The sequence below is a fragment of the Fringilla coelebs genome (genome assembly GCF_963513975.1).
Source record: "Fringilla coelebs genome assembly, chromosome: 5".
Taxonomy (NCBI): Eukaryota; Metazoa; Chordata; class Aves; order Passeriformes; family Fringillidae; genus Fringilla; species Fringilla coelebs.
In genome coordinates, this window is record NC_140033.1 from 147,150 (window position 1) to 253,948 (window position 106,799).

Consider the following 106,799-nt stretch of genomic DNA (forward strand, 5'->3'; position numbering starts at 1 on the left):
AGAATGCCCCCCAGCCCCTAGGACCACGATGTCCTGCCCCGGACTCCCAGGGCCGCCCCCAGACCCTGCTGTGCTGTTCTGCACACCCTGGAATTGTGGTGTCTTGCTCGGGACACCCCCGGACCAGCCGTCCTTGCCCAGAATGGCCCCGGCCCCGGCCCCGGCCCGCTCCCAGCGCCAGCACGCGCCGTGTCCCCAGTCACCACTCGGACCCCGTTCCTCTCCCAGTGCTTTATTGCCAGGCCCGCGGCCCCGTGTGCCGGGGCTCTCAGGCCGCAGTGACGCGGAAGGGGCTCCCCGGGACGTCGCGGTCGCCCCAGCGCAGCAGCAGCACGTACTCGCCGCGCTCCCGCACGCTGTAGGTCACCGTGTACACGCGGTTCCCCTCGTGCTTCACGTGCACCTCCTCGCACGGGGCCTTGGGGCCGTGCACCCCCACCAGCAGCATGTTTGTGCCTGGGGGGACACGGGCAGGGTGAACCCTGAGCTCGAGACCCCAGGGTCGCCCTGAGCTTCCCCCCCTGCATCCCAGACCCTCCATCAGACTCCCCCACTCCCCCACCCCATCCCCTCCCAGGGCCCCCAGACCCACCTTTAACCCACCCCGTCCTTTCTGAAGGCTCCCCAGAATTCCCTGAACACCCCGCAGACCCACCACCTCTCCTCCAAGCCCTCACAGGACTCCATAGGAGCCCCTGGCGTGCCTGCTGAGCCGCCCTCTGCCCTTCCAGCCCCACGCGCCCTCCAACCCGCCCCAAGACCTGCAGTGCCCCTCACCGGCCTTGCTGCAGTCCACAGTGAAGTGGTTCTTGTGGCCTAGGCGGGCGGCTGCTAGCCCTGGCCCCCGGGCCACCACCTGCCCAGCGTCTGAGGGGGCCTTGGTGACACCCCCAAAGGCGGGGGGGCCCCGCGAGCCCGCTCTCACCACCGGCTCCACCAGCACTGTCGAGGTCTCATGCAGACTGTGCCCGCCCGACAGCCGTGGGCCTGGGGAGTACCAGGGGGACACGGTCAGCCCCCACCATGGGACACCCCCATCACACCGTGCTGGGGGGACATCTTTCGGGGAAACCCCCTCCCTCTGGCACCCCCATCATGTCATCCTGGGGCTCCTACACCACATCGCCCCCAGGACCCCCCCACTCATGTCACCCTGGGGGTCCTGCAGGGTGGCCCTCCTGCACGTCTCCATCATGCCCATCAGTGACCCTTGTCACCCCACACAGGGAACTCCCATGTTCTCCTCCCCCAGTCTCCCTTTTCCATGCCCCCCATCCTCGTGTCTGCCCCCACCCTGTACCAGTGACCTTGGCCTTGAAGGGCTGCCCATGATGTGGCCCCAGTGTCCCCCTGTCCCCCTTAGTTCCCATGTCCCCACCAGTTCCATGTTCCTCTCTGTCCCCACGTCCCTCCCAATACCCATGTCCCCTCCCACCCCCATGTCCCCCCTGTTCATACCAGTGACCTTGGCCTTGAAAGGGCTCCCCACGATGTGGTGGGGGCCCCCATACTTGATGGAGATGAGGTAGTTGCCAGGGGCCATTGGGGTGTAGGTGACGCGGTGGCCCTCGGGGACCTCAGTACAGTCCAGCTCCACTTTGGAGGGGCCATCAATGGTGACAGCCAGTGCTCCTGCCCCTGCATTGGCTGTCTTCACCAGGAACTCTGAGGGCACCCCTGGGAGATGGACACGGGGATGGCATCATGAGGGGGACACCAGGACACCATTGTGGTCACCATCCACGGCCACGTTCCCATCACGGCAACGCCACGGCCACATCTCCATCGTGGCTCTGTCTCCATCACCATTTCATGGCCATGTCTCTCCCCACCCCCTCCCACAGCCCTGTCCCTGTCTCCACAGCAGTGTCACCTGTGCGGCCACCCTCGAGGCCTGGCCCAAAGGCAGTGACGAGCCCAGGGTCCCCAGCCTGGCTCTGCTCGCCCACGCGGATGTTGAAGGGGCTCCCGGGCACGTGGCGCCCATTGAAGCGCAGGTCGATGGAGTGGACTCCGTTCTCACGTGGCAGGAACCCCAGGGCGTACCGGTCTGGGGGACACAGACATGTCACCATGTCCCTGTGTCCCATGTCCCACATCCCTGTGTCTCCGCACCCCACACAAAAACCCCAGTGTGTACTAGTCTGGAAGATGTCATCATGTCACCATGTCCTGTGTCCCTGTGCCCCTGTGTCACTCTGTCCCCATACCCCATGTTCCCAGGCTCTCAAGCCCCATGTCCCCACATCACATGTCCCCATGTCCTGCACCCTGTGCCCACAACCCCACATCTGCAGACCCGGTGTCCCCGCGGTGTCCCCACAGTGTCCCCACAGTGTCCCCACGGTGTCCCCATGTTCCCTCACCGCTGTCCAGCTCAGACACGTAGCACTCCTCCACCACCCCTGCAGGCGTGTGCACCTTGGCGTCGATGACGCCGCGCGCCCCGTTCAGCTGCACCGCGAAGGACGCTGGCTGGTTCACTGCCACTGTCTCCTGTGGGGACAACACAGTGGCATCGGGGACGGGGGGGACAGGGGGACATCGTGAATGACACTGTCTAGTTCACCCCAGGGAATGGAGGGACACAGCAGGGGGGCAGTGGGGCAGGGGGAACACCACAGGGCCCAAGGGTGACACAGGGGTGCAATGTGCCACAAGGGATGTGGGACTGGCACCAGAAGGGGTCCCAAGGCTGGCACAGAGGGACATAAATGTGGTCTAAGGGTGACATGAGGGAGAGAGAGGTGGCCCCAAGAATTATATGAGGGAGGGAGAGGTGGCCCCAGAGGATCCAAGAGTGCCACAGGAGACCCAATGGTGGCACACAGTGGGCATCTCAAGAGTAAAATAGGGGCTCAGAGCAGCCCAAGAGTGACCTGGGGACCCAGAGGGCATCCTGTGGCACGTGAGCCCAGGGGTGCCCCAGGGTTTCACAGGGGCTGTCCCCAGTACCTGCAGGCTGGTGACAGTGAGGCGTCGGGCATCATCGGAGTGGGAGGCCACAGGGACAATGAAGGGGCTGTCAGGGATGTGCTCCTCGTTGAACTTGATGGACACCTCGTAGTCACCTGGGGGACAGGGGACGTCAGGCAGGGAGCCCCCACACAGGGACACCTTCCCTTGGGAACACTGCTATGTGGGGACACCCATGCACAGAGACACCACTCATGGAGACACCCTCCCATGGGGACACCTGTGCAGAGAGACACCTTTTTTTGGGGACATCATCCTGGGGGGGACACCCTTAATTGGGGATACATTTCCATGTGGGTTCCTCCTTATATGAGGGTCCCGTGGCCCCAGCCCCAGGCTGAGCACCCTGGGGGATGTTAGGAGTAGTTGGGGGTGTTGGGGTAGTCCCCCCTCACCTGGCTCCTGCACCAGGTAGGAGACGCCACAGGAGCCGTCCTTGCGGTCCTCAAAGGAAATCTCGGCCTTGCTGGGCCCCTCGACAGCGATGGAGAGTCCCCCCGCGCCCGCCTCACGCGTCCAGATGCTGAACTCAGCTGGGGGGGGTCACCAGGGTCACCCTGGCCCTCAATGGCACCCCAGGATGGTGACACCCAGCACAGACCTGCACCCACGTCCCCATGGCACCCAGACCCCCCCAAAGAACCCCCACCCACCCATGGAACACAGAGCACCTATGACACCCCCCCATTGCCCTCACACCAGCTGTACCCAAATCCCCATCCCAGCACCCAGAGTCCCCCAAATTTCACCAACACCCCACACACACATAGCACCTACCCCTCCCCATTACTGCCCACGCCCCCAACAGCACCCGGACCCCACACACATCCCCCCAAGAGCACCCATCTCTCATTGCCCCCACATCCCCCTCACCCCCAGAGCCCCCAGGCCCCCATCATCTCCCACACCCAGCAGACCCCCCGTACCTGGCGTGCCGGCCACAGCGCGCTGCAGCCCGGTGCCCCCCGCGCGCACTTTGTGGGCGCCGCCCTCGCCCAGGGGCCCCACAGTGAACTGGAAGGGGCTCCCGGGCACGTGCTGCCCCCGGAACTTGACGCTGACGGTGTGGGCGCCCGTCTCCTGGGGCACGAAGCGCACGCTGTACACCCCTGCGCCTCCTGGCACCACCTCGGCCTCGCGCCGCTGCCCCGACGGGCTCAGCACCTGCGCCGACAGCTCCTGTGCCGATGCCTCGCCTGCAGGCACGCACCCCGTCACCATGGGCACCCCAACACCATTGGCACCCCAGCGCCACCCCAACACCCTACCGCTATGGCATCCCAGCTCCTGCACCATCGCCTCGCCTGCAGGCACACACCTGGGCACCCCAACACCACCCCATTGTTGTCACACCACCACTGAGCCACTATGGCACCCCAGCGCCCCATCACTATATGGCACACTGTCATCCTGTCGCCAGAGCGCCTTGTCACCACATCACTCCATCATCCTGTAACCCAGGTACCCCTGCACCCCAGCCCCTCTGCACCCCATTCCCATATCACCATGTCATTATGGCACCCCAGCACCTGTCACCATGGCACCCTGTCACTCCAGCAAGCCATCACCCTGGCACTACAGCACCCCTGCATCCTGTCACCGGGGCCCTGTGTCATCTTGGCACCCCAACATCCTGTCACCCTGATACCAGGGCACTGGGGCGCCCCATTGCCCCATCACCATCTCACCATCATCCCAAGGGCTCCCTGGCACACTAACACCCTACTACCCCACCACCAGCGCACCCTTGTCACTGCCATCCAACCACCCTGCCACCAGTGTGCCCTGACATCACAACACCCACCAGAGCCCAGGTACTACCCCGCACTGGGTGCACGCCACCCTGCAAGTGCACTCCCTCACGCACAGGACACGTGCACCTGCCAGGGTGCACACACACACACACATATTCACACACATGTGTGCACACTCATGCACACGCCCTCGAGGGACTGCACACCCATGCCGAGGGGACCCACAGCCCTCGGGGCTGAGCACACACATCCCATAAGCAGGTGTGCACCTGCGTGTGCAAAGAGCCAGAGTTGCCCCCACCTCTGCACACATCCCATGCGAAGGGCATCCCCCATCAGCACAGCAGCCCCGACGCATGTGCCAGGGACTCTGTCCCAGATGTGTCCTGGGCACACAAAGGTGGGCCCTTGTGCGAGCACGAACAGCCGTGTGCAAGGGCACTCCCATGGAAAGTGTGCCCAGCTCTCATGCAAGCCCACTTTCTTGCACACCCAGGCCTTGTGCAAGCACAGCTCTGTGCAAACACACACCGCTGCTCCGGTGCACCCAGTCCTTGTGCAAACACACCTCCCTGCACTCACACTCCCCTCATGCCCCCCGCCCCTCGTGCAAGCACGGTGCCCGCACGCCCAGCCGTGGTGCGCACTTGCCCCTCATGCACACGCAGCTCTTGTGCAATCCCACTTTGCTGCACACCCCCGCGCGCACCCCCCGAAGGAGCCCGCTGCAGGACGCACCCTCGTGTGCGCGCGCAGGGGCTGCAAAGGCGCCGATGCCCTCGCGGGTCCCGAAGGCCCCGAAGGCCCCGAAGGGCTCCGGGGGCGCGCGGGGAAAGGCGCCACCCACGCGGGTCGATTCCTCCACGTGCACCTCGCGCGTGGTCTCGCCGCCGCGCGTCTTGCTGATCTCAGTGCGCTCCGTGCGTGTGTACGTGTGGCTGCTGCGCGTGAACGTGCGCGTCAGCCGCTCCTGCGCCGACACCATCTGGAACCAGTTCCCTGGGGAACACCCCGCGGGGACACAGAGGGACAGTGCGGGCACGTGGGGACACATGGGGACCACAGGACGTGAGCACGGAGGGGGAACGGAAGGGTGCACAGAGGGGTGATGGGGACACACGAGGATATGGATAGACAAGGGGATGAATGGACAGAGGGATGGATGTAGTGATGGGAGGAGACGTGGATGAGTGGAGACATGGAGGGATGGAGACAAGGATGGACACAGGGATGATGGAATCATGATGGGTGGAGACATGGGTGGTCACAGGGTTGGAAGTAGAGAATGGTGCAGGGAGGGGTGGAGCCAAGGGTGGATGAAGCCAGAGATGGACATGTGGTTAGGTGTGAATGGACGCACAGACGTGGATGGAGGTATCAGTGCAGGGTGGCATGCACAGTGGGATGCAAGGACGCAGGCACAGGCACACAGAGGGACACAGACATGGACACAGATGCACGGAGGGGAGAGAAAGAGGAAGCAAGGAGAAATCAGAGCTGGAGTGGCTGAGATGTGTCTCTACCTCCCCATCGCCCACAGAGCAGGAGGAAAAAGATTAGGATAGAGAAGGGAGAAAAAGAGGAGGAAGAGAGGAGGATGATGGAGCATGAAGAGGAGGAAAATGGAGGATGAAAGATGAGAAGGAAGAGGAGGAAAAGAGGAGGAGAAGCAGGAGGAGAAGGAGGGAGGGTGAGAGGAGGAGGGCGTAGGAGGAGGAGAAGAGGGAGGAGGAGAAGGAGGAGGAAGGCCAACCCTACCTGGGATCTTAAGGTTGAGGTCACAGGTGCTGCCAACAGTGGCGATGGAAGGCGCCTGCCGCCGGCGCGTGATGCTCTCCTTCATCCGCCCCTCACCTGTCACCTTCACCGTGAAGGGGCTCCCTGTGGGAGACAGTTACCTCAGGGACTCGTCCCCCCCGGGGATTCTAGCACCCCTCCCCACCACAACCCTCTGTCCCCCACGTTTCCCCCAGCCGCACCTGGGACATGTTTGTCAGCAAACTTGATGTTGATGATGTAGTTGCCAGGTTCAGTGGGGCAGTAGGTGACTTTGCAGGTGCCATCCTCCATGTCCTCACAGTTAATATCCACCTTGCTGGGGCCCTCAATGGACAGGCCCAGCCCGCCGTAACCTGGGTGGACATGGGGACATGATCAGAGGTGTCCTGTGGAGGCTGTCCCTGTCCTGGTCATGGTCATACCAAGGCCACAAGCCCAAACTGTCCATGGTCACCACCCAATCCCAGTCATCACCCTTGTCCTGGCCATGGCCTTGCCATGGTTACCACAGCATCACCCTCTTGGCTGCACCATGGACATGGCCACCACTCCATCCTGGCCATGGTCATACCATGCCCATAATCATGGCCACCAGCCCATCTTGTGTTGGCCACAGCCATGCCCTAGCCTTAGCCACCTTTCACCTGGGCATTGGCCATGCCACCACCATGGTCACCATCCCATTTAGATGAAGCTCATAGCATAGCCACCAACTGATCCTGTGGTGGCAACAGCTGTAGCATGGCCATGGTCCTCAAATCATCCTGGCTATGGCGACATCACTACCACAGCCTCCATCCAACTCCAACCACAGGAACCATCCAGCCTTGGCCATGACCATCACTACCATCCCTTCCTTGCCACATGTAGCTTTGGCCACCATCACATGTGGCCTTAGTACACCACTGCAATAACCATGGCCACCGCCTCATCCTTGGGTGGCCACAGCCTACTCATGGTCATGGCCATCACCCCACCCTGCCCTTAGCCATGGCCACCCGCCATGGCCGTCCCCCACCGTGTCCTCACCAGCACTGCGTGTGTCCACGATGAACTCAGCCACCTCAAAGGTGTGGCCCTCCAGAAGCCCCTGGCCCCACACCTTGACCCGGCCAGCATCACCAATCTCTGACTGTCCCACCAGGATCTTGAAGGGGCTGTTGGTGACGTGCTGCCCACTCTTCCGCACACTCACCACGTGCTCGCCCACCTCCTTGGGTGTGAATGAGATGCCTGGGGAGGACACAGCAGTCACACACCACCACCAGACTTGGCCACCATGCATGTACCATCCCCATCCCCTAGCCACCACCACCAGCCCCTGGCCACCTCCATCAGCCCCTGGTCACCATCCAAGTCCCTTGACTATGGCCACCAACCCCCTGTTGACCCAATGCCACAAGGCCACCCATCCCTGTGACCCCATAGCCCCACTGTTTCCTGTCCCGACAAGTTCCCAGGTCCCACATCCTCCTCTCATGTGCCCATGTGCCAGTTCTCCTGTGCCCACATCTGTGTCCCCATGGTGTCCCCATGGTGTCCCCATGGTATCCCCATGTCTCTGCACACCGATGTGGCGGTTGGGCAGCCGCTTGAGCAGGCATGGCTCCTCGTTGCCCGAGGGTGCGCGGATGGTAGCCGCCAACAGGCTCAGGTCTGTCTCTGCAATCTTCAGTGACACATCGGTTGAGGTGCCCACATTGAGCTGGGATGTGCGCATGGAGTCATCCCCTGCAGACATGCCAACAGCAGGGACATCAACCCAAGGTGGACGACAAGATGAAGATGATCCCGGGGTGATGGAATGACATTCCCAAAGCCCCGCAACATCCCAATGGACATATGGAGAGGGTCCTCAGAATCAGGGGTTGCTCAAAGATGTGTGAATAGCAGCCTCAAGGCCATGGATAGAGTCCCCACAAGGTCTACATGGCTTTGTGATGGGGTCCTCAAAGCTCTATGACACCCCTATGGCCATGGGACTCCAAGGTTTCACAGTGTCCCCAAGGCCATGGGAGGGGGGATCCTGGTGGCCAGGGATGGACAAGAGACACCACAGCTTTCCCAGTGGCCATGGGGCAAGTGTGCCCATTACCCCACAGGTGTCCCCATGACCATGTCATGGTCTTCATGATCCACAGGTACCCCCATGGTCATACAAGTGTCCCCACAGCCTCGCAGGTGCCCTCATGGCCATGACTCCATAGATGTCTCCATGACCAACCAGGTGCCCCCGTGGAGCCCCCAAGAACCCCCAGAACTCCCCCAGACCCCACTGTGCACTGTGCCCCCCAGGCTGTCTCACCAGTGATCTTGGCAGTGAAGGGGCTGCCTGGGATGTGTTTGTCATCAAAGCGCACGATGATGCTGTAGTCACCAGGGGCTGTGGGCAGGTAGGACACGGTGCATGTCCCGTCCTTGTTGTCCTGGCAGGTAATCTCTGCCTTGGAGGGACCTTCGACTGCTAGCGACAGCCCACCTGGAGGCACAGGCATTGTTAGAAGGCACTGGACAAGGGGCGTCAGGAGGCAACAGTCCCTCCTGATGGCACTGGGGGTCCCCATGACCTCCCAGCCCCCCTTGGCCATCACTTACCCTCGCCAGCGTCCTTGGTGACAATGGTAAATGTGCATGGCTTGTTGACCATCCCATGGCTCAGCCCAGGCCCATAGGCACTGACGTGGCGTGGGTTGATGGCATCCACATAGAACTGAAGGGGACTCCCTGGGACACAAGGGACAATGGTCAGAGACCCATGGGGACACCCCAACACAAGGGTGACCAACCATGGACCCCACAGAGACATTCCACAGGGACATTCCACACCATGGTGCGTGCTTGACCCACAGGAGCCCAGACAGGGCATAGTTGTATCAACCTTCCTCAGCCACCTCCCAGTGGCTCCCAGTGCCCCCCAGTGGCTCACCAGGGATGTGGTTGCCATCATAGCGAATGTCCATCTCATGCAGCCCCTTCTCGGAGGGGGCATAGTGCACTGTCACTGTCCCGTCCTTGTTGTCGGTGATGTTGGGCCGTGCTGTCTTCCCCGAGGGCATCCGCACCTCACCTAGGGGTATTTTGTCAGTAGGGGCACCAAGAGGGGGCTGAAGGGGTGGTCCCTATCCCCACAACCCTGTGCTGTACCTGTGATCTCACCCTTCTGCACTGTGAAGGGGATGACGAGGTTAAAGGGCCGGAGGTTCTCGGTGTTGGCTGGGGGCTCCTCCGTGGCCTGATCGTGGGGCAGAGAGGGAGGGTGAGAACTCATGGTGGGCTCCCAGCCCCAGGGTGGCCATAGAGGGGACATGAGAGGTGGGCTCCCAGCCCTGTGATGATCCTCATGACCTCCGAACCCCACGGTGTCCACCATGATCCTAACGCCCAACACCACAACCCTGGCCCCACAGTGCCCACCATGGTCTCCCAACTCTCAGCTCCAGGATGGTCACCATTGTCCCAACACTGCCCCTCCATGGTCCCCCAATTCAATAACTTCCATCATGGTCACCCAACCCTGCAGTGTCCATTGTGCTCTTGCAACTCCAGGCGGACTGACTCAACTCTCTGTCCCTTGGTGTCGACCATGGCCCCAGTCCTCTGTCTGTTGATGCCTACCATGATGCTCCAACCCCACCATGGTTTCACCCTGATGTTCAAAATCTGTCCCATGCTGTCCGTTGTGCCCTCAACTCTTTGCCCCTTGGATCCACCACTGTTTCCCAACCCCACAGCCCCACCTGTCTGCCCCACAGCATCCACCATGATCACCCGACCCCACAGTACCCATCATAGTCCCTGCTCTCTGCCCCATGGCACCCACCGTGGTCTCCCAATTCCATGCTGCCCACACCATGGTCTCCCAAAGTCTGACCCATGGTGCTCATCACAACCCCCCCAGACTCACAGTGCCCCTCACAGTGCCCCACTCACCATGACATGGAAGGGGCTGTTAGGGACATGCTCCCCACCAAAGCGGATGGTGATGACATATTTGCCAGGCTCAGGTGCAGTGTAGAAGATGTCAAAAGTGCCATCGTGGTTTTCCACCACATCCACGTCCAGCTCAGCACCATCAGGCGTTGACACCTTGCAGGTGACCTTGCCCTGTCCCGCTGCCTTTGCATCCACCGTGATCACCGTCTCCTCCCCGATCTGGATTGTGGGGCCCAGGCAGGCACCTGCAGGGGAGGGTGGGGTCAGGGCCATGGGGGGACTCCAAATCTATCCCCCAACTGCCTCCTCCCAGCCCCCCAACTGCCCCCTGGCACCACTTACCCAGTCCATGGCCCCCAATGGATACTGCAAGAAAGACCAGGGAGAGCGGTGAGAAGGGGTTGGGGGGCTGGTTGGGGGGCCGGGGATGCCGAGAGGGCCGGGGGGCTCCGGGGGGGCCGGCACATCCTGTCCTGGGGGCACCCGCTCATCCCCACTGTGCCGCGGGGCAGGTCTGGGGGTGGTGGGAGGGGTGCTGAGGGGCAGCAGTGGGGCAGTGGGTGTGCTGGGGGGCAGCCATGGGGTGGTAGGGGGTAAGGCAGGGGTGTCTGGGGTGGGTGCTGTGGGACAGCAGGGGGACACTGTGGGTCAGCATATGGATGTTGTGGGGCAGGAGGGGATGCTGTGGGGCAGGAGGGACGCTGTGGGGCAGGGAGGGGTGTGGTGGGGCAGCGAGGGGAAATCGTGGGGCAGTGAGAGGATGCTGTGGGTCAGCAAGGGGATGCCAGAGGCCAGCAAGGGAATGACATAGGTCAGCATAAGGACACTGGGGGGCAGCCCCACCTGTGACGAGGCACTTGCTGGCATCGCCAGAAGGCACGGCGAGGACCCGGAAGGGCGATGCGGGGATCTCGTCACCCCCGTACTTGACAGTGCTGGTGTAGCGCCCCGGCACATCGGGCACGTAGGACACTGTGTAGGTGCCATCCCCGTTGTCCCGGATCGATGCCTTCTTGGGCTGTCCCTCGGGGTCCTGCAGGCAACCCCCATCAGTGCCCTGTGCTGGGGGCACCCTGTGGGGCTCAGCACCCCTGCACTGACCAGGATCTGGACTGTGAGCAGCCCATCCTCAGTGTGCCCCCCACAACCCTCACGCTGCCCCATGTTTCCCCCTCACACACTGACCAGAATCTGCACCGTGAGCAGTCCCTCGCCGGCGTCACGGGCGTCAATGGTGAATTCCACAGGGAGGCTGGCAGGGATCCCTCCCGCACTCAGCCCGGGGCCACTCGCCCGCACCTTGCTGGCATCATGGGCGGGCAGCGCCGTCACCTTGAAGGGACTGGGGGAAGCAGGGAGTCAGCAGGGTGCCGGGATCTCCAGGCTGTGTGGGGATCCTGTCCCCCTGTGCCCACCCGAGGTGGGGTCTCACCTGCGTGGCACCTCCTGCCCCCCGTACTTGACAGACACGGTGTAGGGCCCGTCAGTGGCTGGAGTGTAGGTCACCTTGTGGGTGCCATCACCATTGTCTCGGATCTCCACTGGCTCCGGCAGCCCTGTGGGGCAGTGGGACACGTGGGGTGGGGACATGTGAGGCAGGGAGACGTGTGGGACATTGGGAGTATAGAGCAGCATGTAGGGCACAACCTCCCTGGGTGGATCTGAGTATCCATGAGGAGGGCACCCTATGGAGTTGGACACCCTATGAAGAAAGGCATCCACGGGGCTGGAAGTCCTATGGGGTAGGACACTCTGTGGAGCAGGACGTCCACAGGTAGGACACCCTGTATAACAGGGGACACCATGAGGCTGGACACCCTTTGGAACAGGGCATCCATGGTGCTAGACAACCCAGGAGTCTGCACACCCCCGGGGGCAGGACTCTCCATGGACCATGGGATCCAAGGGCCACGATGTCCTACGGAGTAGGACATTTAAGAGGCAGGACACCCCAGAGGTCAGGACACCCCACGAGACATGGGCCCCCCCGCCCCCCATGTCCCCACGTACCAGTGGGCCCCAGCAGCGTCACCTCAAGGGCTGCACGTCCCGCGGCACTGACGTCCACGGTGAAGCTCTGGGGCAGCCGTGCACGGACACTGGGACCCAGCCCTGGCCCCGAGCATGTCACTTTTGAGGCGTCCACAGCATCCCGCACTCGCACCCGGAACGGGCTCCCTGTGTGGAGACAGGGGGTCAGCATGGGGCAGGTGGGGATGGGGGCAATGTGGCTGCTGCCAAGGTGAGTGTGGGGTCAGTGTGGGAATGGGGTCAGTGTGGGGATGGGATCAGCATGAGGACAAGGTCAACATGGCTATGAGGTCAACAGGGGCACAGGGACAGCCTGGCCATACAGTTGGCGTGTCCATCATGTGCATGGACACTGTGGGGCCAGTGTGTAATAAGGTCACTGTGGCCATGGGGTGAATGTGAGCCATGAGGACAACACCACGACCATCGGTCAGTGTGGCCACGGGGGTACCAAAGCCATGGCCATGGGGACAGCATGGGCAGGGGACAACTTGGCCGTGGGGCCACTATGGGTAGCATCACCACAGTGAAGCCCTGTGACCAACAGATGACAGTCAGGAGATCTCCCCCCACCCCCATCCCTGTGTCTGCCCGCACCGGGGATGGGGTGGCCGCCGAAGGTGATGTTGACATCGTAGTCACCAGGCGTGAAGGGGACATACTCCACTGCGCAGCTCCCGTCCTTGTTGTCTTTGCAGGACATCTTCGCCTCTGAGGGACCCTCGATGGCCAGGCCCAGCCCCCCAGTGCCCGCGCCCCTGGGGACATGCCACCACTCAGAGAGATGACACAGGCATGGTGGGGCCAGGGGGAACAACTGCCATGGCGGGGAGATGGAGGTGCCACCTCCCTGGCAGAGGTGGCACCTCCACGGCAAGGGGACAGAGATGATATCCTGGTGACATGGGATGGAGATGGCACTTTCATAGCAGGGGGTGGAGATCCCTGTTTGATGGCATGGGATGGAGGTGGCACATACATGGAAAAGGACACAGGTGGTAGAGGATGCAAGAGGTTGGGTGTGGGACCTCTGTGGTGGAACATGAGGATGCCAGGGTGGTGGCATAGGATGGAGGTGGCAGGCTGGTGACATGGGACAGAGGTGGGACATGCACATGAAGGGCACAGGTGCAAGTGGATAGTGGTGGCACTTCCACGACAGGCGATGGAGATGGTGGCTTGGGATGGAGGTGACATCTCTGGGGGAGGAGTCCATGGGTGTGGGAATGGAGGGACTCAGGGTGGTGCCCACCTGGTCTCCACACAAAGCAGGGAGCCAGGCCCACCACGAACCCCCCACCATGGACAGCATGAGGGGTCGGTGGGTGTGGAATACGGCTCGGGCAGGGATTGGAAGGCAGGGGTTGGGGCCTTTGGGGAGCAGGGCTGGATTGAGGCTGGGGGCCAGTGCCCACCTGGTCTCCACAGTGAAGTGGTTGGCTGTGCCCACCAGGCCGCCCTCCAGGCCAGGGCCGTGCGCCCGAACACGTGTGGGGTCGCAGCCCTCGGTCACCCCCACACGGAACGGGCTCTTGGGGACCGCCACGTCATCATATGTCACCTCCACCAGGTGCAGCCCTGCGACAGGGACACTATCACACACTGCCCATGGAGGGGGCACAAGGGGTCTCTGGGGTGGGGATTCTCAGGGGATTTTGGGGGTCCCTTGGTGGGGTTTGAAAGGTCTTGGGGGTTTTGGGGATCCCTGTATGAGGTTTTTGGGGGAAGCTGGGAGTCCCTGGTTGGGTGTCTCAGGGGTCTTGGGGGTTCCTGGTTCTGGGTATCCAGCAGGAATTGAAGGGGTTCCCCACTTGGACATGGTATGGGAAGGTCCCTCTCTGAAGGTCCCTTATGAGGAATGGAGGATGCCTGGCCAGGACTTGGGGTCCAGGGGGGAAGTTGGAGTCTGGTGTGGAAGCAGAGTCCCTGGGGGAGCTCATGGTCCCTGGAGGTTCCCAGGGGGTTGGGGGTCCCCTGGGGACTGCAAGAGGGTCTTGGGGTCTCTGGGGGCTTTGGGGCTCCCAGGGGGGTTGGGGGGCTCCCTCACCCTCCTCGAAGGGTGTGTACTCCACGCGGTAGGTGCCGTCGCCGAGGTCAGTGACGAAGGTGTCGATGGGGGTCCCTGAGGGGTTCAGCACCCGTGCCCGGACGTGGGGTCCCCCGGTGGGGGCCAGTGCCCGTGCATCCACCGTGAACTCAGTGCCCACCTCCCGCAGCACCCCTGTACAGGGGTACAGGGCGGTCAAGGGGGCCCAGAGCTCACATGAGGGTCCCTTACAGCAGCCTCTGAGAGCCCATGGCCCCCTTGGCACACACAGGGGCCTTCAGGGGGGAACTGGCACACCCTTGGGGTCCCACCCCACACCCCCTGCACCCCCAGAACTTCCCCCCAGGAATGAGGGGAAAACCACAGGGACCCCTGAGTAGTGGTGGTGGCAGGGGGACAGGGGGAGGAGAGATGCCCGTGGGGTGCCCAGGAGAGCCCCCATTTGAGGGGATGCCCATGGGGAGATGTCAGTGACCACAGGAGTGTCCATAGTCATGGGGTTGTCCATGCAAGGAGGAGGTGCCCATGGAGGGATGTCTATAGGGTGCTCAGAAATCCCCCACGTGAGAAGAGCTGTCCATGGGGTGCCCATGGGGACGGGATGCCCATGGGGCTGGAATGCCTGTGAGCAGGGATGTTCACAGAGAGGAGATACCCACAGGGATGGGGTGCCCACGGGGATGCTCATGGAGGGGAGATGCCTGTGGTGGTGTCCACAGGGGTACCCAGAAGGAAGAGATGCCCACAGGGACGGGATGCCCCTGGGGAGAAGGAGATCCCCACCCACGGGAAGGAGCCTGGTGAGCCCTGCACAGCCCCTCCCTCACCTCGGGGCTCCACGCCTTTGCCATAGACCTTGACGCTGCTGGTGTCCACGGCGGGGTCGACGATGACGCGCACGGGGCAGTTGGGCACCGGGAGGCCGCCGTAGTTGATGGTGATGGTGTAGGCGCCGGCGCAGGCCGGAGTGTAGGTGATGGCGTAGGTGCCGTCGCGGTTGTTCTGCACCAGCACCTCGGCCTTGACGCCAGCCTCGGAGCGGATCTCGATGGTGAGCTCGGCCTCGCCAGCCTGGGAGCAGTCCACGGAGAAGACGGCCGCCTCGCCCGCACGGCCGCGCTCCAGCCCCGGCCCCGAGGCCGTCACTTTGGCCGGGTCGAAGGGCGCCGTGACCGCGGCCGTGAAGGGGCTGCCCGGGATGTGGCGCCCAGCAAAGAGGATGTTGATGTGGTACTCTCCGGGCGCCGTGGGCAGGTAGGACACGGCGCAGGAGCCATCCCCGTTGTCCTGGCACTCGATCTTGGCCTCGCAGGGCCCCTCCACTGTCAGCCCCAGCCCCCCACTGCCCGCGCCCTGCGTGGCAATGGAGAAGGGTGCTGGGACCCCAACACGGCCACCCTTCAGCCCTGGCCCCGAGGCCACCACCTGCAGACACAGGGACACACGGGGGTCAGGGGGAACACAGGGGCAGGTGGAGATCAAGAGGGACACAGGGACAGGTAGGAGTCAAGGGGACAGAGGGACACGTAGGGGGCAAGGGGGACACAGGGACAGGTGGGGGTCAGTGGCCCCCGTGTGACTGCCCTGCAGCCCCAGCCCCAAGGCCACCACCTGCTCGCACAGGAACACGTGGGGGTCGGGGGGAACATGGGGGTATAGGCACATTTGGGGCTTGTGAGCGGCACGCGGGGGTCAGGAGGGCAGAGGGTCACACAGGGGCTGGGACACACACATCCCTGTGGCACACACATGTGCCATGCTCACCTTGGAGGGGTCAGGGGGCAGCAGAGCCTCCACAGGGAAGGGGCTGCCTGGCACCGGGTGCCCATCGTAGGTGACCTCGACACGGTGGGGCCCCTCCTCGGAGGGTGTGAAGGTGACGGGGTGGGGGCCCCCAGGGGGTGCCGGCCCCACTGTGCAGGGCACGGGGCGCCGCGAGGGGCCCGTCACCTTCACCTCCAGTTGCCCCTGGCCTCCTGCACCCTGGGCCTCCACCTGGAACTCCTGCACCTGCCCCACCTCTGCCTCTGCAGGGGAGTGGGTGGTCAGAGGGGCACCCCACACCCTGGGGTGCCCCCAGACCTGTGGAGAACCCCATACCCAGATGTGTCCCCCAGATCTGGGGCAGGGCATGTGTGTCTGTCCCAGGGTGTGTCACCTCCACCCAAGGATGTCCCCCATATCCAGGGTATTGTTTCCCCACAGGGTGTGTGCGTCCCCCCATGCCCCCACCCCTATCTGTCCCCCATGTCCTGGTTGCTCCCATGCACAGGCGGTCTCAAACCTCTCCTACTAGGGTGACCCCCAACCCACCCTTGGGGCCCCCAAGCTGCACCCCATAACCAGGGTGTGTATCCCCCACAGAGGTACCCCTACAAACAGTGTCCATGCCATCATGCACCCTCACCCCATGCTGAACCCCACACTCCAGAGTGCCCCTCCCCAGAGTGCCCTCACATTCAGAGTGCCCACCCAGGCTGATCCTGTCACCCAGGTGTCCCCCCCAAGGTCTCTTCCCCCAGGGTGCCCCCAGTGTTCAGGTGTCCCTTCCAGGACCCGCCCCCCACTCCACACCCCATGCAGGGTGCTCCCCTCCCTCGGGGTCCCCCCACCATTCCCCCAGTGCTGCCACTCACTGCTGTTGAGCCCCTGCACCTTGACCTTGCTCAGCTGCAGGGGGGGAGCCACAGTGACGGGGAAGGGGCTCTTGGGGATGGGATCCCCCCCATAGGTGACCACCACAGACAGGGGGCCCTGCAGGAACAACTCCACTTCAGGGTGCTGCCTGGGGACCCCCACACAGCACCCACTCAGAGGGTGGGAGGGGGGCAGAGGGAGGACACCCAGGGGACGGTGCTGGAGGATTCCAAGGGGGTGCCAAGGGACACACAGCCATAGGGCTGAGGGGGGCTGGGGGCCACCCATGGCTGCTGGGGAGGGTAAATTTCCCAGGGATGGGGGAATCTGTGGACCTGAGGGTGCTCTAGGTTGCCAGGTACACATGTGGGGCTGCAGCTGCCCCAAGGGGGTGCCCACAGAGGTGGGGTGTCCACGGTGATGAGGGGTGTTCATAGGGGTGGGTTGCCCAGGAGCTGGGGGTGCCTATGGGGAGGGAGTGCTCATGGGGTGCCCCTATACACTGGGCTCCATGGGTGGGTGCCCTTGGGGAAGCCCAGGGAGTGGGATGTTGGTGAGGGGGCCCCTCTTGGGTACGCCATGGGCCAGGGAGCCCCTGTATGTTGGACATTCCCCCAGGGGGCAACCCTGTGGGTTGAGGTGCCTCAGTGGGATGTTCCCTGGGTCCAGGTGCCCCCAGCACGCACCTGCTGCAGCGGTGTGTACTTGACAGTGTAGGAATAGTCGTGATTGTCGATGACCTCGAAGTCAGCAACGGCTGGGCCAGGCCCCGACCCCACGAACCGCACGTCCAGGGGGGCCTTCCCTGCCCCCCGCGTCTGCACGCGGAAGTGGGTGGGGGTCCCCACCTCCACCCCTGCACCACATCATCAAGTCACTGCAGGACCCACAGCAACCACAGGACCCACAGCCCCTGCCCCACAGCACCCAGAAGTGGGTGGGGGTCCCCACTTCCACCCCTGCCCCCCCGTGGGACCCATGGCACTCACAGTACCTGCCCCACAGCACCCATCACCCCACCCCATGTCCCCCACCCCACTGGCCGCTCACCTGTCCGGCTGAGCCCAGGTCCCTCAGCTTTGACCTTGCTGGCGTCGTGGGACGGGTCCACCTTGATGCGGAAGGGGCTGGAAGGGATCTCCTGGGGACCGAGACCAGGGCACAGTGACATGGGGGCACCAGGGCGTCAGAGCCCCGGCCCCACCTGGCCCCTGGGGGCTGGGGCACCCCACAGAGTGCGGGACGGACCCCAGGGGATGTGGGGCAGTCCCAGAACCCTGACCTGGTTGGCAAAGAGCACCATGATGGTGTAGAGCCCCGCGCCCGGCGCGGTGTACTTGACCGTGAAGGTGTCGTTGTCGTTCTTGATGATGTCAAAGTCGATGTCAGCCTCCAGCGGCCCCACCACGCCTGGGGCACACTTGATGCCAATGCTGACGTCACCTGTGGGGGCGGCCGGGTCAGTGGGTACACCAAGGAATGGAACTGGGCAGGTGGGGCAGGGGGCTGGATGGGGACTGGAGGTGATGGACAGGACCAGGACTGATGGACCAGGGATGCAGGTGCAGGAACAGGGCTGGAGGCCCAGGAATCCACGAGCAGGGACAGTGGACCAGGATCAGGGATGTAGGACCAGGGATGCAGGACCAGGACCAGAACTGATGGGCCCAGAATGAATGATCCAGGAATGATGGCCCCTTGATCCAGGAATGTTGGAGCAGGACTGGCGGTAATGGTGCAGGACCAGGGGTGCAGGACTAGGGGTGCTGGCCCAGGGACACAAGCCTCATGCCCACCGAGGAGTTCCCAGGGTGCCCCCAGCCATTGCACCCACCCTGTCCAGCCTCACTGCAGTCCACGGTGAAGTAGGTGGGTTCGTTGGCCTTCAGCCCCGTCTTCTCCACACCCGGCCCATGCACCTTCACCCTGCTGGGGTGGCTGCCCTCACCCACGCTCACCTGTGGGCCCACAGTGTCTCATGGGGCAGGAGCACAGACCCCTTTTTCCCTGGCACCCCATGCAACTGGGACCTCCAACCCCACCACGGGCACCCTGCCTCCATCCAACCACTCCAGGCTCCCATCCCCAGCATTTCATGGGACCCCCAGCCCTACCCTACCCCAGCACCCTATAAGTTTGGGACCTCCATCCTCACATCCAGCACCCCATGGGACCCCCATTTCCATCCCCATCACCGCATGGGCCCCCAGCTCCACCCTGACCCCCATCCCCACGGGACTCCCATGCCCCACATCTGACACCTCAACAGCCTCCATGACTAACACCCCCTCCCTACACCTCAAGGGACCCCCACGGCCACCCCAGCACCCATGGGCCCTCACGACACCCACACGGAAGGGGCTGTTGGGGGTGTTAACGCCCCCCCAGGCGACGATGACTGTGTGCTTCATGGCCTTGGTGGGGACGTAGACGCAGTGGAAGGTGCCATCACCATTGTCCTTCACCTTGATGTCAATGGGGAAGCCCTCGGCATCCTGTGAGCAGCAGGGGGGAGGTGAGGGAGCCCAACAACACTCACCGTTGGCCAGTGGCACCCAAGGGAGCCCAACGGCACCAAGCACTGGCCAATACCACCCAGTGGTGCCCAATGGCACTAAGCACTGGCCAATGGCACCCAAGGGTGTCCAATGGCACTAAGCACTGGCCAATGGCACCCAGTGGTGCCCAACAGCACCCAATAATGCTCTAGGTGCCCAACAACACTAAATGGAACCCAGCATTGTTCAACAGTACTCAGAGGTGTTCAACACCACCCAGTGTCACCCAACAGCCCCCAGCAGCACCCAACAGCCCCTAGAGCTCCCACCTGGGCATAGAGCTTGAGGGGCCCCTTGCCAGCACCACGGGCATCGATGGTGAACTCAGCCGGGCGATCCACGATGCAGCCAGTGGGTTCCAGCCCTGGCCCGAAGGCCTTCACCTGTGGGGAGGGGAGTTAGAAGGATGCAATGGGGTGCTGGCACCCCCAGCACCCACAGGTGAAGCGCAATGGGGCGCAGTGGGGCACAGCAGGGCACTATGGAGCACAAGGGCACAATGGGATCCGTGGGTTGCCATGGGTCGCAGCACCTTGTCGGGCCAGGAGTCAGGGGGAGCGGGGCGGATATCGGCCATGAAAGGGCTGTCCCGGATGTCCTCGTCGTCACAGACCACGTGCACAGCGTAGAGCCCTGGCTCCGTGGGCCAGTAGCGCACATCGCAGGAGCCATCGCCCTTGTCGTCACACTCGATGCGCGCCTGGGACGGGCCCTCGATGGAGAACCCTGAGGGCACCGCAGCCACCGTCACCCTGGGCCCGTGCCACCCCCAGGGCTCATCCTCAGCCCCCTCTGTGCCTGTGCCACCCCCCCCGGGGCTCGTCCTTGTCCCCCCAGCAGGGTGACACCTAACATGTCCTTATGTTCCCCCCATGGGGGACCCCCAGACCATGGTCCCCTCTCTGTGACCATGTGCCCCCAGTGTGGCACCCGTGTCCCCCTGACCCCTCCAGGGCCACCCCCACCCTGCCCCATGTCACCACCTCTGCATGTCACCACAGAAGTGGGGGACCCCACTATGGTGCCCATCCTCCAGCCTGTCCCCATGTCCCCAGTGGGTTTTCACGCACTCCGTGCCCTAGTCCTCACCCCACTGACACCCCCCACAGTGCCACGTTGCCCCATGGTGCCCCCCATTCTGTCCACATGTCCCCAACAGGGTGTCACCCACTCACGCCCTTGTCCCCACCACATAGCTCTCCATCCTGTTCCCACCACGGGACCCCAGCCCTGTCCCCATGTCCCCCCCTTCAGGGCTCACCCAGGGTCCCCACCACAGTGCCCCCCACCTCCACATTCCCCCCTGCTCACCAAGGGTCCCCACTTCAGTGCCGACGGCCTCGACCACGAAGTCTGCAGGGCGCCCCACGACCCCGCCCTCGAGCCCCGGCCCCCAGGCCCGGACCTTCTGTGCCCCCGGCTGGGGGGACACCTGCACCTCAAACGGGCTGGGGGGGACAGGCAGGTGTGAGGGGGGCTGTAACACACCTGTACACCCCCTCACACACCTGCACCTCAAACGGGCTGGGGGGAATGGGAGGGAGGGGATTACGCTACACCTGCACACACCTGCATCCCCCAGTCCCCCCAGATATGTCCCACCCCTGGGGGGACACCTGCACCTCAAATTGGCTCGGGAGGATGAGGAGGGCTTGTACCCCACACACACCCCCACATTCCCCAAAACCCCCACCCCAGGGGGACATCTGCATCTCAGACGGGCTGGGAGGGTGGAGGGGCAGTGAGGGCCGGGCTTGTACATCCCCCCGCCCCCCCTTCCGCACAAGCCCACCCCCCTCCCTTGCCCCTGCCGGGCCCCCACCCGTGCTGGGCACTGACCTGCGGGGGATGGCGTAGCCACCCCAGGTGATGGACACCTGGTAGGTGCCGGGCACCCGGGGCACGTACTCGCACTCGTAGACGCCGTCACCGACGTCCCGTACTGTCACCGGCTCCTCCGTGCCCCCTGTGGGAGGGGGTCAGATGGGGCACCCACCCCAGGGGCACCCCCAGCCATGCACCTCCCATGGTGCCCCCAAACCATGGTCGACCCCAGGATGGCCCCCAACCACCCAACCTCCATGGACAACCTCACGGGACCCCCGCCCATGCACCCACTTCCCCGTGGCCACCCCCATGGTGTCCCCAACCCTAGACCCCCATGGGTCCCCCATCTGTATCCAGCCCTCCACGGGGGACCCCCAGCCTTACACTCACCCCATGGGCCCCCCCAGTGGGACCCTACCCATATCCTGCCAGCGGCCCAGCCCACAGTGTCCCCAGCCTGCCAGCCCAGCCATGCTCCCACAGTGGCACGTACCTGGTCCCCGCAGTGTCACCCGCAGGTCCCCACTGCCGGCACCCCGCGTCAGAACCTTGAAGTCGGCCACATCCTGCACTCGGACCCCCCGTGGCTGCAGCCCCCTGCCCGTGGCCCGGACCGCTGAGGGGGTGCAGGCTGCAAACTCCCATTAGCACCCGCCAGGCACCAGCAGGACCCTGGGGAATCCCCAGGGACAGGAAAGGGGTGTCCCAGGGCTGGGAGGGGCCCATGGGGATGCCTTGGGATAGGGGAGTGCCATGGTGTCCTCAAGGGCACAAGGAACCAACCCCTGGAGACACCCTGCGGACAGGGGTGCCAGAGGGACAGCCTGGGAAGTGTGAGGGGACCACGGGTTCACCTGTGGTCACTTACTGGTGTCACTGACCACCATGGTCACCACTGGGTGCCTTGGGGCCACCATGGTCACAGCTGGATGACATGGGGCTGCTGATAGGCGTCATTGTCATGGCCACAGTGACCACAAATGTTCTGGAGCCACGTGGGGACCCAGGAGGGAGCCTCACCTTCAGCCACATTGACGGTGAAGGGGCTCCTGGGGACCTGGGCGCCAGCGTAGGTGACACAGATGGTGTGCGGCCCTTCGAGGACGGGCCGGTAGGTGCAGCGGAACACGTTGTCCCCCTTGTCCTCCAGCATCACCTCCACTGTGTCCCGTCGGCCCTGGGGGTCCGTGATCACCACCCCCACATCGCCCGAGCCAGCCCCTGTCATCACAGGACATGCGCTCAGTCCCATGGCCAGGCCACCGTCAGGACATGTCCCCAGAGTCCCCAGCCACGCCACGGCCCTGCCACCCTGACATGGCCCCACGGCCACCAGACCACCCATGGCCGTGGCACAAGAAGGACACAGTCGTGGTGCCACTTGCCATGCCATGGCCCTGCCACCATGAAGGCATGTCCCCAGTCCCCTGGACATGCCGTGGCAACACCACCCCAAGGTGACGTGTCCCCAGAGACCCCCAGCCCCCCGGTGCCCCACCTGCAGTGTAGATGTCGAAGTAGGTGGCCTTGTTGGCCACATTGCCCACAGGCTCCAGGCCAGGGCCGCGTGCCGTGACCTTGCTGGCGTCACCCAGGGCCATGCCCACGTTCACCCCAAAGGGGCTCCCGTCGATGTTCTGCCCCGCGAACAGCACTGTCACCTGCAGGGCACGGGGACATCAAGGGTGTCAGGGGACCACGGCTCCCACAGCCACACCACACCCCAGGGACACCCCCTAGCATGACAACCTGAAGAGGATCCCCCCCAGCAGTGACCGCCCCCAGGGACTCCCTGTTGTCCCCTCCAGGGACCCTAATGCATAGGACACCCAGGAATCCCAACAGGACACTCCAGGGTCCCCCATTACAGCACCTACCCCCAGAGACTTCAGTGTGGCACCCTGGGGACCCTACAGGGCACTCCAGGGCCATCCAGTGCCATCCCCAGGGACCCCAAGGGGAGCCCCCAGAGATCCTTAGGGACCCCCTAGGGACCCCCAAACCCCACCGTGCCAGGTGTCCCCCATTCCCCTTGGGGAGGAGGCGTGGGAGGGGCAGCCACCACTCTGAGATGTGGGGGTGTCACAGGGTGGGGGGTGTCACGGGGGGGCTGTCACGGGGTGGGGGTGTCACAGGGACATCACAGGGGGCATGTTATGGGGGTATTGCAGGGAGGGTAGCACAGAAGGGTTGCCTTGGGGGGTCACCAAGGGGCTCACCTTGTGCAGCCCCCCAACCTTGGGGACGTAGGTGACGCTGTATGTTCTCTTCTTGTCATTGTTGGGAACGACCTTGGCCTACAGTGGGAAGAGACCCCAAAATCGGGGGAAGTGGGGGGGTGACACAGAGCTAGGGCACTGGAGGGAGGGGGTCTCCCAGTGAGGGAGACTGGGGGAGCCCCCAGAGTGGGGCCAGGGCCCCTTGTACCTCCTCAGTGTGTCCCTCAGGGTCCTCAACGTAGACCAGGACCTCGCCCACGCCTGCCTCGAGGGTCTCCACTGTGAACTGGGCAGGGCGCAGCACCACATTCCCCTGGGGCTCGATGCCTGCACGGTGGGGGAAGTCAGGGGGGACCCCAGCCCCCCAAAACCCCCCAGGACTTTGGGCCCCCAGGTTGTCCTTGGTGGTAGCAGGGTCCAGAGTGTCAATGGTGGTTTCCCGAGTATGGGCAGGTGAGCCTGACAGGACTTTGAGGGATCTCTGCTCATAGGGGGACTCTTGGGAGCCCTGGGTGGGGAGTGGAGACCCTGGGGTTTCCCTCAGGTGTCCCTAGGCACAGTGACACTCCAGGACTGGAGAGGAGTCCCTGGGCTGGGGGAAGGGGGTCCATGGTTTACTCTCCTGCCCTGACAGCCATAGCCCCCACGTACTCTCTGTGCTGGGCTGCAAAGCCCCCCATGTCCCCCACCTGGTACCCCCCCCGTGTGCCCCCTGTGCCAGCCCCCATGTGCCCCTGGGCTCCCCGTGCGTGGGCTCCGTGCCCCTGCTGTGTCCCATGTCCCGTGCCCAGCCCCCCGGTGCCCCCACAAACCCCCACCCCTGCCCTGTCCCGGAGCCCAGGTGCCCCCCAGGCCCCCCGAGCCCCTCAGCCCCCGTACCGGGCCCGTAGGCGCGCGCGCGGCCGGGCTCGGGGAGTCGGGGGCGCACGGGGGCCCCCGGCCGGAGCTTGGCCTTGGGGAACTGCGACAGGTACGTCATCACCGAGTGCTCGTCAACGTTGGGGTCCACGATCTCCTCGGGGGCGATCACCTGGCGGGAAGCCCAACACCTGTCAGACCCTCCTGGCCCCCCCACCCAGGGGCACCCTGCTGGGGAACCCCCCCACCATGCACCCCACTACCAGGAGAGGCCCCTGACATCTGCCTGACCCTCCTGAGACCCCAACACCCATCAGACCCTCCTTGCCGTGCTAGGGAACCCCCCCGTACCCACACCTGTACCACACCCACAGGTGCCATAGAGTACCTCAATTGCCCCGGGACCCCTGTGGATCCCCAAGGACACCCCCAGACACGCCCTTGCACCCCCACCATCCTCTCCCAGTGCCCCCCACCCCGTTCCTGCCCTGCACCGTACCTGGGCGAGTGCCAGTGCCCCCCCCATGTACCTGGGAGACCCGCAATGCCTCCCAGGCCGCCCCCCATGCCCATACCTGGGGGACTCCCAGCCAGTCGTCTGCCTGCTGCATGGCCTCCCGAGCGTTCTGCACCGGCTTGTTGGGGTCCCACTTCTCCCAGTCGGGGCACAGACCTGCGGGGGCAGAAGGGTCAGGGGCGCACCCCCGTCCTGACCCCCCTTCTCCATCGGTGCCCCCCGAGCCAGCCTGCGCCCTGTACCCCCGCACCCCTGCCAGCTGCCCCCTGTGCCACCCCCTGCCCCCCGCCCCCTACTCCGCAGTTTTCCCCCCGTCTGTGCCTCCCACGCCCCCCGGCCCCCGCCCCGCCGCGCTCCTCACCCGGGGCGCAGTTGTCCACCAGCGCTCCCAGCGCTTTCCCGTCGCGCCAGTCGCGGTTGAAGTTGGTGATGGGCAGCTGCGGCACCTTGTGCTGGATCCAGCCCAGCAGTCGCTGCTTGGGGGTCTGGTGGCGGCCTTCGTCGTCCTCCTCCTCCTCCCACATAGGCATCGAGATGGAATAGTGCAGGATGAGGGTCCAGATCAGCCCCAGGATCAGCTTCAGGTTCCCGTCCACGATTGCTTTGCTGTCTGTGGGGGAGAAACGGGGGGACTGAACCCCGAGATCCCTGGGGCACCCCGACGTCCTGTGGGACCCGCTGGAGGGACCCCCGCACCCTGAAAGCCGCGGGATCAGCCTCAGGTCCTGTGCTGGCTGTCTGCGGGAAGATGCGACAATGGGAGGGCTCGCCTGGGGCACCCCGAAACCCCACAGCACCACCACAGGCACCCCTGACACCCCGACACCCCGCGGCACAACGGGGCGGACCCCAGCACCCGTCCCGGGGCACCCCGACACCCCAGGCAGTGCCACGGAACCCTGCACCCCAACACCTGCCTGGGGACATCCCGGGGCGCAGAAGTGAGGAGGACCCCACGACAGTGCCCCCCGCCCCCCCGAGCACCCACACCCTGCAGGGACCCGCCGGGAAGAGCCTGGGGGGGGGCACAACCCCGGCCGCACCCGGGGGGCCCCCAATGCGCACCCTGGAATGCCACACCCCTGACCTCCCAAGGGATTCCTGGAGTGCCACCCTGGGGAAACTGAGGCACGGGGGGGCTGGGGGGAGGGGGGCCCGAGGCATCCCGGTCCCTCCCCCACCGCCCTGCGGACAGGACCCTCCCCCGCTCCCTTCCCCCGCCACTTCCCCCCACGAGCGATCGCGTTTCAGGGAGGAAACGGGGGAGATGTGGGAGCGGGCGGGACAAACCCCTCCCCGCCGGGAGCTCCGGGGGGCAACACCTGGGAGGCCCCCAAAACTTGGGGTCACAGCTGGGGGGGGCAAAGACACGCGTGGGAAGGGGAGGTGACACCGCGGGAGGGGGTCTCGCCCCCCCTTGTCCGGGCGCGCGGGGGGGCCGCCAGCCCAGCCCGTGCCGGGGGGGTCACCCTGCAGCTGTCGGGTGGGGGTGGGCGCTGGGGCCCGGCGAGGGGTGGGTGCGTGTGCGGGCCGGGCCCCCCCGCGCGTGAGCTCAGCGCCCCGGCCCCGGGCCAAGCGTGAGCTCAGCCCCCCCGCACGGCCCGGCACGGGCCGGACCCCCCCGCTCCGCACGGCCCTGCGCGGGGTCGGGCCCGCACACCGCACCGCCCTCGCACACTCAGCCCTTGCACACCCGCCCGCCGCCCCGCCGATGCCTCCAGCCTTGCACGCCCACCCCCATTCCCATTCCTCCACCGCTCTTGCACACTCGTCCGGCTCCTGCTCCTCTCACCCCTCCCCTTGTACATTCATCCCCATTCTCATCTGTCCATCGGCCCCACTCTTGCACATATCCTCCATTCCCATTCATCCGTCACCCTCCTCTTGCACACTCACCCACAGGCCCATCCTCATTTGTCCATCATGCCCCTTGCACACTCATCCTTCGCTTCCACTCCTCCATTTCCCAGCCTTGCACTCTCACCCTATTTACGCCCATCCATCCCTTTACACACTCATCCATGTCCTCACTTGTCCACCCCTGCCCTCCTACACCCACCCTCAATTTCCCATCCCCCCATCACTCCCACCCTTGCACACTCATTCCTCACCCTCATTTGTCCATCGCCCTTGCACGCTCACGGCCAGCCCCATCCTCGCACTGTACCCACAGCCATCCTCTTCCCAGGGCTCCACCCCTGCCCCTGCCCTTGCACACTCACCGTTCCCATTCCCCTTTCCCCCCTCACACCCCCCTTGCCCACCCACCCACGGACACTGCTCCCCTTGCACACCCACCAATGGACACGAGCTTGATGTGCTCCCGCTCCAGGAACTCCAGGGCCACCGAGACGTTCTCCAGCTTCATCTGGCGGAAGTTGGGGCGCGGGTGGTGCTTGCGCCCCATCTTCTTCTGGCTGAGCACCTCGAGCAGGGCGATGAGGCGCAGCCCGTCGCTCAGGTCGCGCTGCAGGTCCACGATGCGCTTCTGCACACACTTGAGGTGCTCGTTGCACCAGCGCGTGAACGTGTTCTGCTGGATCTTCTTCCAGGGCGCGTCCTCCGCAAGGTCCTTCTCGGTGGCCGGGAGCTCCTCGGGGTCCTCACCCGGCGCTGCCTCGTAAGTAGAGTTCATCCTGCAGGGGTCGGGGGGTCCTCGATGGGCAGGGGGGTTCCTGGGTGCTGTGGAGGGTCCCGAGTGGGTGTGGGGGGGGGAGTCCTGGGTCACTTCTGGCGCTGGGTGGGGGTCGCGGGTCAGTCCCAGTGTCTCGAAGGGATCCTGGTACCGCGGGTGTGGGTCCCAAATCGGTGCCGGTATCCTGTGGGAGTCCTGTGGGTGCCCGGGCTGGGGCTTCTGGGTCCCGGTGGCAAAGCTGGCGCTGGGGGCCGGTGTCCTGGGTCGGGGACGGTGTCCTGGGTCACAGCTGGTGTCCCGGATGGGGCCCTGGGTGGGTGCTGGTGCCCGCTATGGGTCCCGGGGCTGGGGAATGGCGTCCTGGGTCAGTCCCGGTTGCTGGGTAGGGGTCCGGGTGGGTGTCCGTGTCCTGGATGGGGTCCCAGTTCCCGGCGATGGGGGACGGTGTCCTCGGTCAGTCCCGGTGCCCAGGGAGGGTCCCGGTCCCCGGAGTCAGTGCGGGTGCCTGAAGACGGGGTCCCGTTTCAGTCCCGCTGTCCCGAGAGGGGTTCGCTGCTCGGTACCGATGTCCTGGGTAGGGTCCCTATTGCCGGGGTCGGGGGCTGATGTCCTGGGTCTGTCCCGGTGCAGGTTCCCGGTGGTGGGGTTGGTTCCCGGTGGGTTCCCGGAGCGGAGCGGCGGGTCCCGGAGGGCTGGGGGTCCGGTAGGTTCCCGGCTCGGTTCCCGATTAGTTCCCGGAGCAGCGGTTCGCGGCGGGGTCCTGTATGTTCGCGATGCGTCCCAGGAGCGTTCCTGGGCCAGGGGCGACGGCGGCAAGTGGCGGGGCCGGGGGGCGGCGGCGGCTTTAAGCGCTGCCCCGGCCCGGCCCGCCCCGTCCCGGGGAGGGACCGAGCAGGAGGGACGGGAAGACCGCCCGACCGGCCGGGGGTGGGGGGCCAGGCCGTCGCTATTTACAGCCCCGGCCTCACACCCGGACCCCCAGACACCGGCACTCCAAAACCGCCGGACTTCGGCACTCCCCAGACCTCGGATCCCCGGACTCCAGCACCCCCAGAACCCCGAAATCCGGCACCTCCCGAAACAAAAGATCCCAGCACCCCGGAGCCCCCGACTTCGGCACTCCTGGACCAAAGCTCCCCCGAACCCCGGCACCCCCGAAACCCCCAAACCCCAGCAGTTCCAAAACCGCACAGACATGAGCACCCCTAAACCTCTGACATCCCTAAAACCTTTGTAACCTCAAACATCGGCACACCCAAACACCGACACTCACGAACACAAACACCCCAAAACGCCGGCACCCACAGGTTCCTAAACACTGGCACCCCAACACCCCATAACTCCCCAAATTCCCTGAAGTCCAATGTGACAAACTCCTAAACTCTGGCATCTCAGAACACCCTGCCCCAGACATAGGTACCCCCAACCTTCACACACTGAACCACTGGCACGCCTAAACTTCAGCACCCTCAAACCTAAGCACCCCCAAACCTCGGCCCCCAGGTACCCAGGCTCTCTACATGAAACACTGGTACCCCAAATCCTGGCACCCAGACACCCCCGAAACTTTGGCACCCCAAAATGTTGGTACCGCCAAACTCCAGAATCCACCTCCAATAATCCCAAATACAACCTGACACCCCAAAACCTCAGCGCCCGGTAGCCCAGGCACCCCAACACCCTGTTATCCTGATACAGCTGTACTCGATGCACCAACACCGCAGACACCCCAGTACCACAGCCCCCCACTGTACAACGCACCCCAAACCCCCCCAAAGACACCCCCCAAACTTACTCAGAACCCCTTCACTCATCCCTTCCCCCTTGGAAACCCCTGAAAAACTCTCATAAAAACTCTCCCCCAGCCCCGAGGAGCCCAACCCCACTGGGACCCCTCCCCAGAACCATCCCTGCCACGGAACCCCCTCCCACGCCCCTCGGCGGCGCCCCACTTCCCCCCGGTGACTCCAGCCGTGGGTCCCTCTGGCCGTGCCTCAGTTTCCCCAGGGAAGTGGCCCATGCCTGGGGAGGGGGTTTGCTCATATTTGGGGTGCGCCCTGAACCCCGCTGCCCCCCGAATCTCTCTTGTGTCTCTCCTTATTCCAGACACCCTCGGCCTCCTCAGCACCCTCGGGAGGGGCGGGGGGGACACTTGGGTGACCCACATCTGGGTCCTTTGGGGGGGCGATTTGGGGAGTATCGTGTTCCCCCTGTTCCGGTGCCTGCCCTGGAAGCTTCCAAGGGAAGGGGGCGGGGGGGGCGGTGCGGGTGCACCCCGAGGTGACAACGGGTGACAAGGGGTGACGTGGGGGGGTGACGTGGGGGGGGTGACGCGGTGGCGCCTGCGCCAACACCTAAAAATAACCTGCCGAGTCAGAGCCACGCACCGGCACCCAAAATACCCGGGGGGGCACGCGGGGGGGGCACCCCAACACATCATCACCCAAAATACTCGGGGCAGGGGGCACACAATGGGGGTGGGGGCGAAACGCAACAGGGCCCCCCAGCAGAACCCCCAAACCCATGGCAGGCGTGGGAAGGGGAGCGAGGGGATTGTGGGGGGGTCAGGATGTTTGGGGAGGTCCAGGGTGGTCCAGGGGGGTCTGAGCAGTCAGGGCACTGCGGGGGGTCAGTGCAGCCCAGGATGGGGGTTCAGGACGCTGCTGGGGCAGGTCAGGGGGACCCAGGGGGGTTCCAGAGCCCCCCAGGATCTTGGCTCTGCCACAGCCGGGGCAGAGGAAGATGATGGTGGAGGCCACGATGAGGGGACAAAAGACCTGACCCCGCCAGTGTCTCCTGGGGAGGGCACATAGGGCAGAGCCGCTGCTGCCTGTGGTGACACCCTGAGCCCAGTGTCCCCCCAGCCCGTGCCTGGCTCTGGGCACCTCAGGGTCCTCAGGGTGGGGTGACATGGGGAGGGGACCACCGGCAGCCTGGGGCACAGAGGGGGGAACCCAGGGACACTGGGGACGTAGCCACGAGGACAGCAGGGACATGTGTGGGGCTGCATCCAGGAGGGCACAGGAGCAGCGACTGGGAGGCCCTGGAGTCCCGTGAGGGCCATGGGACTGGGGACAGCGCTGGGGGGCCGGGGGGGCCGGGGGTCCTGCCTGGAGGTGTGGTGCTGGTACCAGTGGGTGCTCCCAGTACCGGAGGGTGCTGCCCATGGGTACTGGTGGCTTGGCAATGGGCACTGGTTGGGTGCCGGGGGTCCCGGTAGGGCTGGCGGTGCTGGCACTGCAGCCCCTGGAGCTCCACGCCCAGCACCTCTGGCTGCTCGGCAGCACCCCCGAGTCCCTTCCCCACTCCGTGGCCACCATCCCAGAATCACAGAACCCCAGGATCCCCGAGGCTGGAAAAGCCCTCCCAGCCCATCCCGTCCCAGCTGCGCCGGACCTGTCCCAGGGCCCTGAGTGCCACCTCCAGGAATTCCTTGGACACCTCCAGGGATGGGCACCCCAAAGCTCCCTGGGCAGCCCCTGTCAAACCTGACTGTTGCCACCGTGCCCTGGCTCTGCCATGGCCCCCCAGGCCCTGCGCTGTGTCCCCCCGGCGCAGCCCCCAGCCTCAGTGACCGCAGCTCCACAGGGGACGCAGCGAGCAGGGACAGCCGGACCCTTTGTGGGGTGTCTGTCGCCGGGGTCACCACCCTGTGGCACCATTTGGGGGTGCCCCTCCATGGGGATGCCCAGTACAGCACCAGCAGAGCTGACCTGACCCAGTACAGCCCAGTACAGCCCAGTATGGCCCTGCTGAGCCCAGTACAGCCTGGTACAGTATGACCAGACCCAGTACAACCCAATAGGACACAGTACAATCCTGTGGCACGATACAGTGCAGTACAGCCCAGTGTGGTCCGGTACAGCCCAGTACAAACCAGTACAGCCCAGTACAGCCCAGTACAAAGCCGTACAGCCCAGTACAAACCAGTACAGCCCAGTACAGCCCAGTACAAAGCCGTACAGCCCAGTACAAACCAGTACAGGCCAGTACAAACCAGTACAGTGCAGGCCAATATGATCCAGTACAGCCCAGTAAAACATGGGCAGGGGGCTCAGCCCACCCAATCCCCTTGTTCCTCCCCTGGCCCGTCTCTGAGCCCTCCAGCCCCATCTCTGCCCCAGAGCTGGACAGAGCCCAGGGTGCCCCAGGGACGGCACCCCACACACACTCCCCAGGGGCACAACGTCCCCTAGATGTGTCCCCCTCCCCCTGACTGAGCTCTCCCTTCCCTGAGGGTCCCCAGTGCCTCAGTGAGGTCCCTGCACTGGCCTTTATAGGCGCCCCCAGCCCGGGGGGGCCCCTGTAATCCCCCCCTAAGCAGCTTCTGCTCATCCTTCCTGTTCCCCAGGGGTGCCCCAGGCTGGGGGAGGGAACAAGGGGGGAGGGAGGGCGGAACTGCTGGGAGTCTTCTGGGGCTCGAGTCCCAGCAGCACACCCCCAAAGTGAACCCCCCCATCAATGACCCCCCGGCACTGCATCCCAGAAATGAATACCCCCTCTCAGACACCCCACCTCAAGCAGTGCCCCCCCAGTCTTCCCCCCCACCCCCTGATACCCCCAGACTCCCCCCACCTCACTTGGGGTCTCCCCAGCACAGGGATCCCCCAAGCACAGAACAGGGGACAATCGCTTGAGGGGGGAGACACTGGGGGGGGCACCCAGGGGAGCTGGGGTGGGGGGTAGCGGGTGAGCTCATGAGGGAAACCCCAACTTCTTCCCAAGGCATCCAGGGCTGGGCCATCCTGAGGGAGTAGGATCAAGGCTGGAGACACCTGGGGATACCTGGGGACACCTGGTCATTCTGGGGGTGACCAGGACAGAGCTTGGGGACTCCTGGGGCACACTAAGGACCCCGATGGGATCAGGACTAGGTTGGGGACCTCTGGCCGTAGTGGTGGGACCAAGACTGGGGCTTGGGAACACCTGGGGACACCTGAACACCTCAGGAGGAGCAGGACCAAGCTTGGAGACCCCTGGGGACCTTCCCCATACCCAGATGTTGGGGGGAGCCCTTCTGCCCCCCCAAATCCTCCAGAGCACCGGCAATCGGCTCAACCCGGCTCAGGGGGCCGATTAGGGGCTGAGCCTGGTTTAGCCCACCCTAATCCCCAAGTTTGGCCAGGCTGAGCCCTGATCCCCCCTAAGCAGCTTTGGGGGCGCAGGGTATATCAGGGGGGTGGGCGCCCCCCCCCGCCACCGCCGCCATGGACGAGGAAGAGTTCTACCTGTTCAAGAACCAGTCGTCGGTGGGGCCCTGGGATGGGCCCCAGTACCACATCGCGCCCATGTGGGCCTTCTACCTGCAGACCATCTTCATGGGCCTGGTGTTCGTGGCGGGCACCCCCCTGAACGCCATCGTCCTCATCGTCACCATCAAGTACAAGAAGCTGCGGCAGCCGCTCAACTACATCCTGGTGAACATCTCCGTCAGCGGCCTCATGTGCTGCGTCTTCTGCATCTTCACCGTCTTCGTCGCCAGCTCCCAGGGATACTTTGTCTTCGGGAAGCACATGTGTGCCTTTGAGGGCTTTGCGGGGGCCACCGGAGGTAGGAGGGGACCGTGGGGGCACCCAGGCTGCTGCGGCCACAGACGATGGAGTGACCACTGGGGGCTACTGGGGCCAGAGGGAGCCACAGCGGTCTCCTGGGGCTGTGGGAGTTGGGGTGACCACCATGGTCTGGTAGGGCTCAAGGTATCGTTGGCCACCACATTCTGCTAAGGCTTTAGGTGTTGGAGTGAGCACCACGGGCTGCTGGGGTGCAGGCATTGGAGTGACCTTCTGGACCTTTAGGAGTTGACCACTGTAGGAACACTATAGGCGTTGGGGTGACCAGTGGGGTCTGGTGGAGCTGGAAGTGGGGGTGCCCATCGTGTTCTTCCGGGATTGGGGAAGTTGGGGTGATCATTGTGGTCTGGTGGGGCTGAAGGTGGCAAAATGGGTAAGGGCCATGGGTAGGGTTGAGCCCCGTGATCTGCTGTGGCTGGAGGGGCTGGGGTGACCACTGAGGCCTGAAGGGAGGAGTGATCACTGCATTCTGCTGGAGTCGTGGGACTTGGGGTGACCCGGGGGGGCTACGGGAGTGCCGGTGACCCCCTCGCCCTGGTGGCCATGGGCAGTTGTGTGAGGCCAGTGGTGGCCTTGTTCCCCCAGGGCTGGTGACAGGGTGGTCCTTGGCCTTCCTGGCCTTCGAGCGCTACATCGTCATCTGCAAACCCTTCGGCAACTTCCGCTTCAACTCCCGCCACGCGCTGCTGGTGGTGGCGGCCACCTGGATCATCGGCGTCGGCGTCGCCATCCCGCCCTTCTTCGGCTGGAGCAGGTGGGACACAGGGGGCTTGGGGGGCAGGGGACGGAACAGAGTGGCGAGTGGGGGGTCGTGGGGGAGCCGTGGGGGTGCCAGGTGAGTGCTTGAGGCACTCCAGACGTGCCGCGGGGTGCTGTGGGGACACCGGGGGGTGCCCCATGGTGCAGAGCGCGGGCTGAGCACGGGTCTGCAGGTACATCCCCGAGGGGCTGCAGTGCTCCTGCGGCCCTGACTGGTACACGGTGGGCACCAAGTACAAGAGCGAGTACTACACCTGGTTCCTCTTCATCTTCTGCTTCATCGTCCCCCTCTCCCTCATCATCTTCTCCTACTCCCAGCTGCTCAGCGCTCTGCGGGCCGTGAGTCCCGGGGGCATGGGGGGCACAGGGGGCACGGGGAGCATTGGGGTCAGGCACACCTATGGCTGAGAGCGAGAGATGGAGAGGGGCTGGGGGGCAGGAGGGAGGGAGGGAGAGAACAGGGATGGAGAGATGGAGAACTGACTGTGAGCAGGGAGGGAGGGCAGGATGGGGAGCAGGAGGAAGGGAGAGGTGACTGGAGGGATGAAGGGATGCAGGAAGGGAGGGGAGGTTACTTGGACAGAAGGTTGGGCAGGAGCACAGGCAGGAGGGCAGACAGGAGCATGGGCAGGGGTCAGGGGGCTGCACAGGGGACGGGCAGGGGTCAGGAGCCTGGGCAGGGGCCGGCAGCCCGGGCAGGCCCAAGGTGTCCCTGTCCCTGGCGCAGGTGGCGGCGCAGCAGCAGGAGTCGGCCACGACGCAGAAGGCGGAGCGGGAGGTGTCGCGCATGGTCGTGGTGATGGTGGGCTCCTTCTGCATGTGCTACGTGCCCTACGCGGCGCTGGCCATGTACATGGTGAACAACCGCGAGCACGGCATCGACCTGCGCCTCGTCACCATCCCTGCCTTCTTCTCCAAGAGCTCCTGCGTCTACAACCCCATCATCTACTGCTTCATGAACAAACAGGTGACATCAGCGACACTGGGACACACGCAGAGACACGGGGAGGGGGACGCCCAGGGACACCTGGTGATGGGGGCGTCCAGGGTTGCCCAAGGATATCTGAGGACCTGGGACACTCAGGGAGACCCAGGCACGGGGAACACCCAGGGATACCCGTGTGAGGGGACACCTCAGGACATTCGGACAAGGGGACGACATTGGCAAGGGGGACACAGAGAAGATGGAGACACCCCAGGACATTGGGGCAGTGGGGACATGCAGGGGTGCCCAAGGACACCCGGGGATGGCGCATCCAGGAACACTTGCACGCCTGGGGGTACCATGACCCCAGGGACAGGAGATGAGGCCACTGAGGCATCTGAGGGTGTGAGGACAGTGCCAGGGCCGGACACAGGTGTGGTGGGACCCCCAGGCTGAGCTGTCCCCTCTCCTGTGACCCCGTGTCACCTGTGTCCCCGCAGTTCCGCGCGTGCATCATGGAGACGGTGTGCGGGCGGCCCATGTCTGACGACTCCGAGGTGTCCAGCTCGGCCCAGCGCACCGAGGTCTCCTCCGTGTCCTCCAGCCAGGTCGGCCCCAGCTGAGGGGCTCCGGCACCGCCCCAGCCCCCGGGACCCCCGGCTGCCCCCCAGCTACCCCCCAGCTGCCCCTGCCGTGGGGCCGGCTCTGCCCTGGGGGCCGGGGGCCCCGGCCAGCCTAGGATGTAGCGCGGTGGGACAATAAACCATGGCCGCAGTCTGAGCGCAACGGGGACCCGCTGAGCACCCGGGACCTGTGGGACAGGGCACCCAGGCATGGGCATCCAGGGGCAGCCATGCCCCGCAGCAGGGCGGCAATGGGGGAGCTGGGGCTGGCTGTGCCGCACGGTGGGATGGGATGGAGGCCTTGGCAGAGCTGTGCCCCATGGCTGGGTGGGATGGGGGTCCCAGGGGTGGCTGTGCCCCACGGCAGGGACAGAGGGTGGGTCCCAGAGGAAACTGTGCCCCACTGTGGGGCAGGATGGCTCCCCCAGAGGTGGCTGTGCTCCACGGTGGTGCCACAGTGCTCCCTTGTCCCCCTTTAGGCCTCACACACAGGGAGGGCAGGGAGGTGGGATGGTGCCACCCATCTCCATCTGTGGGGCTGGGGTGGGACCTAAGGGCCCCCATCCACGGGGCTGGGGCTGGGCCCCCCCTCTGTGGGGTGAGGGTGGGAATGAGCCCCCCCATCCATGGGGCTGGATTCCCTCTGTGGGGCTGAGTCCCCCAGGCCCCAGGGGCAGAACTCCCACAGGCCTCGTGTGTCCCCACATCCCCAGCCAGTTCCCCCCTCCCCAAACCCTTCTGGCTCAGACCAAGGGGGCTCTCCCAGATCCTGGTTTAGGGGAAAACAGGGAACTGGGGTCCGTCCCCCTCGGCCCATCGGGGGTGAACACTTTTATTGAGTTCCAACCGATCCGGATCCCTTCAATCAGCCCGAGGAGAAAACCGAGGAATAAACCCGGAGGAGGTGAAAAATCCGTGTTTGGAGTTGTCACAGGGGCCCAAATCCTCGCGGATGAGAGCCAGGGGATGTTAGAAGAGGGGCTGCTGCAGGGCTGGCTGGCTACACCAGAGGCTTTCCCAGGATTCCAAAAATCACTTCCGCTGTCCCAAATCGTCCCTGGTGTCCCAAAGTAAACCAACCACTCCCAGATCACCCTCAGCATTCCCAGATTCCCAAGCCCTGCATAGGGCCATATTCCCAACCCACTTACCACTGGATTTAGGGAGGGGAGGAAAAGGAACAGGAGGAGGAGGAGGAGATGGGAGGATCCGGTCAGCCCTTGGAAACCTTTGGGAAAGGATTTAAGAGAAAACCTGGGAATTTGGAGATGGCCGGGCCCGATTCCACGCAGCTCTGGTGGCTGCAGGGGGACAAACAACACAGAAGAGAGAAAACCTTGGGAATTGTCCCAGAGCGGGGTGGGATGAGGCCCTCCCCCAGGGGTTTGGGGGATTCAAGGCACTTGGAGCAGGGCTGGGGGAGGGGTCTTGCCCAGATCCCACGGGGCAGCGACAGGGGAGGAGGGTCCAACCTCCCTGGGGTCACCTCCGGGTCACCCCCTGGGTCCTGCTGCTGCTCTGACAGTTTTTGGGGTTTTCAATGTTCACATTTCATTCCAATTTCGCATCAGTGTTTCCATTTAATCCAATTTCACTTATTTGGTTCCAATTCCATTTCAATTTCAATTTTCAACTTTGATTTCAATGTTTAATTCCAATTCCATTTTTAATTCAAATTTCAGCCCAATTCAAATTCCGATTTTAATTTCAATTTCAACTTTAATTCCAATTCCAATTCTAATTTTTATTCCAACTGCAATTCCAATCCCAATCCCTCTGTGAATTTCCCACTCCCCCCCAGGCCCCTGGGCCCCGCAGCCCCGGGCAGCCCCGTCGCTGCCCCCGCGCCAGGGGAGCTGTTCCCACACGTGGTAAAACCAAAACATACAAAAATAACCCAAAAGTCGTTAAAATCCGGGGAAAACCCACAACGAGACGAGCCCCAGGTGCCGGGGAGTGTGGCTTTCCCGAGCCCCGTCCCCGGGAGCCGGGATGGGGTGTCTCCGCGGAGAAGCGGCCTGGGCCAGGGCCAGGGACAGAGCCCACGAGCGGGTGCCAGGTGGAGCCTAGAACTCGTCGTGCCGCACCAGCGCCTCCCCGAAGTCCGTGGCCTGGCTGCCCACGAACAGGTCTGACTTGTCCACGATCTCCTCGCGCGTCAGCTTCCCGTCCTGCAGGGAACGCCACATCCCGCTGTTTCCCCGTCCTGCTATTGCTCACTCCTCCATCCCGCTCCCCACATCCCCCCAGAGCTGCTGGCCCACCTTGTCCTGGTCAGACTCGTAGACGAGGTGCCGGGCCTCAGCCTCGGCGTGGTCGTAGTCCGAGGGCAGGATCCAATCCTTGGTCTCCTCCTTGTCCATCTTCCCATCCCTGTTCTTGTCCCGGAACTCCACAAACTGCTCCCGCTCTGTCTTCACCCACTCAGGCTCATCAGCATCACCATCCTGGCTGTACATGTCACCTGGGGGGACAGCAGGATCGGCATCAGCCCCACGGCCCTGTCCCTACCCCAAGGACTGACCCAAAGCCTTGAGTTCCCTAAATCCATCCCCAAAACCCCAAAGCACCACCTGGGTCACGATTTCACCCCAAAATCCTCGGTGGAGGCCTAGGGGCAGGTGGAAGTTGAGAGCAAGAAGAACATTCTGTGAGGGGGAGGACTGGGAAGGACACGGTGGCAGTGGTTCCCACGGGACGGGGACACTGAGGGGACAGGGACAGACATGGAGCAGCAGCAGCAGCGTCTCACCGATGTACTCCTCCAGGTCAATGAAACCATCGCCGTTCTTGTCAATGTCCTCCATGGTTTCCTGCAAGAAGGTGCCAGCGTGAGCCGGGCCTGAGGCAATTCCTGCCCCTCAGTGACCACCCGCCACCAGAGCTTCCCGAAGTGCCTCTGCGCTGGCCCCACCTGCACAACGATGTCCTTCATGTAGTCATACTCCTCCGGGTGCAGGAAGGCCGTGAACTCCTCCTTGGTGGCGGCCAGGTCCCCGTCCTTGTCGGCCATCTTGAAGCGCCGCTCGTCCCGCACCATCATCTGTTTGTAGTTGAAGCCATCGTCAGGGTCCGGATCGTCTGCGGAGCACAGGGAGCGCCCGGGTCAGCGCCGGCAGGGCGAGCACCCGGAACCACCAACACCGCCTCAGCACGACTCACGCTGTCAGTTCAACCACAGCTCAACCTCCTCTACTGAACCTCAACTTCCTCCCAACTTCAACCTCAAGACAGCTTCAATCGCCTCAACCCAACCTCAACCTTCACCCCAACCCAACCTCAACCTCCTGAACATAACCTTCTCACGCTCAACTTCCTCAATGCAACCTCAACATCCTCCACCCAACCTCAAACTCTCCTCCCTCTCAGCACAACCTCCTGATGCTTTGCCAGCAAAAGCTCAATTGCAGCCACCCCTTCTCTCCCATGCCCACTCCCAGGAGGAGGAGGAGGAGGAGCTGCACAAGCCCTGGGATCATGACATTCCCAGGGAGAGGCCCCAAAAGACAGGCCTTGGGGGCTTTGGCCGGCACGGCCAGAGGCTCAGCGTGCACTATTTTGGGAGGGGAATGTGAAAGGGGATCTCACTCGCTGCTGGCAGCGGCAGGGCAGCAGGCATGGCCGGGTGGGACCGCGGGGCACGCGTGGCGGCTTGGCACGGCCCTGCCAGCAGCAGCACAGGAGTTAGGGACACAGCGTGTCTGCCAGCCCTGGAGAACGCGGATCCTGGGGACACTGCCACGCTCTGCCACGCCCCGTCTAACAAGGAGGTCCCAAAGCCCCCGTGTCCCTGCTCTGTTACCTGGGACAAAAGGCACGCTTTGGGGAGCCCTGGATTAAGGGGCTCGGGATTAAGGAGCTCTGGAGCATGCATTAAATACCCAAAGATTTTGACTTTAAGGCAGCTCTAGGGCAGAATGAACTCCAAATTCCCCATTCTGTTGCCAAGGTTTTGCCTTGAGAAGCAGCATAGCCCCGAACAAGAAAACCTTCAGGACCAGTGCCATTAATAGATAATTCTTAATAGCTGTTGGGCTAATTAATGGGTTTGATGGGGGAGTGGTGGCAGGGCAGATGGGTTAAAAAGGGTTAAACCCTCCCAAAGCCCCCAAAGTTACTTCTTGCCTTGGTCCCTGGGCTGGGAGAGGTTTGGGGGAGCAGACAGAGTTGGGGGTTTGCTCAGAGTATGGCAGCAAAGCCAGAAACTCAACCCAACATATTGTGCCTGGTTTTGGATCCCACCATGGGATTGAAGAATTAACAAAAAAAGAGAAGTGATGATGATGATAATATTCTGATTTTGAAGAGAGTTTCAAAGGAATTTCCAGTCTCAGATGAAGCTCTTGGACATTTATCACTTGATATTCCCTGCTTCCCAGGACTCCCCCCAGCAGAACCCCACACTGCTCCATGACACTTCTGGGGGCCACCCAGTGACTCATCCTGGTGTGTAATTAATTAATTAATAAAACCACTCCCAACACCTTTTGCTGACAAAACACCACATTCTGGACCCTGCAGAGCAGCCGAGGGCAATGCCTGGCCCCACGGGTCAACACTCAGGAGGCACTTCCAGAGGCATTCCAGCCCCACTCTGCCAGGGAGGGGAGCGAGGAGAAGGCAGGGGAACATTTTAGCAGCAAGGAGCTGTGGAAAAGTAATTCCCGCCGAGAGGAGCCAGAGCCAGAGCCAGAGGCAGGATCCTCCCGGCACTCCGTAAGGACACAAGTATGTGGGAGCAGCAGGAGTGGAGGCTGCCCTGGGGCCTGCCAAGGGCACACAGCCTCGGCACCGCTGCCGCTCTGGAACCGGCCGTGCCGGGGGCTGGGCACTCCCCACACACTGCCAGGCTGCGGGGGAACCGCTCCTCCAGCTCATCAAGGGCTCTCTCCTGAATGCTCACACCTTTCCCTATCGACACCTGCAGCTCCGAAAGGCCACCCCAGACTTCTCGAACAGTGCTCAAACTCTTCCCAGGACCTCTCTGCTCCTTCCAGGCTGGATTTACACAGGCAGATTAGCTCAGAGCCCAGAAACCCACGGCAAAGGGAGGTTTGGGAGGTGCTGCCCCAGCCCAGCCGTGTCACAGGGCCTTCCCTGGCCATCAGCACAGCAAATCCAGATCCTCCCCGATCCCAAGGGAGATGGATGAGCCTCCTGTGCAATGGCTCCCCCTCTGCACATCCCGCGGAGCAGTTTGACTATTTTTGGCAATATTTAGGAAATTAGAGTGGATTCGACACTCCCGAGCTGCAGCTCCTCCACCCGGGCCAGTCCGCAGTGCTGGAGGCCAGAGCTGGCACAGGGCTAAGGTTTTAACCCCCAAAGAGCTGCTGCTTCCCTCACTCCCAGGGATGTCTGAAGCCATGCCACACTGCTGGCCCAGCACCTGTCCCAAAATCCCCTCCCTGGACAAGGGAAAGCAACTGAAATCTCTGCTAGTGGTTTTTTGGGTTTAGGGACACAATGGACACACCAAGGTGGCTCCACAGCCGTGGATCAGTGGGTTCCACCTGCAGGTCCCGAATTCCCCCACAAGCCAGGAATTTCAAGGGCTGGAAACCTCCATTCCCACATGTCATCCATCCCAAAATCACCTGGATTCAGCCCAGAGCTGCATTAGTCACCAGGGACATTAATAATGCCCAAGTGTGGCTGCAGAGGGGAAAAGGAGGGTGTAGGGTGTGTAAATTTTCCGTTGGGGAGATTTCCATGTATTTTGGGTTCTTTTCCTTGGATTTCTCTTTGCTAATGCCACCAGAAGGTCAATTTGTAGAGTTTTAGAGGTTTTAAAGTGTAACATCTGCTCCAGCTGGCCCCACGTATACCAAGGCCACATCCTACATCATATTCCTGTGCTTACCCCAGGGGACAAATCCATCTCATGTCAGCCAAGTGCCAGCCCAGCACCACTCCACACTCTCAACCACAACTTCCTCTGGGCCTCCCTAATCCAGGCCCCAAACTCCCCCTCCACCACAACCCCATCTGGATCTGCGTCCATCCCATCAACCATCACTCCACGAGCCCATCCCAATCCCTGACCACCCACTGACCACTGTGCCACCAGCCCATCCCAATCCCTGACCACCCACTGACCACTGTGCCACCAGCCCATCCCAATCCCTGACCACCCACTGACCACTGTGCCACCAGCCCATCCCAATCCCTGACCACCCACTGACCACTGTGCCACCAGCCCATCCCAATCCCTGACCACCCACTGACCACTGTGCCACCAGCCCATCCCAACCCCTGACCACCCACTGACCACTGTGCCACCAGCCCATCCCAATCCCTGACCACTGTGCCACCAGCCCATCCCAATCCCTGACCACTGTGCCACCAGCCCATCCCAATCCCTGACCACTGTGCCACCAGCCCATCCCGATCCACCTCCACCCCACTGATCCTCGGTGACCGAAAGCAGAGCAGGATGTCCCAACTGCTGGCTCCAGGAAGGGGCCATGCCAAGAGCCAGGACCTACCCAGGATATATCCATAGGTGGCATTTTTATACTCCTCCCAGGAAACAAGCCCGTCCTCATTGAGGTCATGGCCCTTCCACTGGCGCTCCACATCCTCGTAAATCCAGCGCTTTTGGGCAAACTTGATCCAGGCCTTCAGCTCCTCCACTGTCACAAACCCATCTCCATCCTCATCTATTTTCCCTACAATCTTCCTGTGGGAAACAGAGAGAAATGCAGCAAAAGTTAAAAAAGAAGAGAGGTTAGCAGCAAGGGAATGGGAAGGGGCAGGGGGGGAAGTTGAGGTCATTAGAGAATTTGGGAATTCAACCATTTGGAGAGTTTATCCTTAAAACCAATGCACGGTTCAGCTGCCAAAACTTTGGCTCAAACATGAAAATCCCTGCCTTGGCCACTTTTGGACCACTCAGGTTTTGGTTTCTTCAGAAATTATGAGTTTTAAGGGAAAAACTTCCTTTTAAGCCTCTGGGAAAGACCCATCCATGTGTCCTTCGACCAAGATGGTGCAGGTGATGAGTACAGACCCATATTTATATTAAAAACGGGAATATTGGCTCTGCCTCTCCTGGTGATGGCAGGAGAAAGTTTGAGGTGGTTATGGAATTTGCAAATTCAACCATTTGAAAAGTTTATCAGGGTTAGCTACCAAAAAGAAAGGTCAGCTGCCAAAACTCTGCTTTGGACACAGAAAACACTGGCTCAGACATGGAAATCACCAGCTTGGCCACTCTCACACCACTCAGGTTTTGGTTCCTTCAGGAATTACAAGTTTTAGGGGAAAACCTTCCCTGTTAAACCTTAGGAAAGCTCCATCTGCACATCCTCCCGCCTCACCGGTGCTGGGCCAGGAGCACGGACGCACATTTCTGCTGAACCCGGGGAGTTTGGGGCAGTTTGCGGGAGCCGCCCAAGCCCAGCGGAGCAGAGCAGCCCTGCAGCAGCGCGGTGCGGGCCGGTCCCGCCCGCCGCCCGGGGCAGACACCGGAGCCGCAGCCCCGGGGCCGCGTGCCTCCGTTATTTTTAGCAGCAGCTGTAGGAAAGGCCGGCAGGAATGCAGGATCCAGGGGCAGATGGAGCCGGGGGGTGGGGGCTGCTTGATCCGCAGCGCTCGCTCCCCGGAGCGCTCCCGGCTCCGCGCGGGGCAGGTTTTGGGCTCCTCGGATGAAAATCAGGGATAACGGCCCCAAAACCCTTTGTCTGGTGAAGCTGAAGGATCCTGGTTTTTTCCCTCCAACATGAAGGATTAACGGAAAACAGGCCAGGAATCCTGAGCTCCAGCCCAGGTATTTGAGGAATTTTAGAAGACAGGTGGAAAACGCGGAATTTTAAATTTAAGATCGCCGCTAGGACTATTAATTCCAAAAATATTGACGCAAAGGGAAAACCAGGCACCGGAGCCACCCATGCTCACACCCAGATTTCCGTGTTTCAGAATTGCCTTGGTCTAGGAAAACCAGGAATTCCTCTGTGGCACAAAGGATGTTCCTGGCAATAAGAAGCTGGAGAGAGACTGGAAGAACAAGAGGAAAATGTGGAATTTAGTTCTGACAGTGAGAGGCCAGAGCAGGGGCAGTGGGCACGGCTTGGAGACCTGAGTGATTTTACAGAGAAATATATAAAATAAATATGTAAATATAAAAAATAGCTCATCAATAGTGCCCAAATTTATGCAGAAATATGTGAAATATTATAGAAATATTTCAGAATTTTATATATCAATGCGGAAAGTGTCCCTTCTGATATTTCTGATCAAAAACAGAAATATGCAAAATGTCACATAAACATTCAGAATTTTCCATGCAAATATATAAGAAATCAATATTATAAAATTTTGCATAGAATTATGTAAAGTATCACATGGATATTAAACATTTTTCCATGTAAATATATAAGCCATAAATAAATCTGCAAATCCTTCCTATTTCAGGGAAAAAATTCCGTGCTTCCCTCTCCCAAGAAGGTACACCACCGGCAAGGGGATTTATTAGGGAAAATCCCTGGAACGGAGGACCAGAGCTGGCAGGGGTTGATGCCCAGGCAGTTTTTCCAGGGCAGTTTCTAAGGGGTTAATGAGGGAACAGCTTCCCAGGGAAGCCAAACCCTCTCCAGCCCAGAGCTGAGTGCTCAGGAAGCTCCCAAGCCTCCTCCCCACCCTGCTCCGGGGGCTGGCACCAGCTGCTCGCGGCTGCTTTCCCAGGGCAGCAACCACCAAAGCCTTCCACTCTGCCAAAGGCCCGTCCTGCCCCCGGCGAGGGCGGGCAGCAGATGTTGGGGCGGGCGGCAGCTGCTCGCTGTTCCCATGCCCGCTCCAAACGCTCCAAAGGACCGGCCCTGCTCCGGACACACCGACCGACCCGGGCAGGCAGCGGGCAGCGCTCCGAAGCCGGCCCCAGGGCAGGAGCGGAGCGAGCCCAGGCGGAGCTCTCGCAGGAAACGCGGCCCTTGCTGCAGCACAGCCCCGCTGGGGCACAGAGCTCACAGAGCCGGACCGGGAGAGGGGGACGTCGGAGCCCCTCGGCTCGGGATGGCCGGAGCCGGCCCCGGGCTGTTTGTGCGCAGCGCGGTAAATCCCCATGGAAAGGCGTTCCGGGTAACTCGGCAGAACAATGGGATTGAGCCGTGACGAGCTCTGGGATCGCAGCCCTGGCATCGGCAGAGGCCGGGGGAGGCCCAGCTCCCCTCGGATCTGACGGAGCTCCAGGGGAATCGAGGCACTCCCTCTGATCGTGCCAGGAGGCAAAAAAGGAGGCAGAAAGCCTCATGGATCCTATAATTTGGAACTTATGGAGCGACCAGGGCCTGGCTCCAAGGGATCAAGGGATCTTCCAATTTAAATTGTCCCTGGAGGAAGGAAATTCCCTCCAGCCATGGAGTGCTGGGGGAGAGGCCAGCACCTCCTTCCCACTGGGGGCCTGGATGATCCATAGGGATGGATGGAACCTGGCACCCCCTGCCCTGCACATCCCGCTGTGGGAATTGGCTCACTCTGGAAGTGTCCCCAGCACCCACCTGTGGTCAAGCTTTTCTTTCCCATTGGGGAGCACCATTAAAAAACAGCCCAAAATTCACCATGGGCTGTGGTAGGTGCTGCTCCAGCAGCAGCAAGGTTGGGATGCTTAGCTGAAAAAATCAAGTCTGACTGAAAAAGGAGAGATCCAGGTGGAATCTTGGGAAGCGATTCCTGGCTGGGAGGGTGGGCAGGCCCAGGCACAGATGCCCAGAGCAGCTGGGGCTGCCCCTGGATCCCTGGCAGTGCCCAAGGCCAGGCTGGACACTGGGGCTGGAGCAGCCTGGGACAGTGGGAGGTGTCCCTGCCATGGCAGGGGTGGCACTGGAGGGGCTCTGAGGTCCCTTCCCACACAAACCATTCCATGAAAACCCAGCCAAAGGCACCCAGTTCCAAGGTGACTGGAGCCCAGCATCCTGAGACATGTCCCGAGCTCCCTGGGGAGCCTCCATGCCCCAGGCCCCCCACCCTGCTGGAGGCTGCAGGTCCCAGGTTTGAGCCACCCTGAGCCCCAGAACAACTGCAGCAGCAGCTGCTGCAGGGGCACCCGGCCCGGGCGGCTCCCGGAACAATCCCAGGCCAGATCCCAGGGGAGGAACGGCCGGATCCCAGGGCAGGCACGGCCATCCTGATCTGAGGGGAGGCACGGCCATCCTGGGGTCCCAGTGGAGACACTGGAGGGGGAATCTCCATACAGGCTCTGGTTTCCCAACTCCCAACCAACTTCCAGCTGAGAAATACCAGTGATCCCATGGGCTCCAGAGGCACACAGAGAACAGGGAGTGAGCACAGCACCGTTCAGAACTCCCCTGTCTGCTCTGAAGTTTTAGGGAATGCCAGGCACAGGAAATGGCTCCGGGTGACTTTTTGGGGAATTCCTAGGCCAGGAGCAGGGCCTCCCGCAGGGGGAGCGTGCCCACGTGGCTGAATTTCCTCTCGGGGCAGGGGTGGGGATGCTGTCCTTACCCCAGGCGCTCCTTGCTCTCCTCCGGGGTGAGCTGGTCGAAGCTCTTGGCCTCGTCGGCGCCCAAGAAGGCGTCGTGGTCGTAGTCGAAGCTCTGGGCGTCGTCGTGCTCGCGGGCGCTGAGCGGGGCCTCCCGCACCACGCGCTCCTTGCGCTCCGTGGGCTTGGCCGAGCCGCACAGCGCCCACACGCCCAGGCACAGCAGGAGCCGCGGGAACCGCATCGTGCCGGCCTGCGGGGACAGGGACAGCGCCGTGGGACAGGGACCGGGGACAGGGACAGCGCCGGGGGACAGGGACACTGCAGGGGGACAGGGACAGCGCCGTGGGACAGGGACCGGGGGACAGGGACAGCGCCGGGGGACAGGGACACTGCGGGGGGACAGGGACAGCGCCGTGGGACAGGGACACTGCGGGGGGACAGGGACAGCGCCGTGGGACAGGGACCGGGGACAGGGACAGCGCCGGGGGACAGGGACACTGCGGGGGGACAGGGACAGCGCTGGGGGACAGGGACAGCGCCGGGGGACAGGGACACTGCGGGGGGACAGGGACAGCGCTGGGGGACAGGGACAGCGCCGGGGGACAGGGACACTGCGGGGGGACAGGGACAGCGCTGGGGGACAGGGACAGCGCCGGGGGACAGGGACCGGGGGACAGGGACAGCGCCGGGGGACAGGGACAGCGCTGGGGGACAGGGACCGGGGGACAGGGACAGCGCCGGGGGACAGGGACACTGCAGGGGGACAGGGACACTGCAGGGGGACAGGGACCGGGGGACAGGGACAGCACCGGGGGACAGGGACACTGCAGGGGGACAGGGACTGGGGGACAGGGACACCGCTGTGGGACAGGGACACTGCAGGGGGACAGGGACACTGCCATGGGACAGGGACTGGGGGACAGGGACCGGGGGACAGGGACAGCGCCGGGGGACAGGGACACTGCAGGGGGACAGGGACCGGGGACAGCGCCGGGGGACAGAGACACCGCTGTGGGACAGGGACACTGCAGGGGGACAGGGACGCTGCCATGGGACAGGGACAGCGCCGTGGGGCAGGGACACCGCCGTGGGACAGGGACACTGCCGTGGGACAGGGACACCGCAGTGGGACAGGGACACCGCCGTGGGACAGGGACACCATGATGGGACAGGGACCACAGGACATGGATATCACTGTGGGACAGGGACACTGCAGGGGGACAGGGACAGCGCCGTGGGACAGGGACACTGCAGGGGGACAGGGACACTGCTGTGGGACAGGGACACCGTCAGGGACAGGGACACTGCCGTGGGACAGGGACACCGTCGGGGACAGGGACACCGTCGGGGACAGGGACACCGCTGTGGGACAGGGACACCGCCGTGGGCACCAGGCAGCACCAGGGCCAGAACAGGGAGGGACAGGACTAGGGCGTGTTGTCGAGGAAAAATAGGGATTAGGGCAGGTTGTTTGGGAAGAACAGGGTTTAGGGCCAGCTATCTTGGAAAAATTGGGGATTAGGGCAAATTATCTGGGAGAAATGGGGATTAGGGCATGGTATTGGGGAAAAAACAGATTAATAATAGTACAGATTATGGGAGCAAAAATGATTAATTAATCCAGATGATCTGGATGAAATGATAAATATGGATTGTCTAGGCAAAGACGATAATTTAATGCAGATTGTCTGGGAAAAATGGGGAATTACTGCACGTTATTTGGGAAAATGAAGAATTAGTGCAGATTTGTGTGGGCACAAATGACTAATAAATGCAAATTATGGGGGAAAATTATGAATATTCTCAGGTCAAATTGATTAACTGATCCTAATTATCAGGGCACTGTAATGAACTGATATGGGTTATCCGGGCAAAAGTGATTCACTGACACGGATTATCAGGGCACAGGCATTCATTAACACAGATTATCTGGGCACAGTACCTAATTAACACAGCTTATCGGGGCACAGGGATTAATTAACCCGGATTATCGGGCACGGGGAATTTCCAGCCCCCATCCACGTGGGCAATGTCCCGTTTCCCCAGAGCTGCTCCCGACCCCATCCCAGAGCCCCTCGGAGCGGCAGCTGGGCTGGGAAGGGATCCAGGGGTGGGGAAAGGGGTCCTGGCAGGAAGGAAGGGAGGAAGGAAGTGGATCCAGATGGGAGGAATGAAGGACGTGCACACCCCCCCGGCTCTCCCCCAGACCCCATCCCCCCGCACTGGGACCCGCCTGGCCAAACCACCCAAATGTGCCTGGGATCCATGGCGGCTCTGGAAGGATGCCAGAGGCTCATCCCTTCAGATCCCAGCAGGAACTCAGGTGTTCCCCGTGCTCCTCACTGAGATCCCATCTTAGATCCAGGTATTCCCCATCCGCATCTCTAAATTTCAGTCCAGGTATTCATCATCCTGGTGTATTTAGCCTTAAAATTTAATCAAGATATTTCTGATTTTTAACCCTTTCACTCTAAAGTTAATCCAGATATTCACCATCCAGAGCTCTTAAATGCAAGTCTAATTCAATATAGTCCTCATCCCTATTGCTTTAACCTAAATTTAAACCCAAGATATTCCCCATCCTTATATTTACATCCAGGTCTTCCCCATCCAGAGCTCTTAAACATAAATGTAAACCCAAGAATTGCCATTCCTTATCTCTTTAAGTCTGTGGTTTAAAATCCAGGTATTCCCCTTTAGCCTGAACCTCAGCCATTTAACCTGAACTCACACCAAGGAGTTCTACCCTAGGAGTGACCCAGAAATGACCAGGAGAGACCTGGGACTGGTCCCACATCAAACCAAGGCTGTGGTGGCAGGACGTGGGGGAAAGGACGTGGAAAAGCCCCTTCCTTCCTTTTTTTGAATGAGGATTTATCAGACCACTCAGGAAATCCACAAGCTTCAATTCCTTGGAAGTGGGGGAGGAGGGGGCATGGTGAGGGGATTTGGGTTACAAAGAGAAAAGGTCACTTTTTTAGTGTTTCTGGGGAGGAGAAACCTTCCAGGGGGGAAAGCCAGTGCCAGGTTTATGTGGAGCTCTGGGTATCCCTGTCCCCAGGAGCTGACTCCTGCTCCCCCTGGGCACATCCCGGCAGCCAGGGCCTGCCCAGCTCCGTGCTGATCCCAGGATCAGCCCAGCCTGGAGCACAGAGTGACCTGGATTTTATCTGCCAGTGTCCACACAGAGCCCGGAGGCACTTGGAAGTGATCAAAGAGGGACAATCCCAGCTCCAGCCGGATCCAGGCAGTGCTGGGTGCCAGGAAAGGTGCTCAGAGACACCGAAACCCACAAACCCACGGTTATCCATAAACAATGCTCCAGAAAAACCCAGCAGCACCAGCAGCTCCTGCTGACCAAGGGATGTGCCCTGGACTCCCTGTGGCAATCCCACCCTGAGGGAGAGCAGAGCCCCTCTCCTCCCACATAAAGGGTCTCTGGGTGAGCTGCAGGGAAGTCGGGAGCAAGAACCAGTGGTGGGGGTCAGAATGGGGGCCCAGACCCCCAGCTGGGGAGGAACTCAGGATTCCAGCGGGGCTAGGTGGGATACTGATGGAGGACATTGAGATTCCATGGATATTGATGGAGAAACTTGGGATTTCAGGTGGGTTTGATGGGCTGTCGATGGAGGAACTTGGGATGCCAGGTGGGTTTGCTGTAATATTGATGGCAAAACCCAGAATTCCCATTGGGTTTGCTAGGATACTGACAGAGGAATTCTGCAGAGGATCCTGCCCTCGGCTTGTAACTGTGGTGACATTTAGAGGAAACTGATGGGAAGAAGCCCCTCATATTTCCCGTGTGGGAGGCCAACAGGATCCCATAAAACCCCCCACAGGCAACACAATTTGTTCGGGTTTGGGAATCAGCCTGTTTTGGCTTTTCACGGGATGGATCCCATTGGAGCAAACAGGGAACAATTAACTGGGACCCCAGGGTGCCACCCAGGGGGCACGGCGAGGGCGAGGGGAATTCCGGCCCTGAGAAGGATATATGGATGTTGGGGAGACACCGGGAGCCAAAACCAATCCCGGAGCAGAAGCGGGCTGGTCCTGCCCCAAACCAGCCCCAGCGTTTTGGGGTCACCGAGGGCTGCGGGAGAGGAGCACGGCCTTCGGGGGCACCTCCTCGGCCCAGAGCCCCCGCGCAGGGCAGCACCGAGGGTCCCACAGCCCGTTATCCCGGTGTCCCGGGGGTCCTACAGCCCGTCATCCCGGGGGTCTCGCATCCACTTATCCGGGGGTCCCACAGCCCGTTATCCCCACGGATAACGCCGGAGGAGGCGATGGATTCCCGCGGGCCGGTCCCGCCCTGGTCGCGAGATGCGGACGGGGCTCCGTCCCCAGGACCGGCGGTCCCGACCGGCCCGGCCCAGCCCACCCGCCCTGGGCCCGGTCACGGGCGGCCCTGGGACTCGGCACCGCGCAGCGGGACGGGCCGCAGGAGTCGCGGACGCGGCGGCGCCGCCGCTCCCGCCCGTTCCCATGGAGACCGGGCCCGGCGCTGCCGCCGCCGCGTTACCGCCACACCGCAGCGGCCCCGCAGAGTGGCTCCCGCCGCTTCCCTAAGCCCCCGGCCCCGGCCGCGGTGCCCATCCCGGTCCCTTCCCGTCCCTCACCGTCCCCACCGCCGCCGCCGCTGCCGCCGCCGCTCCGCGCACCGGAAGTCGGCGCAGCGCCACGCCGCACGGCCCCCCGCGCGCCCTCCCCGCCCACCAATCACGGGCAGGCCACGCCTCCTCCTCCCCGCCGATGCGCGTCCCGATTGGTCTCTTCTGCCGCCACTCCGCCCCTCTGCCCGCCCCCGCCTCGCGCCCCGCCCCCCGCTCCCTCCTCCGGCCTCGCTCCCTCCGGCCCCGCCCACCCCACCGGGGACGCGGGCGGTAATTGGCTGGAAAGCGCCACGTCCTCAGGCGCGCGCCGGCCGCTGGCCCCGCCCACCGGGGGCCCCGCGCCGGACTGCGCACGCGCACATGGGAAAGGCAGAGTCACGTGTGCGGGAAAGGCGGGAAAGCCGAGGCGGGGCTGGGGCGGTGGGGGCGAGTGTGCACCTCGGTCACCCCCCGGTCACCCCCCGGTCACCCCCCGGGCACCCCCCGGACACCTCCTGGGGACCTCCTGGTTAGTGCCTGGCCACTGCTTGATCATTCCTGGGCACCTCTTAGTCAGTGCCTGGCCGCTGCTTGATCATTCCTGGTCACCACCTGGTCAGTGCCTGGTCAGCCCTGGTCACCCCTGGTCAGTGCCTGATCACCCCTGGTCACCCCCTGGTCACCACCTGGTCAGTGCCTGGTCAGCCCTGGTCACCACCTGGTCAGTGCCTGGTCAGCCCTGGTCACTCCTGGTCCCCCCTGGTCTCTGGTCACTCCTAGCCTTTCCCAGCTGGTCAGTGTGGCCCAGCAGAGGGCCGGGCTGCTGTGGAGCCGCAGACTCAGTTACAGGTGCTCACTCAGAGACCCCCTGAGCTGGACCTGCAGGAGTCACTGATCCAGCTACCGGCCCTACACTGACCCCGCTGTGCAGGGAAATCCCGCTGTGCAAAGCACAGAGCAGTCACAGAGGGGACAGAGCAGTCACAGAGGACACAGAGCAGTCCTGCAGCTTTGCTCGAGTGAAGGCAGAGTGTCCAGCAGGGCACAGTCCATGGGGGTTTCTCTCTCAGGGTCTTGGGGGGCACAGCCTCCTTTTATCCCAAGCTCTGGGCCGCACGTTCCCTCTTCCTGTCCCCATGGCTGAGGTACTGTGGAGGGGAGCCTACCACATATCCTCCTTGACCGTGGCACCTTCCCCAGGTCCCTCAGCTCAGCCCTGTGCGGAGCTGTGTCCATTCAGGGGTCAGGCTGGCTGGGCTCTGGGACAAACCTGCTGCAGGCATTCAGCCCCACCTCAAAGACACCAGCACCCACACCCTCACCCATGGAACTGTTTGTAAAGACACGAGTGCACACCTTTCCTATCGCCAACAATCCCAGCCTGGGCATCCCTGGCAGCAGTGTCCAAACACTCCTGGAGCTCTGGGGCTGTGCCCGTTCCCTGAGGAGCCTGGGCAGTGCCCAGCACCTTTGGGAAAGAGCCTTTCCTGACATTCATCCTATCCCTCCCCGGCACAGCTCCAGCCGTTCCCCGGGTCCTGAGGTGTTTATCCAACTGGGCTGGGCAGTTTGTCAGAAAGATCTGGATAGAGACAGAACTGAAACATCTCAAACTTCAAGAAAGATGGGAAGGGGCTGGAGCCCCAGCAGGGCTGGGGGAGCTGGGAAGGGGCTGAGCCTGGAGCAAAGGAGGCTCAGGGGGCCCTTGTGGCTCTGCACAAGTCCCTGCCAGGAGGGGACAGCTGGGGGGGTCGGGCTGTGCTCCAGGGAACAGGGACAGGAGCAGAGGGAACGGCCTCAGGCTGGGCCAGGGCAGCCTCAGGGTGGATTTTGGGGAATTCCTTCCCAGGGAGCTTTGGAGTGCCCATCCCTGGTGGCGCCCCAGGAATTCCTGGAGGTGGCATTCAGGGCTCTGGGCTGGGGACAAGGTAGGCATTGGGCACAGCTGGGACTGGATGGGCTGGGAGGGCTTTTCCAACCTCAATGACTCTGAGATTCTGGAAAAGCTTTACTGAGATCCAAAATTATTTTTTCTGTTTTCCCTGGATCAGCTCAGGAGGACCTTGTGGTACAAGGTAAGAAGATTCGGCAATCGGGATGCTCTCTGGGGGCTGCAGCCTTCTCAATAACTCCCAGAGGAATCCATTCCAAGGTTGTAAGGGCACCAAAGGGACACCAACAGGCCTGGAGCTTGCAGCTTGTGCCTCTGGGCCATCTTGAAAACTGGGATAACTTTGGCCAGCTTACATTTGATTTTGGTTGAAAAAACCTCCATGACCATCGAGTTTCCCCAGCACTGCCACGGCCATCACTGCCCGTGTCCCCAAGTGCCACATCCACACCGCTCTGAAATCCCAACAGGGATGGGGACTCCACCCCTGTGCCAGGGCTGGACAGCCCTTTCCAGGAGAAAATTCCCCAATATCCACCCTGAGGCTGCCCTGGCCCAGCCTGAGGCCGTTCCCTCTGCTCCTGTCCCTGTTCCCTGCAGCACAGCCCGACCCCCCCCCGGCTGTCCCCTCCTGGCAGGGACTTGTGCAGAGCCACAAGGGCCCCCTGAGCCTCCTTTGCTCCAGGCTGAGCCCCTTCCCAGCTCCCCCAGCCCTCCTGGGGCTCCAGCCCCTGCCCAGCTCCGTTCCCCGGACAGCCCCCGGCCCCTCTCTCCATGCTCCCAGCCGTGCCCCAAGCCATGACCGCATCATCCTGAAATAGCGCCAGGGCTCCGCGTCCCCGGTGCCGGCCCGGCTATAAATACTTCTCGCTCTGGTGCCCAGCTCCCTGCACAAGGTGTGACCCCATCGGCAGGGAATGTCTCCGGGGCCCAGATGCCGCTTTACGGGCTCCCAGCAGCGTCAGGCTCTATTTCCCCGCGCTGCCTCTCTCGGTGACACATCGGGGGCTGAGGTCAGCGCCGGACCAGCCCCGCACACGCGGCACTCCCTGCGGGGAAACCAGCGCCGTGATTCATCCGCCCTGCAGAAATGCCTAAATTAGGGCAGCGGGAGCATCCCGGGGCTGCGGCTCTCCTCTCGCAGGGAGCCGGGCCGGGCAGAGGCTCCGGCAGATATTTACAGTCGGTGAGATAATTCCACCCTCGCCGGGAGCGCTGCCAGCACTGACACTCGGACGCGGCCCCACAGTGAAGTCACGGGCTGAAAAAGCGCAGCCCAGAATTCCTTGGAAAACCTCCCACTGTGTTTTTCCCCTCGTTAAATCTCCCTCGGTGCTGGAATCATACAGTCTTGAGAGCAAAATGGACCCAGATATGGGGAACAGGCACTGAAAGCACCAGATTTTTTATCTTATTAGGAAAATACGTCTCGAGGGTTGAGATGGTTTTTTGAACAAAGGCTGGCTTGGGAAGGTTGAAATGTTTAAATTTTTATTAAAATGTAGGTTAAGGGGGTCTAGACGGGATTTAAAAAAAAAATTATTTGAGGGTCATTTTGGTTGTTTTTTTTTTTTTTTACAAAACTGCCTTAGGAGGTTGAAATGTGAGGGGTTTTTATGAATGAAATACAGTTTGGAGTTGGGCACCAAGAGGCTCTGGGATGGACACTTGTTCCCAGTCCCAGGGACACGGAGCAGCTCCCTGTGTCCTGGCCATGGCCCAACGATGTCCACCAAAACCCAGAGGACTGAGGGGAATTTGAGGCTCTTTCTGTGCTCTCCATCAGCCTTCCCCATGGCAGGGACGATTCTCCTCTTCCCCCACAGCCTCGTCTGACCATTCCTGGGGAAGCAAATCCCATTTGATCCACCCACCTTTTGACTGCACAGCTGCCTTTTCTCATGTTAGCTGAGCCTGGAGCTCTGCGCTGCTCTGGGAGTGATTTATTGCATTTCCTTACAGAAGTGCTCGTGGAAATCCCTTTTCCTCCCCTTCCAGAGGAGCTGAATGACCTCCGAGATCCAAGTCCCTCATGAATCCCTTTTTTTCACACCTCACACCATTCCCATTGTTTCTTTTTTCAGTTCTTCCAGGTTCTCAGTCTTTTAAAGCCATTGACATATTGCAGCTGGATCCTCTTCTCTGCCTGTATTTAGCATAAGGCAAAACCCACTCCCAATTCCTGTTTTCCCATCTTGACCTCCCCAGTCCCTCAAACCCGCTGGTTTTGCCCAAACTGTGGACATTTAGGGGTTTCTCTGCTCAGACAGCCCTGACAGACAACATTTCCCTTCCCTAATGATCTTGTCCCACTCCCAGCTGTCGGTGAGAGCAGATCCCAAATTGGGTAAAAATTCTGATTTTAACACACTTCCCAGCTGGATATTTATTAATGGGACCTTCAGACACTTCCAAATCCCAGAATTTAGGAACACATGTTATTTATTAACCAGCTTTTTGGCTGCAGCCATGTTTGCCTCATTGTCGCACACGCCGGCCAGCAAAGCTCCAGGGAGGATTGCCTCGGGATTTGGGCAAAGGAGAGGGAATTTTATTGGTCTGCCTATGATCGATCCCCTCCACCCACCACAGCCACCACGGGGCCCTGGACACAGACTCCACGCTGGCTTCCTCTCTGTGAATTCCCTGAGAAACCCCTGGGGGAAGAGCTGGGATGGTCTGGGAAGAAACAAAACACGGGGGATATGAGAACAGCCCCTGGAGGTCCTGGAGCCTCTGTGAGGACAGGAAACCTGATCCATCCATCCATCCATCCATCCATCCATCCATCCATCCATCCATCCATCCATCCATCCATCCCAATGCTCTGGTGCCTTGGTGTGACGCTCCGTGGGACCCACTGCGGGCACAGGGCATTCCCTCACAGCCTCATCCCACACTCCAGAGCTGAGCCCTGTGGCTGGGCTCAGCCCAGCCCCACAGAACCCAGCCCGGCCTGGGCCCACAAAGTGCGGCCTGGGCTCTGTCCCTGGACACCGTCCCCGGGCACTGTCCCCAGGCCCTGTCCCTGGACTCTGTCCCTGCGCTCCCAGGCTCTGTCCCTGGGCACCGTCCCTGGGCCCTGTCCCTGTCCCTTGGCCCTGTCTCCAGGCCCTGTCCTTGGGCACTGTCCCCGGGCTGGCACTGCCGTGACCCCTGGGGACGGGCAGTGGCTCTGAACGGTCCCGGGCTCACCGGCGGGGCCGGGCGTCACCGGGGAAGCCCAAAGGCCCTGCCAAACGGGACGAAGGCAGCCGGGCTCGGGTGGCTCTGTGGGTGCCCCCGCGGAGCCGGGGAAGGGCGGCGTGAGGGAGGAGCAGGAGTCCCGCGGCCGGGGGAGCTCGGGGCTGTGGGAGGAAGCTGGGCCGAGGAATGCCCCGGCTAATCCTCCTGCCCGCCGCCGGCTATTTAGGGAAGAACCAAGGAGGCCGCGCTCAGCCCTGGCTCCGCTCCCGCTCCAGCCGGCTGGATCCGGGCCCACGCCCCCTCCTCCGGCCGCTCCGGGCCGGCCCCGCGGAGCCCCGGCCGCAGGCACCGCGCTCCCGGCCGCCGGAGCGGCACCGAGCCCGGGGAGGCGCAGAGTGCCGCTCGGGCCGGGCGCTGGGAGCCGGGCCGGGCGCTGGGAGCCGTGATCTCAGGGAGCAGCAATGCGGCGGCGCTGCCAGCCCGGCTGCCAGCAGCGCCGGCCCAGAAATGTCCTTGTCCCGGCACGGCGCTGTCCCCGCGCGGGTCACCCGGCATTGTCCTGCCAGGGCCGCTGGCCCCCGGCACCCGCCGGCCCCGGGCGCCGCGCTACCCGGGCGGCTCCGCGCACCTCGGGCGTGTTCTGAGGAAGAAAAGAGGTTTTTCACCCCCCTGGTGAGGGGGTGGCCAGACCTCCCGCTCCCCCCTTTGCACCCCGAAATGCCGTGGGTTTCTCCGAGCCCCACGCTCCCGTTGGATGTACAGCCCGAATTCTTCGCGGCTGGAATGCGGAGCTCCCGGGATCCCGGCGGGACGGGGCTGCGGGGAGGCGGCAGCTCCCAGCCCCGCGGCTTTCTCCGCCCTCCTCTCCCGCTGCAGGATGACGGATGGAGGTCAAAGATGACACCATCAGCGTTGAATTTTCCCAGCTCCCTCCATCTAGTGGGCCTTTGATTGGGAGAGCTTGAGCCAAAAAGGAGAAACTGTACCAGGGAGTTCCTGATTCCAGAGCAGCCAAATTTAATTAAAACCACTTCAAACATTAAAGCGATTCGCCAGCTAAATCAACGCAGTGAGAAACCCGCCATCAATTCTGCCCCTCCCTCCTCGGGTTTGTTTCTCCAGGGAAAGGTCACGGCAGCAGTGGCCAGGCCAGGCCTGCGCCCCAGCAAGGGTCTAAGGGCCCAGGGACCATCGTGTGTCCCCGGTGTCCCGAGGAGCTCCAGACCCTGCGTGTGGCTGTCGTGGCACGGTGCCTGTGCTGCAGGACATCCTGGATTCGGTCCCTGTGCCTGCTCCTGTTTGTGCCCACGTGCGGCCCTGCCTGTCCCAGAGGGCCTGGCTGCTTCCCACTGCCCAGCAGCTCTCAGCGCCCGTTCCCGCCCTGCCCTTGGTCACCCGAGCCCAGAGAGCTCCTGGGGCTGGCTCCCGGCTCCCGGCCCTCGCAGCGCCCAGGGAACATCCCGTCACGGCCCCGTGAACTCAGCACCCCCCAAATAGCCCGGTGAGCCTGGCCCCCGGCAGGAGCGATCCGGCCCCGGCGCTGGCCCGCGGATGATCTTACAGCCGGGGAAGCTCCAAACATGCTGCTCCTGCCCATAAAAAGCAAAGGGCTTTGGGCATGGAATCATCGGGAACACGGGGATTGCGCCAGCCGGGGGAGACGCTCCCGGGAGGCAGCGTTGTTGGAACAGCAAAAGGGCAGAGGGAGCTGAGGCTGGGGGAGCCCCAAAACACAGCTCAGTCCCTCCAAGGGTTTGTAAAACACACCCAGAGCTCTGCTGCCGCCGTTTGGCTCCTTGGCCACCTCATCCCGATGGGAATACGTGACCCAAATCACACACCAGAACCAGTCGTTAGGAACACAGAGGTGGTTATTCCATTATATTGTGATCCATGTTTTTCAATTGCCCCCAAATCCCAGTGTGTCCCATACCACTGGCTCTGGAGACCATTCCAGAGAGCTGGAAGCTGGCAGAAGCCATCCCCTCCCGGCAGTGCCCAAGGCACAGGCCCTGGGCACCACCCGAGCAGTGGAACTCATCAGGTGACAAGAGACTGCACAGAGAAGTCCTACTCAGTGAGAAGCTGAGTATTCCAGGCAGGAAGAGGAAAAACACCTCACTGGAGCAATGCTCCAATGGCTAAAACTGGAATTTAATTAAGTTAAGGCGATATTTGCAGAACTAGAAGACCCAAACCACCTCCCAGCACGCCATGTGCTGCCCCCTGCCCAGACACATGTGGAGATAAATGTGGAGACAACGGCCCCTCCAGAGCCTCCTGGGCCGCAGCTGGTCCCGCTCTCCCGCAATTCCCAGGAATTCTTCTTCCTTATCTTATCTGGGCACCCGGAGCCTGCCCTCACGCGCCGCCGTTGGCGGGGCCGGCGCGCAGGTCGGGGCGCAGGCGGATCTCCACCAGCCGCACGGCACGGAGCAGCACGGCCAGCTGGGAGCACACCCGAGCCACCACGTCCAGCACGGGGTCCGCCAGGTCCCGCACGCCGCCCAGCACCTTCAGCAGGAAGAGCAGGAGCGGCTGCAGGAGGCTGTGGAACGCCGCCGCCAGGAACGGCTTCAGCACGTGGTCACCGATGGCTGTCAGGACGCCCACCACCAGCGCCTGGATTTAGGATGAAATCCTGTGTTTGAGGGATACTTGCCAGCAGGAGTCACCAAACATGGGCTGAGACACAAAAATTCCACCACAGGAGGGAAACGGGCAGGGGTGGAGGTTCCTGCTCCCGGTACTGAGGGACTCTGCCATCCCCAGCAGCTGCTCCGGCCGTGGCTCTGCGGGGAAGGGCAGCCCACCTGAACCACGGCCTCGCCAAGGAAGCGGATCAGCTCCACCAGGAAGAGGCTGAACACACTGACCAGGCACCGCGGGATGGCAAAGAATTCCCGCAGCTTCCGCTGGACCGGCCACTCGGAGCTGCCGTGGAGAGCAGGGACTGTCAGAGCCGGAGAGCCGACCCGCCGAGGGGATGGACCTCCATCCCGCAGCAGGGCCGGCACCCCAGGCAGCTCCTTGGCAGCCCATCCCAGCTCCACAGCCACCAAATCTGGGGGGGGAAAGCGCTGGAGCCGTGTTGCCACAGGCTCTCCCTGTATGGCCCAAACCCGCCTGAAGTAGCCCCAAAACCCAGTCCGTGGGGATGGCACCCAGAGCAGCGGCCGGCCCCGGCAGCAGCAGCCCAGCTCCAGGGAATCCCGTCCAACACCACTCGGAGCAGCTCCGGCGTGGGCAGTTCTGAGGCTCCCTCTCATGGCCACTGCCACGAGATGATCCGGAGATTTATTCCGGTTTCTCTTTCCGGAAAAATACCAAGTGAAGAGGGTGAATTGTGCCGGGCTGGGAGGAAACCCCAGCCCAGTGGAGCACCAGCGTGCCCGGGAACGCAACGGCAGCAGCACTGGTTTGGGGTGGAAGGAGCGACTGCAGGATGACCCAAACCCTGCGGTTTTCCCCCATTTTGTCCCTGTGACCCGTTTCCCAGAATCCCAGCCGAGATGCTCCATGCTGCCGCTCATCCGCCCAGGATCCCACTGTGGAGAAACTCCCAGTCAGGCCTGAGCAGACACCAGGGTGGGATCCGGGGGGACACATCCCTTCAGCACCCCATAACTGGTGCCTTGGGTGCCTTTCCCCATCCGGGATCAGGCCCTGGCCTACGGCCAGACTCACACAGGCTGCAGCTGTTCCTCGGGATCAGCTGGGATCCCGGGAAAAGCACGGACAGGGCAAGAACAGGCAGAGTGGTGGGATAAGCTGCAGAGCAGTCAGTGATCCAGCCGGGAATCCAGCCGGGAATCCACCTGCTCCGCTCCTACCACCTACTTACAGGGATCTGAGCCTCTTCCCTGGGAATCCACCGGGATCTGATCTTCTCTTCTCCCGGGAATCCACGGGGCTCTACTCCCCCAGCACCACCCTAAATCCAGTGGGATCCTCTCCTTTCTCCGAACACTCCCCCGGGATCTGCGCTCCCCTGAGAAAGCCCTGCTCCCGTTCCCAGCGGTCGTACCGGGATCGGGGCGAAAAATAACATCAAACCCCTGAGATCTGCGAGTTAAACGGGGCGAGACTGGCCCGAGCCCGCCGGGGCCCCCGAGTCCTCTCCGTCCCCCCGGGGATATCCCGACACCGGCCCCGTCGGGGACAAATCCGCACCCCGCCCCCGCGTGGCAGCATTTCGGGGTCCCGTTCACCGGCGGGTCGCAGGGCAGGGGAAGTCCCGGTACCTCCTTCGGTTCTTCCTCCCGGGACGGGGCGGGGGCACCGGGGGGGCGCGGGGGGCACCGGGGGGGCCCGGCGTGCGGCGGGGCGCGCCCGGCGCCATGCGAGCAGCCCCGCCCCCAGGCCTGCCCCCGCCCCGCCCCGCCCCGGACAGGCCCCGCCCCATGCCGTGCGAGCAGCCCCGCCCCGGGAGCAGGCCCCGCCCATTCCCGCTACATTGTTGCCGCCCTTGGTCACGCCCACCTAAGCCACGCCCGCTCATTGACAGACAGCTGACACAGGGGCGGGAGCGCGGGCGCGCCCACAGATGAATGGCAGCTATGGCGACCAATCAAAGCCCGCAAAGGCGCCCCGCTGTTCCCGCCCACCGCGGAGATCCCCGCGCGTCACGTGGAGAGGGAAATGGATACTGTGTATGCAAATATATGCAAGGCGTATGTTAATGAGGGGTCTGCCAGCAGTGCAGGCTGACAGCCGGGGAGACGGGGCGGGACACGGGGGGGGACACAGCGGGACAAGGAGGGGGGGACATGGGGGTGAAGACCTGGGGGCCACACGGGGGGGGATCGGAGGGACACGAGAGGGTGACACAAAGGGAGGGTCCGGTGGGGACACGGGGAGCCCCGCTCCACGCCCCGTGTCCCGGGGCGGTCCCGGCCGGTCTCGCCCCACGCCCACGCCCGGCCCCGCGTGCGGAAGCGCCGGGCGGCGGCCCCGGGATCGGCCCCGAGCGCAGGTGAGACCCGGGGCCGCTCCCGACGGGCGCGGGGGGTTCCCGTGGGGTGGGACCCCGTGGGGAGGGGGCCGCGGCAGTGGGCGCCGCGGCGGGGCGATGCTGAGATGCCGGGAAAAGCCGCGGGGACACGCGGGGACAGTGCCTCGTCCGCGAGGGGGGCGCAGCCCCGGACACGCCGTGCCCAGGCGCGGCGGCCGCGGCCGGGCCCGTCCGTGCGACACGCGTGGGCGCTGCCCCGCGAGGGGGGACCGGCGGGGACCCCCGGCCCGAGGGGAGCGGAGTGGGCTCCCCTCGCGGGGCTCCTGTGGCTGCGCGAAGAGCGCGGTCGGGATTTCGCGTGTCCCCGTGCCCCGCATGTGCTCTCCGTGTCCCCCCATCCCTCGTGTGCCCCCCCGTCCCTGTGTTCCCCGTCCCCCTTCATCCTCTGACCGTGTCCTCTCCATCCCGTGTCCCCTCTCTCCTCATGTCACCCGTGTCCCTCCACATCCCTTCTCCATGCGCCCTGTCTCCCGTACGTTTCCCGTGGCCCTGCACATCCCCGTGTCGCTACGTGCCCCCCATCCCTCGTGTGTCCCCTGTCCCCTGTGTACTCCCCTTGCCAGGGGGTCCCTATAATGCCCAGTCTGCCCTCTGTGTCCCCGTGTCTCCCAACCCGTGTCCTCCCCTTGTCCCTCGTGTGCCCTGTCCCGTGTCCCCTCCGTCCCCCTCACAACCCACGTTCCCTGTGTCCCACTCTCCCCTCTGTGTGTCCCCTGTCCCTCCTGTCCCTCCCCTTCTCAGCTCCTCTTTTCTTTCCCTGAAGCCACCGCAGCTTCTGCTTTCGGGTGCGGGTGACGCCCCCGACACCCACGGGGGAGGCAGAGCTCGTGGGGGCCTCCCGCACCCTCCCGGCCCTGAAAGCGGAACCGGGGCTCCCCCGAGGGGCCGTGCGGGGCCCGGTTCCTCTTTCGGGACCGAGGGCGGCCCGCGGGGTCAGGCGGCGCCCGCCGGTGTCCCCAGGCCATGGAGCCCCCGCGGCGGGTGCGCCTCAAGCCCTGGCTGGTGGCCCAGGTGAGCAGCCGGCGCTTCCCGGGGCTGCGCTGGCTCGACCCCGAGCACCGCCGCTTCGTCATCCCCTGGGGACACGCCACCAGGAACCCCCCGGGGCCCCAGGACCACGACACCATCTTCAAGGTGACCCCGGGGACACGGGGCGGGAGTGACAGTGGGCACGTCGGACAGGGACAGTGGGGACGTGGGGGACATGGGATGGGGGGTGAGGTGTGATGGGGTGACAATGGGGACATGGGATGGGGGCGAGGTGTGATGGGGTGACAATGGGGACATGGGATGGGGGCGATGTGTGATGGGGTGACAGTGGGGACATGGGATGGGGGCGATGTGTGATGGGGTGACAATGGGGACATGGGATGGGGGCGATGAGTGATGGGGTGACAGTGGGGACATGGGATGGGTGACAGTGGGGATATGGGGTACAAGGGACAGGAGTGACAGGGACACAGGATGGGGGTGACAAGGATGACGGGGGCACATAAGATGGGGGGTGGCGGGACAGGCAGGCTGGGGGTGCCGGGCGCTGACCCCCCCCGCAGGCGTGGGCGCAGGAGACGGGCCGGTTCCGGGCCGGGGACCCGCCGGACCCGCCGCGCTGGAAGGCCACGCTGCGCTGCGCCCTCAACAAGAGCCGCGAGTTCCGGCTGCTGCTGGACGGGCCCCGCGGGTCCCCGGCCCAGCCCTTCCGCATCTACGAGCTCTGCGAGGAGCCCTCCGGGGGCGCAGGTACGGGGGGACTCTGGGGGGGGCCTTTGAGCAGCCCCCGAAGTCCCAGCACCCCACAAAGACCTGACATCCCCCAAGTCCCCCACGCCCACAAACCCCAGCACCCCATGAGGTCCCAGCCCCCCAGCAGCCCCCCACACCCCACAAGGGCCCAGGACCCCCAGAGACCTGCCCCCCCCCAAGGGACCCACCCCCCTGTGAAGCCTCAGTGCCCCATGAGTCCCCAGTACCCCTCAATATCCCCCTCATGGGTCCCCTGTACCCCTCAATATCCCCGCCATGAGCCCCCATGAGTACCCTCAATATCCCACCCCAGCACCTCCAGTTCCTTCTGCATTTCCCAGCCCCTCTCTCCCTTGCAGATGGGGGGGACGAGGATGACTATGGCTGCAGTGGGGAGGAAGACGTCAGCCAGGTATCTGGTGGGGCTCGGGGTGGGGGGATCCCCAAACTGGGGACGCCCCAGAGGGCCAGGGGGTCCCTATAACGCCCACTCTGCCCCGCAGCTCCACAAGATGACATCCCTGAGCATCGATGGTGAGTGGGGGGCTCAGGGTGGGTCGGGGTGTCAGGGGGGCTGGGGTGCGCCCTCTGACCCCCCTCTCTGCTCCAGACACGCAGCACGGGGGGGACCTGCTGCCCCCCTACCCCTGGCCCAAGGAAGAGGCCCCCTCCTTTGCCAGCCACTGCCCCCCGGGGGGGCCCTTTGGGCCTCCCCCCCCGGCGCTGCTCCAGGGGGAGGCGGGGGGCACCCACGGGGCCCCTGAGCTGCTCCCCGGCGCCCTCGCTGAGATGGGGCCCCCCCTGGGCCCCCCGGGGCCCTCATCCAGCTGCCCGGTGGCACCAACAGAGCACCTGATCCCCGACCTGCTCGTCAGCCCCCACATGCTGCCACGTGAGCAGGGCTGGGGGCTGGGGGGGTCATGGGGGTCGTGAGGCCGTGTGGTGGCTGGGAGGGTTGGGGTGGCCGTGGGGTGGTGGGACAGAAGTGGCCATGGGTGTGGGGTGTCCATGGGGTGGACGGGAGTGGCCACAGGGTCGCTGGGTGAGGGTGGCCGTGGGGTAGCTGGATTGGGGTGACCGTGGGGAGAGTGGCTGTGGGATGGATGAGGGTGGCCAGGGGGTGCGCAGGGAGGGCCCTGGGGTGCTCCTAGCCCCGCTGACCCTGTGGCCCCCCGGCAGTGACTGACCTGGAGCTGAAGTTCCAGTACCGGGGCCGCCAGGTGTGCGCCCTGACCGTCAGCAACCCCCACGGCTGCCGGCTGTTCCACAGCAGCCTGGAGCCCACGCGGGAGCAGGAGGAGCTCTTCGGGCCCCTGACGCTGGAGCAGGTGCCCTTCCCTGCTCCTGACACCATTCCCAACGAGAAGCAGCGCTTCTACACCCACCAGCTGCTGGACGTGCTGGACCGAGGGCTCATCCTGGAGCTCCAGGGCCAGGACCTCTTCGCCCTCCGGCTCTGCCAGTGCAAGGTCTTTTGGACTGGGCCCTGTGCTGCGCCCCAGCCCGGCCCCAACCCCATCCAGAGGGAGACAAGGACCAAGCTCTTCAGCCTCGAGGGCTTCCTCAACGGTCAGAGGGGAGGGGTGGCTGGCCCTGTGTCCCTTGAGGGCAAATGGATTGGGATGGAGAGGCCAGCTGGGGTGGGGGCACACCAGGCACATGGGGGCATCAGGGGGACAAACGTGCAATGGGGACACCAGCTGGAATGGTGGGGACACCAGGTGGCACATGGGAACCTGGTGGAATGGGGGGACAGGGCTGGGATGGGGGTCACCAGCTGGCTCTCAGGTTGCTCTCAGTGGGGTGCTGGTGCCCCAGGCAGGCACGAGGCCCCATCCAGCCCCTCACCTCGGTGTTGGGCCCTGCAGGCCTCATCCAATTCCAGAAGGGGCAGACCCCCACCCCGCCCCCCTTCGAGATCTTCCTCTGCTTCGGCGAGGAGTGGCCGGACCAGAAGCCCAAGGAGAAGAAGCTGATCACGGTGCAGGTGAGGGGCCGGACCCACGGCTGTCCCGGGGCACGGCGGGGACCCCGCCCCGGTGACGCCCTGCGGCTCCTGCAGGTGGTGCCGGTGGCTGCGCGGCTGCTGCTGGAGATGTTCTCCGGGGAGCTGTCCTGGTCGGCCGACAGCATACCGCTGCAGATCTCGCACCCCGACCTCAAGGACAGGATGGTGGAGCAGTTCAAGGAGCTGCACCAGCTCTGGCAGAGCCACCAGCGGCTGCCGCCGGCACAGCCCCCGCCCGGCCCCTCCGCAGGGCCCTGGGCGCTGCCACCCGGCCCCCTGCCCCTCTGACAGGGACATGGGGACAGCGGGGCACTGCCAGCCGGGGTGAGTCACTCCGTGGCCATCGCGGCTGGTGGGGCCGGGGCCACCCAGCACCATCCTCATCCCTGGGCGCTACCCCCGTCCCCGTGCCTGTCCCCCCAGAGCTGGCAGAGACCAGCACCAGGGGGCTTCGCAGGGGAAGGGGACCGTGACCCCCCGCCCTGGGGCAGCTCTGCGCCCCTCCCTGCATTGCCAAGGATAATCCCCCTGGGAGTTTTGGGGGAAACAGCGAGAAAACAGAGCTGGGGCCACCTTGGACCTGGAGCCCCAAGGGATGGGGGGTATCCAGCGCTGGGGGGGGCACAAAGCAGCCCCAGCCCTGGGAGGAGAACCAGAGGGACTTTAGGAGGTTTTAATTTATTTTTTCAGTTTTTTGTTGTTTTTTATTGTTCTCGAGATGGCTACACACCCCCGGAGGGAACCGCATGCGCCCGCCCGCCCTGCCCGCACTCGAGCCACCGCCTCCTACCCCAAAATCAAACCAAAGAAAACCCCGAAAAAGGAAAAAAAAAAAAAGAAAAAACCAAACAAGAAAACAAACAAAAAAAGCAGAACAAAATAAAATATAAATCTCTATTTGCAGAGTCCGTCCCGCCTGTGTCGTCTCTGGGAGTCGGCACCAGGCAGGCCACGGTGGGCTCAGGGGGGCAGCGCCCCAGGACCCCCAGACTGACCCCCTCATCTTCCTAAACAATTTGTACTGTTTGTTTTTTGTTTGTTTCTTTTCCTTCTTTTTTGTCTCCATTTCACAGAAAGTTTTTCTACTTCTTTTGCTGCCGGGTGGATCCGAGTGGCTCTGCGTGGCTCCGGTGCCTGGTGGGTTGCAGTTGGGTTGGAGGTGCTGCCCTGGGGCTGCTGCTCGGGTGGTGGCCGAGCCCCCGGGGGGCCGCCGGGACCCCCGAGCCCTCCTCCCGTGGCTCCGGACTCCGGGACGCGCTGGAGCGGGCGAGAGCCCTCGGCTGATTGTGGGACACATTCTTGGGTTGCTGTTTCCTGTCTTCTCCTTAAAGACATTCCTGGGAGGAGGAAGGGAGCTTCAGCCCTTTGTCCCCAACGTCCTGTGGGGCGGGGGACCCCGGAGCCAGGCCCTTACCTGGGAGACAGGTGCCACGTGGAGCCGGAGCTATCGGAACAGGCGGGTGAAGTCCCTCAGAGCCCAGCAGACTTGTTTACATTCCTCAGCACTGCAAGACAAGGGGGGACATCAGGGGGTGACCCCAAGGGGACATCTGGGACCCAGGGAAGGTGTCCTGCCAAAGAATGGGAGCTGGGAGCGTGACAGCTCGCCTCCAAGGTGTTGGGAGAGATGAAGGGACAATCATCAGGGCAGAACGAGGTTGGCAGCCCCCGGCACTGTCCCTGGAGGAGACTCATATGCTATCACAGCTGGGCGGCTGGGTGGAAGGAACCAGCTGTCCTCGGGCACTCAGCATCTGGGATTTGTCCAGGGACAAGAGGGAGGTGATGTTCCCAAAGCAGCTGGTGGCCCTGGGAAAGGACAGGCCTGGGCAGGGCCTGGCAGCTGGAACCAGTGACTCACGGGGATGAGGAGGTAGCTCAGGAAGGGGGGGCGGCTCCACAGGGATTGGGCCAGGCAGAAAAACCCGTTGGGTGACAGCAAAGGCCCCCAGGGCCCCGTAAGCCCGTGCAGGCAGGTGGCACATCCCAGCAGGATCAACAGCACAGGCATGGCTGGGACTGCTGGAGGCCAGCCTGAAGGAGGGAGCTGGTGCCAGCTGGAGACCCTGGTGGCTCTCACCTGGTGACCTGCTTGTGGAAGTCAGTGAGCTGTTTGTGTGTCACCTGGATGGCTCCGCCCGTGGTTTCCTTTGGCAACCCCTTCAGCGAGTTCTCCAGCCAGCGGCAGAACGTCTGTGCCAGGGAAAGGGAGGAACTTGGAATGTGGAGCCCAACTTGGCTCCCGGGCCCTGCCTCAGCAGAGCTTCGGGGTCCCAGCCCTGCCCTCTGGGGCCCATCCTGTCCCTGCGGGGTCCCTCCCCTCACCGGGCGATCGATCTGCATGATCTCCCAGAGCACCTCGGCGACGTCGGGCAGGGTGTAGGGTGGGAGGCAGAAGCAGCACGTCTGCAGGAGCTGGTTCACGAGCTGCTGGCCCAGCTGGGTCATCACCTGGTTGATGAGCTCCTTCCGCACCTCAAAGTCCTCCTCATGCTGTGGGAGGAAGGAGAAGGGGGTGGGCAGGGCCTGGGGACAGGGACAAGCTCCTCGTTCTGCAGGCAACCCCCAGAGCTTCTCTGCCAGTAGCGGTGGAGAAACCAGGGTGGCTTGTGGGGACAACAGGACAGGGCAGATGAGGATGGGGGGCTGACGGCATTTGGAGCAGCCTGGGACAGTGGGAGGTGTCCCTGCCATGGCAGGGGTGGAACTGGAGGGGCTCTGGGGTCCCTTCCCACCCAACCCGTTCCATGATTCCATGGTGACATCCCCACGGATCACTCACGTCGTTGGCCACCCCGGTGTGGATCAGATCCCGCAGGAATTTCATGACGCTGCAGTTGGCGTCCCGGTGGTCCAGGGTGGTGGCAGCGATGGCCCACTGCAGGATGGGGATCATCACCTGGCTGCGCAGGAGGGTGATGGGGCTGCGCTGGATGAACCTGCCCGGGGAGACAGACGGACGTCAGGGCAGGTCCTGCCTCTCCCCGCTCCACTGCTCCTGCGGGAGCCCCCACCGGGACCCTCCACGAGGGGAGAGGGGCCGAGTGGCCCGTGGAAGGAGGTGACACCTGGCTGCCAGGCGGAAGAGGTCATCCACGGTGTCCGGGTGGTTCTGGAGGCCGTTGGGCTGCTCAAGGAGCTGGAAGGTGGGGATGCAGAGAGCCTGGGGAGAACAGGGATCCATCAGCAACTACCTGGGATCAGTCCTCAAGCTGCCCTTCCCCACACGGAACAGGCCAGGGCTGCCCCATCTCTGGAAGTGTCCAAGGACAGGCTGGAGGGGGCTGGGGACAACCTGGAATAGTGGAAGGTATCCCTGCCCATGGACAGGCTTCAAAGTACCTTCTCAGCCAAACCAGTTTGAGACTCTATATAGACTGGATATTAGGGAAAATTCCTGCTGGAAAGGCTGTCCAGCCCTGGCACAGCTGCCCAGGACAGAGGTGGAGTCCCCACCCCCAGAGGGATTTAAAAGCTGTGTGAATGAGGCACTTGGGGACAGGGTCAGTGGTGGCCTCAGCAGTGCTGGGGGACGGTTGGACTTGATGGGCTCAGAGGGATTTTCCACCCTGAGTGAGGCTGTGATTTGGGCAGGCGGGCCCCACCTGCAGCATGTCGAGCAGGCCCTGCCGGCAGCCCTCCTCCATGCCGTACTCATCCACCAGGATGCTGCCCAGGTAGAGGAAACAGGAGTGCTGGTGTTCCCGGTACACATTCACCATCTGGGGAGACACAAACGCTGCACAGGCACCGCCACATCTGCCCTGACCCCACATCCCTCCAGGCCCAGCCGGTCCCCTGTAGGCAGGGACACCCCAATGGACTCGCTCAGGCCCTGGGAGTATCTCTGTGCTGAGGCCACCTCAGCCAGCAGCACTTCTCCATGGAAGTTTCCCCTTAGAGCCTGGCAGGAGCCAAGTGGAGCAGGGAGCACCCACCTCAGGGATTCAGGGATGCTTCCCTCAGGCTGGGTTACCTCCCCACGGAGCTGCACCATGCAGGGTTTCACACACTCCTCCCAAATCACAAACACACACGGGGATCCACAACCTCCCAGCACCCTCCACCTCTTTCCAAAGCCTCTATCCTCCCCAAGGGCTTATGCCGGAATTCCCAAGACTGCCAGGATTCATCGCAGCACTTCCCAGTGCCCACAGCCACCCCCGTGATGCTTGTGGCAGCCACAGCGACCTGAGCGAGCCCCCCGGGCCAGCTGTGTCCCTTGGGTGCCGCAGAGCCCCCAGCCCCACCTGGGTGACGAGGGGCTGCAGCAGCGCGGCCGAGCCCTTGCCCACGCAGCGCACGGCGAAGCGCAGGCAGCGGCAGCAGCGCTCCACGATCCGGTTGTCGGCACTGTGCTTGTTCAGGGTCTCCGACAGCACCGGCCAGATCTGGGCACGGACACGTGGGAGTGGTCACACCTGACTCAGGACACTGCCCGCTCCCTCCCGGTCCCCAGAACACCCAGATCCCAGTGAAGGATGGCAGACGAGGGAGAAAAGCTTTCTGGAGGAGCCTGGGGTGGTTTATCCCCTCCAGTGCAGCGTGGCAAATGGGACATGGGCAGGGAAATTAAACACCTGGGGCATTCCCAGAGCCAGGGCCCCTTCCAGAGGGCTGAAGCTTCAGATCTCCCCCTCCACACCCCAATCCCTGTTTCCAGGAGGCACAGGAGGGTGCCACAGCTCCCCTCCTATGCAGCCATGGGCAGACTCATGGATCCGCTGGCAGTCAGGGACTGGGACAACATCCCAGGTACCCCCATAGCTGGGAACCCCCACCCCAAAACCCTCCACCAGAACCCAGTCCCCACATCCCAGCTCTCTCCTCCCACGCACCTCCTGAATGACTTTTTGGCACGGGTGGACCTGGCCGTTCTCAACAATGGGGTTGGTGTGTCTGTGGGAACAGCCAAGGGTTAAGGGGGGTTTGGGATTAAAGCCAAGGGAAAGGTTGGAGCTGTGGGAAATGGACCAGGAACTGGCTTGGGGGGCACCTCAGGAGCTGGAACCTGGGGAAGCAGAGACTTCCAGCACAGTCCCCAAGGGCTGGGGAGAAGCGGGCGGTGCAGAGTCAGGCTCTGGGGGAGCAGCAGTGCCCCAGCTCCTTCCTCACCTGAAGATGACGGCGAGTCGATCCAGGGGCACTGTAGGGTCTGAGGAGAGGCCATTGCTTGGCTCCTGGGAGAGCAGCTGGAAAACAAGGGAAAAGGATAGGATTTCAGGAGCACAGGTAGCCCTGGGAAGACACTGCCTGGACACTGACCACACCAGCAGCACCTCTGCACCTCCTCAGGTGGGATTAGGGAAGGGCTCAGTCGTGGACATGTCCTGTGTGGATGCTGGGCTCTGCCCCCATGGAACAAAGGACAGGATGAGAGGGAATGGCCTCTAGCTGTGCCAGGGGAGGGTCAGGTTGGATACTGGGGAAATTATTCCTGGCACTGGCATAGCTGCCCAGGGCAGGGGTGGAGTCCCCATCCCTGAAGGGATTTAAAAGCTGTGTGGATGTGGCACCTGGGGACATTAGTGGTGGCTTTGGCAGTGCTGGGGAACAACTAGACTCAAGGGGCTCCAGGGGCTTCTCCAACTCAAACAATTCCTGGCTCTGAGGACACAGCTGCTGTAGCAGGGCTGGGGCCTGGCCACTGTCCCCAGTGTCCCCTCCCAGCTGCAGTCTCCCCCATCCTGACGCACCTTCTTGAGCGCCAGCACCTGCACGGCGCAGAGCTCGCTCAGGCACTCCGAGATCTTCTCCAGGGGCAGCCGGGCCAGCACCAGCGCCGTGCCTGCAAGGACATACACAGCTCAGGAGCAGGGAGGCCGGAGGGGCGACGACATTCCCAGACGGAATGGCTGCAGGACAGGGGTCGGGCCTGGGAGAGCTTCCCCGCAGCTGAACCTGGCTCTGGCTGAACCAGACACCGAAACGCTTCAGTCCCAGCAGGGAGCAACACTGGTGTGAGGGACAGGGACAGGCCAACAGATGCCATAAGCACATCTGGGCTCACCACATGTTCCCAGTGCCCCCGTCCCAGCCCAGCAGCACTGTGAGATCCTGGGAATCTCCAGGGAAGGCACTTCAGGGCTCCCAGCCATGGAACATGAGGAGCACTGAGCCGCTCCCACTCCCAACGGGCAGCAGCTCACTCCTAGCTCTGGCACAGCCAGGATCTGGCTGTGGTGCCAACCACCCTGGGAGGAAACCTCCCTGGCTTGGGAATTCCTGGCTTGTTCTAAAGGAGGGGGAGAAAACCCTTTGGCAAGGAGAGGAGCAGCTTGGCCAGTGCTGGGGCATCCATTGGACAAGGGGAGTTTTGTCTCCCATGGCAGCACACGACTGCAGGGAAGGCTCCCTGGCTCTGGGGATAAAGACTCCAGCAGCACTGGAATTCACTGAAAATCACTAAGGCACATCCCCAAAACCAGCCATGGTTGAGGAGGCTCGTGGTGCCCAACAGTCCAGTGAAACACCAACACTGAGTTAAAAATCTCCTTTCTTGAGCCCAAACTCTCTAAAAGAATGACCAATACTCCCAAATCTCCACCCTCTGTGTCCTGCAGGTGATTCCTAGGGCTTGGATGGAACAGTGACCCACTGCCAGCCTGGTTCTCAGCATTTCCCACACATTCTTCCCACATATCCAGCCCAGGACAGTCCCTGAACTCTGTTTCAGCCATAGGGACAGTTACCAGTCTAGGATTTATTTCTGCCTCCAGCCCCAAGGGAACTCCTGAGGATACTCTGCATGTGGAATGGGACTTGGGGCACATCAGGACAAACCCCACAAGGATGGGCTCAGCACCCTGGGGAGCAACTCCCATGGATACCCCAGCAGTTTCCATGGATACCCTGGCAGATCCCAGGATGACCCCCAGACCCCAGGGATACCCACCCTTGAGCAGCCCCACGGCGGCCTCCGGTGACAGCGCGAAGGAGTCGAGGGCGCGGGCGATCTCCAGCAGCCCCGAGAAGTGCTGAGCCATGTGGTCCCGGCACACGGAGCAGATGTTGTGGATGGCCTTGGCCGCGGCCGACGCCAGGCGCCGGTCACAGAGCCCCTTCATCAGGTAGCCCAGCACGGGATCTGCGGAGACACGGGGTCAGGGGGGCCGGCAGGCGGGGCGGGGCCGCGGGGGCACGGGACTCACCCAGGAACTGCGGGTTCCTGTCCACCACCTCGCTCATCTCGCCCACCAGCTCGATGCTGGTGTAGCGCACGGCCGTGTGCACCGACTCGGGCAGCCGCACCACGCCCTCCAGCACCTCCACCAGCGTCGGGTTGTTCTCCCTGCGGGACAGCCTGGCTCAGTGCCCCCAGCGGGCCGGGAGGGGCTGCCGGACCCTCCGCCACACAGGAGACCCTGAGCACTCTGAGAGTGCCATGTGACTCACTGGGACAAACCCTGCTCAGCCTGGCTCAGCCCCCAGGGAACGGACAGGGAACACGGAATGCCTCCGGGGAGAGCCCCACCACTACGGGGGGACACGAGAACAGGGGGGTTCATTATCTGGGGACTGAGCCCCACCACTACGGGGGGACACGAGAACAGGGGGGTTCATTATCTGGGGACTGAGCCCCACCACTACGGGGGGACACGAGAACAAGGGGGTTAATTATCTGGGGACTGAGCCCCACCACTACGTGGGGACACGAGAACAAGGGGGTTCATTATCTGGGGACTGAGCCCCACCACTACAGGGGGACACGAGAACAAGGGGGTTCATTATCTGGGGACTGCCTCCTCCACAGCAGGAGGGTGTGATGGGTGATCCCGGGCTGGTGGGGACAGAGCCCCAGTGCTTCCAGCCAGCGCTCCCAGGAACAAGGCATCGGAAAAGCGAGCAGGAGCAGCCTCAATACAGATAACAGGAGCTGGTGATGTGAAGGGACGGAGGTGACTCCTCCAGGCGTCTGGGGAGCAGAGGGATAGGATTCCCAGCCTCACAAGGAAGGGAGGGATAGTGTTACCAGCCTCCTTGGGAAGAGGAGTGACAGCAATCACAGCCTCCCAGGGAAGAGAGGGATGGGGATCTCAGGGTCCCAGCGGTGAGGGACAGCATTCCAAGCCCAAGGAAGGTTAGCTGGGTTGTCCCACTGTTGGCAGTGCACAGGACTTGCTGTGGGCTCACCACCCAGGGTGTCACCTGTCTATGCTTCCACTGCCACTAACATAGGAGGAAACACTTTCAGTGACTTAACCTTCCCTAAGGATACCTAGGAAAGCTTCACCTGGATGTGGAAGGATCCCCAGTGAATGGTTTGGGTGTGAACAGACCTCAAAGCCCTTCCAGTGCCACCCCTGCCATGGCAGGGATGCCTTACAGAGTCCCAGGTTGTTCCAAGCCCGGTACAACCTGGTGTTGGATGCTGCCAGGGATGGGAATGTCCTTGGGATATTTGTGGTGTCACACAGAGGCAGCCCTAGCCCCCAGCCCCCCTGGCTCTGGGCAGGACTCACTGGTCGACGCTCTTGGCGATGGAGGCCATGATGAAGAGCACGGCTTCTGTCACCTCCCAGGGCGGGTTCCCGTCCTTGAGCGTTGCGTAGAGCTGCAGGAGGGGATGGTCACCGAGGGGCCAGGAACCCCCATCACCAACCCCTGCCCCCAAGGTCCTGCTCCTGACCCACCTCCACCCCAAACTCCCCACCCCTCACCGATCCTACTCCCCAAATTCCCCCCCAGCTGGGGCCTGCAGAAACCCCACATTCCACACTGTGGGACCACAGTGGCTTTCCCCAAAATGTCAGAAACCTCCTGCTGCTCCCACACCTCCCACTCTCCCAGAACAGGTCCCACCACACATTTCCTTGTGCACGGGATGTGTGTGACCTCCTACAGTCCCAAAGGCCACCAGGGCTCAGTGACCTTCCTTGGCATTTGCCTGCACCTCACTGCACTCCCATAAACCCACCTGAGCAAAACACTCCACTGAGCCCACCAGGAAGATCAGGTCCTTTACCAGGTCCGAGACACGCATCCGGAACTCCCCGAAGTCATCGGTCTCCTCTGGGACTCCCTCCTGAGGGAGAGAAGGGAGAGCACAAGGACAGCTCAGGGGAGCTCAGGCTCCCACTCAGCCACAGCCAGGGGAACACCGGTGATTCTATTTCAAGGAGAGCCAGCATTCCTGCCCTCCTGTTACAGACCAGGGTCTGGAGAGCTGTGCCCAAGGAAAACATGACCAGCCTGAGCACACACTGAGTATTCCTGCTCTAACAAGAAGAGGAAGGGATGGGAAGCAAGGGGATGAGGAGGGGAGGAGAGAACAAACCATCCCAGAGTGCACGGAAGAAGATACCAGCTGTGGCTAGTAAGCCATGCCATCCTGATCCCAATAAAACTGCCTCAAGCAGGGACAACACAGCTTCCAAGGGGACATACACATCCCACTGCCCTGGCAGCTCCATAAGGACACACACATCCCAGTGCAAGGACACACATCCCAGCTGTTCCCCAGGGACACACACACCCCCCTGCCCATTCCACAGGCCCTTACATGGTCGGAGTCGAGCTGGCAGTGCCGGGCCAGCGCGTGCAGCAGGCGCTGGATGTAGGCTTTGAAGATGCTGTGGATCACAGCATCATCCGTCTTGTACAGGTGCTCCCCCAGTCTATACCAGAAGTTGAAGGAAATTTCTACCACCTGTTTGGAAAGAGAAATACAGCATTTTGTTACCAGCAGAATGTTTTTTCCCCACTGTCAGTAGTCCCAATGGAGAAACAGAAACCCTGGCCCTGGGTGGCAGCAGTGGCAGCACCACAGATGTGTGTCAGAGCTGCTGTGCCACACAGTGGTGACACAGGGACTGGTTGCCCCAGATCCACTGATTTCTCTGCCTGTCAGTTAATAAAGGGCTTGGGATCCCCCAGTGACAGGGAAGAGCTGCCCCAGCCCTTGGCAGCCAAAGCTTCTCCGGCCCAGAACCACCCCAGAGCGGGGCCTGGGGCTCTGGGAGCAGCTTGGGCTGCAAGTGGATGCAGCCCCTTTGTGGTGGGTTCTTTTATTTATTGTGTGGTTATTGCACAAAAACCACGAGTGCAGATTTAGTCAGGAGCAGCTGCAGAGCTGCATGTCCCCCTCAGCACTGATGGCACAGGATGAAGTTGTGGCCAAGGAAAACTGAGCTTAAAAGACCTCGGAAGAGAAGGAAAGGGTCCCAGGGACCCCAGGGAGCATGTGGGGCCTGCTGGAGCACAGCTGCGCTGCACCTCCCATGGCAAACCAGCCAGGCAGCAGCTTCCATCCGCTGAACACAGGCAGGGATCAGCTACTGGCACTTAAAGGCTTGGGAAGAATAAAAGGATAAAGAATTAAATAAAGAATAAAGAGACCAAAACAATTACAAGTTTTGCTCCTAAGGCAGGTGGGTGGGCACTTTGATGTGAACCAGCATTTCAGTCACTCAACAGGACAAAATTCCCAGAACCACAAATCCCCACTGAGCTCGACCTGAACGTGTGGGAAAGCACTAACAGGGGTTTCAGAGCTGCGCTGGCAACTCCAGGACACCCAGAAACGTGAAGCCAGAGACCTGGCCACGAGTGCAGAGCAGGGATTGCAGAGCCCGCAGCTCACAGGGCCACGACTGTGGCGGCAGCGGCAGCAGCGGCAGCAGCGGCAGCAGCGGCAGCAGCGGCAGCAGCGGCAGCAGCAGCAGCAGCAGCAGCAGCAGCAGCAGCGAGGTTTCCCCAGTGCTGGCTGCAGCTCACCTCGTACTGCGGGTGCCCCGCGCAGATGAGCAGCAGCTCCAGCGTGCGCAGGTCGCCCAGGCCCTGGCCTGGCGTGCACACGATCTTGTCCAGGAAGGTCTCGCACAGCTCGGTGAACACACGGCAGTAGTTGAGCACCCTGCAGAGGGACAAGGGCACAGGGTTTGGATCAGCCTTGCGGGCTTTACCCCAGTGCGGGGCACGGCTGGGCCAAAATGTGCCCAGGGCCTTGGCCAGAGCGAGAAACCCCAACTCCTGCTCTGCCAGCAGCTGGCAGACGCTCCAGCAGGGCAAGTGGGTGCAAACACTGGGCTCCAATAAGCAAATCTGCTGAAATACTGATCTCAAACTTCTCCAAAAGCCCAGTGAGGGCACGGTTCCAGTCCAGCCCAGCCCCTGGCCCCTCCATGTCTCTCTTGCAGTGAGGATTCTCTCTGACCCCAGGATTTGGGTGTGACCTCACGAGTGCCCAGCACAGGGACGGGCACTGCCGAGCCCCAGTGCCCCCAGCACTGCTGATGCCCTGGCACTGGTATCTCTGTTTGGAGGCTGACGTGGCACCAGCTAGGCCAGCACTCGTCCCTCCCGGCCACAGCACAGCTCCCTGTCCCTCACTTGTCCAGGTCCTCCCGTGCCACAGCCATGTGATAGGCACTCTCAAGGGTGAGCACGCCCTGGAAGAGCTGCAGGGCCAGAGGCAGGTTGGTCTCCACGTTCTCGATGGCATAGAGGGCTGAGCACACACAGTCCGACGCAGCCTCGTGCAGGTTGGACGAGGTCTTGTCCTGTTGCTGCAAGGCACAAAAGCACAGCAATTATCAAAGAGTCATGGAATCTCCTGAGCTGGAAGGGAGCACAGATCCAGCTCCTGGCCCTGCACAGACACCCCAACGATCCCAGGGAGGGGATTGCATTCCTGGGAGGGGAGCTCTGGCAGCCCTAGGGCTGTGCCCATTTCTCAGGGAGCCTGGGCAGTGCCCAGCACCCTCTGGGGCAGAACCTTTCCTACTTTCCAGCCTGACCCTCCCTGACACAGCTCCAGCTGTTCCCTGGGTGCTGTAACTGGTCACCAGAGCAAAGATGGGAGCTGCCCCTCTGCTGCCCCAATTATATCATGCCATCAGACAGTAATGAAACCACCAGATTTTTGTTCTTGTTCCCACAATGGATGGATTTGATAGTGGAGATCTATCCCAACCCAAAGAACTCTGTGGAAACACTTTGTAGAGATCCTGTACAGCCACAGCCCCCACTAGCCCCCACAGGCCTTATAACCTGCTTCCCTGGACACTCCAGGTGAGACTGACCCAAAGGACCCTGGCAACTTCCCTGGCAAACACAGGAGGGAAAACACCAGCTGGAACCCAGGGCAGCTTGGAGGGAAGGAAACCACCATGCTGCTCATCACCTGGCTGGACAGAGAGTCATCACTCCCACTGGGAGGAGAGGTGGGAGTTGGGGAGTCCTTGGGGGGGATGGGGACAAGGTTTCCACAAGCAAGTGGAATATTGACCAGGGATGGTCTGGGGGTCAGTGAATTCCATGGGTGGTGACTGAGTGAGGGGGATTTACAGGGGAGGAGACAGGACATACAGAGAACCGGGAGAGAGCAAGCAGGAAGGAAACAAAGGAGCAGAGACGGTGAGTCCTACTGAACAAGATATCAATGGATTTGGGAAAGAATTCCTGGTGCCGCTGAAGGGAGAAGGGGAGGAAGGAAAAACACCCCACCTAAAGTGCCATTAACCACTAAACAGGCTGGTGAGCCCCACAGCCTGTCCTGGGAACAGCTCCTGCTGCAGCTCCACTCAAAGCAGGATCCCACATGGATATTCAGGATCCTGCATAGATATCCTTCTTGGGAGCCCTCATCTGCATTTGTCATTGATTAAATCATGCAAATGAGGTATTCCATGGGAGAGAGGGAGGAGGGACAGACAATGTCTGCAGCAGAAACCTCCATCCTCCAGGAATTCCTCACTCTGACTCCACTCCCTGCCTGCCCTGGCTCAGTGGCACCGGATTCTCCACACCTCCAGCCCTGCCACACTCAGCCAGACAAACACCCCAACTCCTCCAGGAGGGAATCTTCCAATGAGAAAGGGTCAGAAGATGAATACTGCTTTACTGACAGTCTGGGAAGAAACCAAAATAACCTCAACCCCCCTGATTTGACCATCAAACCCAAACAGAGGCTTCTGATGCCCACCCACGAGGATGACAAACCTCACCTGGCACCCCCTGAATCGAAAAACCTCACCTGGCACCTCGTGGGCAGTGGCACTTCCCTGAGTGCACTTCCCAGAAGAGGGACTGCCCACTCTGTGGAGCTGATTTGGCCCAGACGGAACCAGAAAGTCCCTGTGTGACACAGGAGGGATGAACACCCTGCCCCACACCTCAGTCCTGCTGGGATTCCCCAGTGCCCCCACCCTGGAACCCTCCTACCTCCTGGGAAACACTCACCAGCACCTCGAAGAGCAGGGACAGCAGCTTGCTGTTGGCCATGAAGGTGCTGTCCAGGACACCCAGGTTGAACCAGCTGCCCAGGCACCGGAAGATTTTGATGAGCATTTTCTCCTCATTGCCTGCCTTCTCCACACATGTCACCTGCAGGACACGGCAGAGCGAGTCAGGATCTGATTCCAGCAGGTGATCCATGAGAAATAACCAGTAACATCCCCTGGAGTCTACATAAGAACATTCCAGGGGCAGGCTGCTCCCAGCATCCCTGTCACCTGCAGCCCTGGACTCAGGGACAGAGCCCACAGGAGCAGGAAGAGCAGCTGGAGCGCCTCCCCATCCCCATCCTGCAGGATCCCATGTTGGGCCAGCCGCAGCACAGCCATCAGGGATGTTCACACCTGACAAATCCCAATTCAACCCTTCTCCCAAAAAACCACCTCTGCAGAGATAAGCTGCTGCTGAGAGCCAGACCTGTCCCGAGGGACATTCCAAACATGCCACCCCGGTCCAAGCCAGGATGCGGGATGGCTGCAGCTCCTTCCCAGTGCTGGCCAGTGCTCCAGCAGCAGTCCAGTCCCCAGCAGAGCCCTGCCCAAACCCCCAGCCTCAACTGGCACAGGGAAAGGGGGAAGAGGTGGACAGGCAGGACATGGAAGATCCCAGAACCCTGGACTGGCCCAGGAATCTTTGCACAAGAGCTTCCAGAGATCTCCTCCCTTGATACTTCAGTCCTAAAGGCAGAATGTCCCTGGAATGCTGCTTTAACCCCATTTTTAACTGAAGATGGGAATTTGGCATTTAAATTCTACACAGAAAATATAAATTTGGCTCTTCAGGTAGGTGGTGGAAATGCCCATGCTGGTACCAAAAGGGAAAGCTCAGGAAAGCTTCAGGCAGGTGCAGAGGGAGTAGGAATGTGCAGGGACAGGGCCAGCCCTTGGTGATCCTGTGTCAGCTCTGAGCAGCCACAAGCACCAGAGCAAGGTGACACTGCCTGTGTCCCCAGCATGTCAACCAGGATCTCCCAGGGATCCTGGGAAAAGCTGGGGCTGGACATGGCTGGAGGGGACAGCCCAGTATGGGGGCCCCCTGATGTGCCAGCTGGGATATCCCAGGAAAAGATGGGGCTGGAGAGAACAGCACAGTGTGGGGACTCCTGATACTCCAACCAGGATCTCCCAGGTGCCCCTGGAAAAGCTGGGGCTGGCTGGCCAGGGTGGCCCTGGAAGGGGACTTGAGGAAGGTGGAGGAATTTCAGAGTGAGCTAGGACTTCCTCAGACAACTTCTCCCAGAACAGGTAGAGCTGGGCTGCCTTGATGTCTGCAGCGGCACTGGCAGGGAACTCTGCTGAGATAAACATGGAATGGGGGAAGAGGCTTCTCCAGCAACACCTGAGCTGCTGAGCAGAGGGCACAGCTCAGCTCCATCTCCTGATACAGGGTAAGGGGAAGCAGCCTTGAGCTGTGCCAGGGGAGGCTCAGGTTGGATATTGGAAAAATTCCTTCCTGGAAAGGGCTGTCCATCCCTGGCACAGCTGCCCAGGGAGGTTTGGAGTCCCCATCCCTGTTGGGATTTCAAAGCCGTGTGAAAGTGGCACTTGGGGACAGGGTCAGTGGTGGCCTTGGCAGTGCTGGGAGATGGTTGGACGCGCGGACTCTGAGGGCTTTTCCAGCCCAAGCAAGGCCCCGATGCCCTGAGGCGGGCTGGGTGCCGTGGGCAGAGGCAGCTGGAGCTGCTCACCAGCAGTGACACCACGGTGCTGGAGTAGTAGGCCAGGTCCTCGATGATCTCGGTGCGGCGGTTGGCCCCGATGCGCAGCGAGCGGCTGTGCACCTCCTCGGGCAGCACCGTCAGGATCTCCAGCAGGAAGGGCAGCGAGGTCACGTCATTGCTGTACCTGCCACGAGGGACAGGGGGACACCTCAGCACTGGGGAACAGCACAGCCAGGGCTGCAGGGCACCCTGGACCACAGCAGGGCTCTAAGATCCCTTCCCATGCCACGCATCCCACAATTCCATATTCCATGGATTTGGCAACAGTCCTGTCTCAAGGACGGGCAGTGTCCAGCCACAGCCCTGCCAAGAGGAGCCTCCAGGATGGCTCAGCCCAGATTTACAAGAGAGCAGTGACAGAAGCTTTCCCAGCCCATGAGCTCTGGGAGTCCAGGTGCCACTGCCCGGACAAATCCCACCCTCTCCTGTTGCCAATGGACTCAGGGTGGTGGCAGCCCCAGGGGCTGCTGCTGTCACTGTGCAGCAGCGTGTGGCATCCCGTGGGGACATCTAGGGACACCCAACAGTGGCTGGCTCCAGCCCCACCGCTCCATCCCACAGCACAGACACAGCTGAGGGAAGAGGGATTGTCCCTAACAAAAGAGGGATGAGGAAAAGCGCTGAGTGTTGGGCTGTGAGCAGGGAAGCATGCATGGCAGACAGCCCCTCCTGCCACCACCCAGGGCAGCTGAAATCACCCATCACAGGAGAAAAACTTCCCTTTCCTGCACCACACCTGCCTGATACAGCCCACAGAACAGTCCCCAGGCCAGAGACAGGAACAGTCACTCACTTCTCCACCAGTGTCTGCACACAGCCCTTCCATGAAGCCATCTGCAGGGCAAGGTCAGCTATTGCCAAAGCGAGCTGGAAGGGAATGGAAAACACATGGATCAATGTGGGGAGTGCTGGGATGTGCCCAGAGACAGGGCAGGCAGGCAGCTCTGGAATGCACCCCAACATCCCTGCCAGCAGATAACTCAGGAATCGTTCCCAACACGGCCCATGGGCAGGGAACTCCAGGATCCATCTCCCCCATCCCTGTCTGTGCACAATCCATGCGGTGAACTGCGGGACACCGGCTGCCCCGAGGGCTGATGAACTGGAGGAGAACCAGGCAGCCACAACATTCAGGGGCTGCAGGAGCGCCCTGGCTCAGCCTGGGGCTGTCAGGCCCCCCAGTGCCACAGGAACATAGGGATAATGGGAATGGAGGGTGCAGAGAAATCTCCCTGAACACCCAGGGCACTGCTAGGCTTGGTCTCCATGGCAGAGCACAGGAAAACCCCGGCTCCTCCTCTCCAAAGAGCAAACAAGGATGAAGTAATGGATGTAACTAAGTGATGAAGGAGGGAAATCAATCTTGTGCCAGGCCAGGAGCAGGGATCAGCCTTCCCTGTTTTCCAGCCCAGGGAGAGTGGTCCCAGAGTGACTGCCAAGAGCAGGACATGGAAGGAGCAGCTCCATCCACCCCTGCCATCACCAACCTGTGTGACAATGACTGGGGACAGGTCCTTCAAGTTCTGGATGTGGGACAGCAAAGAGTCCCGGAGTGAGGCGTGGGAATCTGTGGGGAGTTCATAGAATGAAGTTTGGATCTTCATCTTCATGGTCTGCGCTGCGAAGTAGCAGGACTCCACATCCTGATGGATCTGCAGCAGCTGGTCTGAGATCTCCCAGGCATGGACCTGTGGGAAAACCACGCTGTGGTCAGTGGGCAGGGCTGCGGGGGTCAGGGTGCTGCAGACAGTCCAAATTCCCAATGGAAACACAGTCCTGTCCTGCCAGGGCGAGTCCAGAGAGGCCCCAGAGCTGCTCCAGGGCTGGAGCCCCTCAGTTCCCAGGGATCCAGGCTGGGAGAGCTGGGGGTGCTCACCTGGAGATGAAGAGGCTCCAGGGAGAGCTCAGAGCCCCTGGCAGGGCCTGCAGGGGCTCCAGGAGAGCTGCAGAGGGACTGGGGACAAGGCCTGCAGGGACAGCACCCAGGGAATGGCTCCCACTGCCAGAGGACAGGCATGGATGGGATCTTGGGAATGAGGAATTCCTGCCTGGGCTGGGGATACCAGGCCCATCTGAGGGCCCACACCAAGACTCCGGAGCTGAACATGGATGTGCCCGAGAGCTGGAGGAGAACCAAGCAGGAGCACAAGGCCTGCCCAGCCTCGGGGCAGCTCCAGCCAGTGCCAGGCTGATCTGATCCCAAAGGCTCGGTCCTGAGTGTGGGATTGGGGCACTGGTGAGCCAGGGAAACACCAGGGAGACTCCAGAGCCCCCTGGCTGGGCTGCGGCATGGGAACAGACCCACTGCATCCTACAGTCACTGAGGGTGGAAAAGATCTTCAAGACCATCCAGTCCAAGCTGTGCCACATCCCACCCTGTCCCCAGCCCACAGCACTGAGTGCCACGTCCACTCCTTCCTTGGACACCTCCAGGGATGGGGACTCCAAACCTCCCTGGCCAGCACGGTTAAAAATCCCAAATCCAGCTGTGGAAAACCTGGGAACAAAACTTGAGCCAATTCCATGAGCTTCACAGCCATTGTCTCTGACAGCCTTTGGGACACAGGACTTCCCTGAGCTCAATCCAGAGTGAAATAAAACATCTGCATCCCTAAAGCCCAGCTCTGGCCCTAATTCCAGCCTCACTAATGAAGGCAATTCCATCATGACCCTTGGCCAGTCACTCCAACAGCCAAACAGCTCTTTGTAATAAACCACTGCCTGCCCACCCTTGCTTCCAGCTGCGCTCCAGCCTGGAAGACAAAATAATTCCCTTTCCAAATCTCTCCCCCAGGCAGGACAGCTATGCCCAGAGGCACCCCCCCCACCAATGCTCCAGCCCCAAACCCTGAGCCAGGGCTCCCCAGCATCGCGTAGAGCACAAGAGGGCAACACCAGGCAGGATCAGCTTGATCCAGGCTGATTCTCAGGAAAACCCCGTCTCTTGCATATGGAAAAGGAAAACATTTAGCTGGCAATAGCACAGGGTCTAGATCCTGACCTCACTCCCAGAATTTCTGCTAGGAGTTCTTTCCACGGCCACTGGAGCCTGGAATGCAGCTGGAGCCAAATGCAGAAGCCAAAGAGCCGAGACAAGCTGGGGAGGCTGGGACCCTCAGCACCCCACGTGCTCCCCTCTCCTCTCCCTTCCTCCTTTCCACAGGATCTTCTGAACTGGGAACCCCCAGAGCCCATCGAGCCCAACAGTTCCCCAGCACTGCCAAGGCCACCGCTGCCCTGTGGCCCCATGGCCCCAGGTGCCACATCCCCATGGCTCCTCAACCCCTCCAGCTTCAACCCCCAGAGCCAGTGGATCCATCCCTGCCACATCCAGGCAGAAGCTCCCCGCAGCTTCCCACGGGACACTGCACATTTTCCCCATGGAATGCTGGTCCATCACCACCCCTGACCACATCATGGTCAAGGAGAGCCCTTCCAGAGCCTTCAGACAAGCTCCTCTGCTGTTTCCAGGCTCTGCTCCTCCTTTCCCAGCTGCCTCCATGACAGGGGCTGTAACTCCAGTATCTCCTGGTGTAAAACTCACCTGGAATGACACTAACAGGAGTGAGAAAAGCCTGGAGCCACTGCTGTCATAAACATCCCCCCTGGATTTACTTATCCTCACAGGGAATTCCCACGCTGGGAATAAACAAGAAGTTAAACTCCACACCTACAACAGCCAGAATCCCACCAAACCCTCTCAGTAAATTCCTTCTCCCTTCAATTAACAGGTTGGTAATTCCCAGTTTGGATGGACACAGTGGCAGACACGGGAGATCCTCCCAAACCCACCAACCCCAGGGCACATGGATAATCCGTTTGGGAGCCCAACTCAGCAAAGAGCACAATTATTAATGGGCTGTGAGCACCAATGACTACAAGAAGCTGTTTCTAAGCCTGAAACTCCTCATGGCACATTCAGGAATTCTACAAAGCCAGAGGATTTCCCTCCCAGAAAACACTTCCTGAACCCCCACTGAAACCCAAACCAACTTCCACTCGATCCCCATCAAAACCCCAACACTCAGCTCACAGCCATGAATCCACATGGAACATTCCAACCTCCACTCAATCCACACCAAAACCCCAACACTCAGCTCACAGCCATGGATCCACATGGAACATTCTCCCAGGGCTCTGCTCCAGACACCAGGATGCAGAGAAACTCCAGCCATGAAGCTGGGAAAGCTGGGACAAGGCCAATCCCACACTGGGTAAAGCTCCTGTGCCTGAGGAAACCCCAGCTAGTCTGCAATCAGCCTTCACACAGCAACCAGCACACGGCTGGCTGAAGGAGCCTCAAATTCTGGGATTTAGGTCAACTTGCACTGAGCTCCCCAGTGCTGTGCAGGCTCGGAGCTGCTCTGCCACGTCTGGCCCTGTTTCCCAGGAACAGCCAGCATGAAAGGTGAGAGTGAGGCTGCTGGGGGAGCTGAGGGACAAACCTGAGCACCCGGGGCCCGCCAGACCCAACCTGGACCCCACGTCCTGCAAGAGATCCCAGGGATGGCAACTGCAGGGATCTCACTCAGGTTTGGGGGTCCCCAAACCTGAACCCCACAGAGTGACTCAGGCACCCAAACTCAGCTTTAGGCTTTGCCTTCTCATCCCCAGGATGGGATCTATCCCTGATACAACTTCAGAAGGCTCCACCCCACACAGGGTAACACCACACCACCTCCGAAGGCTGCAGGCAGCTGCCCTGCTGTTCTCTGCCCACCCTTTTATGCCCTCAGGTCCATGCAGTGCACCTGTGTGCCCTCTGCTCCCTGGGCACACCTGGGCACTCCATGGCTCATTGCTGTCAGTGCTGCTCACCTGCTTCTCCCAGCTGCACCACTGGGGATGGGCTGGGGCAGCCCCCCTCCCCATCACTACAAACTGTGTGCCTACACCCAAGGCCAGGTGGGACAGTGGGGCTGGAGCAGCCTGGGACAGTGGGAGGTGTCCCTGCCATGGCAGGGGTGGCACTGGAGGGGTTCTGCGGTCCCTTCCCACCCAGCCATGCCAGGATTCCTTGATTACAAAACCAGGAAGGCAGAAACCAGCAGGAACCCCACCCTGAGAGCTCGTTCCAGCAGGGGCAAACGGGACAGAACTGAGCAGGGCTGGGCGCTCTGGAAGGGGCACAGACTGCCCAGGGGTGCCAGCAAACAGCCCCTGACAGGTGGCACTGCAGGGACATGGCCTGGCACAGAGAAGGATCCAAGCAAACATCCCTAGGGGGGTTAATCCCAGTGCCTCCATCCAGACCAGGGCACGAGGACACCTGAGGGACAAAGAGCCCCAGACAGGGCCACCAATGCCACCATGACTCCCATCCCACCGGTGTCACTGTGACTCCTGTCCCATCATTGCCACCAAGCTGGGAAAGGTCCCAGTGGAGCATCCCAGCCCTGCCAGGCCATGCCAGGGAGCTCCTGCTGTGGAGGGTCACCTCAGTGCCCCCACCAGGGCTGGGATAACTCAGCAGCTCCGAGGAGAGGAAAGGGCCAGACGGAACCAGGCTGGGCCTGAACAGCTGGGGAATAACTGGGATTCCTTCTGGGAGCAGCACATAACGCTCAGAGAGGAGCAGGGGGAATAACCCAACAAGAGGGGAGAAGCAGGAATGCTGCTGCATTAATAACAACATTGTTACTGCTATTATTATTATCATCATCATTATTTCTGCCATTATCATTATTTCTGCTATTATTACTACTACCATTCTATCAGAAACAGCCAAGAGAAACTGGAGCAGGGACCCCGGGATTCCCAGGTCCTTGGGAATACAAATTAGTCCCCAAAAGCCCGAACTCTTCTGGGGATGGGGCGGCCTCACCTGGGGACACCCCTTTACCCAACAGCAATCCTGGGGGTCTCACCCAGGCAGCCCTCGGCCCTACTGGGTGACCCCACGTTTGGGGGGCCCTGGGACAGGGATTCTGGGGTCTCACCCAGGTTCAGGGGACCTGGCACTGGACCCATGCCTGAAATGTGAACCTCCCTCCTCCAGCTGCCCCGAGAGCTCTGCTCTGGCAAGGCCCTGCCCAGGGGGAAATGGGGGCAGCAGCAGCAGAGACCCCAGACCCAGCTGTGGACATTCCCTTGGAACTCCGATGGGAACTGCAATGTGGCTGTAGCACTGCAGGGAATTCAGGGGGGCAATGGGGAACAAGGAGCGGCAGGATTGCCAGAGGGCGGGAAGGGGCCGGAGCCGCTCCGGAGGGAGCTGGGACACCCAGAGCAGGGAGGGGCAGGACACAGCCCCTCCCCGGCCCCACGGCCGGGAATCTTGTCCCGCTCCTGGGGAGGGCTTGGGGAGAGAGGGGAGCACCGAGGGGACACTGCCCAGCTCCGGGGAGGGGAAACATCCCCCCCCGGGAGGGGGGGACAAAGCGGCTCCAGCAGGACCAGATGAGGCCACAAAACACCGACAAACACCCCAAAGCCGGGGGTGTGTCCTGAGGGCTCTGGGACTGACGGAGGCCTTGCCTCATCCCCTCACGGATGCCGGCGGCTCTCTCACCCCGGCCAGCAGGAGAAGCCAAAATTTCCCTCCGGGAGCCAATTCCTTCTTCCCAACTCCCTCAGGACTGTGCCGAACGTCCCAGCTTCTTGTTCCTTGTGTCAATCACGGCACCGAGGAACAGTTTGGGTGGGAAGGGACCTCAGAGCCCCTCCAGTGCCACCCCTGCCATGGCAGGGACACCTCCCACTGTCCCAGGCTGCTCCAGCCCCAGTGTCCAGCCTGGCGTTGGACATTCCAAGGATCCAGGGGCAGCCACAGCTGCTCTGGCAATCCCAGCCCAGACAGGAATTTCTAATTCCCAATCTCCCATCCATCCCTGCCCGCTGGCAGTGGGAAGCCATTCCTTGTGTCCTCTCGCTCCAGGCCTTGTACAAAGTCTCTCTCCAGAGCGTTCCCAGGGATGGGGCAGCCACAGAGCAGCGGCAGCGGTGCGGTAGAGGCTCCCCGAGGCCGCCAAGGGGCCGCCGTTCCCTGCCCCGCCCCACCCCGGATGCGGCCCGAGGCCTCCCCGCGAGCCCGGGCCCGGTACCCGCCGCCCCCGGCTCTCACCGAGCGCTGCAGTTCGCCCAGCCAGCAGCTCGCCCGCTCCTTGCCGCTGGGGTCGGGGTCGTGGTAGAGCGCCTGCACGGCCTGCTGGACGAGCTGCAGGCTGGGCCGGCCCGGCCCGCGCTCCATGGCCGGTCCCTCAGCGCCGCCCGCCCGCCGCCATCGCCGCTCCGCCGCACCGGGCCGGCCCCCGGAAACGCGCCCGTGCGCCTTCCGTTCCGCGTCCTTCCGTTCCGCCGGCCTCCCTCGCCGCTGCCCGCTCCGCCCCGTTCCGCCTCTCCCATCTCACCGCATCCCATCCCGTCCCGTCCCATCCTATCCCATCCCAATCCATCGCATCCCGTCCCGTCCTCTCCCCTCCCGCCACGGTTTGTCCCACCGCCCCCCCACGCCCTGCCCTGAACGGGTTTCCGGCGGTGCCGCGGTCAAATATGTCCGGGCGCATGTGGCGCGGCAGGCCGGGTCTGTGATCCCCCTCAGACCGGAGCCTGGGGTCCCGGTACCCCGGCCCGTCCCGGGGGCTCCAGGGACCCCCTCAGACCGGAGCGTGGGGTCCCGGTACCCCGGCCCGTCCCGTCCCGGGACTCCCGCTGTGTCCCGCTGCCCCCGAGAGCTCCCCCCACACCGGGCCCGGCAGTCCCGGCGCCCCCAGCCCCGCCGAGCCGTGCTGAGGGGCTCCACGGCCCCGTTACCGCCCCGCAGCCCGCCCGGTGTCCCCAGCAGCCCCGCCGTGGCGCTCGGGGCTCTCCTGCGGGAGCAGGGCCGGGCCAGCCCCAGTTGCTGTGCGATAGAAACCATTAATTGTGGAGATAATTCAGCCCCAGCCCTTGGGGGGCTCGGGTGCCAGGGCCCCCGGTGAACCCCGGCCCAGAGGGGTCCGTACCCACGGGAGCCACGGAGGGACAGGGTGACATGGGCCGGGGGACAGGGTGACATCGGCCGGGGGACAGGGTGACATCGGCCGGGGGAGGACAGGGTGACATCGGCCGAGGGACAGGGTGACATCGGCCGGGGGACAGGGTGACATGGGCCGGGGGACAGGGTGACATCGGCCGAGGGACAGGGTGACATCGGCCGGGGGACAGGGTGACATCGGCCGGGGGAGGACAGGGTGACATTGGCCGGGGGACAGGGTGACATCGGCCGGGGGACAGGGTGACATCGGCTGAGGGACAGGGTGACATCGGCCGAGGGACAGGGTGACATCGGCTGAGGGACAGGGTGACATCGGCTGGGGGACAGGGTGACATCCCCCCGAGCTGCACCGCGACACGGAACTGTCCGCACACGCCTGCCCTGTGCCAGCCCGGCCGGCGGCGATGGGCACATCCCGGGGGGCTCCGACACGGCTGCAGGAGGGGTGGGCACGCATGAGGGGGGCTCTGGCTGGCCCCCAACGTCCGGTGAGAAACTCCGGCTGCAGCTGCGATGGGATTTTGGGATGGGGGGGTCCTGACCCCACCTCGTTCCTCATCTCAGTCGATGTCATTTTGGGATGGGGGGTTCCCTGGACCCCTGGTCCCACCTTGTTCCTTGCCTCAATCAATGTAATTTTGGGATGGGGGGGTTTCCCTGGAGTCCTGACCCCACCTCGTTCCTCATCTCAGTCGATGTCATTTTGGGATGGGGGGTTCCCTGGACCCCTGGTCCCACCTTGTTCCTCATCTCGATGCTTGTTTGGGGACAAGCCTGGAATCTGCTCCAATGTGTCAGCAGGTAGGGGGACTGGATTGAGAAGGACTTTGGGGAAAAACGCCTTTAATTTCCTTTCCCTCATGATCATTGTTGAATAATGACGAGGTGGCTTCTGAGGCCAGTGGTGCTCGGTCCCTTTGCCCGGGCTGGGCAGGCCCATGTCACCTCGTGGTGGTGCCCGTGGCAGGACAAGGCCGTCTCTTGCCCTTTCCCAGCTCAGACCAGTGTGAGACTCCATGACTCCATGGTCAGTCCATCTGCAGTTGTGATTTCACTGGTGGGTCACAGGTCGGGTCACGAGGGGCTCACCACTGTGGGGTGCTGAATTTGGGTGCTGAGCAGAACAAGCGTGCTGGTGTCCCCTGAGCCGGGGCAATCTCTGCTCAGCTCCCTGGTGATGGAGCTCGGAGCATTCAGGTGCCCCAGGGCACGGGTTCAGCCAGGCAGGAGGGAGCCATGGCAATTAACGCCCAGCCTCGTCATCACACCCAGCTCACACGGCACAAACAAATCATTAGTCGCCAATCAGAGATGGTTTTTGATAGCCTGGAGCTCTGGCCCGTGATGCTGGATGTCAGTGGCAGGAAAGGCCAAAGATGCAGGAGTGGAACTGGTCTTTACCTCGAGCAATTCCGAGGAGGGTGGTCAGGGGCACACCGTCCAGGCAGCGCCATCCTCCCCTCTGGGTGACTCCAATAAAGCCACTAACGAGGTTTGGTTTCTCTGCCAGCCCACAGCACCCACTTGGCCAGCACCACGATGGCTACAAGCACAGCTGGTGGCCCAGCCTCTCCAGGGGCAGGTGATGCTGCCCAGGTGGCACCGAGGGCCCAGGATCCCCAGCCGCGGTGGGCAGGGTGTCCTGGGCCCTCTGCGCCAGCCTGAACCCCAAGCCCTGAGCCCTCAGCTTCCTAAAGGTGACGAGCACAGGGGCTCTGCTGGCCTGGACGTGTTTGTTACCTGTTTCATGTCTCCTGGTCAGCGTGTCCTGACCACTGTGTCCTGGTCAGCGTGTCCTGGTCAGCATGTCCTGGTCAGCATGTCCTGACCACTGTGTCCTGGTCAGTGTGTCCTGGTCAGCATGTCCTGGTCCGTGTGTCCTGACCACTGTGTCCTGGTCAGCCTGTCCTGGTCAGTGTGTCCTGGTCAGTGTGTCCTGACTGGAGTGTCCTGGTCAGCATGTCCTGGTCAGCATGTCCTGACCAATGTGTCCTGGTCAGTGTGTCCTTACCAATGTGTCCTGGTCAGCATGTCCTGGTCAGTGTGTCCTGGTCAGCATGTCCTGGTCAGCATGTCCTTACCAATGCCACCTGCTGGTTTCCCACTACCGAGCCGGAGCAGACGAGAGCTGGGTCTGTGCCCGGATCTGAGTCCGTCTCAGCCGAGTGCAGGAGCTGCCCCTGGGCAATCCCGGCACAATTCCAGGCCTTACATGGGGGAACAGCCCTGGGACGGGGCTTCAGCACCCCGAACCTGCTCCAGGTGGGATTGCTCCCAGCAGGAACAGCTGCTCCAGCACCAGAGCCGGCCATCCCCCCGGTGCCCGAGGAGCCGGCGCCAGCACCGGAACCAGAACCGGCACCGGATCCGGACAGGCTTCTGCTGATCTCGGTGCCGTACCAGAGCCTGGTGCAGTTCTGCAACCTGCTGAAGGATTTCCTGCAGTTCCTGAGGGAGCAGCTGGGCTGAGCGGAACCCGAGCGGACGCGGTTCTGGCTGCAGAACGCGGCCCCGGCCCGCTCCGTTCCGGCTCGGCCGCCGCCGCGGGGCCCGGGGCGGCCGCAGCCCCGGGGCCGCTCTGTCCCCCCGCCCCTCCCTGCCGCCCCCCGTGCCGCAGTCCCGATCGCTGTTGAAATAACGCTGTTCGTGCTCCCCAGCACCGCGGTCTCTGCGCCATTCCGCCCGCGGGCAGGGCCGGGAGCCGGGAGGGAGAAGGAGCGGGGCTGGCCCGCCGCGGGAGGAGACGCGGAGCGCTCGGGGCGGAGTGGGAAAAGCGCTTTAATAACGGGAACGGCAGCAGCCCGGAGCCCCGAGGGACGCGGAGCTGCCGGAGGTGCCACCCTGAGCTGCTGCTGCGGCCACCCAGGGCTGTCCCCGCTGTCACCAGCTCCGCCTCTGGGGCTGCCGGGACCCCCGGTCCCACCCGCGCTGTGCCCTCGGTCCCAGCTGGGATCCCTGGACCCGGCTCATTCCCTCTGCTCCAGCGGGATCGCGGCTCCACAGAGCTGTCCTGGCTCTGGGGGAGGCGCTGGAGCCTGGTGACCCTCCCGGAACGGGTCGGGGATGCTGTCAGGGGCCTCACCTGGATATCCCCCACGGAGCACAGGGCCCTGCCCACCCGCCCGCCAGGGCTGGGGGTGTCCCCAGCGCCCGTTTGCTGCCCCGGCACACCGTTAGTCTCAGGGGTCCCCGAGATGGAGCTTTGGAGCAGCTCTAAGGTTGAGCTTGTTTAGTTGGCATCAGGAGGATTTGGGATGTCAGGGTGTCTCTGCGCAGCCCCCTGGGACAGGACCAGACAGAGACTCCAGCGAGGTGTCCAAGGAGCCCGTTCCCCTCCCCGCCCTGGGGTGAACCCCCTTCCCGGGTCTGGCTCTGCCCCTTCCCCACGGAGCGATGTTGTCCAGCTGTGTCCCTGCTGTTCCCTGGGGAAGGGGCCAGACCCACCTCCCCCGAGATTCACAGGGCCAGCAGGAATTGTTTGGGTGAGCAGGGATTACAGCTCATCCCGTTCCATGCCCCGTCTTGGCGGGGACTGCTCCCCCCAGCCCGGGCTGCTCCGAGCCCGGCCCCGCTGGCGTCCTGCGGCCGGACTGTCTGTGTCCGGCCCGTGTCCCCGGGGTGCCATGCCCGTGTCCCCAAGGTGCCATGCCCGTGTCCCCGGGTGCCCAGCCCGTGTCCCCGGGGTGCCCGGCCCGTGTCCCCGGGGTGCCATGCCCGTGTCCCTGGGGTGATCAGCCCGTGTCCCCGGGGTGCCCGGCCCGTGTCCCTGGGGTGATCAGCCCGTGTCCCCAAGGTGCCATGCCCGTGTCCCCGGGTGCCCAGCCCATGTCCCTGGGGTGATCAGCCCGTGTTCCCAAGGTGCCATGCCCGTGTCTCTGGGGTGATCAGCCCGTGTCCCCGGGGTGTCCGGCCCGTGTCCCCGGGGTGCCCGGCCCGTGTCTCCGGGGTGCCTGGCCCGTGTCCCCAAGGTGCCCAGCCCGTGTCCCCAGAGTGCCCAGCCCTTGTCCCTGGGTGCCCAGCCCTTGTCCCCGGGTGCCCAGCCCGTGTCCCCAGAGTGCCCAGCCCTTGTCCCCGGGTGCCCAGCCCTTGTCCCCGAGGTGCCTGGGCTGTGTCCCCGGGGTGCCCAGCCCATGTCCCCGGGGTGCCCAGCCCATGTCCCCGGGGTGCCCAGCCCGTGTCCCCGGGGTGCCCAGCTCGCCCTGGGAGCACACATCCTGTTGGGGAACTCACCTCTGGCAAAGTTCCAGCCGGCGATGTAGCAGGATTTCAGCTCCGAGACCCTGAGCGAGCCGTCGGGCACACAGCCCAGCTGGATGTGGTTGCTGCACTCCACGGGCTGGTCCAGCTCCAGCAGGGCGTGTCCCCGGCCCTGCGCCACGCCCAGGTGTCCCCACCCCTGTCCCCGTGGCTGTGATGAAATCCCGCTGCCGGGGGCTCCAGGAGTGCCCCGGAGCACCTGGGCTGTGCCAGCCCCGGGTGCACAGCCCGAGCATCGGGGGCCTGGGGGTCCCTGCAGGGCCCCAGCACGTACAGGTGACATCACACACCTGTGCACGCAGGCAGGGTGTGGGTACACCTGGCAGCACATACATCCAGCAGGACGGCACACCTCTGCAGCCACTCACACACACAGGGTGCAGACAGGGCACAGAGACCTGCGCACACCTGTGCACAGCAGTCACACACAGGTGTCACACACAGCTGTGTCACACGCAGGTGTGTCACACATAGTTGTCACACACAGAGGTTTCTCATATGTGCACAGGTGTCTCACACACAGGTGTCTCTCACACACACAGGTGTCTCATATACACACACAGGTGTCACACACACCCGTGTCACACACACACACAGGTGTTTCACACACCTGCACACACTCTCTCACCTCATTTTCATACCCGCACTCCCCCCCTTGGTGGCCCCCGTGTCACTTCCCCCTCCCCCAGTTCATCCTCTTTGTCCCCAAAGCGGATTATGGCGCTGGCTCAGCAGGGACAGGGGAGTGTGCAAGGAGAGGCCACACCCCCAGCCAGCCTCACACGGGGCCCCAGGTGTGCAAGCGGGCAGTCACACCCCTCCCAGGTGTGCACAGGGGTGTGACACCCCTCCCAGGTGTACGGGGAGGGTCACACCCCCTCCCTGGGCCCACACCTATGCAGGCAGCACAGGTCATGCACTGCCCAGCTGGGCAGGCAGGGCACTACTGTGGGCGGGGGATGGCCCAGGTGGGCAGGGGATGGCCTAGATGTACAGGGGATGGCCCAGGTGTGCAGGAAATGTCCCAGGTGTGCAGGGGATGGCCCAGGTGGGCAGGGGAAGCCCCAGGCAGAGCCCTCAGGCAGGTGGCAGAAGTGGTGACAGCAGGTAGGTGACAGGGATGCTCCCAGGCAGCACAGACAGGTGACATCTCCTGAATCAGGCAGTGCAGGCAGGGATGGGGCACACAGGTGACCCCCGGGCACGGCAGGTGGGGCAGGTGTGGCTCAGGGCTCTGGACAGCAAGGGCAGGACAGGAGATGCCCAGGCAGGTGCCAGCAGGGGATAGCCAGGTGTTGGAACCTGGGCTGCTGAGAATTTAAACTTTCTGTGCTGACAGGCACCGACCCCCAAGAGAACACAGAACTTGACCTGAGACCTGACCCCAGCGAAAAAGAAGCAAAGACTCCACACCCAGGAGGTGCAGGAGGGAGCGTGATACAGGTGACACAGGTGATGCCCAGGCAGGACAGGTGATGGATGTCTAGGGGATGCAGGTGATGCCCAGAGTGGGGCAGGTGCTGCCCAGGTGGTGCACAGGCAGAGCAGGTGATGTGGTGATGCCCAGGTGGTGCCCAGGCAGGACAGGTGATGCCTGGGTGGTGCAGGTGATGCCCAGGTGGTGCCCAGGTGATGCCCAGGCAGTGCCCAGGTGATGCCCGGGCGGTGTCCAGGTGATGCCCAGGCGGTGCCCAGGTGATGCCCGGGAGGTGCAGGTGATGCCCCGGCGGTGCAGGTGATGCCCCGGCAGTGCCCAGGTGATGCCCAGGCGGTGCAGGTGATGCCCCGGCGGTACAGGTGATGCCCAGGCGGTGCAGGTGATGCCCAGGCAGTGCAGGTGATGCCCGGGCGGTGCAGGTGATGCCCCGGCGGTGCCCAGGTGATGCCCCGGCGGTGCCCAGGTGATGCCCCGGCGGTGCAGACCCCGCCCGGGCGGTGCCCAGGCCGGGCAGGACTCGATGCCAGGCCGCTGTCCCGGGTCAGCCCCGCCCCCGGCCCGGCCCCGCCCGGTCCCGCCCCGCCCCCCCCGTCCCGCCGGGCCGGGGCAGCAGCGCCGGGGGCGGCGGCGCCGGGCAGGTACGGGGGGGCGGGGGCCGGGGGGGCCGGGGGCTGTGGGGCGGCCGGGGGCGGCGGGGGGAGGGGACTGTGGGGGCCGTGATCCCCGGGAGGGGGTCCCGGGGTGGGGGGGCGTCCCGGACACGGGGGGCCCTGCCCGGGGTGACACGTGTGCGGGGTGACACCCGCGGGCCGCAGGGCGGGAAGGGGAGCCCCCCCGACCCCTCCTGTGCCCCCCGGCAGGGAGGGGGTCCCGGGGGAGCAGCACTGGGGACCCCGCACCGCGGTGCCGGGGGTGGTTGGGGTGGCAGACGGGGAGCGCCCCCCCTTCCCCCGCCCTAATTACCTGCCGCTAATTGGGGGGGGGCGCCATATGGCTGGCAGTGCCGAGCGCGGGGAGCGCCGGGGGTCCCCCTGCAGACCCCCGGGCAGGAGCAGCCGCACAGTGCGGGGCGGGAGGGGCGACACGAGTGGGCTTGGTCAGGGGGACCCGGGGAGAACTCCCGAGGGACACGGGGGAGGGACAAGGCTGTCCCACAGGGCGAGGTGCCGGCCTGGCACCTGCCGGTGAGACCCTCGGGTGGGGACAGGGACACCCTGGGGACACGCACCGGGGACGGGGACAGCGCCCTGGGGTCCTGATGAAGGGGACAGCGGCCCGGTTGGGTGACACGGGCAGAGAGAGCCGGGCAGGAGAGTCCCCGGGGAAGGGGAGCCCGGAGCGGTGACAGCGCTGGGGACCCCAGGAGGGGGGAGCTGGCAGGGGGACACGGATGAGGACACGAGCACAAGGACCCGGAAAAGGGGACCTCGGGGTGGTGTCAGTGCTGTCACCGGGGCTGTCTGGCCGGGGGGGCACTGCGGAGGGGGCTGGGGACAGGGCCGCGGGGCCGGGGGTGGCAGCCCCGCTCCTCCCTCCCCCGTCGCAGGCGCCCCCCGAGGTCCCCGTGTCCCCATGGCGGCCGCGTCCTGCCCGGCGCTCCTGGCCACCTGCCTGGCGCTGCACCTGGCCACAGGTGAGCACCTGGGGGCACCTGGTGGACAGGGGACACCTGAGGGGGACACCGGGGCTGGGAGAGACCCGGTGGGCGTCTGGTGGGGGCCTTGGGAGTGGCAACCAGGGGTGATGGGGACCCAAGGGATGAGGTCACCAGGGAATGGAGTCCTGGGGACGTGGGAAGGGGACCCTGGGGGTGGCAACCGTGAGAGCTGGGACCCCAGGGCACGGGACACAGAGGACCTTGGGGGGGACCCAAAGATGTCACCCGAGTGCAGGACACTGGAGTTGATAGCCCACTGGTCTCCCGGGGACAGAGACTCGAGGGTGGAGACCCTGGGGGAAACACGAGCGACCACGCTGGGGGTCCAGGAAGTGGGACTTGGCTGCTGGGGACATGGGGGGGCTGAGGGCAGAGGTGGCAATGCAGATGGGGTTGTCGGGCTGGGAATATGGGGACCCTGGGGCGGGGACACGAGGGACCCTGGGGCGGTCAGCAGGGAACGGGTAGGGGAGGACCTGGAGAGGGGGCCAGGGGGTGGGACGTGGGGACCCGGGGGCGGGGGACCCGCGGGGCCACCCCCCCACGGACACCCGTGTGCCCATCCCCGGCGCGGCAACGGCAGCCCGGGGCGACGGCTGCAGCGGCTTCGGGAACCTGTTCACGGAGATCGCGGAGAACAGCGCCCACGGCAGCCTGGTGGCGCGGCTGCCCCCGCCGGGGGACGCGGGGGGCGCGGGGGGCGGCGCCGGCCTCCAGCTCTGCCTGGTGGGCGCCGACGCCGCCTGGTTCTACCTGGACGGGCGCAGCGTCCGGCTCAACGTCTCGGCCGGGAGGGCGCTGGACCGCGAGGTGATCCCGTGGGGACACCCCGGGCCCCTGTCCCGCTCCAGCCGTCCTGTGTCCGTCGGGTGTCCGGGGTGCCCGTCCAAGTCCATCCTGCATCCATCCTGTGTGCGCTGTCCGTCCTGAATCCACCCCCATCTGCCCTGTGTCCGTCCTCCACCCACCCGGCGTCCATCTACCTCCACCGTCCATCCCTCCATCCTGCGTCCTTCTCTGTCCATCCTCCATACATCCTGTGTCCATCTACCTCCACCGTCCATCCCTCCATCCTGCGTCCTTCTCTGTCCATCCTCCATACCATCCTGTGTCCATCTCTCACCCACCTGTGTCCATCCTGTGTCTGTCATCCATACTCCATCTACCCCGGGTCTACCATCATCTGCCCATGTTCCAGTCATCCTCCTTCTTCTGCCCATCCTGTATTCATCCTCCATCTATCCCGTGTCCATCCCATACTGCCGTGTCCATCCCATGTCCATCCTGTGTCCATCCCACACTCCTGTGTCTATCCCATACTCTTCCTGTGTCCATCCCGTGTCCATCCCGTGTCCATCCTTTCACGCTCCCTCCGTGCTGTGTCCATCCATCCCACAGCCCCTCCCTCAGATCGTCCTTGTCCCATCCAGCTGGGACCCTCCTGCTTGGCTGGAGACCCCAGCATGTCCCCGTGGGGCAGCCCCCCTGTCACCCCATGTCCCCGTGTCCCCTGTCCCCGCAGGAGCTGGAGTCTCCGGTGCTGATGGTGGCCCTGACGTGTGCCGAGGACGGCTCCTCCCCGGTAGGGCCGCACGCAGTGGGGACCCTGGGGGGCTCTGGGGGCCCAGTGCCACCCCGGTCACTGCCTGTGACCCTCTCCATGGCCATGGCAGGTCGAGTTCCGGATCATCGTCCAGGTCCTCAACGAGAATGACAACCGGCCCCACTTCCAGGGGGCCACTGTCCTCACCCACAACGTCAGCGAGGTGACAGGGGCCACACGCTGGGGACACAGGGGGGTGACACATCCTGCACGTGGTCACGGTGATGGGGCACGGATGGGCACCAGGACAGGGATGGCCGTGTGCATGGTCTGGGGACAGGCCTGGGGACAGGGACAGGCATGGGGATGGGCATGGGCACAGGGACAGTTAGCGCCAGGGTGGGTCCCAGGAGGGATGGGGACGCCCAAAGGCAGGAACGGGGATGTCGGGCGTGTTCCTGAGTGCTGGGGTGTCCCGGGCCCCCCGGTGAGCCCCCCGGGCAGCTCAGGGGTGTTTGGGGGTGCAGGGTGTGTTCGGGACTCCCGGGTGCGTTTGGGGACCATAGGGGGTGTTCAGGGGTGCGGGCTCTGTTTGGGGAGCGGGGGGTGTCGGCGGCCCCCGGGCGCTGTCGGTGGCCCCCGGGGCGTCCCGGCCCCCCGGTGACCCCCGCGGGCAGCTGGCGCCGGTGCACTCAGTGGTGTTCAGCGCCCAGGCCGAGGACGCGGACGGGGACACGCTCATGTACGTCATCGACACGGCCTCGGTGAGCCGGGGCGGGGGCGGGGGGCGCGGGGGGGCCGGGGCCATCTGCCGGCCTGACCGACCCCCCCCAGCCCGACGCCCGCTTCTTCCGCATCGACCTCCCGAACAGCGGCCGCGTGGTGCTGGCGCGGGCCCTCGACTTCGAGAGCCGGCGGCACCTCGAGGTGGTCGTGACCGCCGTGGTGAGACCCCCGCCCGCCCCGGGACCCTGCTGCGGGCCCCCCGCCTCTTCCGTCTGTCCCCATGGCCGCGGAACCCTCACCCGAGGCACTCGGACATGGGACCCCCCTCTGTGAGACCCCCACTTGTGGGACCCCGGTGCAGGACCCTGATGCGAGACCCCCGCCTGTGGGACCCCTGCCCACCCTCATGAACGGGGCCCCGGGGAGGACCCCGGCCCCGCCGAGCCCCCGCAGAGCCCCCGCCCGCGGGTCTGGGGTCCTCGTGCCCCCCGCACGGCCGTGCCGGGGTGGGTTGCACAGGTGGGGGTCCCCCCCGGCCTGCCCGCCTCCCCCACGCCCGCCGGCCGTCCCCGCCGGCCCCGCTAATTGGGGGTGACGTGATCCCGTCACCTGCCCTCAATCCCCCTCATTTCCTTAATGGGCCACCTGCGCCCCCTCCCCCCTCCAGCGCCCAGCCCCCCCACGCCGTGGTGGGAACTCGGCGGGACCCCACGGCCGCCGGCTGCGACCCCCACTCCTGCCTGGGGCTGGGGGCTCCTGTCCCTCCAGGTCCCCTTTACACTGGGGTCCCTGTCCCGTGGGGGTCCCTGTGCCTGTGGGGGTCCTGTGCCATGGGGCTCCTGTCCCTCCAGGTCCCCTTTACACGAGGGTCCCTGTCCCTCGGGGTCCCTGTGCCTGTGGGGTCACCATGAAGTGGGGTCCCTGTTCCCTGGGGGCTCCCGGGACCCCCGGGGTGTCCCCGTGCCGTGGGGGTCCCTGTGCCTCTCCGTGCCCCCCCCAGCAGGTTTTGGGGCGGCCCGTGCCCCGTTTTGCCCGCAGGAGATGAACACCCGGGAGCGGTTCAACGCCTCGGCGCGGGTGCGGGTCAATGTGCTGGACGGGGATGACCAGTACCCCCAGTTCCTGCCCTGCACCCCCCGCGCCCCCCACAGCCCCCCCGTCTGCACCAGCCCCGTCTACACCGCCAACGTCACCGAGGGACAGCTCCAGGTGGGACGCGGGGCCCTGGGGACACCGCGGGGACGCGGGGCCGGGGGGCGCCGCAGGGCTCAGCCGGACACCTCCGTGTCCCCTCCTGGTCCCCAGGGCGGTCCCCTGAGCTTCAGCCCCGGCGCCGTCTATGCCGAGGACGGGGACAGGGGGCTGCGGGCAGCCATCACCTACTCCCTGCTGGCAGGTAGGGGGGACAGGGGACACGGGGGGACACGGGAGGACACGGCGGTCAGGGACGCGGGAGGCAGCGACACACAGACACAGGAGGGCAGGGAGGTGGGGACACGGGGACACAGGTAGGCACAGACGCGTGGGCAGGAGCACAGGGACAGGGCCACCATACACGTGGGCCGGGACATGGGGACAGGGATGTGTGGGCGGGGACGTGGGGGGCAGAGGGGGCCATGGTGCCCGGGGTGGGTCCCAGGGCCGCCCTGCGCCCCCCGGTCCCTGGCACTGCCGGGGGGTTCTGTGGGGAGGGGGGTGTTCCTGCCAGGGGTCCCTGTGCCGGGGGGTCCAAGTCAGCGCAATCCAACTGCCAGATGCACCGGGGCAAATTGAATAAAGGGATTGAGCTGGGGGGGCCCTAATCCCCCCTCCAGCGTGAGGGGGGGGGGTGCTGGGGGGTGGGGGTCAACCCCTGGTGCACCCAAGGGTGCTCCAGCACCAGAGGGGTTAAACCTCCTCCATACTGGGGTTCAAAGGGTTAATAACGCCCTCCCTGTGCTTCCCCCCCCCCCCCCCCCAAAATAAGGGGGGTCCTCCTCGGCATGAAGGCCCAGGGATAGATGGGGGGGGGACATCAGGGACCTCGCTCAGGGCTGCCCCAGGGGGATTTTCCCACAGTGCCCCGGGGCAGGAGGCAGGTGGGGGGTCCGGGGGGGTCTCGGGGGTCCCCATCTCTGTGCTCCCCCAGGTCAGGAGAGCAGCAGGTTCCACATCGACAACGTCACCGGGGCCATTACGCTGCTGCGGGCGGTGGAGAGCAGCCGCCAGACCCCCGAGATCTGCCTCAGCGTCATGGTGGGCGGGACGGGGGAGATGCGGGGCTGGGCTGGGGGCTCCCGGGGGGATGGGGGCCCCTGGGATGGTGGGAGCGGCCCGGAGCGCCCCGGGAAGCCCCCATGGGTGCAGGAAGTTGGTGGCAGCGGGTGACACCTGGGTGTCCCCTGTGCCCCTCCATGCCCCGCGCCCCCCGTGTCCTCCCCTGTCCCCCCCCGTGTCCCCCCAGGCCTCGCAGGTGAACGACCCCTCCAAGTACGCGGTGGCGCGGGCCCTGGTGCGGGTGCTGGCCCCGAACCGGCACCCGCCGCGCTTCCCCCGCGCCCGGTACCGCGCGTTTGTGCCCGCGGCCCCGCGCCGCGCCGCCCTCCTGCTCACCTTCGGCGGGCAGGTGCTCGCCTTGCGCGCACACGACCCCGACTTCCCCGAGGTGAGCAGGGCAGGGGGCGGGCAGGTGAGGCTGCAGACAAGGTGTGAGCAGGGGGTGCAGGTAGGGGCGGGTGGGGCGCAGGGAGTGGTGCAGGTAGGGATGGAGGCAGGGATGGATGCAAGTGGGATGAAGGTGGGGAGGCAGGTGGGATGCAGCTAGGGAGGTAGGGATGTAGGTAGGGATGTAGGTGGGGTGCAGGTGGGATGCAGGTGAGGACAGGTGCAGGAAGTGGATGTGGGCAGAGGGAGAGGTGTGGGGTGGGTAGGGATCACAGGTAGGGATGCAGGTAGAGGAGTGGGCAGCCATCAGGATGCGGGCAGGAGCTGACCCCCCCGGCCCGCAGGGGGTGAATCCCCAGGTGCGCTACACCCTGAGCCAGGGCGCCAACCAGAGCCAGCAGCTGTTCCAGGTGATGCCCAACGGGCTCCTGGTGGCCCAGGCGGATCAGCTGCAGCCCGGACAGAGCTACCGCCTGCAGGTGAGAGGATTGGGGGGCAGGGGGGGCTGGGGAGGACTGGGGGGCATGGGGGGCTGGGGAGGATGGGGGGGCTGGGGAGGCCTGGGGGGCATGGGGGGCTCAGGACACCTGGGGGCTAGGGAGGATTGAGGGGCACTGGATGGGCACGGTGGGGCTGGAGGTTGTGGGTATCAGAGGGGCACCAAGGGCTGGGTGGCACCGGAGAGGGGACACGGGGTGGAACAGAGGGGACACTGAGGCTTGGGGGGCACTGTGTGCCCTTGTGTGTCCCCCCGGTGCCACAGCCATGTCCCTGCGTACCCCCTGTCCTCACCATGTCCCCCTGTCCCCTCCATGCCCCTTCCCCCTCAGGTGCTGGCACGGGACGAGGAATCGGGCGAGACCGCGAACACGACGGTGGAGCTGGAGGTGCTGTGGCCGGGGCAGGCAGGTGCGGAGGAGAGGGACCCCCCAGAAACCCCCCAGGGACCCCTCTGTGACCATCCCCGTCCCCATGGCACTGGGACACCCCCCAGGGACCCTTTACAGGGATCCCCCTCCCCCAAGGCACTGGGCACCCCCCAGGGACCCCCTGCCCCCGGTGATGGGGTGTCCCCAGAGCCCCTCCCGGTGAAGAGGGGCCCCCCAGCACTGTGTCCCCCCAGGGATGGATTTTCCCCAAGCTACCCAGGGTGACGGGCACCCCAGACCGCCCCCGTACCGCGATGGGGTCCCCGCCGGGATGGGAAGCCCTCCCCCCCGGGATGGCATGTGTGCCCCCCTCCCGCGCCCCCCGGGACCCCTCGGAGCCCCCCGGGCCGTGCCGGGGTTTGTCCCCCCGCTGACGTGTCCCCTCTGTCGCGCAGCCCCGCGGGACCCCTCGGAGCCGGCGGCCGGGCGGGGGGTGCCGGCGGGGGCGGTGGCGGGGGGCGCGGGGGCGCTGCTCCTGCTCGGGGCCGTGCTCCTGCTGGCGCTCCTGGCGCTGCGGGCGCGGCGGCGGCGGCGGCGGCAGCAGCGCACGGCGGACCGGGCGGCGCTCGCCATCGAGAAGCACCCCAACGTGGTAGGGGCCCCCCAGCCCCCGGGCACCCCGACCTGCTCCCCCAGAGCCCCCCGAGACCCTCCCGCTCCCCCCGACCTGCCCCCGCGCCCCCAGAGCCCCCCAATCCCCTCCCTGAACCTTCAAAAGTGCTCCAGTCGCCCCCGCACCCCCAAACCGCTCCAGACCCCCAGACCCCCCCAAACCTCCCGCACCTCATCCCACCCCCGCGGTCGGGGTCAGGGGAGGGGTCCCCGGGTGAACGGGGGTGCTGCGCGACCGGGGACCCTCCGGGGGGGAGGGGGGTCCCCTTTTTGAGGGGCTGGGAAGGAAGGGGGGCTCCTGGGTCTGGAGGGGCTGTGGGATGGGGGCTCTGCTGGTTTGGGGGGGGGGCGTAGGAAGGCGGTTCCCAGGTCTGGGGGGCCGGAAGGGGGTGCCTGGCCCTGGGGGCTGCGGGAAGGAGGGAGCCCCCCCGTGCCTCAGTTTCCCAGCTGACCCCCCCCGTTCCCCCCCACAGAGCCTGAGGTGGTTCCAGCCGGTGAGTGGGGGGGGAGGGCGGGGACCCCCAAAAAGTGCTGGGGGGGGAGGGTCACCCTGCTCTGAGCCCCCCAAAAGGGGGATGCGGGGTCCCCTGTGCCAGATGGGGTCCCTTCAGGAGGGGTCCCATGGGGGGGTCGGGGTGCTGGGGGGGTCCCGAGCTGGTCCCGCCGGGAGGAGTCGGGGTGATGGGAGCTCCCACGGGGGTCCCGGGTGCTGGGGAGACATTGGGGTGCTGGGGGGTCCCATGGTCGGGATGGGAGGGGGGGTGAGGTGCCGGGGGAGGCCCCATGGGGGGATCCCTGTGCCTGGGGTGTTCGAGGCGCCCGGGTGGGTCCCACGGGGCCCCCGGTCTGGGCAGGGTTTGGAGCACTGGGGGTCCCATGGGGGGTCCTCGTGCAGGGGGGACCCGGTGGGGCGGTCGGGGTGCCGAGGGGCTCCCACGGAGGGTCCCCGCGCGGGAAGGGGTCCCGTGGGGGTGTCGGTGGGGGGGGCGTCCCCTGCCCCCCTGACCCCTCTGTCCCCCCCGCAGGTGCAGGCCGGCAAGTCCCCCCCGAGCCCGCCCCGGCTCTACTACCCCAACGAGGGCTACAGCGAGGTGGGGGAGGTGCCCCCGCCGCCGCCCCCGCCGCCCCCCCCGCCGCCGCCGCCCCCCCCGCCGGCCCCCCAGGCGCCCCCCGCCCCCAAACCCCAGGCCAACTCGGTGGGGCGGCCGGGGGGGGGCTCGCCCGGCGGGGGATCCCCGGCGGGGTCGCCCCCGGCCCCCCGCGGCAGCCCCAGCCCCCCCCGCGCCCCCAGCCCCGGCGAGGTGCCCGGGGGTCCCGCGGAGGGAGGGGACAGCCCCGCGGCCGGGGGGCGCCGGGGGGCGCCGGGGGCGCTGCCCGCGCTGGAGGAGGTGAGCGAGGAGAGCCTGGAGGAGGCGCCGGGGGGCGACCCCCGCGGGCCCCCCCCGCTGCTGCAGCTGTTTGAGGACTCCATCGAGTGCTGAGGGGAGGGGGCCGCGCTGGGGGCTCAATAAACACCTGGAAACACCGCTGGGAAGTGGGCAGCGCTGGGGTGCACTGGGTGGGACTGGGGGACACTGGGGGTCACTGGGGTGCGCTGGGGGTCACTGGGGGGACACTGGGGTGCGCTGGGGGTCACTGGGGGGGTCTCTTGGGGGTCCCTGGCTCGCACTGGGGGTAACGCTGGGTGTCCCGGGGTGCTCGGGGTGACCCTGGGATATCCCGGGGGGTTGTCACTCACACTCCCCCCGTCCCCGCCCCCATTTGGGCGTTTCCCGCGTTCCCCTGGCCCCGCCCCTGGGGGCCGTGTCTCCGTGACCACGCCCCTTAAAGGCGCCGCGTCCCTTAAGCGGCGCTGCCTGCGCTGCCCCATGAGGGGCGCGTGGGTCCCCCTGCCCCGCGTGGGGAGGGTCCCGGGACGGGGGTGATGGGGCCGGGGGGGCAGAGTGTCCCCTCGGCGTCCCCCAGGTGCCACGAGGGCGCCCTGGGGTCCCTGTGTCCCGCGCGGGGTTTGGGTGCCGCGGGGGGCCTGGGGTGCGGGGGGCACTGGGGTGCTCCGGGGGTCCCCGAGGATCCCCCGGGTGCCGTGGGGGTCCCCTGGGGTGCCCTTCCCCCACGCGTGACCTCGTGGCCGTGGGCGGCCCCCGCTAAGAGGCTTGAGCGGGAGTTTGTCGCTAATCCCCGGGGTCACCAACACCGGCGGGTCACCTCCGGCGGGTGGCACCGCACGGCGACACCGCCACCGGGAGCGCTGGGGTGTGCGGGGACAGCGGGGTGCGCTGGGGGGCACTGGGAGCGCGGGACGCTGGTTTGTGCTGGGAGCACTGGGCACACAGGGCTGCACTGGGAGCTGCTGTGTACTGGGACGTACTGGGATGTACTGGGGCGTGCTGGGAGAGCTGGGTGCTCTGAAAGCCCTGGGGGTACTGGGATGTACTGGGATGTACTGGGATGTACTGGGATGTACTGGGAGCACTGTGCACTGGGCTGGGACACACTCGGACAGCCGGGTTAAACTGGTCCATACTGGGAGCGCTGGGCGGAGCAGCGCCGCCCCCCCATTACCTTCCTGCCCCTCCCCCGCCCCGAGCCCCCCTCCCAAATCCCCCCTAATCCCGGCCGCGTTAATCCCCGGCAGCTGCCGCGGCTGCAAATGGCCCGGGGGGGGGGGGGGGGGGGGACAGGCTGCGACCCCCGAGCCCCTCCGCGACCCCTGCGTGTCGCGCTCCCACGCGTGTCCCCCCTGCGCCGCTCGGAGGGGCTGGGAGTGCGACCCCCACCCCCTGGGGCGGGGGGCGAGGGGGGTCCCCCTGTGCGTGACCCTCCTGTGCGTGACCTCGCCTCTGCGACCTCCCCGCGAGCGTGGGGCGGATCCCGCGCCGCCCCGTGCCTCAGTTTCCCCCGTGTCGCGACCGAACCCCGCGGGGTGGGCGGAGCCGAGGGGGTGGTGCCGCCCCCCGTCCCCCCTCCCACGGCACCGGGTCCCGCCGGCAGCGGCACCCACGGACCCCCCCGGCACCCGCGGGACCCCCGGGACCCCCCCGCCATGGAAGCGCCCCCAGAGTCCCCCGAGGGCGAGGGGACCCCCGCGGGACAGGAGGAGGGCAGGTAAGGGGGGCACGGGGGGCGGGGGGCTCTCTGGGGGCCGTGACGGGGGGGCAGTGCCGGGGGTCCCGGGGGTCGGAGCCGGGGGAAAGGTCCGTGACAGGGGGTCAGTGCGGGGTCAGTGCGGGGTCAGCGCGGGGGGGTCAGTGCGGGGGGGTCCGTGCCGTGGCCGTGCCTCGGGTGGGCTCCGTTTGCCCCCTGCGGGTCCCTGCGCTGGGGGGTCACCTGGGGACACGGGGGGGTCACCTTGGAGGGGGCGGGGAGCGCTGCCCTGGCCGGGGGGGGGCGCGGTGCCCCCCGGCCCGGCCCTGCCTGCGGGGGGCGCCGTGCCGGGCTCCGCACACAGTTCGGGGGGCACCGACCCCCGGGACTGCACGGGGGTGAGCGCTGAGGGGAGCGGACACGTGCGGCCAGGGCACGCCCAGGGGATCACAGGTGAGGGCAGGGCACACAGGTGCTCACACAGGTGCTCACAGGTGCTCACAGGTGCGGGCAGGGCACACAGGAGCTCACACAGGTGCTCACAGGTGCAGGCAGGGCACACAGGAGCTCACACAGGTGCTCACAGGTGCTCACAGGTGCAGGCAGGGCACACAGGAGCTCACACAGGTGCTCACAGGTGCAGGCAGGGCACACAGGAGCTCGCACAGGTGCTCACAGGTGCAGGCAGGGCACACAGGTGCACACACAGGTGCAGGCAGGGCTCACAGGTGCTCACACAGGTGCTCACAGGTGCAGGCAGGGCACACAGGAGCTCACACAGGTGCTCACAGGTGCACACAGGTGCAGGCAGGGCACACAGGAGCTTGCACAGGTGCTCACAGGTGCAGGCAGGGCACACAGGAGCTCACACAGGTGCTCACAGGGCACACAAGAGCTCACACAGGTGCTCACAGGTGCAGGCAGGGCACACAGGAGCTCACACAGGAGCTCACACAGGTGCAGGCAGGGCACACAGGAGCTCGCACAGGTGATCACAGGTGCAGGCAGGGCACACAGGAGCTCGCACAGGTGCTCACAGGTGCGGCTGCTTTGCCGCCCCATCCCCCGGGACTCGTTAGGGGCGCACGAACAGCCCCGGGGACGCGGGCTGTCCCCAGAGTCAGCCGGGGCAGGGGGATCCCAAGGGACACCCAAAGCGCAGCAGCGTCCCCCCAAAGGGGAGGCACCCCAAAATCGGGGGGGCACCCAAAACACGGTGGGCACCCTAAACAGGGGATTGCTCCCCAAAAAAGGAAGCGTACCCAAAAGAGGGGGTACCCGAAACAGAGGGGGGCACCCAGATGCAGGAGGCACACCCGCAACAGAGGCATACACTCCGCAAAAACGGGAGCCCCCAAAATAAAGGGTTTTCCCCCCAAAATAAAGGGTTTTTCCCCCAAAACGGGGTGTTCCCACAGAAAGGGGCGCTCAGCGCCGCCCCCAGGGCTGTCCCGACCCCAGAGTGGGGGGTGCCCCATCCCGGGGCTCGGGGGTGTCCCCGGAGCTCCGGCGGAGGCGGGGCCTGGAGGGGCGGGGCAGAGGGCGTGGTCCCGGGGCGTGGTCGCGAGGCCCCGCCCCTGGCGGCGCTCAGCGCCATGGGCGAGGGGGAGCCCAGGTACTGGGGTTACTGGGGGCACTGGGAACCACTGGGGCGCTGCTGGGGCGCACCGGGGACACCCCGGGACCGGGGCAGCGGCACCGGGGGCACACGGGGGGACGCGGGGGGCACAGAGAGAGGGAAGGGCTGTACTGGGGGCACTGGGAGGGACCGGGGCGGTACTGGGGCGGGAGGGAGCAGCGGGGTGGGGACACTGGGGGTGTTACTGGGGGGCCACTGGGGGGTGCGGGGCAGCGGGGGGGGAGTGGGAGCTGGGGGGGTACTGGGGGGTACCGGGGGATGCGGGAGGGGCTGCTGGGAGCGCTGGGGGATGGGAGGGGTCCCCGGGCTGCGGGAGAGGTTACTGGGAGCGCTGGGGGATGGGGGGGTCCCTGGTGTCCAGCAGGGGTCCCTGGGAGCGCCGGGGGTCCCTGGTGTCCGGCAGGGGTCCCTGGGAGCGCCGGGGGTCCCTGGTGTCCGGCAGGGGTCACTCGGAGCGCCGGGGCCGCTCCCGGCGCGCTGGAGGCGCTGGGCAGGCTGGGAGGGGGGGGGCTGCGGCGGCCGGCCCCGGCCCCGCCCCCGACCACACCCACGGCCCCGCCCATGGCCCCGCCCTGCGCCGGGGCCGCTGCGGGAGCGCGAGGCGCGGGACCCCCGCGGGCCCGGGATCCCCTCCACAGAGCGCCCCGGCCGTGACCCCCTCGGAACTCCCCCATGAACCCCCGGGACCCCCCTCAGCCCCCGTGCGGGTGGGGGTCCCAGTCCCGTGGGGGGTCCGGGTGGGGATCCCGGTGTGGTTCGGAGGTCCCGGCCCTGGGTGGGGACGGTCGTGGTGCGGGTGGGGGTCCCCGTCATGGTG

The 106,799-nt window shown here is 63.9% G+C and overlaps 6 protein-coding genes across 7 annotated transcripts; 2 read left to right on the plus strand and 4 right to left on the minus strand.

The window, feature by feature from the left end:
* Positions 1 to 224: 224 nt before the first annotated feature.
* On the minus strand, positions 225 to 28,575 carry FLNC (filamin C). Of its 2 annotated transcripts, XM_084206674.1 has the most exons (47): positions 27,435 to 28,575; positions 25,498 to 25,746; positions 25,195 to 25,292; positions 24,641 to 24,791; positions 23,970 to 24,088; positions 23,762 to 23,839; positions 23,041 to 23,203; positions 22,563 to 22,763; positions 22,036 to 22,173; positions 21,555 to 21,681; positions 21,027 to 21,163; positions 20,248 to 20,441; positions 19,985 to 20,098; positions 19,509 to 19,652; positions 18,992 to 19,115; positions 18,440 to 18,600; positions 18,208 to 18,298; positions 17,844 to 18,013; positions 17,157 to 17,274; positions 16,285 to 16,547; positions 15,348 to 15,945; positions 14,521 to 14,694; positions 13,889 to 14,051; positions 13,071 to 13,231; positions 12,453 to 12,620; positions 11,875 to 11,998; positions 11,628 to 11,784; positions 11,286 to 11,475; positions 10,785 to 10,808; positions 10,440 to 10,687; positions 9,654 to 9,741; positions 9,436 to 9,576; positions 9,105 to 9,233; positions 8,815 to 8,988; positions 8,079 to 8,240; positions 7,539 to 7,742; positions 6,710 to 6,862; positions 6,489 to 6,611; positions 5,469 to 5,729; positions 3,903 to 4,172; positions 3,372 to 3,509; positions 2,956 to 3,071; positions 2,367 to 2,496; positions 1,874 to 2,050; positions 1,459 to 1,677; positions 778 to 987; positions 225 to 456 (listed from the first exon to the last, which is right to left on the minus strand). In XM_084206674.1, the coding sequence occupies exons 1-47, from the start codon at positions 27,769 to 27,771 to the stop codon at positions 269 to 271; spliced, it is 8,067 nt and encodes a 2,688-aa protein (XP_084062800.1). In that variant the 5' UTR covers positions 27,772 to 28,575; the 3' UTR covers positions 225 to 268. The 2 variants fall into 2 exon arrangements, with proteins under 2 accessions (XP_084062800.1, XP_084062801.1); XM_084206675.1 differs by lacking the exon at positions 10,785 to 10,808.
* A 4,403-nt stretch (positions 28,576 to 32,978) lies between these two features.
* On the plus strand, positions 32,979 to 35,648 carry OPN1SW (opsin 1, short wave sensitive; the record flags this gene model as incomplete). The annotated part of the gene is made up of 5 exons (XM_084205666.1): positions 32,979 to 33,321; positions 33,927 to 34,095; positions 34,274 to 34,439; positions 34,828 to 35,067; positions 35,526 to 35,648. 5 exons carry the CDS (start codon positions 32,979 to 32,981, stop codon positions 35,646 to 35,648), a joined length of 1,041 nt encoding a protein of 346 aa, XP_084061792.1.
* Positions 35,649 to 36,458: 810 nt separating this feature from the next.
* CALU (calumenin) lies at positions 36,459 to 50,799 on the minus strand. The gene is made up of 7 exons (XM_084205391.1): positions 50,709 to 50,799; positions 46,110 to 46,339; positions 42,137 to 42,330; positions 38,563 to 38,729; positions 38,401 to 38,461; positions 37,913 to 38,112; positions 36,459 to 37,819 (listed from the first exon to the last, which is right to left on the minus strand). Exons 2-7 carry the CDS (start codon positions 46,328 to 46,330, stop codon positions 37,715 to 37,717), a joined length of 948 nt encoding a protein of 315 aa, XP_084061517.1. The 5' UTR covers positions 46,331 to 46,339; positions 50,709 to 50,799; the 3' UTR covers positions 36,459 to 37,714.
* A 6,855-nt stretch (positions 50,800 to 57,654) lies between these two features.
* LOC311154199 (uncharacterized protein) lies at positions 57,655 to 60,100 on the minus strand (the record flags this gene model as incomplete). Its single annotated transcript, XM_084206472.1, has 3 exons — positions 57,655 to 58,380; positions 58,572 to 58,692; positions 60,003 to 60,100. The coding sequence occupies 3 exons, from the start codon at positions 60,098 to 60,100 to the stop codon at positions 58,120 to 58,122; spliced, it is 480 nt and encodes a 159-aa protein (XP_084062598.1). The 3' UTR covers positions 57,655 to 58,119.
* Positions 60,101 to 60,610: 510 nt separating this feature from the next.
* On the plus strand, positions 60,611 to 65,426 carry IRF5 (interferon regulatory factor 5). The gene is made up of 9 exons (XM_084206747.1): positions 60,611 to 60,733; positions 61,536 to 61,906; positions 62,326 to 62,512; positions 62,875 to 62,927; positions 63,019 to 63,049; positions 63,126 to 63,407; positions 63,695 to 64,084; positions 64,384 to 64,502; positions 64,578 to 65,426. Exons 2-9 carry the CDS (start codon positions 61,736 to 61,738, stop codon positions 64,809 to 64,811), a joined length of 1,467 nt encoding a protein of 488 aa, XP_084062873.1. The 5' UTR covers positions 60,611 to 60,733; positions 61,536 to 61,735; the 3' UTR covers positions 64,812 to 65,426.
* On the minus strand, positions 65,284 to 86,714 carry TNPO3 (transportin 3). Its single transcript, XM_084206746.1, has 23 exons — positions 86,543 to 86,714; positions 80,967 to 81,167; positions 80,273 to 80,346; positions 79,447 to 79,603; positions 77,706 to 77,849; positions 75,855 to 76,030; positions 75,240 to 75,378; positions 74,026 to 74,172; positions 73,441 to 73,548; positions 72,986 to 73,077; positions 71,675 to 71,814; positions 71,419 to 71,610; positions 70,220 to 70,311; positions 69,639 to 69,715; positions 69,362 to 69,422; positions 68,774 to 68,914; positions 68,129 to 68,245; positions 67,592 to 67,686; positions 67,306 to 67,462; positions 66,849 to 67,016; positions 66,604 to 66,716; positions 65,938 to 66,028; positions 65,284 to 65,860 (listed from the first exon to the last, which is right to left on the minus strand). The coding sequence occupies exons 1-22, from the start codon at positions 86,666 to 86,668 to the stop codon at positions 65,968 to 65,970; spliced, it is 2,778 nt and encodes a 925-aa protein (XP_084062872.1). The 5' UTR covers positions 86,669 to 86,714; the 3' UTR covers positions 65,284 to 65,860; positions 65,938 to 65,967.
* Positions 86,715 to 106,799: the final 20,085 nt, after the last annotated feature.

Coding starts and splice junctions, on each gene's coding strand:
- FLNC (XM_084206674.1), bottom strand. CDS start 27,771: ATGAACTCTACTTACGAGGCAGCGCCGGGTGAGGACCCCGAGGAGCTC. Junction 25,293..25,497: donor GGTGGACAACTGCGCCCCGG/GTGAGGAGCGCG, acceptor CTGCCCCCGCAG/GTCTGTGCCCCGACTGGGAG. Junction 3,072..3,371: donor CTACCTGGTGCAGGAGCCAG/GTGAGGGGGGAC, acceptor CCTGTCCCCCAG/GTGACTACGAGGTGTCCATC.
- CALU (XM_084205391.1), bottom strand. CDS start 46,330: ATGCGGTTCCCGCGGCTCCTGCTGTGCCTGGGCGTGTGGGCGCTGTGC. Junction 42,331..46,109: donor GAGAGCAAGGAGCGCCTGGG/GTAAGGACAGCA, acceptor TGTTTCCCACAG/GAAGATTGTAGGGAAAATAG. Junction 37,820..37,912: donor ACGAGTCTGACCAGGACAAG/GTGGGCCAGCAG, acceptor CGTTCCCTGCAG/GACGGGAAGCTGACGCGCGA.
- IRF5 (XM_084206747.1), top strand. CDS start 61,736: ATGGAGCCCCCGCGGCGGGTGCGCCTCAAGCCCTGGCTGGTGGCCCAG. Junction 61,907..62,325: donor ACCACGACACCATCTTCAAG/GTGACCCCGGGG, acceptor CCCCCCCCGCAG/GCGTGGGCGCAGGAGACGGG. Junction 63,050..63,125: donor GACATCCCTGAGCATCGATG/GTGAGTGGGGGG, acceptor TCTCTGCTCCAG/ACACGCAGCACGGGGGGGAC.
- TNPO3 (XM_084206746.1), bottom strand. CDS start 86,668: ATGGAGCGCGGGCCGGGCCGGCCCAGCCTGCAGCTCGTCCAGCAGGCC. Junction 77,850..79,446: donor GCACCGTGGTGTCACTGCTG/GTGAGCAGCTCC, acceptor CGTGTCCTGCAG/GTGACATGTGTGGAGAAGGC. Junction 73,078..73,440: donor CAGTGGAGTGTTTTGCTCAG/GTGGGTTTATGG, acceptor CCCCTCCTGCAG/CTCTACGCAACGCTCAAGGA.